This window comes from Phyllobates terribilis, unplaced genomic scaffold, assembly GCF_046119375.1.
Source record: "Phyllobates terribilis strain yellow unplaced genomic scaffold, ASM4611937v1 Scaffold_155__1_contigs__length_4435156, whole genome shotgun sequence".
Taxonomy (NCBI): domain Eukaryota; kingdom Metazoa; phylum Chordata; class Amphibia; order Anura; family Dendrobatidae; genus Phyllobates; species Phyllobates terribilis.
In genome coordinates this window covers 2,666,830-2,811,008 of record NW_027362915.1, presented here as the reverse complement: position 1 = coordinate 2,811,008, position 144,179 = coordinate 2,666,830, and positions in this window count along the sequence as shown.

Genomic DNA, 144,179 nt, shown 5'->3' with positions numbered 1-144,179 from the left:
CTGCTAAGCAGTGTATCTAATCCTATCCTGTGTGATACTGTCTGCTGAGCCGTGTATATAATCCCGCCCTGTGCGATACTGTCTGCTGAGCCGTGGATCTAATCTACTCCTGTGTGATACTGTCTGCTGAGCTGTGTATCTAATCCCGCCCTGTGCGATACTGTCTGCTGAGCCGTGTATCGAATCCACTCCTGTGTGATACTGTCTGATGAACTGTGTATCTAATCCTATCCTGTGTGATACTGTCTGCTGAGCCGTGTATCTAATCCCGCCCTGTGCGATACTGTCTGCTGAGCCGTGTATCTAATCCACTCCTGTGTGATACTATCTGCTGAGCTTTGTATCTAATCCTGTGCTGTGTGATACTGTCTGCGGAGCTGTGTATCTAATCCTCTCCTCTGTGATAATGTCTGCTGAGCCGTGTATCTAATCCTATCCTGTGTGATACCATCTGCTGAGCTGTGTATGTAATCCTTTCCTGTGTGATACTGTCTGCTGAGCTGTGTATCTAATCCTCTCCTGTGTGATACCGTCTGCTGAGCCGTGTATCTAATCCTCTCCTGTGTGATACTGTCTGCTGAGCTATGTATCTAATCCTCTCCTGTGTGATACTGTTTGCTGAGCTGTGTATCTAATCCTTTCCTGTGTGATACTGCCTGCTGAGCTGTGTATCTAAGCCTATCCTGTGTGATACTGTCTGCTGAGCAGTGTATCTAATTCCATCCTGTTTGATACCATCTGCTGATCCGTGTATCTAATCCTCTCCTGTGTGATACTGTCTGCTGAGCTGTGTATCAAATCCTCTCCTGTGTGATACTGACTGCTGTGCTGTGTATCTAATCCTCTCCTGTGTGATACTGTCTGCTGAGCTGTGTATCTAATCTTATACTGTGTGATACTGTCTGCTGAGCTGTGTATCTAATCCTATGCTGTGTGATACTGTCTGCTGAGCTGTGTATCTAATCCTCTCCTGTGTGATACTGTCTGCTGAGCTGTGTATCTAATCCTATGCTGTGTGATACTGTCTGCTGAGCTGTATCTCTAATCCTACTCTGTGTGATACTGTCTGCTCAACCGTGTATCTAATCCTCTCCTGTGTGATACCGTCTGCTGAGCTGTGTATCTAATCCTCTCCTGTGCGATACTCTCTGCTGAGCTGTGTATCTAATCCTTTCCTGTGTGATACTGTGTGCTGAGCTGTGTATGTAATCCTCTCCTGTGTGATACTGTCTGATGAACTGTGTATCTAATCCTATCCTGTGTGATACTGTCTGCTGAGCCGTGTATCTAATCCCGCCCTGTGCGATACTGTCTGCTGAGCCAGCCGTGTATCTAATCCACCCGTGTGATACAGTCTGCTGAGCTGTGTATCTAATCCTATGCTGTGTGATACTGTCTGCTGAGCTGTATATCTAATCCTATGCTGTGTGATACTGTCTGCTGAGCTGTATATCAAATCCTCTCCTGTGTGATACTGTCTGATGAACTGTGTTTCTAATCCTCTCCTGTGTGATACTGTCTGCTGAGCTGTGTATCTAATCCTCTCCTGTGTGATACTGTCTGCTGAGCTGTGTATCTAATCCTCTCCTGTGTGATACTGTCAGCTGAGCTGTGTATCTAATCCTCTCCTGTGTGATACTGTCTGCTGAGCTGTGTATCTAATCCTCTCCTGTGTGATACTGTCTGCTGAGCTGTGTACCTAATCCTCTCCTGTGTGATACTGTCTGATGAGCTGTGTATCTAATCCTCTCCTGTGTGACTCTGTCTGCTGAACCGTGTATCTAATCCTCTCCTGTGTGATACTGTGTGCTGAGATGTGTATCTTATCCTATCCTGTGTGATACTGTCTGATGAACTGTGTATCTAATCCTATCTTGTGTGATACCATCTGCTGAGTCGTGTATCTAATCCCGCCCTGTGCGATACTGTCTGCTGAGCCGTGTATCTAATCCACTCCTGTGTGATACTGTCTGGTGAACTGTGTATCTAATCCTCTCCTGTGTGATACTGTCTGCTGAGCTGTGTATCTAATCCTCTCCTGTGTGATACTGTCTGCTGAGCTGTTTATCTAATCCTCTCCTTTGTGATACTGTCTGCTGAGCTGTATATCTAATTCTCTCCTGTGTGATACTGTCTGCTGAGCTGTGTATCTAATCCTATCCTGTGTGATACTGTCTGCTGAGCAGTGTATCTAATCCCCTCCTGTGTGATTCTGTCTGCTGAGAAGTGTATCTAATCCTATGCTGTGTGATACTGTCTGCTGAGCTGTGTATCTAATCCTATGCTGTGTATCTAATCATCTCCTGTGTGATAATGTCTGCTGAGCCGTGTATCTAATCCTATCCTGTGTGATACTGTCAGCTGAGCTGTGTATCTAATCCTATCCTGTGTAATACCATCTGCTGAGCAGTGTATCTAATCCTATCCTGTGTGATACTGTCTGCTGAGCTGTGTATCTAATCCTCTCCTGTGCGTTACTGTCTGCTGAGCTGTGTATCTAATCCTCTCCTGTGTGATACTGTCTGATGAACTGTGTATCTAATCCTGTCCTATGTGATACTGTCAGCTGAGCTGTGTATCTAATCCACTCCTGTGTGATACTGTCTGATGAACTGTGTATCTAATCCTATCTTGTGTGATACCATCTGCTGAGTCGTGTATCTAATCCCGCCCTGTGCGATACTGTCTGCTGAGCCGTGTATCTAATCCACTCCTGTGTGATACTGTCTGGTGAACTGTGTATCTAATCCTCTCCTGTGTGATACTGTCTGCTGAGCTGTGTATCTAATCCTCTCCTGTGTGATACTGTCTGCTGAGCTGTTTATCTAATCCTCTCCTTTGTGATACTGTCTGCTGAGCTGTATATCTAATTCTCTCCTGTGTGATACTGTCTGCTGAGCTGTGTATCTAATCTTATCCTGTGATACTGTCTGCTGAGCAGTGTATCTAATCCCCTCCTGTGTGATTCTGTCTGCTGAGAAGTGTATCTAATCCTATGCTGTGTGATACTGTCTGCTGAGCTGTGTATCTAATCCTATGCTGTGTATCTAATCATCTCCTGTGTGATAATGTCTGCTGAGCCGTGTATCTAATCCTATCCTGTGTGATACTGTCAGCTGAGCTGTGTATCTAATCCTATCCTGTGTAATACCATCTGCTGAGCAGTGTATCTAATCCTATCCTGTGTGATACTGTCTGCTGAGCTGTGTATCTAATCCTCTCCTGTGCGTTACTGTCTGCTGAGCTGTGTATCTAATCCTCTCCTGTGTGATACTGTCTGATGAACTGTGTATCTAATCCTGTCCTATGTGATACTGTCAGCTGAGCTGTGTATCTAATCCACTCCTGTGTGATACTGTCTGATGAACTGTGTATCTAATCCTGTCCTATGTGATACTGTCAGCTGAGCTGTGTATCTAATCCTCTCCTGTGTGATACTGTCTGCTGAGCTGTGCATCTAATCCTGTCCTGTGTGATACCGTCTGCTGAGCTATGTATCTAATCCTTTCCTGTGTGATACTGTCTGCTGAGCTGTGTATCTAATCCTCTCCTGTGCGGTACTGTCTGCTGAGCCGTGTATCTAATCCTCTCCTGTGCAATACCGTCTGCTGAGCAGTGTGTCTAATCCTTTCCTGTGCGATACTGTCTGCTGAGCTGTGTATCTAATCCTCTCCTGTGTGATACTGTCTGCTGAGCAGTGTATCTAATCTTATACTGTGTGATACTGTCTCCTGAGCTGTGTATCTAATCCCCTCCTGTGTGATACTGTCTGCTGAGCTGTGTATCTAATCCTCTCCTGTGTGATACTGTCTGCTGAGCCGTGTATCTAATCCTATGCTGTGTGATAGTCTGCTGAGCAGTGTATCTAATCTTATACTGTGTGATACTGTCTGCTGAGCTGTGTATCTAATCCCCTCCTGTGTGATACTGTCTGCTGAGCTGTGTATCTAATCCTCTCCTGTGTGATACTGTCTGCTGAGCAGTGTATCTAATCTTATACTGTGTGGTACTGTCTGCTGAGCTGTGTATCTAATCCCCTACTGTGTGATACTGTCTGCTGAGCTGTATATCTAAACCTGTCCTGTGTGATACCGTCTGCTGAGCTATGTATCTAATCCTCTCCTGTGTGATACTGTCTGCTGAGCTGTGTGTCTAATCCTATCCTGTGTGATACTGTCTGCTGAGCCGTGTATCTAATCCTCTCCTGTGTGATACTGTCTGCTAAGCCGTGTATCTAATCCTATCCTGTGTGATACTATCTGCAGAGCAGTGTATCTAATCCTATCCTGTGTGATACTGTCTGCTGAGCTGTGTATCTAATCCTCTCCTGTGTGATACTGTCTGCTGAGCCGTGTATCTAATCCTCTCCTGTGTGATACTGTGTGCTGAGCTGTGTATCTAATCCTCTCCTGTGCGTTACTGTCTGCTGAGCTGTGTATCTAATCCTCTCCTGTGTGATACTGTCTGCTGAGCCGTGTATCTAATCCCATCCTGTGTGATACTGTCTGCTGAGCTGTATATCTAATCGTCTCCTGTGTGATACTGTCTGATGAACTGTGTATCTAATCCTATCTTTCGTGATACTGTCTGCTGAGCCGTGTATCTAATCCACTCCTGTGTGATACTGTCTGATGAACTGTGTATCTAATCCTGTCCTATGTGATACTGTCAGCTGAGCTGTGTATCTAATCCTCTCCTGTGTGATACTGTCTGCTGAGCTGTGCATCTAATCCTGTCCTGTGTGATACCGTCTGCTGAGCTATGTATCTAATCCTTTCCTGTGTGATACCATCTGCTGAGCTGTGTATCTAATCCTCTCCTGTGTGATACTGTCTGTGGAGCCGTGTATCTAATCCTCTCCTGTGCGATACCGTCTGCTGAGCTGTGTATCTAATCCTCTCCTGTGCGATACTGTCTGCTGAGCTGTGTATCTAATCCTCTCCTGTGTGATACTGTCTGCTGAGCAGTGTATCTAATCTTATACTGTGTGATACTGTCTGCTGAGCTGTGTATCTAATCCTCTCCTGTGTGATACTGTCTGCTGAGCTGTGTATCTAATCCTCTCCTGTGTGATACTGTCTGCTGAGCCGTGTATCTAATCCTATGCTGTGATAATCTGCTGAGCAGTGTATCTAATCTTATACTGTGTGATACTGTCTTCTGAGCTGTGTATCTAATCCCCTCCTGTTTGATACTGTCTGCTGAGCTGTGTATCTAATCCTCTCCTGTGTGATACTGTCTGCTGAGCAGTGTATCTAATCTTATACTGTGTGGTACTGTCTGCTGAGCTGTGTATCTAATCCCCTCCTGTGTGATACTGTCTGCTGAGCCGTGTATCTAATCCTCTCCTGTGTGATACCGTCTGCTGAGCTATGTATCTAATCCTGTCCTGTGTGATACTGTCTGCTGAGCTGTGTATGTATCTAATCCCCTCCTGTGTGATAATGTCTGCTGAGCTGTGTATCTAATCCTCTCCTGTGTGATAATGTCTGCTGAGCTGAGTATCTAATCCTGTCCTGTGTGATACCGTCTGCTGAGCTGTGTATCTAATCCTATCCTGTGTGATACTATCTGCTGAGCCGTGTATCTAATCCTCTCCTGTGTGATACTGTCTGCTGAGCTGTGTATCTAATCCTACCCTGTATGATACTGTCTGCTGAGCCGTGTATCTAATCCTCTCCTGTGTCATACTGTCTGCTGAGCCGTGTATCTAATCCTCTCCTGTGTGATACTGTCTGCTGAGCTGTGTATCTAATCCTCTCCTGTGTGATACTGTCTGCTGAGCCGTGTATCTAATCCTCTCCTGTGTCATACTGTCTGCTGAGCCGTGTATCTAATCCTCTCCTGTGTGATACTGTCTGCTGAGCTGTATCTCTAATCCTCTCCTGTGTGATACCATCTGCTGAGCCGTGTATCTAATCCTCTCCTGTGTGATACTGTCTGATGAGCTGTGTATCTAATCCTCTCCTGTGTGACTCTGTCTGCTGAGCCGTGTATCTAATCCTCTCCTGTGTGATACTGTGTGCTGAGATGTGTATCTTATCCTATCCTGTGTGATACTGTCTGATGAACTGTGTATCTAATCCTATCTTGTGTGATACCATCTGCTGAGTCGTGTATCTAATCCCGCCCTGTGCGATACTGTCTGCTGAGCCGTGTATCTAATCCACTCCTGTGTGATACTGTCTGGTGAACTGTGTATCTAATCCTCTCCTGTGTGATACTGTCTGCTGAGCTGTGTATCTAATCCTCTCCTGTGTGATACTGTCTGCTGAGCTGTTTATCTAATCCTCTCCTTTGTGATACTGTCTGCTGAGCTGTATATCTAATTCTCTCCTGTGTGATACTGTCTGCTGAGCTGTGTATCTAATCTTATCCTGTGATACTGTCTGCTGAGCAGTGTATCTAATCCCCTCCTGTGTGATTCTGTCTGCTGAGAAGTGTATCTAATCCTATACTGTGTGATACTGTCTGCTGAGCTGTGTATCTAATCCTATGCTGTGTATCTAATCATCTCCTGTGTGATAATGTCTGCTGAGCCGTGTATCTAATCCTATCCTGTGTGATACTGTCAGCTGAGCTGTGTATCTAATCCTATCCTGTGTAATACCATCTGCTGAGCAGTGTATCTAATCCTATCCTGTGTGATACTGTCTGCTGAGCTGTGTATCTAATCCTCTCCTGTGCGTTACTGTCTGCTGAGCTGTGTATCTAATCCTCTCCTGTGTGATACTGTCTGATGAACTGTGTATCTAATCCTGTCCTATGTGATACTGTCAGCTGAGCTGTGTATCTAATCCACTCCTGTGTGATACTGTCTGATGAACTGTGTATCTAATCCTGTCCTATGTGATACTGTCAGCTGAGCTGTGTATCTAATCCTCTCCTGTGTGATACTGTCTGCTGAGCTGTGCATCTAATCCTGTCCTGTGTGATACCGTCTGCTGAGCTATGTATCTAATCCTTTCCTGTGTGATACTGTCTGCTGAGCTGTGTATCTAATCCTCTCCTGTGCGGTACTGTCTGCTGAGCCGTGTATCTAATCCTCTCCTGTGCGATACCGTCTGCTGAGCAGTGTGTCTAATCCTTTCCTGTGCGATATTGTCTGCTGAGCTGTGTATCTAATCCTCTCCTGTGTGATACTGTCTGCTGAGCAGTGTATCTAATCTTATACTGTGTGATACTGTCTCCTGAGCTGTGTATCTAATCCCCTCCTGTGTGATACTGTCTGCTGAGCTGTGTATCTAATCCTCTCCTGTGTGATATTGTCTGCTGAGCCGTGTATCTAATCCTATGCTGTGTGATAGTCTGCTGAGCAGTGTATCTAATCTTATACTGTGTGATACTGTCTGCTGAGCTGTGTATCTAATCCTCTCCTGTGTGATACTGTCTGCTGAGCAGTGTATCTAATCTTATACTGTGTGGTACTGTCTGCTGAGCTGTGTATCTAATCCCCTACTGTGTGATACTGTCTGCTGAGCTGTATATCTAAACCTGTCCTGTGTGATACCGTCTGCTGAGCTATGTATCTAATCCTCTCCTGTGTGATACTGTCTGCTGAGCTGTGTGTCTAATCCTATCCTGTGTGATACTGTCTGCTGAGCCGTGTATCTAATCCTCTCCTGTGTGATACTGTCTGCTAAGCCGTGTATCTAATCCTATCCTGTGTGATACTATCTGCAGAGCAGTGTATCTAATCCTATCCTGTGTGATACTGTCTGCTGAGCTGTGTATCTAATCCTCTCCTGTGTGATACTGTCTGCTGAGCCGTGTATCTAATCCTATCCTGTGTGATACTGTGTGCTGAGCTGTGTATCTAATCCTCTCCTGTGCGTTACTGTCTGCTGAGCTGTGTATCTAATCCTCTCCTGTGTGATACTGTCTGCTGAGCCGTGTATCTAATCCCATCCTGTGTGATACTGTCTGCTGAGCTGTATATCTAATCGTCTCCTGTGTGATACTGTCTGATGAACTGTGTATCTAATCCTATCTTTCGTGATACTGTCTGCTGAGCCGTGTATCTAATCCACTCCTGTGTGATATTGTCTGATGAACTGTGTATCTAATCCTGTCCTATGTGATACTGTCAGCTGAGCTGTGTATCTAATCCTCTCCTGTGTGATACTGTCTGCTGAGCTGTGCATCTAATCCTGTCCTGTGTGATACCGTCTGCTGAGCTATGTATCTAATCCTTTCCTGTGTGATACCATCTGCTGAGCTGTGTATCTAATCCTCTCCTGTGTGATACTGTCTGTGGAGCCGTGTATCTAATCCTCTCCTGTGCGATACCGTCTGCTGAGCTGTGTATCTAATCCTCTCCTGTGCGATACTGTCTGCTGAGCTGTGTATCTAATCCTCTCCTGTGTGATACTGTCTGCTGAGCAGTGTATCTAATCTTATACTGTGTGATACTGTCTGCTGAGCTGTGTATCTAATCCTCTCCTGTGTGATACTGTCTGCTGAGCTGTGTATCTAATCCTCTCCTGTGTGATACTGTCTGCTGAGCCGTGTATCTAATCATATGCTGTGATAATCTGCTGAGCAGTGTATCTAATCTTATACTGTGTGATACTGTCTTCTGAGCTGTGTATCTAATCCCCTCCTGTTTGATACTGTCTGCTGAGCTGTGTATCTAATCCTCTCCTGTGTGATACTGTCTGCTGAGCAGTGTATCTAATCTTATACTGTGTGGTACTGTCTGCTGAGCTGTGTATCTAATCCCCTCCTGTGTGATACTGTCTGCTGAGCCGTGTATCTAATCCTCTCCTGTGTGATACCGTCTGCTGAGCTATGTATCTAATCCTGTCCTGTGTGATACTGTCTGCTGAGCTATGTATGTATCTAATCCCCTCCTGTGTGATAATGTCTGCTGAGCTGTGTATCTAATCCTCTCCTGTGTGATAATGTCTGCTGAGCTGTGTATCTAATCCTGTCCTGTGTGATACCGTCTGCTGAGCTGTGCATCTAATCCTATCCTGTGTGATACTATCTGCTGAGCCGTGTATCTAATCCTCTCCTGTGTGATACTGTCTGCTGAGCTGTGTATCTAATCCTACCCTGTATGATACTGTCTGCTGAGCCGTGTATCTAATCCTCTCCTGTGTCATACTGTCTGCTGAGCCGTGTATCTAATCCTCTCCTGTGTGATACTGTGTGCTGAGCTGTGTATCTAATCCTCTCCTGTGCGTTACTGTCTGCTGAGCTGTGTATCTAATCCTCTCCTGTGTGATACTGTCTGCTGAGCCGTGTATCTAATCCCATCCTGTGTGATACTGTCTGCTGAGCTGTATATCTAATCGTCTCCTGTGTGATACTGTCTGATGAACTGTGTATCTAATCCTATCTTTCGTGATACTGTCTGCTGAGCCGTGTATCTAATCCACTCCTGTGTGATACTGTCTGATGAACTGTGTATCTAATCTTGTCCTATGTGATACTGTCAGCTGAGCTGTGTATCTAATCCTCTCCTGTGTGATACTGTCTGCTGAGCAGTGTTTCTAATCCTCTCCTGTGTGATACTGTCTGCTGAGCTGTGTATCTAATCTTCTCCTGTGTGATACTGTCTACTGAGCTGTGTATCTAATCCTATTCGGTGTGATACTGTCTGCTGAGCTGTGTATCTAATCCTATTCGGTGTGATACTGTCTGCTGAGCTGTGTATCTAATCCTATCCGGTGTGATACTGTCTGCTGAGCTGTGTATCTAATCCTATCCGGTGTGATACTGTCTGCTGAGCTGTGTATCTAATCCTACCCTGTATGATACTGTCTGCTGAGCCGTGTATCTAATCCTCTCCTGTGTGATACTGTCTGCTGAGCTGTGTATCTAATCCTCTCCTGTGTGATACTGTCTGCTGAGCTGTGTATCTAATCCTCTCCTGTGTGATACTGTCTGTTGAGCTGTGTATCTAATCCTATCCTGTGTGATACTGTCTGCTGAGCCGTGTATCTAATCCTCTCCTGTGTGATACTGTCTGCTGAGCTGTGTATCTAATCCTCTCCTGTGTGATACTGTCTGCTGAGCCGTGTATCTAATCCTCTCCTGTGTCATACTGTCTGCTGAGCCGTGTATCTAATCCTCTCCTGTGTGATACTGTCTGCTGAGCTGTATCTCTAATCCTCTCCTGTGTGATACCATCTGCTGAGCTGTGTATCTAATCCTCTCCTGTGTGATACTGTCTGCTGAGCCGTGTATCTAATCCTCTCCTGTGTGATACCGTCTACTGAGCTGTGTATCTAATCCTCTCCTGTGTGATACTGTCTGCTGAGCTGTGTATCTAATCCTATTCGGTGTGATACTGTCTGCTGAGCTGTGTATCTAATCCTCTCCTGTGTGATACTGTCTGCTGAGCTGTGTATCTAATCCTATTCGGTGTGATACTGTCTGCTGAGCTGTGTATCTAATCCTATCCGGTGTGATACTGTCTGCTGAGCTGTGTATCTAATCCTATTCGGTGTGATACTGTCTGCTGAGCTGTGTATCTAATCCTCTCCTGTGTGATACTGTTTGCTGAGCTGTGTATCTAATCTTCTCCTGTGTGATACCGTCTGCTGAGCTGTGTATCTAATCCTCTCCTGTGTTATAATGTTTGCTGAGCCGTGTATCTAATCCTCTCCTGTGTGATACTGTCTGCTGAGCTGTGTATCTAATCTTCTCCTGTGTGATACTGTCTGCTGAGCTGTGTATCTAATCTTCTCCTGTGTGATACCGTCTGCTGAGCTGTGTATCTAATCCTCTCCTGTGTTATAATGTTTGCTGAGCCGTGTATCTAATCCTCTCCTGTGTGATACTGTCTGCTGAGCTGTGTATCTAATCCTATCCGGTGTGATACTGTCTGCTGAGCTGTGTATCTAATCCTATCCGGTGTGATACTGTCTGCTGAGCTGTGTATCTAATCCTCTCCTGTGTGACACTGTCTGCTGAGCTGTGTATCTAATCTTCTCCTGTGTGATACTGTCTGCTGAGCTGTGTATCTAATCCTCTCCTGTGTTAAAATGTTTGCTGAGCTGTGTATCTAATCCTATCCGGTGTGATACTGTCTGCTGAGCTGTGTATCTAATCCTCTCCTGTGTGATACTGTCTGCTGAGCAGTGTATCTAATCCTATCCGGTGTGATACTGTCTGCTGAGCTGTGTATCTAATCCTCTCCTGTGTGATACTGTCTACTGAGCTGTGTATCTAATCCTATCCGGTGTGATACTGTCTGCTGAGCTGTGTATCTAATCCTATCCTGTGTGATACTGTCTGCTGAGCTGTGTATCTAATCCTATCCGGTGTGATACTGTCTGCTGAGCTGTGTATCTAATCCTATCCGGTGTGATACTGTCTGCTGAGCCGTGTATCTAATCCTATCCGGTGTGATACTGTCTGCTGAGCTGTGTATCTAATCCTATCCGGTGTGATACTGTCTGCTGAGCTGTGTATCTAATCCTATCCGGTGTGATACTGTCTGCTGAGCTGTGTATCTAATCCTCTCCTGTGTGACACTGTCTGCTGAGCTGTGTATCTAATCTTCTCCTGTGTGATACTGTCTGCTGAGCTGTGTATCTAATCCTCTCCTGTGTTATAATGTTTGCTGAGCTGTGTATCTAATCCTATCCGGTGTGATACTGTCTGCTGAGCTGTGTATCTAATCCTCTCCTGTGTGATACTGTCTGCTGAGCAGTGTATCTAATCCTATCCGGTGTGGTACTGTCTGCTGAGCTGTGTATCTAATCCTCTCCTGTGTGATACTGTCTACTGAGCTGTGTATCTAATCCTATCCGGTGTGATACTGTCTGCTGAGCTGTGTATCTAATCCTATCCTGTGTGATACTGTCTGCTGAGCTGTGTATCTAATCCTATCCGGTGTGATACTGTCTGCTGAGCTGTGTATCTAATCCTATCCGGTGTGATACTGTCTGCTGAGCCGTGTATCTAATCCTATCTGGTGTGATACTGTCTGCTGAGCTGTGTATCTAATCCTATCCTGTGTGATACTGTCTGCTGAGCTGTGTATCTAATCCTATCCGGTGTGATACTGTCTGCTGAGCTGTGTATCTAATCCTATCCGGTGTGATACTGTCTGCTGAGCAGTGTATCTAATCCTATCCGGTGTGATACTGTCTGCTGAGCTGTGTATCTAATCCTATCCGGTGTGATACTGTCTGCTGAACCGTGTATCTAATCCTATCCGGTGTGATACTGTCTGCTGAGCAGTGTATCTAATCCTATCCGGTGTGATACTGTCTGCTGAGCCGTGTATCTAATCCTATCCGGTGTGATACTGTCTGCTGAGCTGTGTATCTAATCCTATCCGGTGTGATACTGTCTGCTGAGCTGTGTATCTAATCCTATCCGGTGTGATACTGTCTGCTGAGCTGTGTATCTAATCCTATCCGGTGTGATACTGTCTGCTGAGCTGTGTATCTAATCCTATCCGGTGTGATACTGTCTGCTGAACCGTGTATCTAATCCTATCCGGTGTGATACTGTCTGCTGAGCAGTGTATCTAATCCTATCCGGTGTGATACTGTCTGCTGAGCAGTGTATCTAATCCTATCCGGTGTGATACTGTCTGCTGAGCTGTGTATCTAATCCTATCCGGTGTGATACTGTCTGCTGAACCGTGTATCTAATCCTATCCGGTGTGATACTGTCTGCTGAGCAGTGTATCTAATCCTATCCGGTGTGATACTGTCTGCTGAGCAGTGTATCTAATCCTATCCGGTGTGATACTGTCTGCTGAGCTGTGTATCTAATCCTATCCGGTGTGATACTGTCTGCTGAGCTGTGTATCTAATCCTATCCGGTGTGATACTGTCTGCTGAGCTGTGTATCTAATCCTATCCGGTGTGATACTGTCTGCTGAGTTGTGTATCTAATCTTCTCCTGTGTGATACTGTCTGCTGAGCAGTGTATCTAATCCTCTCTCATGTTATGTCTTCATCTTTTAATATTTCTAACGGCACCAGGCAGGGATGCCCGCTTTCCCCTCTCCTTTTTATTCTTACACTAGAACCTTTACTACAAAAGCTCAGAGAGGAGGGGAGGATCGTTGGCATCAAATCAGCTGGTTCTGAACATAAAATCGCAGCATACGCAGACGATCTACTGATCATGACCTCTAACCCGAGAATATCTGTCCCAGTTATCCTGACATTACTCAAGGAATACGGTGCACTATCAAATTTTAAGGTGAATCTTAGCAAATCTCAAGTCTTAAATATAAATATCCCAGAACCACAAAAAACACAAATGGCAATCGGGTCCCCCTTTACCTGGTCCCCCCCCATCAATACGTTTCTTGGGAGTTGAGATTTCTCCAAACCTACAAGAACTTTATAAGTTAAACTTCCCACCGCTATTGCAGAAAATCCAGAAACTTACCCCCAACTGGAATATCTCATACATCTCCTGGTTGGGTAGGAAAAATCTCCTTAAATGTATGATATGGCCAAAAATAACTTATCTAGTGCAAGCCCTTCCAATCCACCTACCTAATTCTTTTTTCATTGACATACGAAAACTCCTCAGCCGTTTTCTGTGGCACAACCAAAAACCCAGACTTCCCTTACAAATATTATCCCTCCCACACTCTGAAGGAGGTATAGATCTGCCAGATCTAAAGATACTTCAACAAGCCACTCATCTCCAAAGAGTCGTGGATGGATCAGGCTCCCACCACAGAAGCAATGGATTAAAGTAGAAGAAACAATCCTTAAATTCCCCCTTAGACAGCTCATCCTCACGCCCTCAAGTAGTACTAGGTATACATCAATTAAAAACCCTTTCACCGCCACTACTTTTAAAATCTGGTCCAATCCCCATATAAGACAAATATGCTCCCCGTTTCCCTCCCCTCTCCTACAAGTTACAGACCTAGTTCTCTCCTTTCTCCAGCCCATAATGCCACAATACACAACTCAATTCGCAACTTGATAACACCACTCCAAAAAATTACAGATAATGGGGTCATGCCCTGCTTGGCAGAACTCAATCAAATGCTAGATACTATCTCTTTTCACCCCTTTATGTACCAGAAATTTATGTCTAACTTAAAACTAGTCTTTAAAACTCCAAATTATATTAGGGAAATGACTGATTTTGAAAAACTTATAGCTGCAAAAAAAAACCAAAAAAGAACGTTATCAGCTCTACAAAAACAATTATGCCTAGCCAGAACCCCTAGGAAACTGCCATATGTAAGCTCATCAAGAGAATGCCAAGAGTGTGCAAAGCAGTCATCAAAGCAAAAGGTGGCTACTTTGAAGAACCTAGAATATAAGACATATTTTCAGTTGTTTCACACTTTTTTGTTAAGTATATAATTCCACATGTGTTAGTTCATAGTTTTGATGCCTTCAGTGTGAATGTACAATATTCAGAGTCATGAAAATACAGAAAAATCTTTAAATAAACTTTTGGTCTGTACTGTATATATAATATAACACTACAAGCCTCCCTCTGTCTGAAGCCTTTAAAGACTTGGCAAGCGCTACGTGCCTGCGCAGTCTGGCTCTAGACAGAAGAACCCATTACGTTACAGGTAAGAGGAGTGTATGGCGCCGGAGATTGCGGTATGCGTAGACACTGAACACATACCGCGATCTCCGGCGCCATACTTACCTGACCGGGAGGAGCGTTGCAGCGGTGCTTCTCTTCTCGCCGGAGACCAGGGCAGGAGTGAAGGCGTTGGAATCGGCACATATGCATAGCTCTATCCGGCGCCATTTTACTGAAGACATATTTGCAGTGTGTCTTCAGCAAAATGGCGTTGAACAGCACGGTATGGGCACACGCGTACTCTGGCGCCGCACTGCTACCCAGCAGAACAGGATTCAGAAGCGCTGGAGCACAGGGAAGAAAGGTGAGTATGTGTTTATTTTTTTGTATCTGTGCACCGTGAAAGGGATGAGGGGTGCCATACATACCAGCAATGGGGTGTGAAGGGTACCATACATACCAGGAAAGGGGTGTGAGGGGTACAATGCATACCAGGATTTGGGGGCTGACTGAACCATGAAAACCAGGATTGGGGGGTGAGGGGTGCCATACATACCAGGATTGGGGGGTAAGGGGTGCCATATATACCAGGATTGGGGGGTGAGGGGTGCCATACATACCAGGATTTGGGGGGTGACTGAACCATGAAAACCAGGATTGGGGGTGAGGGGTGCCATACATACCAGGATTGGGGGGTGAGTGGTGCCATACATACCAGGAATGGGGGGTGAGGGGTACCATACATACCAGGAAAGGGGTGTGAGGGGACCATGCATACCAGGATTGGGGGATGAGGGGTACAATGCATACCAGGATTTGGGGGGTGACTGAACCATGAAAACCAGGATTGGGGGTGAGGGGTGCCATACATACCAGGATTGGGGGGTGAGGGGTGCCATACATACCAGGATTTGGGGGGTGACTGAACCATGAAAACCAGGATTGGGGGTGAGGGGTGCCATACATACCAGGATTGGGGGGTGAGTGGTGCCATACATACCAGGATTGGGGGGTGAGGGGTACCATGCATACAAGGATAGGAAAGTGGGGTTCTATGCATACCAGAATAGGGATGAGGGGTACCATGCATACCTGGATTGGGGGATGAGGGGACCATGCATACCTGGATTGGGGGATGAGGGGACCATGCATACCAGGATTGGGGGATGAGGGAACCATGCATACCAGGATTGGGGGATGAGGGAACCATGCATACCAGGATTGGGGGATGAGGAGGCCATATGTACCAGGATTGGGGATGAGAGAGTCATGCATACCAGGATTGGGGATGAGAGAGCCATGCATACCAGGATGGGGGATGAGGAGGCCATACATACCAGGGTAACGCTGAGGGGGCCATGTGCAGCATGATGGGGATTAGAGGTGCCATACATACCAGGACAGGGATGAGGGGTGCCATGCATACCACTATACCAGGACAGGGATGAGGGGTGCCATGCATACCACTATACCAGGATAAGGATGAGGGGTGTCATGCATACCGGGACAGGGATGAGGGGTGCCATGCATACCGGGACAGGGATGAGGGGTGCCATGCATACCGGGACAGGGATGAGGGGTGCCATGCATACCGGGACAGGGATGAGGGGTGCCATGCATACCGGGACAGGGATGAGGGGTGCCATGCATACCGGGATAGGGATGAGGGGTGCCATGCATACCAGGATGGGGATGGGGACCACGTATAAAAGGAAGGGGGGGGGGCATATATACCAGGATGGGGGATATTGTCAGAATTGGGGGACATTACCCCTATACCAGTGTCAGCAGAAGACCCCCTCCCCCTTAAAAGTGCATCAGGAACACATTTTTGGCTTAAATTTTTTTATTTTTATTTTCCTCCTCTAAAACCTAGGTGCGTCTTATGGTCCGGTGCATCTTATAGTCCGAAAAATACGGTACTTCTTACATTACATGAGTGATATCTATTGTAAATTCTATAATAGCTCAGAAACCGGCGAATCCTCACAGTGCATGGGGCGTGTCATGGGGGATTCAAAAGTTTTCATTTTAGACTGTACATTATAGTCCTCCATACAGTAGTATGAGCACCACATAGTCCTCCATACAGTATTGTGGACACCACGTAGTCCTCCATACAGTATTATGGGCACTACATAGCACTCCATACAGTATTATGGGCACCACATAGTCCTCTATACAGAATGGGCTCCATACTGAATAATGGACCCCATATAATGTTCCATACAGAATAATAGGCCCCATATAATGCTCTATACAGAATAATGAACCCCATATAATGCTCATTACACCATAATTGACCCCATATATTACTCCATGAAGAATAATGGGCGTCATGTAATATGCCATACAGAATAATGGGCCCCATATAATGCTCCATAGAGAATGGGCCCCATATAATGCTCCATAGAGAATGGGCCCCATATAATGCACCATAGAGAATGGGCCCCATATAATGCACCATAGAGAATGGGCCCCATATAATGCTCCATAGAGAATGGGCCCCATATAATGCTCCATAGAGAATGGGCCCCATATAATGCTCCATAGAGAATGGGCTCCATACATAAAAAATAAATAATAAAATACTCACCTCTCCTCATACCCTGCTGGCTACAAGTCCTGTCTCTTCAACACTGAGACGTGACAGAGTCAGAAGACGCAGAGGAGACTGGACCTGCGGCCAGCAGGGTATGACGAGAGGTGAGTATTTCAAACACCGTAAAGCACGGGGGGGGGGTTACACCGGGCCCCCCCAACTCACAGGCCCAATAGCGTTCCAGTGTCCCCAACTGTGAGTGGGCCCCCCCCCCTCTTGCCCAGGGCCCTGGCACTTGCCCTGGTGCAATGGGTGGTTATGCCGGCTCTGGCCCTGTAGCTGGTGCAGGATCAGTCTGGGGCAGGGGTCTGTATAGTAAGGTCTGAAGTGTCTCGATCTCAGGTCCGATGTGATTTGAACATTCATACAGATCGAGAGCCGATGATCTCACACTGACAGCACGACCCCAACCTGCTTGAAGGGTCCATCTGCTACAATAAATCTTTCTGATCCTCAGCAGAGCGACCATAGATAACATTCAGGATCTGGCCCTGGACTTGTCAGGAGGTGAGCAGCGTCCTGCCACTTCCACACTCTACAAAAAGTATAAATCTCCTGTCCTGACCACTATCCGGAGCTCAGGCTAAGGCCACGGCCCCACTATCAGTATTTGGTCAGTATATTTTCTCAGGGGTGGGAGCCAAAACCAGGTCAGTAACAATCAGAGAAAAGGTATAATAGAAACAAGTCACCAATTCTGTATTTATCACCAACTCCTGGTTTTGTCTCCCACTCCTGTGAAAAAATACTGATCGAATACTGACCAAATACTGATAGTGGGGTCGTGGCCTTACAAGAATCAAAGATGTCTGCCCTCTCGTACTGCTCAGCGGCTGAAGCTTCTCTCCGGCAGGCATAAGAACGTGGCCTGTGCCGGCTGTTCTGGGCTGCAGATGCCCAGCTGGCACATGTACACAATGAAAGATACAGGGCCGCCCTGCATTCTGTAAAGAAGCAGCTGCTTGGTGACCGGCTTGGAGGGCATGTGCCCCTCTGGCCCACCTCGCCCCTGGTCAATATGATACCATCTTTTTCATTAGTTGGTGAGGTTAGAAGAAATTTCACTCCAAGACAGTGGATTTTGTACTTTATTCCAGTATATTTATACATAGAAAACATGGCAATGAAAAACAAGTAGATGCACGTGCATAAAAATGTCCCAACATTAATTAAAAAACCCCTTTAAGATACAGATAATACTTGTATACAAAAATATTAACACATTCTCAAATTGTATATAAAGTGCACAAAAGTCAATAGCCCTGACATATAGTGTACACAGGGTCCGGTCCCCCCACATGGTATACACAAAATACAATGTCATCCAGGAAATAACAAAGAATAACAAATACATTTAATCTATTCTGAAATCCCATGTCTATACAAGATAATAATATGTAAAATTCTACAGTGTCAAAGAAATGAGCTAGAGACTACTACATGGCGATGATGCCTACACACAAGATAATGCCCAGCGAATGCTGTAAATTATACAGATATTACCAGTCACCCAATTAGAAACATGAGGTCCGGGCAAGTGATTTTCTACAGTTCATTGACCTCTATGATGACATCTAATATTTTCAATCATTTATACAGCGGGGCACATTGGGCCTCATTAATAAATCTGCTCACTAGAAAACTAGTTACCCATCCTAACCAATTAGAGCTCAGCTAAGGTTGTTTTAACTGACCTGGAAAAGTAAAAGCTGTTCTGTGATTGGCTGGGATAAGTAAAAAGGCTGTTTTAATAAATGATTCCCAATGTACCAAGCCCCGCCATAAATGTTATTGATTACAGTAGGGGCCACAATATCCCATGTGTATAGTCATCACATTCATCTTATTGTCTGCGGTTACCTTGGGACATGCTATATTGAAATGTAAGATGATATCAGTGGGGTCCATGAGGCAGAGCAGTGTGTGGTACGTGTGACATTTCCTAATATCAAGCAATCAATACTGTACCTTGGTCTGGAATGCAAAGTCTGCGTGGACAAGGAAGGGGCTCCCAGATGCCAGCTGTAAAACCCGCTGCTCCACCATCACACGCTCATCACCGTCAGCAAGCAGGGCTCTTTTGCCGATGATCTTAACAGCAAAATGTTTGCGGGTAGATGAATCTTCCGCCAGCAGGACCGTTCCATAGCATCCCCGGCCAAGCACTTGATGGAATAATAATCTCCTCTTGATGGTATCAGAGACTGTGCTTTTGGAGCCGGTTGGCCGAACACCGCTGCTTCCTTCAGCTTCTTCAGCCTTCTGCTTTAGATCCATGGGTTTCTGTCCTGATGTAATCCTTCTTCTTTTCTTCTCCTTTTTGTCCCCTGATGAGATGAAGATGGCTCCTCTCTTCTTGGCTCCCATCTTCTGACTTTCTACCTTCTCCTTTTCTTCCACTTCTTCTTTCTTCTGGACTGGTTGTTTTGTCCTGTTGACTGAAGACTTCCTCTCATCATCAGATGTGTCATGGGAAGGTCTTAGTCTCTTCGCTCCTTCTCTCCTCACCACGTTCTCCTCTACTTCTTCTTTCTTCTGGACTGGTGGTTTTGTCCTGTTGACTGAAGACTTCCTCTCATCATCAGATGTGTCATGGGAAGGTCTTAGTCTCTTCGCTGCTTCTCTCCTCACCACGTTCTCCTCTACTTCTTCTTTCTTCTGGACTGGTGGTTTTGTCCTGTTGACTGAAGACTTCCTCTCATCATCAGATGTGTCATGGGAAGGTCTTCGTGTCTTCACTCTTTCTCTGCTCACCACAATCTCCTCCTCTTTTATATTCATATTATTGCTTTGCTTAGAGTTAGCCGACATCTCTTCCACTGTTGTTGGTCAATTCCAACTGTCACTTCCAACTGTCACTCAGTGCACTTCATATGGAATCATCATGCATGCACCACCACTGGTCATGTGATCAGCATCTGTCCAATGATATTTAAGAGATAAATGAACATTAGCTGAGATTAAATATTCAGGTAATATTCAGCTATTCTGTGGAACACAAGGTGCCACATTTAGTAATAGTAATAGAACTGCACTAAGTCGCCAATTTAATTTACATTGTTACTACAGAGCATCAGATGAATGTAATATAATAAATATTAGCAAGATGTATGATTTCCATCCACTCTACGTATCATAGAAATACAGATGTACTATCTTTTTATATAGAGATGTAGCAGAAGCCATCCTGATTGTTTGCAGCATGCTATGGTGATAGAGAAGCATGCATGACTGTGCCATGCAAATGGTGAGGAGCACCAAAATGGGACATATGATTCACGTAGCCAGGGGCGTAATGTCCGCGGTCGCAGTGGCAGTCACTGCGACCGGGCCCAGGGGGGGTTGGGGCTTGTAAACGCCAGCAGAAATTTCAACAGGATGTGTGTATCGCAGTGCACAGTCGCTTCGGGTCCGTGCGTGACAAATCAGGGGCTGGGATGTCTGGGGCCCACCAGGGACATTGACTCCAGGGGCCCACCCGGGCCCACCCACCCTTCAGCTATTTGCAAATACCTGTTAGCCGTTATACCCATTATATTGGCGGCTCCTGCCCATCACTGTGCGCTCACCAGAACTGCGATGTACAATTACTGTAGTTTGCATTAAAGGGTTTTTATTGGTGAAAACAAGTTATCAGCGATGCACAGGTTGGGAAGGTGATCACTTATTTATTGGTGGAATCCGCACTGTCAGAAGATTGTGGCACTTTGAGTATTTGGTGAGATTTTTACCTCTGTATTTATAAGACAAAACCAGGAGTGGAGCAATCCGAGGTCATGTTTTATGCATTTCTCACCCACTCCTGGTTTTGTCTAATAAATACAGAGGTGAAAATCTCACCAAATGCCAACTTGCTTTCTCTGGTGAACTTCTGCTGCTGTGTAATAGTCACAGGGCAGGGAGGGGTTAAACATCCAAGTATTTAATATCTATTGGAAATAAAGAGGTTTCCCCTTATTGATATCAGATAAAACAAATGACCAACCACAATCCACTCTACCAAGACCAATATTACCAGATAGAAGGCAGAAATACCACCACACCGTGACCAGATCACATATTACCACCACATAGTGCCCAAATAATGCCACATACAAGGCACAAATACCGCCACACCATGACCAAAGCACATAATACGACCACATAGTGATCAAATGCTACCAGATACAAGGTATAAATACTGACACACCATGAGACCACATATTACCACCACATAGTGACTGAATAATACCACATAGAAGGGACAAATATCGTCATGTCATGACCAAAGCACATAATGCCACCACATAGTGACAAATAATGCTAAAATAATAAAAATGTAAAAAAGCTCAGTATATTGGGTCAGTGTACAGGTTATACAGTGATCACCAGTGACATTATGCACAGGAGCTCTGTATATAGTGTACAGGTTATACAGTCATCACCAGTGACATTATACACAGAAGCTCTGTATATAGTGTCAGTGTACAGGTAATGCAATGATCACCATTGATATTATACACAGGAGCTCTGTATATAGTGTACAGGTAATACAGTGATCACCAGTGACATTATACACAGGAGCTCTGTATATAGTGTCAGTGTACAGGTAATACAGTGATCACCAGTGACATTATACACAGGAGCTCTGTATATAGAGTCAGTGTAGAGGTAATACAGTGATCACCAGTGACATTATACATAGGAGCTCTGTATATAGTGTCAGTGTAGAGGTAATACAGTGATCATCAGTGACATTATACACAGGAGCTCTGTATATAGTGTCAGTGTAGAGGTAATACAGTGATCACCAGTGACATTATACACAGGAGCTCTGTATATAGTGTCAGTGTAGAAGTAATACAGTGATCATCAGTGACATTATACACAGGAGCTCTGTATATAGTGTCAGTGTACAGGTAATATAGTGTTCACCAGTGACATTATACACAGGAGCTCTGTATATAGTGTCAGTGTACAGGTAATACAGTGATCACCAGTGACATTATACATAGGAGCTCTGTATATAGTGTCAGTGTACAGGAAATACAGGGATCACCAGTGACATTATACACAGGAGCTCTGTGTTTGGTGTCAGTGTACAGGTAATACAGTGTTCACCAGTGACATTATACACAGGAGCTCTGTATATAGTGTCAGTGTACAGGTAATATAGTGATCACCAATGACATTATGCATAGGAGCTCTGTATATAGTGTCTGTGTACAGGTAATATAGTGATCACCAGTGACATTATGCACAGGAGCTCTGTATATAGTGTCAGTGTACAGGTAATATAGTGATCACCAGTGACATTATACACAGGAGCTCTGTATATAGTGTCAGTGTACAGGTAATATAGTGATCACCAGTGACATTATGCACAGGAGCTCTGTATATAATGTCAGTGTACAGGTAATATAGTGATCACCAGTGACATTATACACAGGAGCTCTGTATATAGTGTCAGTGTACAGGTAATATAGTGATCACCAGTGACATTATACACAGGAGCTCTGTATATAGTGTCAGTGTGTGTGTGTATAGGTAATACACATACTCACCAGTGATGTCTCTAGGTGAAGTTCTTTATTTGCAGACCGATATATCACATCTTCTATGCAGGACTTATCTCTGCAGAAAATAACATAGTTAGCTATAACTGATCACTTCCAGAGCACAAGCCACACTTTTCCCAAGATTTCTACACTGCATGAAATGACAAAATGCAACATAGTGCCGCACTACACAGTAAAAATAAAACACAAAATACATTTAGGGACTCCATCTTTAATAAAAAAAAAACATCATGAGAGATCAGAGATTATGGGGCCCAGTCAGGGATCGTACATAGAAATCATGTGGCCCAGTCAGGGGCGTATACAGAAATCATGGGGCCAATCAGGTTATGGGTGTACATAGAGATCATGGGGCCCAGTCAGCGGTGTGCATAGAGATCATGGGGCCCAGTCAGCGGCGTACATAGAGATCATGGGGCCAATCAGGTTAGGGGTGTACATAGAGATCATGGGGCCCCCTCAGCGGCGTACATAGAGATCATGGGGCCCAGTCAGCGGAGTACATAGAGATCATGGGGCCCAGTCAGCGGAGTACATAGAGATCATGGGGCCCAGTCAGCGGCGTACAAAGAGATCATGGGGCCCAGTCAGCGGCGTACATAGAGATCATGGGGCCGAGTCAGCGGCGTACATAGAGATCATGGGGCCCAGTCAGGGATCGTACATAGAGATCATGGGGCCCAGTCAGGGATCGTACATAGAGATCATGGGGCCCTATGAGGTGAGGCTCTCACCTCCTCAGGGAGCTCTCACAGGGCATCACAGGCCTTAGTATGAAGCAATACTAGAAGACTTGTGGAATTGCTTCATACTAAGGCCTGTGATGCCCTGTGGGAGCTCCTGAGGGCACCATACTGGGGAGGTGAGATCCTCACTTGGCAGTAGTAGGAGCAGCATCTCCATAGTGTGGCATTCACATCACACTACATGCTGCACTGTACAGGACTCCCAGCCGGCAGCAGGACAGATGAGGAGGTAACTGTCTGGGACCAGCGCTGGACTGGAGTACCTGGGGCCCACCAGGAAAAAATCAATCTTGGGGCCCACCAGCACCATGCAGTTACCGTATATAGGAATAACATAAGTCCACAAACTCTTTCAAAATGAATCAACTTTATTAACCAATAAATCTCTGCTGCTGTGTAGAAGTCACAACACAGGGAGAGGTTAAACATTCAAGTATTTAATATGTATTGCAAATAAAGAATGTTTCCATTCTTAATATCCGAAAAAACAAATGACTGACAACCATCCACTATACCTAGACTAATAATACCATATAGAAGAGAGAAATACCGCCACACCATGACCAGAACACATACCACCACATAGAGATCAAATACTACCAAGTACAAGGTATATATACTGCCACACCATGAGAAGACCACATATTACCACCACATAGTGACTGTCTGAATAATACCACATACAAGGGACAAATACCGCCACGCCATGACCATGGCACATAATGGCACCAGATAGTGACTGATAATGAAAATGTAAAAAAGCTCTGTATATAGAATCAGTGTACAGATAATGTAGAGATTATCAGTGACATTATACACAGGAGCTCTGTATATAGTGTAAGTGTACAGGAAATACAGGGATCACCAGTGACATTATACACAGGAGCTCTGTGTTTGGTGTCAGTGTACAGGTAATACAGTGTTCACCAGTGACATTATACACAGGAGCTCTGTATATAGTGTCAGTGTACAGGTAATACAGTGATCACCAGTGACATTATACATAGGAGCTCTGTATATAGTGTCAGTGTACAGGAAATACAGGGATCACCAGTGACATTATACACAGGAGCTCTGTGTTTGGTGTCAGTGTACAGGTAATACAGTGTTCACCAGTGACATTATACACAGGAGCTCTGTATTTAGTGTCAGTGCACAGGTAATATAGTGATCACCAGTGACATTATGCATAGGAGCTCTGTATATAGTGTCAGTGTACAGGTAATATAGTGATCACCAGTGACATTATGCACAGGAGCTCTGTATATAGTGTCAGTGTACAGGTAATATAGTGATCACCAGTGACATTATACACAGGAGCTCTGTATATAGTGTCAGTGTACAGGTAATATAGTGATCACCAGTGACATTATACACAGGAGCTCTGTGTATGGTGTCAGTGTACAGGTAATACAGGGATCACCAGTGACATTATGCACAGCTCTGAATATAGTGTCAGTGTGTGTGTGTATAGGAAATACAGGGATCACCAGTGACATTATACACAGGAGCTCTGTATATAGTGTCAGTGTACAGGTAATACAGTGATCACCAGTGACATTATGCACAGGAGCTGTGTATATTGTGTCAGTGTACAGGTAATACAGTGATCACCAGTGACATTATGCACAGGAGCTCTGTATATAGTGTCAGTGTGTGTGTGTGTATAGGTAATACACATACTCACCAGTGATGTCTCTAGGTGAAGTTCTTTAACTGCAGACCGATATATCACATCTTTTATACAGGACTTATCTCTGCAGAAAATAACATAGTTAGCTATAACTGATCACTTCCAGAGCACAATCCACACTTTTCCCAAGATTTCTACACTGCATGAAATGACAAAAAAAGAAACATAGCACTGCACTACACAGTAACAGTGCTCCAGTGTCATTCTGTGCCTGCTCATCTGTCAGCAGACATATTTGTCTGATGGGAAAGATCTAAGAGAGATGAAGACAGAAGACCTATGGATTCCGTTGGGAGTGAGGATTTTTCTTTATTAAAGATGGAGTCCCTAAATGTGTTTTATTTTTAATAATAAAAAAAAAAATTCTGTCTTTTTTTTTTCTGTTTACTAGAAATTGATGGTGGCTATGTCTAATTTGGCGTGAAACCATGAATTTCGGGCTTAGTACCAGCTGATAAGGCAAAGATGGCCTGGTACTAACCCTATTATTACCCAGTGTGCCACTCACCACCAGGGCCGCTGGAAGAGCCGGGTAAAGCACCTAGAAATGGTGCCATGATGAATGCGCCATTTTCAGGGGTGGCTGCGGGCTGCGATTTTCAGCGTGGAGGGCCAAGAACGCTTGGGCCTTACCATGCTGCGAATCCCAGCCCCCAGCAGCCTGGTTTTATCTGGCTGGCGATCAACATATGGCGGGAAAAAAAAAAGTTAAGTTTAAAACAAATATTCGGCTTCTCTGTCTTTTGATCGCCAGACAAGGTAAAGCCAGGCAGCTGGGGGTGGCAGTACGTAGCTGTCTGCTTTATCTGCGGTGAGAATCAAAAATTCGTTTTTAAAATTTTCTTTTCACACTTCTATATGTGACAGACCCAACAGTCAATCGCAGATGCTGTCAAAGAGGATGGGCTTCTGTGATTGGCTGTTTGAGTAATGTACAATCAGCCCATACATTCTAGTATGGTACTATGTATGGGCAGCTTTCAGGTTACTCAAGCAGCCAATCACAGACGCCCATTTTCTGTGTCAGCGTCTGTGATTGGCTGTTGGGACTGTCACACATATAGAAGTGTGAAAATAAATAAATAATAAAACAAAAATGACATAGCGCTCTGCAGAAATTTTGATTCTCAGCGCAGATAGAGGTGGCAGCCCGTAGCTGTCTGCTTTATCTGCCTGGTTTTACCTTGACTGGCGATCAAAAGTCAGGAAAGCCCAATGTTTTTTTTTAATTATTTAAAAAAAATAATTAAAAAAAAAAATGCGTGGGCTCCCGCCATATTTTGATCGGGGGGGGCTGGGGGCTGGGATTCTCAGCATGGTAGGGCCCAAGCATTCTGGGCCCCCCACGCTGAAAACGGCAGCCCGCAGCCACCCCTGGAATTGGCGCATTCATCGTAGCGCCATTTCCAGGCACTTTATCCGGCTCTTCCAACGGCCCTGGTGGGGGGTGGCACGCTGGGTAATAATGGAGTTAATACCAGCTTTGTATTATCAGCTGGCACTAAGCCTGAAATTCATGGAGTCACGCCAAACTACACATGGCCACCATGAATTTCCAGTAAACAGAAAAAAACACAACACAATTTTTTAATAAAAATAAAACACAAAACACATGTAGGGACTCCATCTTTAATTAAAAACAAAATCCTCGCTCTGACGTAATCCACGGATCTTCTGTCTCCAGCTCTGCTACATCTTTGCCATTAGACAAATATGCCGGCTGACAGATGAGCAGGCACAGAATGACACTAGAACCCAGTTGTCAGAGAAGTGCTCAGCTGGCCTCCAGCCGCCGACCATGTTTTGCTGTGCGTTGCAAATAATGCATACTTTCAAACGCATGCCTATTTTTGCTATGCAAGTCTACGGTACATTGCGTCTGCACTGATTTACAACGGATGCGTTGTAACGCACAGCATAAACGCAATGTTAACCCAGCCTAACAGCAGCGAGAAGGGGAGACGGAGCCCTGGAGACCGCCTAGTCAGTCTACTGCTGGTACTATCATGCCCATTGCCCAGTATGTACTGCCAGCCTCTGTGGTATTAGCATTCAAGCTCACATGGCATGTCCTGCCAGCCAGCCACTGGTGTTAGTACTAGCATGATAGTACCACACCACCAGTGGCTGGGCAATGGGCATGCACGATGGTACCAACAGTGGCTGGCAGGACATGCTGGGCATGATTCATGCCTAGTATGTCCTGCCAGCCTCCTTGGTACTATCATGCCCACCCACTATGTCCTGCCAGCCCCTGGTGATAGTACATGCTGCTGGGCATAGTACCAGTAACCAGAGGCTGGCAGCAGGACATGCTGGGCAATGGGCATGATGAGAACCATGCCCATTGTCCAGTAGTATTTACTGCCAGCCTCGGCCAGGGGTCCTCCCAGTCACCCCTCCCCCCTATCCCTTCCTCCCTCCCCTCCCCGTTTCATACTCACGGGTCGAGATGAGCTGCAGCCGCTGCCTGGAGCGACGCAGGGTCCGCACTCCACCGCGCGCACAGGAAGCAGTCCCAGGGCAATGACGTCATCACCCTGAGACTGACCTCCTGCGCACGCGCCGGCAGTGTCGCTGCGCAGAGGAGGCAGAGGGCCCATCACTAATCATATCGGCAGTGCTGCGAACCGGGGGGGGCCCTCTGTTCTCTGTACAGGGCCCAGGGGGGTAGAGGGGCGGGGCCATCGGTACCCGGGGGTTTTCCCGATCCTCCGGTGGGCCAGTCCCCCCTGCAGAGGGCCATATGTATACATGCAGGTCGGCCACATCCCAGTGGTGCAGACACATCCACACTGCACCCTGTATACTTGTGCACTGCCGTCTGCTGCAGTGGTAGGAGCCGCCTGAATGCATCTTCTTCCTGCCGGAGAGGAGCTTGTGGGCCTGTGCGGTGAGGAGGTGGACGCTGCGCACCTCCTGAGAAGTATATGGCACTCCATGTATCTGTGCACATAGTATACCACTCTAGTATATAGCAGAAAGGAGACATCGACCAGAAGAGTCCAGGCATGTGGGTGATGCACATAATTATTATATTGATAACCAGGTGGAAGAGGAGGAAATGCAGAAAAAGGGGGAATTAAAAACTATACGCAAAGGGGACGTCGAGACAGGAATTACAATTAACACCAGTGGGAATGGATCATGATTAGAACAGCAAAGGGATAATACAGAGAATCAAGCCACAAATTAATCCAGTATATAAAAATATATATACATATCATTAGTTAGATATATCTGTACATATGATTGTTTAATTATCATAAACTTTACATAAAGTGCAAGTGCCTCCAAAGAATAAATCTACATAAATTATATATCTCATATGTGAACAAATACAGGTGTTTCTCACTAAATTAGAATATAATCAAACAGTTATTGCTTATTTCTGTTAATGCTGATGATTATGGCTATACGAGTTTCACTTTTTTTGTATTGAAGAACTGAAATAAATTAACTTTTTGATGATATTCTATTTTAGTGAGATGCACCTGTATATGTATATATACAAGGGCTGGTCCCTTATTATTTGGATGTCGGTGTGAATCCTGTAGAGAGTAGTGCACTGACTTGGGCATATGTGCTGTTGACAGATATGTATTTGTATCCACTTTAAGCATTTTTAAAAAAGGTGACCACATGTGCATTGTACTCACGCTATAGCAGAAGCAGATCCCACTCCTGAATGGCGTCCACCCGACGTATGTTTCGGCTTCTTGTCTTCGTCAGGGGGTGGCATCATTCGGAAAGAGCTAAGAGTTAAACGGCCAACTATAGCCAATCAGGATGGAGGTATGTCTCCACCAACCAATGGGTGCTGAGGAGGCGTGGCGCGATACACAACGCGCACCAACGCTACGAGGAAACTATGTGACCTGTGATGCTGCGAGCACGTGATGGAGACACATGATCGGGGGTCACGGGGCACATATAGATACAGTCGGGGAGGATGATGTGGAGACGTTCATGTGTATTGCCTCTTCAGCAGACATCTAATCTACTGATTGAGTGTGGATATATCGGATAAAGTGGAAAATCTTCTTAATTTATAATGATGGATAACGAGTATAGGTTACATATTACAGCAATACACAGGAATAGGGGGTAGTGAGTGTTACATGTATATAAGCATAGGCGGATTATAATGAGGACGATCTGGGCTACCGCCCGGGGCCCCGAACCTCCAGGGGGCTCCGGGGTGTCTATGGCCAGATTATCCTCATTATATGTGCGGCGCCACGGCACATACCGGCAGACAGTGGGGGGGGGGGGCCAGGATCGCTCCCCCAGCAGCGGCACACAGCCGCTGCTTCTTCTTCGGCCGGGCCAGCACTGCAGCAGTTAACTTCCCTGTGCTGGCCCGGCCGCGTCACTGCTAGGAGACACGGCCCTGTGCGCGTCCGTGTCTCCTAGCTGTGACGTCACGCAGTGCGCACCCGGCCTGCAGTGCTGCACCGGAAAAGAGCTGGAGCCGAGTCGGGGGATGGTGAGTGTGTGTGTGTGTATGTATATGTGTGTGTGTGTGTGCAGGCAGATGTCATTGTGTGATGTCTGTTTATATGTATTTTTATGTTTCAAATGTGTTTATGCGTGTATGTATATGTCTGTATATGTTTGTGTGTGCTGAGTATAGATGGCGCCGTGCGGCCTCCTGCTGTCTATGGGGGAGCGCCGTGCGGCCTCCTGCTGTGTATAGATGGCGCTGTGCGGCCTCCTGCTGTCTCTGGGGGGGGGGCGCCGTGCGGCCTCCCGCTGTGTATAGATGGTGCCGTGCGGCCTACTGCTGTCTCTTGGGGGGGGGCGCCGTGTAGCCTCCCGCTGTGTATATATGGCGCCGTGCAGCCTCCCGCTGTGTATAGATTGCGCCGTGCGGCCTCCCGCTGTGTATAGATGGCATTGTGCGGCCCCCTGTGTATAGATGGCATCGTGCGGCCTTCCGCTGTTTATAGGTGGCGCCGTGGGGCCTCCCGCTGTGTATAGGTGGCGCCGTGCGGCCTCCCGCTGTGTATAGGTGGCGCCGCCCGCTGTGCATAGGTGGCGCCGTGCGGCCTCCCGCTGTGTATAGGTGGCGCCTCCCGCTGTGTATAGGTGGCGCCGTGCGGCCTCCCGCTGTGTATAGGTGGCGCCGTGCTGCCTCCCGCTGTGTATAGGTGGCGCCGTGCGGCCTCCGCTGTGTATAGGTGGCGCCGTGTGGCCTCCCGCTGTGTATAGGTGGCGCCGTGCGGCCTCCCGCTGTGTATAGGTGACGCCGTGCGGCCTCCTGCTGAGTATAGATGGCGCCGTGCGGCCTCCTGCTGTCTTTGGGGTCGGGTGCGCCGTGCGGCCTCCTGCTGAGTATAGATGGCGCTGTGCGGCCTCCTGCTGTCTCTGTGAGGGGGGCGCTGTGCGGCCTCCCGCTGTGTATAGATTGCGCCGTGCGGCCTCCCGCTGTGTATAGATTGCGCCGTGCGGCCTCCTGCTCTCTCTGGGGGGGGCGCTGTGGGCCTCCCGCTGTGTATAGGTGGCGCTGTGTGGCCTCCCGCTGTGTATAGATGGCGCCGTGCGGCCTCCCGCTGTGTATAGATGGCTACGTGCGGCCTCCCGCTGTGTATAGATGGCTACGTGCGGCCTCCCGCTGTGTATAGATGGCTACGTGCGGCCTCTCGCTGTGTATAGATGGCTTAGTGCGGCCTCCCGCTGTGTATAGATGGCTACGTGCGGCCTCCCGCTGTGTATAGATGGCTACGTGCGGCCTCCTGCTGTGTATAGATGGCTACGTGCGGCCTCCAGCTGTGTATAGATGGTTACGTGTGCTCAATATTGAGTCATACAATTAATGTAAGGCTATGTGCCCACGATGCAGAAATGCTCCGGATTTTTTTGGAGCGTTTCCGCATCTCCCTGGCAGAAAAAACGCATGCGGATTGTACATGTGGATTGTACATGCTTTTTTCCTGCCTGGGACTTGCTGATGTGAAGCGTTCTTCACTTGCATTTCCGCATGCGGGTTGACAAGCGCTTTCCAAGCGATTTTAGCATCACTTGGAAAGTGCTTGACAACTTGGTCACACTATATAAATACATGCAACCGGCATGGATTTATATAGTGTGACCATAAAAGAATGGTAAAAAATAAATATATAATTACATTCTGATGGCCTGCCGACGTCAGCGGTCGCGTGACCCGTCACATGACTAAATGACGTCACGGCAGGTCCTTTTCAGACCATCGCGAGCTGCTGGCAAGCCAGGACGCATCGGATAAAGACACCGGGGGCCATCAGAAGGTAAGTATAATATTTATTTTTTATTTTATTCTTTTTTTACAGGTTCTATGGTACCCGGGTCCGGAGGACAGTCTCCTCTTCTCCAAACCCGGGTACCATCCGCACATTGAAACTCATGGATTCTGCATGTACAGATGCAGTGATGCGGATTCCATGTGTTCTAATGCAAGTCAATGGCGGCGAAAGCGCCGTGCTTCCGCAAAATAATTGGTAGTGCAGCGGATTTTTCCGCAATGATAATTCGCAGCGGAAATTTACACAGCATGTGCACAGCACATGCGGATTATCATTGGGGAACATGGCCGACCTTCTATCAAGCGTTTTTAAGCGTTTCTGCAGCGGAATTGCCACCGCGGAAACGCTTAAAAAACGCATAGTGGGCACACAGCCTAAAAAAAATTATTATAATTAATATTGTGTTCTCCCCGCCTCAGTCCTCACAGCACAACGCAGAACACGAGCTCCTCATCACCATCCTCCTGTCCCGGCACAATGTGCGCACTGCTGCAGCTGCAGGTGGAATAGTGTCCACTGGACTGAGAAGGCCCCGCCCCTTCCGGTGACGTCATGATTCCATGAAATCACTCCTCCCCCTCAAGAAATCAACTCCAATCTAGACGCTCCGCTGCTGCTGAGGCGTGGTGACGCTGTAGCTGGGTGATTGCAGTCAGAGTAGTGGTGTTTGGCGTCTGTACTACAGGTAAGAAGATGGGAATGTGCCAAGGTGATTACTACATTCAGGACAATAAGTAGCTAGCTGTAGGTGTGCAGAATCCCACTCCCAATATTGTCAGGGTCTCGCACCCCCTCGTGTCGTGGGCTGCCAGGCTCCCGCACCCCCTCGTGTCGTGGGCTGCCAGGCTCCCGCACCCCCTCGCGTCGAGGGCTGTCAGGCTCCCGCACCCCCTCGCGTCGAAGGCTGTCAGGCTCCCGCACCCCCTCGTGTCGTGGGCTGTCAGGCTCCCGCCCCCCGTCGTGTCATGGGCTGTCAGGCTCCCACACCCCCTCGTGTCGTGGGCTGTCAGGCTCCCGCACCCCCTCGTGTCGTGGGCTGTCAGGCTCCCGCACCCCCTTGTGTCGTGGGCTACCAGGCTCCCGCACCCCCTCTTGTCGTGGGCTGCCAGGCTCCCGCACCCCCTCGTGTCGAGGGCTGTCAGGCTCCCGCACCCCCTCATGTCGTCGGCTGTCAGGCTCCCGCACTCTCCCCTTGTCGTTGTCTGTGGAGAAGATTAATACATATTTTCATTTTTCAGGTTTTCTCTTATAAAACAAGATTTCTGAGCTTCTGTCTTTGACCGAAAAAATGGCGTCTGACAAGTCGCTGCTGTCTGCAGAAATGAACACAAACATGGAGGAAGCGCTGTATGAACAGATGCTGATGAAGGTACGAAAGATGAATTGGAGAGGCCAGCAATCACCGGGTGAATGTCTCCTCCGTCAGCCGCCGGGGGCGCGGCAGTCTCCAACATTTACCTAATGTGTATTGTTGGCTTTAGACTCCTCACAGTTGTACTATTTTGGTGCAGGAAAAATCAGTTTGCAGAACCATCCTGTTCATGTTACTCACTGATTCACACTTGTTGCCTCATTTCAGGCCAAACAGGAGATGGAGAGCAGAATACCGAACTTATCAGAAAGCAGAGAGATCAGACCCCAGCCGGGTGAGATGGGCGTCCTCTGATTATTATCCAGATTACTTTGTGCATATTATGTGACAGATACCACAGTGGGGCAGTGGGGTCTTATTGACTGCAGCGGTCACATGATGCAACCAACGTGGGGGGTCACATAATTTCTTATGCAGTTGATTACATGTAAATGCTGCTTGGCTTTTGCCGATTTTATTGTGTTTTTGTTCACTTTTTGTTTTTATTTCTGTGTTAGGTTTCTGCATTAAAACTCGCACATCCAAAAATACCAAAATCTTTATTAACATCTGCAAGTCGAACCAGATCCCAGCGGCCCCGGACCTGACGGAGCAGGAGTTAGTCAGCATCCTGGAATCTGATGATCCCTCCGGCTATCGAGTCCCCATGAGCCTTGGAGAGCCCCACGTTGAAGTTGATAATAGTACGTTTTTTTTTAATACAGCGCTTCTCTTTTTAAAGGGATAGTCCAGAGATATCCTTAAAGGGGTTAAAATAGCAAGTATTACAACTTACTAATCCTCAATGGTCAAAGGTGCCATCTCCACAGGTTCTGGTAGGTCCACTTCCAGTCTGCGGAATAAAGTTTGACATCTTGTTGTTGACTTTTGAACTTTTTTGGTTTAGATTTGGGACTTAGAGGGATTGTCCACTACTTGGATTCCCCTTTAAGAACTTATACCACTTATTCATAGCAGCCCTACTAAGGTCAATGGATTGAGTCGGCACCGCAAAGTATCTAAGTCCTGGTGCACTTTGTTCTACAGGTAGAGGCGGCTGCTCGGCGTACGACATAGTGATTAATGGCACCTTCTTTGAGAAAATTACGGTAACTGCAATTGCTTATTCCGACATACGAGCTGTCTGCTCTCCTTTGTGTCAGCTCCTTACTTTGTATTTTTTTTATTAGAATAATGAGCTTTTCAGGGAATTTTTTATCACCGTGGCCATGGAGGGACTAGAGAACAAGTACGAAATGGAGCTGTCAAGAGGTAACGACCGCATCACTGATCTTTTCCTTGATTTTTCCATCGACCACACAAGGACTTGTTCTTTCGTGGAGCAAGTTTACCATATAATATATTGAACATTTTTATGTACCAACCTGTTGTATGGCACCGTATCAAATGCCTTTGAAAAGTCCAGATAGACAACATCCACTAAGTTTCCCTGGTCCAACCTGAACTTACCTCCCCATAGAATCTTTTCAGATTAGTTTGCAGGACAGATCCCTCATAATCATATGTTTAGGTTATTCTTATTGAGGTGCTCCAGGTTAGTATCTCTTAGAAAACCCTCAAAGTTGTTGCCCACAGTACAAGTTAAACTTACCGACCTATAAATTCCAGGCTCAGATGTTATCCCCTTCTTGAATATTGGTACCACATTTGCTATGTGGATGTAACCCTGGTGGATATGGACCCACTGCCCCACGGGAGGGTTGTGACTAGGTGTCTACTGGGTCTCCACTAGAACCTCTGGTGGTGAGGATAGACTGGGCCTCCGGTAGACACCAGGTACCACTTCAGTGCAGTTCCCGGGACTGCAGCAGCATTCCGGAGGTACCAGGGTACCAGACTCAGGAGAGCGAAGACAAGGACTAGGTCAGACAGTCCGAGATCAGGGCAGGAAGCACAGGTTCAGGATAGAGAAAAATGGCAAGGGGGACAGGGGTTTTTGATACCAGAAAACTCCTTTAACGCTTGCAACCTCTGTTGCTTGACTGCTACTCAAACAGTCAAATCAGTCAGTAAGAATTTAGGGAACTTCCATGGCGATATTTTGCATCAGTATTTGTTAGCAGACACCAGGAGTGGATCCAAAACAGAAGAGGTGAAAGTGTTTCAGTTACTATTTTTCACTGTGTTTGTTCCCCTCTGGTTTTCAGCTTACAAATACTGATGTAAATTAGTGCCCAAAATACTCACTGTGTGAATGAGACGAGGAAGCTGCTTGTAGTACTGTAATAGAAGTCCTTATTCTGAGGATGAGTTCTGTAATTCTTGTCTTCTCTGCTCCATCAAACTCCCCAGAGCAGGGGCAACCCCTGGAGCAAAACTTCTGGCGGCAGATGTCCAGACGTATGACTCAGTGATGTGTGATGGACCCCGACTCCCAAACAAAATGAATCAGACACATACAAAATAAATACACAAATCATTGCAATTAGGTGTCAAACGTTCTCAACTTTATTTAAATTTACATGACACCGAAAATGGCACAACCCTCGACTCACGAAGAGTCACCCTCCAGCTCTCAGGAGAGGAAAACCCCCTGTGGAGGAAACCTCTAGGGAACCATGGCTGGAGGGCTGCCCTTCCCTTGGGCTTAGAGAGTTAGTGCCGATATATGACGGAGTTTTAGAATTTCTACATATTTACAGAGAACGACATAACAAATATAGACTATTAATGTGATAAACTGGATGTGGGAGAGATCTGGCTGCGATATCTGTCACCACATTTATTGCTGGAACGAATTTAGTTGATCTGATTTCCCAGGTGGATCTACCACTTCTCTCTTACAGATCCAGCTCCGTCTCTCAAGATGTTGGGTACTTGGTTACAGGGGTTGCTCATTATGGATAACCCCTAATAGGATGAGTATCCCCTCCCCCTCCCAATTTATCACCCATTAAAGTCAAGGATCCATCTATGAACTCCCAAAGAAGAGCAGCTCTTTGTACATAGTAACAGAAGGGGATCCTGTTTTGGGGACCCCCCCTCTGTTACCTTCCCTTCCCCCCGGGGTGTCTAAGAAGACAACCCCTTTCCCTGCTAGAACCTCCAAATTACACCAACATTGGCACATTACGTGGGGTGGTCAAGCTCAAGGTCCTCAGGCGCATCATCAGTAATGGCGCTGATCATGGCAGCGCGGCATTCTTTTATGGAATCTTCTTTATGACACTTGTTTATGCCCTCACAATAGTTGTCATGGTTACTACAAGGGCTATTACTGATGCAGGGTCCAAGTATTAACCCTTTCATCATTGGTAATTCACTTTCATTATGGAGGCAAATAACTGCACTTGTTACCAAGCAGGAGTCTTATCATTACGGCTTCCCTTAGGCACCATAAGAAATAAAGATTATAGAACATACGTACAAGTGTTTCAGGAGTGTTTTGCACTTTTTAGATCCATAGATTGGGCTTATAACTAGCACTTTACAAAGCGGAAAATTAAGAGGAAATTACTTGTAAAATAATATTATAGGGAATTGCATTTCAAGCATTTTCCTAATGTGCATTCTGCATACTTGCATAGTTACATAGGTTGAAAAAGTTTTAACTTTAATGTCCTTGGTCTATCTCCAAAGTTATACATTTTCTATTACTAGATTATTTATAACCCACAATGTCATGTTTTGTTAAAAAAGTATCCAGCCCTTCTATAAATGCTGTTATACTATCTGCCATTACTATATCTTGTGGTTGGCATTCCACAGTCTGACTGCTCTAACTGTAAAGAATCCTTTCCTATTAAGTTGCCAGAATCGCTTCTCCTCCGCTTGTTATGAATGTTCCTGGTGCTTTGTAAGGTCCTGGAAAGTGATAAGTCATGTGCCAGTACTATGCATTGACCACATATGTATTTATACATATAAATGTATATTTATGAAGGAGATGATAATTACCCTTCATAGAGGTGTTACGATCATTCATAAATTGCTTTCATAGGTTTGATCTCCAGGATTAGGAGAGATTTGGGGTGTAAACGTAATAAACAATGAGTAAAACATCAAAGCAAACGAAAAAGGGTTTGTGACCCAAACTGGTAGGTGAGACCGGCTAGCCCCATATTATACAAGGTCACAACCAGGTTTCGCCTGAGGAGGGCAGCACTAATGAGTCCTCAGGAGTGCATAACCCTGAAATATGCAGCGATTCTACACTACCCATTATAAAAGGGTTTCATATGCTACTTACTACCATGTTTTAGCTAAGATACAAGACATACTTGTAAGGAGAGATGAAAAAGGTGATGGGGGACAACATATAAATATACTGAGGAACTCTATACACTAGTGGCCAAAATTGAGGCAACACCCCCAAGATTTATGAATTTTTAGCATTTTGCCAATACAAATACAAATTTCATGAATGTTTTTGATTTCACAGTAAAGTTTTTAAGTAGAAATAAAATCTCATATAGAAACACAATATTAGCAGGAAATTTGTTCATTTGTCAACAAATTGGACACTATTGTCACTCAGATGACTGTGGGAGAAAAGCCATTGATTTGTCCTATTTTCATATCTAACACTAAATGTTAATACTCAGTTGGATAGCCCTCGGCCTTGATGACTGCCTGGCATCTACTTGGCATGCTATCTACCAGTTTGTGTAAATCAGATGGTGTGATGATATGAAGCCATGATTTGATGATGGCTGCAATGAGTTCCTGCTTGTGTGAAGCCCGCTGTTTTGACACCGCTCTTTTGAGCCGAGCCCAGAGATTCTCAGTAGGATTGAGATCTGGGCTGTTTCCTGGCCAATTCAATAGCTGGACATTTTTGTCCTTGAACCAAGAGAGACATTTTTTAGCTGTATGGCATGGGGCTCCATCTTGCTGAAAAATAAACGGTGTCCCTTCACCAAATACATCACGTGCCGAAGGAATGAGTTTAGGCTGAAGGACTTCCTTGATGTACTTTTCAGCATTAACTGTTCCTTCAATTACCTGCAGCCGACCACCTGCATCTCTGGACACGCAGCCCCCTACCATAACACTCAGGGGAGGCTTCATGGTGGGTACTGTACCCTCTGGCAACCAGTCCTCTCCAGGTCGTCGTCGAACGTAGCGGACACCGTCACTGCCAAAGATGGATATGCGTGTCTCATCGCTCCATATAACATTTCTCCATTGTTCAATGGTCCATTTACAATGTTCTTTGGCCCCTGCAGATGTTTCTGACGCTGTGAGGCATTCAGAAATGGCTTTTTACCTGGTATTCTGGCTCTTAACCCTGCATTTACCAATCGTCGTCGAACCGTCCGGTCAGACACTGTCACTCCGGTGTTGACAAGCTCCTTGTTGATGTTAACAGCCGTTTATTTCCTGTTATTTAGGGCGATTCTAACAATTCTTCTATCAGTCTGAGGAGTTGTAGCCTTCTTCCTTTCTCTACCTGGTTTATTCTTTATCGAACCAGTCTCTTGAAACCGCTTACACACTTTGAGAACGAAAACATGTAATTGCTTACCTTCTGATGACAAACTGGCTTTAAAATATAAAAACCGAATTTTAATCGCACAATATCTGTCTTACAACCCACACCCAGGTCACTATAAACCAACATAGAATACATATGGCAGAAGAGGGCGTGTGTACAAGTAAGTAGGTCAGTGAAAACTTCCATTAAATATTGGTGATGGTGAAAAACTGAAGGTGTTGCCTCAATTTTGGCCACTAGTGTATAACACAAAATATAAACAAAAAAGAAAGGAAAGAACATTTCTGCACAAAAAACGTGTCGCTCGGCAGGAAAATCCCGTTGATGTTGCGTTTTTTGAGATTTTTTTTTCCCTTTCTTTAGAAACGCTGCAAAAATACTGAAAGAATAGACATGAAACTGCTTCAAATCTGCAAGGATTCACTTTTCCTGCTTTTCCTGGTACTATCAAGCATAGCGTTTTTGGGAACTTGGAGCTCTATATTACAAATATGTCCGTCCCTCCAGTTGAAAGAAATTAACATTTTCCTGGAGGGAAGTTTATATTTTACATTATGTCAGTTTTTGTCTATCGATGATAAAGTGCAGTTTGCAGCAATTTTTATTGTGACATATACCCAAATCATTCATGAAAATATTTCACATTCAACGCGCGTCGGGCGGGCCTGCGTCCTCTCACATGCCAGGGCTGAGTTTCAGTTCCAGTCCGACCCTGTTAATCATCTATGGTTTCCCTTCAGAGTGGAAAATGCTGAAAAATCGGAAGTTCCTGGGATCCATTTTTGAACAGAATATCAGAACCAAATCAAAACCGATGATTCATAATAGGGGTAATTCCCAACTCTAAGGTACAAGTCTATGGCATACAGTCTGTAAAAGACGACAGAGTAGGGTGCTGTTGAGCATCGACGGCTTCTTCTCTGATGTTCCTCGCTCATCCATGCAGTACATAGTCGGCCATTCAATTGATTGGATATCTTATAATACCACATTTCCCCTAGGGACACAAAGTATGACGAGCGCCACTCCTCCTGGTGATAGGTTATACCCAACAGATGGGGCAGCGCCACTCCTCGTGGTGATGGGTTACACCCAACAGATGGGGGAGCGCCACTCCTCGTGGTGATGGGTTACACCCAACAGATGGGGGAGCTCCACTCCTCTTGGTGATGGGTTATACCCAACAGATGGGGGAGCGCCACTCCTTGAGGTGATAGGTTATACCCAACAGATGGGGTAGCGCCACTCCTCGTGGTGATGGGTTATACCCAACAGATGGGGGAGCGCCACTTCTCGTGGTGATGGGCTGCACCCAACAGATGGGGGAGCTCCACTCCTTGTGGTGATGGGTTACACCCAACAGATGGGGGAGCTTCACTCCTTGAGGTGATGGGTTATACCCAACAGATGGGGGAGCGCCACTCCTCGTGGTGATGGGTTATACCCAACAGATGGGGGAGTGCCACTCCTCGTGTGATGGGTTATACCCAACAGATGGGGGAGCCCCACTCCTCGTGGTGATGGGTTAAACCCAACAGATGGGGGAAGTTGCAGAATGGCTTGTTATGGTGCAAGAACAATGTGGACATTGTTTTTTTTTGTTTTTGTTTTAACTATTATGCCTTTATGTTCTTTATTTTTTTCCTACAGACCCTCCCAGCTAACTCCAAGCAAGTCCCTAATCTCAGAAGTTGAAAGGTTTGGGTTTCTTTGAGGTTTAATGCATGCATTTACTTTTTTTAGAATCCCATCTTACAAAAGATATAGGATATCCAACTTCTTGGACTCCAAGAATAAGGGGGCTGCAGCCTGGAAGTAACCCCGCTGCCCTTTTTAAAGAATATGCTGGTGTGGGGCAGCTACCCGGATATTCACTATGCAGGAGAACTGCAGCTAAGCCCATTCACTTTGCTGGATCTATGCTGTCGTTCCGCTGCACAGTGGAGGCCATGATGCCGATGTGCAGGGAATGACTGTGAAAGGGGCTGTTCCTCATTACCAGCATCAGTGCCCCTTTATTATATTAGAGATCGACCCCAACAGATCATAAATTGATGGTATACCCTTGCAATATACTGCTGCCTTCCTTTTTTTTTATCAGTTCACCCGTGAAACCAGATTACATGATTGTGGCGGAACCTCCTGTAGGACACCCAAGTTTTCTGGTGGCTGAAATCTCTTTACCTAAAATGGTGAGACCCTTAGATGTGGTTTAGGATTGTGACCTTTTTGTATTTCATGTGATTTCCAATAGTCTTCCCTTATTAAAAGTCTGTGCCAACCTCGTGCTACCGGTCCTCCTCTGCCAACTTTTATCATCACAGCTTTGATGTGTCCACAGTAGCCAATTGCTGGCAGCTGTGACACATTTGCTGGATGATGATGATCTAATTTTTTTTTCATACCATGGTGGGTTGTTTGCAAGCTGTTGGAATGGGAAAGAAGATCTCTGTAAACGACTCTGTCAGCAGAGAACGACTGTTCAAACCAAGCACAGACGCCCAGTGCTTCACGGCGGGACCAGTCATTTATATAAGCCTCCCCCCCTGCTTGTTTCCCCTCCATCTCCACCATCACCTCTTCTTTGACAGTTCTGGCTTCATAGATCCAGAGAGGAGATAGAGGGAAAACAAGCTGGTGGGAAGATGTATATATTATTATTGTTATTTAATTATATAGTGCCATTGATTCCATGGTGCTGGTGCATATAAATGATGTTATAATGATGATAGAAATGATGAAAGAGGCTTGTTGCAATAGTGTAGAACACACCGCTCTTTATTTTTTCTATATTAATGCGACATTTGGAGGAATCGCACAGAAAATGCTTTAAATGTATTTATTTTTTAATTTGATTTTTCTCATGTCCATGATTCACATTGCGTTAAATGAGGCATAATGAAGATTAAGAATGTTTCAGCTAATGTAGCCTTCATCAGACAGGATAATGTAGCTTGAGGGGACCCACTTGGTTAAATATAGGGGTCAGTTCTGGTCTTCCCAAAAAGCAGATTAAGTAGTCACCACACGGGAATCTGGTGATTACTGGGTTTGCTTTTGGGGACCCCAGATTTCTTCATATAACCGAGTGGGCCTTCTGCCTAATGAAGGCTACATTATGTGAAATTCTGGTACCATTCATTATGCCTCACTTAAAGGGGTTGCCTGGCACTTTAATATTGATGACCTATCCTAAGGATATTCCATTAGTATTAAAGTGGTGGACAACCCCTTTTAAAGCAGTGTGAATCCTAAAAAATATTTTTCAGCATTTTCTGTGAGCAGTTCCTCCACGTGTCAGATTTAATGTAGGAGATGTGTGGAGCTACACAGTAACTTCTAGTTGGCCACGTATCAAGATAAAAGTTTAGATTTTTGTGCACTTGTTGGTTACAACTTTCTTTCCCGTACAGAAGCATTCAGCGACATAAGCGTCGTTACCACGCTGGTCTTCTCTTTACAGTCTTCTGCTAGATCTCTTGTGTTGGACTTGGGTGAAGACAGAATAGTCGGACGTCCCGATTTGTATCATCTAGACGTCTTCATTCCTTACAATATCATCCAAGAACAAAGTGGAGCTCAGTTCAACAAGGACAGTAAGGTGAGACAATTAAGCAAAGCTGGACATGTCTTATAGCCCATTCTGAAATCTCCTTCTTAAAGAGGTTCTCTGAGAAAATGTATAAAATAAAATTTTAAAAAATGTATACATTTATTTAGCAAAAATAAATTGTTTTAATTAGTGAATAATTCTATGTGAATACTTTTATGCCCAAAAATGGCAAAAGTATTCTCGGAGTGATACCTTTATTGGCTAACCAGAAAAAAAAAATATATATGCAAGCTTTCAGAGCACAGAGGCTCCTTCTTCAGGCAATATTACAAATGAATTCTTAACATTTGTAATCCTGCCTGAAGAAGGAGCCTGTGTGCTCTGTAAGTTTGCATATATATATTTTTTTTTCTGGTTAGCCAATAAAGGGATCACTCCGAGAATACTTTTGCCATTTTTGGGCATAAAATTATTTCCATCAAATTTTCTGGCTAACACGGTACCACAATATAAATTTGTATTGTACATCACAATTAGGGGATAATAATTGTGTATGGACATAATGGCCAACGATGTCAGCAGCCATCCATCCTAGATGGGTGAAAGTAAACTGTTTGAGACGGACATCTCTGACCTACCTGTCGGAATCAAGAACGTGCATCTATGTCATCGATTGACTGACTGATCACGTCCATGAGTCAACATGTTGTAAACCTGTCATGATGAGTGAGCAGATAGGATGCTGCCCCTCACCCTGACAGGAACTTATCTATCACAACATATAGTTGCCCAGAGACATCTGAATGCATCGGCTTTCCTTTATGCCATTCATCAAACATGTCGTATATTTTGTGTATAGCGAGTCACAAGCCTCGCACTGCTCTGCGTCTTATCATTTGGTTCTATGAGCTGCAGTAAAACGTGACGTATATTCCAGGTGCTGACGATCACAATGCCGGTCCAGCCAGCATAGCGGTGGGCTCAGAAGATCAGCTTTGGAAAACGTTCCTCTTATATAGATCCAGTGGATCCTACTTACATTCGCTGCTGTTTACATTGTATGGTTACAATTCTATTTACACTTCATTATGACTCCAGAATAAATTTTTGTCTTTCTTATACTTGCCGTATATTTTTCCCAAGGAAGGGGTTTAGGTATTGTGCTTTTTTTTTTTTTATTTCTACTGTAATATTTCATAATATCTGTGAATAAGTCTTGAAAATAATTTGCATTGAAAAGGTTGAGATCCTCTGAATCTACAGGGATTTTTAGGAATTAAAAATCTACAGCAGTAAATCTGCAGCAGAATTTACATTTTGCACCATGTCTGGATTTAGTAGCAGCTGCCCCTTTAAATGGAATATGTCAGCAGGTTTTTGCTATCCCATTTGAGAGCAGCATAATCCGAGGCCCTGATTCCAACGATGTATCACTTACTGGGCTGCTTGGTGTTATTTTGATAAAATTGCAGTTTTTTTTTTCTCATGCAGATCTCTGAATGCTGAGCTCTGTATAATAACCCCACCCACACCACTGATTGGCAGCTTTCTGTGTACACTGTATATAAACTGCCAATCAGTGGTGGGGGGCGTGGTTGGACTACCTGGCTGCAGGTTTACTAGTCCTCTAGTAATAATCTTCTGCTAATAAAAGTGTGATTTTTATCAAAACTACAACAAGCAGCCCTGTAAGTGAGACGTCCCTAGAATCAGGGTCTTTGTCTCTACATCATGCTGCTCTCAACAACAACCAATATATAGTACATCCGACAAGGGGTCAATGTGTTAAAAAAGACCTTTATTATAACAATTTGGGTACATGGCGGCAAAGAAAAGAGCAGACACACATATATATAGTAATACCATATAATAGTGAGGAGGTGTAATGTAAATATTTGAATTGCAGAGACACCAGGGCTAAATAGTAGTAGCTCCAATTGTGCTAATGCATACTGATAGTATATCCTAGGTCACATAGTAAAAGGATATAATCCCAAATAATAAAAGCCAATATAGGCATTCCCAAGATAATGACCTTTTGGTATATACATATCAAGGGATGTATTATATCCAAGTAGGTTAATTCCCAAGTAACAATAATGTTGTATTGGATTCATTCATACCTGGTATATATTGTCTGCACGTCTTGCAATAGCTCTGGGCTCGGTGGTCCTACTCCTAGTGTGGCGCTCACCCCATCATGCTGCTCTCAGAATAGCCAAGAAAAACCTGCTGACAGATTCCCTTTACAAATAGCTGAAATGGCTCCTAGATACCAGAGAAGGAAAACGTTATTAAAACGGTTTTGTTTCCTAAATAGAAAAGCAAATTAAACACCACTGGATAATGTGGTGTGTGAAACCGTCCATTGGATTGCTGTTTTGGGTGGGCTCAGGAGCAGAGCCCCCATCCTACACAGCTGACATCTTGCTGTAACAGCAGCGGCCAGAGCGGAGCGTCAATCACTGCTGTTTAACCATTTATATGCCGTCAATCACTGATGGCAAGTTAAATAGCGCAATCGCCGGTACGCTATGCAATGTTACTAGAATTTTTTTTGTTACTTTTCCATTTCCTTGAATTACTTGTTGTGATTTGCGGATCCATTGACTGGCCACGTGGAAGGGCTGCAGCCGATCATTCATGTCCGTAGCAGATACACATTTACATGTGTAAATAGGCCCTTATAGAAATCAATCAATAGAACGTATACCTGGATATCCAGGTTTATCCTTTGCATACATTTAAAGAGGTATAAGTCATGGCATATTACTAGGATGTCATTCTTGGGGGTCTGACAGCCTAATTTAGAAAGAAGTGGATGCATTATTTTTTTCACGCTCCCAATTTAACAATTTGAGTACAGTTGGATCTATTGTTTTTTTTTATTTTTTGCACTGTGGGTGGGTGGTTGGGAGCACAGCTGTGCAGGAAAAAAAAAGCTTACAGGTTCTCAATTCCTTCATTCTTGGGATCGGTGGCGGAACCACAGGTCGGACCATCGCCAATCAAGATATTATATCCTTTCACACTCATCATTGCTCACAATTAACAATTTGAGTACGTGCATTTTTTTAGGGTATTTTTTTTAGGGTATTTTTGCTCAATGGGTGGGAGCACAACTGTGCAGGAAAAAAAGCTGATAGGTTCCCCATTTCTTCATTCTCAGAATCAGTGGATGGAACATCGGCAATCACAATATTATATCCTTCACACTAATCGTTGCTCCCAATTATCAATTTGAGTACGGTTATACCTATTGTTTTTTTAGGGTTTTTTTTTTGCACTGTGGGTGGTTGGGAGCACAGCTGTGCAGGAAAAAAAAAGCTGATAGGTTCCCCATTCCTTCATTCTCAGGATCAGTGGTGGAACCAGAGGGTGGATCATCTCCAATCAAAATATTATATTATTCACAATAATCATTGCTCCTAGTTAACAATTTGAGTACGGTTGAACCCATTGTGTTTTTTTAGGGTTTTTTTTTTTTTTGCACTATGGGTGCAAGTTATAGTAATATGTGTCACCTTAAAAAAAAAAATAATAGTGTCTCCTGATTGTTCAGACACAAATATATCTGTTGAAAATAGTCTGGTATTCACCAGTAAATTATAACTGTGGTTTTGCTGTTCCACGGTAAAAAATCTCTATTATCCTGCTTTTGGCATTTTTTGCCGCAAAGAAAAACAGTAGTAGTGTCTCCTGATTGTTCAGACACAAATATATCTGTTGAAAATAGTCTGGTATACACCACTAAATTATAACTGTGGTTTTGCTGTTCCACGGTAAAAATCTCTATTATCCTGATCTTGGCATTTTTTGCCATAAAAAAAAACTAATAGTGTCTCCCTGATTGTTCAGACACAAATATATCTGTTGAAAATAGTCTGGTGTGGGCCCGAGAAATACAAGTGTGGTTTTGCAGTTCCACGGGTCAAATCTTTGTATTATCCACTTTTGGGCCATTTTTACCTAAAAATAAACAGTTTGAGTGTGTCGCTCATTGTTCAGCTGCAAATATATCTATTCAAAATTTTCTGGTATACCCCAGTAAACAATAACTGTGGTTTTGCCATTCCACGGTAAAAATCTCTATTATTCACCTTTTGGTATTTTTTCCGTAAAGAAAAACAGTAATAGTTTCTCCCTGATTGTTCAGATTGTTTAAAAGAGTCGGGTGTAGGCCAGAGAAATAGAACTGTGATTTTCCTCTTCCACGGTTCTAATCTACTTTATTACCCTTTTTCCATTGATAGTGCGAGTGTAAGCTATTTTACTTACTTTACAATGGGCAAGGCGCGTGGCAAGGGACATGGAAGTGGACGTTCTGGTGATGGTACATGCAGAGGACGGGGCCGTGGCCAAGGTGAAAATGTGCCACAACCAACAGCCATATCTTCTCGCTCCCACTTCTTGACCGAATTACTAGGGAAGCACCGAACAACACCAGTATTGCGAACTGATCAGTGTGAACAGGTTATTAATTGGATAGCAGACCACCACTTCCGGTCTGTCTTCCACACGGTCAACTCTTAGTAGCCGTGAGTCTCGACCGCATACTCCTCCTCACCCTGATGCTCCTTCCTCCCACCATGCCGAGTATCGTCAGACAGCAACTGATCCCACACTTGGACACTCTGAAGAGCTGTTCACTGGTCCATTTCCAGATTTGTGCCCCTCGCCTGCTCCGCTTGAAGTGGTGGAAGAGGAGATCCCATGTAGAGATGCCCAAATATTTGAACAGCCACGGCCAGAGGAAGTCAACGCTGGCAATTTGTCACAAGAGGTTGACGATGACGAAACACAATTGCCAAGAAGTGAGGAGGAGGATCGTGGTGCGCAAGTGGAAGAGGAGGAGGTGGTGGATGATCTAGTAACTGACCCAACGTGGCAGGAGGACATGCAGAGCAAGGCCAGCAGCAGACCGGGTGAGGGAGACAGAGTACCCCAACAGGCAGGAAGAATCAGTGTGGTGGCCGCACACAGAAGGCCGGCAACAGTTCCCCGTAACACCAACACGAGGGACGTTGCCAGTACAACCTGTGGGTCTTCCAGAGTCTGGAATTTTTTTAAAGACTCTGCTGATAACCACAAAAAGGCCATTTGTACCACCTGCCATGCCAGCATCAGCAGGGGTGACAAAACTACCAGCCTGACCACCACCAGCATGATCAGGCACATGGCAGTAAAGCACCCGACTTTGTGGGGCGAACCCCAGGGTCCACGACCAGTGTCAGCAGGTGTCACCTGTTGTGTGTGCATGGCAATCCCCTGTCCATACTGCATGCAAAGATGCCCCCTCCTCTCAGTCTTTATGGCAGTCTCTCAAGTGTGTGCAAAGCAGTCATCAAAGCAAAAGGTGGCTACTTTGAAGAATCTAGAATATAAGACATATTTTCAGTTGTTTCACACTTTTTTGTTAAGTATATAATTCCACATGTGTTAATTCATAGTTTTGATGCCTTCAGTGTGAATGTACAATTTTCATAGTCATGAAAATACAGAAAAATCTTTAAATGAGAAGGTGTGTCCAAACTTTTGGTCTGTACTGTATGTACCATCTTGACCAACTTTGAGGAGTCCACCAAGATGGTGAGTGGCGATGACTCCATCATTAGCGTCAGCATTCCACTTGTCTGTCTTTTGCAATGCTCTCTGCAGAGAATTAAAGAGGAGGCATTGCAGCCAGAGTATGATGAGATGGATCAAGAAGCCGTAGCGGTCTATTACACACAGCCCAGCCTCATCTCATCCCAACGTGCATTGGGGGACAATGAGGGAGAGGAGGAGGAGGAAGAACAGGAGCTTGTATCATGCGCTGTAGGCGGTAGTACCTGTACAACTGTCATACCGTCAGTTCAGCGTGGGTGGCCTGAGGACAGGGGGGAGGAGGAGGAGGAGAGCATGGTCATTCGTCATCTTGGTGTGGACACGGAAGTCTTGCCCGTTACCAGTCTGGCGCGCATGGCTGACTTTGTTACTCTGCCTTAACCGTGACCCTCGCGTTGTCAAAATGTTGGGTGACAGTCATTACTGGTTGGTGACACTTTTAGACCCCCGCTAAAAGGAGAACGTTCACTCTCTTATTCCTGAGGTGGAGAGGTCTACAAAAATGGGGCAGTACCAGAAGGCCCTTGCTGCAGAACTGTTAAAAAAAAATTCCATCTGAAGACACTAGCGGCAGAGGTCACAGTTCGTTGACCAACCAAGGCGTACAAGCGAGAGAGAGGCAACTCCAATCCAGCAGAGGCAGGGGAACACTGTCAACATTCTGGGACAGTTTTCTGAGACCTGCCCAGCTTACAGACCCTGAGGCGCGGGGTACTCTCACAAGGAGTGGAAAGTTTCAAAAGATGGTGAGGGAGTACCTTGCCGACCGTACCAGCGTCCTCCGTGATTCCTCTGTGCCTTTTAATTATTGGGTATCCAAGCTGGACACTTGGAATGAAATCGCTCTGTACACCTTGGAGGTCCTGGCCTGCCCTGCCGCTAGCGTGTTATCGGAGCGTGTTTTTAGTGCTGCTGGGGTAATTATAACTGATAAGCGCACTTGCCTGTCAACTGACAATGCTGACAAGCTGACCCTTATCAAAATGAACAAGAGCTGGATTGGGCCAGACTTCTCATCACCACCAAATGACAGCAGAGTAACATAAAGTCAAATCCACTGTGTTATTTCGGGAGGTGTATTCAAATGCACCACTTCACACCCACACATGGGTATACGCTTCCTCATTTCGGCTGTTTTATGTTCTTCTCCTTATCCTCAGCCTCCACCACCACTATACCACCAGGGTGACCGTGGTCCGTGTTGCCATTATTGAAAGTTCCTCAGTCCTTATTTTTGTCAGCTTTTGCTTGGAAGGCATAAGCAAAGACTGTGGGAGACCCACTCCCCAATAATGGGAATAATATATTTAAAATGCTGTACTGTATGGCTCTTGTAAGGGGCATTAAAAGCGTCTTGTTAAGCTACTGCGACCTCCACCACTATTCCGAGGAGCATGAAAAGCGTCTTGTTAAGCTACTGTGACCTCCACCACTTTTCCGAGGGCCATTAAAAGCGTCTTGTTAAGCTACTGGGACGTCTACCACTTTTCCGAGGAACATTAAAACCGTCTTGTTAATCTACTGGGACTTCCACGTCTCTTCCAAGGGGCATTCAAACCGTCTTGTTAAGCTACTGCGATCTCCACCACTTTTCCGAGGGGCATTAAAAACGTCTTGTTAAGCTAGTTGGACCTCCACGTCTCTTCCAAGGGGAATTCAAACTGTCTTGTTAAGCTACTGGGACATCCACGTCTCTTCCAAGGGGCATTCAAACCGTCTTGGTAAGCTACTGCGACCTACACCTCTTTTTCGAGGGGCATTAAAAGCGTCTTATTAAGCTACTGGGACCTCCACCACTTTTCCGAGAAGCATTAAAACCGTCTTGCTAAGCTACTGGGACCTCCACGTCTCTTCCAAGGGGCATTAAAAGCGTCTTGTTAAGCTACTAGGACCTCCACCACTTTTCCGAGGGGCATTAAAACCGTCTTTTTAAGGTACTGGTACCTCCACGTCTCTTCCAAGGGGCATTCAAACCATCTTGTTAAGCTACTGGGACCTTCACCACTTTTCCAAGGGGCATTCAAACAGTCTTGTTAAGCTACTGCGAACTCCACCACTTTTCCAAGGGGCATTAAAACCGTCTTGTTAAGCTACTGGGACCTCCACCACTTTTCCGAGGGGCATTAAAAGCATCTTGTTAAGCTATTGGGACCTCCACCACTTTTCTGAGGAGCATTAAAACCGTCTTGTTAAGCTACTGGGACCTCCACGTCTCTTCCAAGGGGCATTCAAACAGTCTTGTTAAGCTACTTAGACCTCCACGTCTCTTCTGAGGACATTAATAGCGTCTTGTTAAGCTACTGTGACCTCCACCACTTTTCCGAGGGGCATTCAAACTGTCTTGTTAAGCTACTGGGACCTCCACGTCTCTTCCAAGGGGCATTCAAAGCGTCATGTTAAGCTACTGGGACCTCCACCACTTTTCCGAGGGGCATTAAAAGCATCTTGTTAAGCTACTGGGACCTCCACCACTTTTCCGAGGAGCATTAAAACCATCTTGTTAAGCTACTGGGACCTCCACCACTTTTCCGAGGAGCATTAAAACCATCTTGTTAAGCTACTGTGACCTCCACGTCTCTTCCAAGGAGCATTCTGACCGTCTTGCTAAGCTACTGCGACCTCCACCACTTTGGCGAGGGGCATTAAAACCGACTTGTTAAGCTACTGTGAACTCCACGTCTCTTCAAAGGGGCATTCAAACCGTCTTGTTAAGCTACTGGGACCTAAACGTCTCTTCCAAGGGGCATTCAAACCGTCTTGTTAAGCTACTGCGACCTCCACCACTATTCAAAGGGGCATTAAAACCGTCTTGTTAAGCTACTGGGACCTCCACCACTTTTCCGAGGGACATTAAAACAGTCTTGTTAAGCTACAGGGACCTCCACGTCTCTTCCAAGGGGCATTCAAACCGTCTTGTTAAGCTACTGGGACCTCCACTTCTCTTCTGAGGGGCATTAAAAGCGACGTGTTAAGCAACTGTGACCTCCACCACTTTTCCGAGAGGCATTAAAACAGTCTTGTTAAGAGACTGGGACCTCAACGTCTCTTCCAAGGGGCATTCAAACCGTCTTGTTAAGCTACTGGGACCTCCATGTCTCTACCAAGGGGCATTCAAACCGTCTTGTTAAGCTACTGCGACCTCCACCACTTTTTCGAGGGGCAGTAAAAGCGTCTTATTAAGCTACTGGGTCCTCCACCACTTTTCCGAGAAGCATTAAAACCGTCTTGTTAAGCTACTGGGACCTCCACGTCTCTTCTGAGAGGCATTAAAAGCGTCTTGTTAAGCTACTGTGACCTCCACCACTTTTCCGAGGGGCATTAAAACCGTCTTGTTAAGCTACTGGGACCTCCATGTCTCTTCCAAGGGGCATTCAAACCGTCTTGTTAAGCTACTGGGACCTCCAACACTTTTCCGAGGGGCATTGAAAGCATCTTGTTAAGCTACTGGGACCTCCACCACTTTTCTGAGGAGCATTTAAACCATCTTGTTAAGCTACTGGGACCTCCACGTCTCTTCCAAGGGGCATTCAAACCGTCTTGTTAAGCTACTGGGACCTCCACGTCTCTTCTGAGGGGCATTAAAAGCGTCTTGTTAAGCTACTGTGACCTCCACCACTTTTCCGAGGGGCATTAAAACCGTCTTGTTAAGATACTGGGACCTCCTCGTCTCTTCCGAGGGGCATTCAAACCGTCTTGTTAAGCTACTTGGACCTCCACGTCTCTTCCGAGGGGCATTAAAAGCGTCTTGTTAAGCTACTGTGACCTCCACCACTTTTCCGAGGGGCATTAAAACCGTCTTGTTAAGCTACTGGGACCTCCACCACTTTTCTGAGGAGCATTAAAACCGTCTTGTTAAGCTACTGGGACCTCCACGTCTCTTCCAAGGGGCATTCAAACCGTCTTGTTAAGCTACTGGGACCTCCACGTCTCTTCTGAGGGGCATTAATAGCGTCTTGTTGAGCTACTGTGACCGCCACCACTTTTCCAAGGGGCATTAAAACCGTCTTGTTAAGCTACTGGGATCTCCACTTTTCTTCTGAGGGGCATTAAAAGCTTTTTCTTAAGCTACTGTGACCTCCACCACTTTTCCGAGGGGCATTAAAACCGTCTTGTTAAGCTACTGGGACCTCCACCACTTTACCAAGGGGTATTAACACCGTCTTGTTAAGCTACTGGGACCTCCACATCTCTTTTGAGGGGCATTAAAAGTGTCTTGTTAAACCACTCTGAACTCCACAGCTCTTCCAAGGGGCATTAATATGTTGTTTTTAATTAACTCTAACCTCCACGACTCTTCGAACGGGCATTGCTTTTCCTCTTAATATAATGTTTGTAATATGCTGTACTGCATGGCTCTTGTAAGGGGCACTGCAAGTTCCTCCGTCCTAATTTTTGGCATCTTTTGCTTGGAAGGCATAAGCAAAGACTATGGGAGACCCACTCCCCAATAATGGGAATAATGTTTGTAATATGCTGTACTGCATGGCTCTTGTAAGGGGCATTGCAAGTTCCTCCGTCCTAATTTTTGGCAGCTTTTGCTTGGAAGGCATAAGGAAAGACTATGGGAGACACATTCCCAATAATGGGAATAATGTTTGTAATATGCTGTACTGCATGGCTCGTGTAATGGGCATTGCTAGTTCCTCCGTCCTAATTTTTGGCAGCTTTTGCTTGGAAGGCATAAGCAAATACTATGGGAGACCCACTCCCCAATAATGGGAATAATGTTTGTACTATGCTGTACTGTATGGCTCTTGGAAGGGGCATTCAAATCGTCTGGTTAAGCTACTGGGACCTCCACGTCTTTTCCGAGGGGCATTAAAACCATCTTGTTAAGCTACTGTGACCTCCACGTCTGTTCAAAGGGACATCAAAAGTCTTCTTAAGCCACTCTGAACTACACAGCTCTTCCTAGGGGCATTGAAATGTTGTTTTTAATTACCTCTTACCTCCACGACTCTTCCAACGGACATTGCATTTCCTCCTAATTTTAGTCAGCTTTTGCTTTTCAATGCAAAGGCGAAAACTAAGGGAGACCCACTCCCCAATAGTGGGTAGAAGGTTTTTAGTACGCTGTAATCCATGTCTGTTTCAAGGGGCATTGCAGTTCCTCATAATTTTTGGAAAGCCTTCCATTCACTGCTTAGGCCAACAGTGTACAGGAGACCCAGTTGCTATAAATGGAAAAAAACGGTTTAGTTAAGGCCCTCTGACCTCCATGTCATTTCCAAGGTACATTGGAGTGCCTCGAAATTTTTGGTAGGCATTGCACTCACTGTATGCCCTATAACTGTGTAGCCAAACTGCTCCTTTTGTTACAGAAACATATCCTACAAGACATATGTGGTTGACTGGCCTGATATTGATGTGAATGGTCCCTGTTCCTCCTGCTCTATCTCCTTTGCCACCACCTCATCCATCATTCATCACCTGAAGCTTTGTTTTAACGGGAGTCATAGAACTGGGATAGTAGCAGGAAAACATCCAGCAATCCTCGGAGGAGGTAGGATATGCGCGAAAACGCTGACCACCTCAGGCCTAGCCGCTACTACATACATGCGCTTGCATTCCAACAAAACAAAGCAGATGCTAACTTGTATCATTATCATCATGGTCCTCACCTTGTCACTCTCAACTCCCCTGATGGAGAAGCCAGGGCCCACCGGAGGAGTCTGGTTCTCTGGTGGGCTCGTCCAATGCTGCCCTAAAGTAGGCCAGGCTAAGAAAAGTGTGTGGGGGGATGTTCCAAGGAGAAATAGGGGCGACTGGGGACCGTTTATGGACACCCGGCTGCCCCCAGGCGGCTGGGGACCGTGTGTGAACACCCGGCCGCGGGGCGGCTGGGGACCGAGTATGGACTCCCGGCCGCCCCCTGGCGGCTGGGGACCGAGTGTGGACACCTGGCAGCCGGGCGGCTGGGGACTGAGTATGGATTACAGGCCGCCAATGCTGCCTTGACGCGGTGGTCAGATTCCGCCTCCACGTGCCTAAAAAGGTCCAATTTCAAGTGCAAGCAAGCAAGCAGTATGGTATTGCAGCCTGGCGGTGGGTGGGTGGATGGCAGGCTGCACACTTTGCATGCATTCCAAGAAAACAAAGCAGATGCTAACTTGTATCATCATCATCATGGTCCTCACCTTGTCACTCTCAACTCCCCTGATGGAGAAGCCAGGGCCCACCGGAGGAGTCTGGTTCTCTGGTGGGCTCGTCCAATGCTGTCCTAAAGCAGGCCGGGCTAAGAAAAGTGTGTGGGGGGATGTTTCAAGGAGAAATAGGGGCGGCTGGGGGCCGTTTATGGACACCCGGCTGCCCCCAGGCGGCTGGGGACCGAGTATGGACACCCGGCCGCCGGGCGGCTGGGGACTGAGTATGGATACCAGGCCGCCAACGCTGCCATGACATGGTGGCCAGATTCCGCCTCCACATGCCTAAAAGGCCCAATTTCAAGTGCAAGCAAGCAGTATGGTATTGCAGCCTGGGGGTGGGTGGGTGGTTGGCTGCATATTTGCGCTTGCATTGCAAGGAATGTGAGAGGTACAATTGAACCCTGCCCTGGGACAAGAACTTGCACCGGGATAATTGCAAGTCTGCATCTTCTGATGCTTCAAGGATGACTTCTGATGGGCACACTTTTAGGCAGTGACCGGGGAGTCAGAGATGCTTCCAGGGGTCTTCCCCATGCTGTCCCCATGTCTTTTCAGCACTGTATGCATGTGTCACACAGCACATGGCCAGATAAGGTTGTAAAATGTTAAAATGACATTTCCCGGTGAATGCATTTGTCACGGTTGAAGCAATACAAAAGTGCAAAAACGCATAAAAAATGCCACTTGTGAACATAGCCCAAGGTGTGGAGGAGTATTTTTTTTTTTTGTTATTTATTTTACCTTATACACGAGTCTTTACCCTGGAAAGGAACTTCCTTAACTGAAAGCAGTTTCAGTTTCGTTTTTGAACGTTTTATTGTGAGCCCTTAAAAGTGGCTTAATACCTCTGACCACGTTGTTGACAGCAGTGACCTGGGGGTCAGAAATGCTTCCTGGGGCGATCCCCATGCTGTCCCCATGTCATTTTAGCACTGTCACTATCGTTTTGGGCACTTGTTAGGCTTTTAACAGACAGCCGGGGATGCCGCCGCGAAAATTCTCGGGTCTCCCATTGACTAACATTGGGCTCGTGGCTCAGGTCGAGCAACCGAGTATCATGGCGAGCTCGGCCCGAGCTTCGAGCCCCCGAGCATTTTAGTGCTCGCTCTTCACTACTAAATACCCTTCATTATTTATTATTTTTGCACTTTGCGATTTACCCATTCACTTCCGGTTACTTGGGTATTTTGCTTGTCTTTGGTTTTTCTTTGTCTAGTGGCCTTGTGTGAACATACATTTACATTTTGCATGCACATCAATTTATGTTTCAGTTCAGACTTCTAGGTTTTTTCTTTGCAGTTCAGTGTGCTTTAGTACATATAAGGGTGTGGCCACCATTTGTCTGAGCTGAAATGTTTATTCTGCCTCAGGTCTATGCTTCTACTAGGGGGTCAGTCTCTCTGCCCTTATCCATATGTACGTCACTTGACAAATGGTAAGGTTTTAATATTAGAGTTAGGACTGTCCCATAAGGGTTGCCGTGATGTGGCGGTATAGCTTTTGCATTATTTTTATCAAAATTATGTTAACTAAATACCCTTCATTATTTATTATTTTTGCACTTTGCGATTTACCCATTCACTTCCGGTTACTTGGGTATTTTGCTTGTCTTTGGTTTTTCTTTGTCTAGTGGCCTTGTGTGAACATGCATTTACATTTTGCATGCACATCAATTTATGTTTCAGTTCAGACTTCTAGGTTTTTTCTTTATATGCTATATATGCTGTATGTGCGGGAAGGGAGCTTGTATGTACACTGCTTGCTATGTATGGGGGAGGGAAGCTGTCGGACAAAGAGGGGTCCTGCAAACATCCAACTAATGGCCCCCCATATATATTACAGGAAGGTAGGTCAAACCCAAGGATTTTTGCTGGAGCAGCCGACCATGTGCTGTGTATGGGGCCATCTCCCCCACACATATAACCACATTCATGTATATGGGGGAGTCGGGATGTGTTGTGTGGACAAGCGTCCGGTCTAAAGCTAACTAGTGTATGGGCACCTGAGACTAAGGCAAGTTATCATCCAGAAAGTCTTTCTCCAGCCTGCTGAAAAAATGCCGGATAGAGAAAGGCTTTTATCACCTAAGCCAGATCTCACAGGAGGGGAAGCAAGAAGAAAAAAGGAGAAATGTAAAATAAGACACAAGTCCAGACAGTTGTCATCCAAAACTTTATCTGGTATCGACCAAGAAAATTACAATCAGTAAAAGTATAATCCACATTTAGGAAAAACACAGATGAGCTGCAGGACCATCGCTTCTTCTTCTGGGACTTTTTGGCGGACAGGTTGCTCTGCTGTCGGAGGCCTTTCTTGTTCTTGGACTTCTCCTTCATGTGGATTCTGAAGACTAGGAGGCTCCTGAGGGTCCATCTCTCCTGCCGGCAGCTCAGAGTGACTTGGAGATATGTTTCCTTCAGTCCAGGAAAGCAAGAGAGGAAAAAGATGAATGTGATGTAATAACAAGACAAACCTAAAAAAAAACATGTATAAAAAATCATGTAACTGCAAACTGCACAAAAATGACCCCAATAACGTAAGTGCTGTAGCATTAAAGAACCTGCAAAACGAGTGGTGTGAAAAGACCTGGGACTTGTCAGGAATATGTAATGTTTTGTCTAAAATGACAAAAAAAAAGAAAAGATTCAAGGGATGAGCAGCATTTTATAACAGGTAAAAAATGTACAAATTTGTGACAAGTGATCGGTATTAAGTATTGTGGATGATAACCAGACGTTTATTTCAAATGAAGAGTTTAATGAACGTCTTGTATTCGGCCAATTGGAACCTTCCCGGAAATGTCTGCGCCGGTGATAAAATCTACTTACTAATAGAGCTCCCGACTGGACACAAAGAACTGCAGCTCATGGAGGAATGAAGCTTCTTTCCTTCTCAGCCAAGAACTTCTTATACCAGTCCCGTACGGCCTCTATCATGTGCTGATATCTAGCAGAAAGAGAAAAAATCAATTATAAACTAAATAAAATTTATTAAAGAAAAAAAAACCTCCTGCGAACATGAAGCATTTGTAGCAAAGCACAGCCATTATTTACAGGGCATAATTGTTTTACTTTATTCTATATTAGTGGCCGCTCTGTGCAAAAACTTGTGGGAAATTACTGCAGCACTAATATTGTCCACCCAGAGAGCACCCAAGTATTCCCCAATTTCTGACTCCACCGCCCGATTGCCCCCACAAGCACAATGCTGCACCGCTGTCACCTGCCTGGTACAGGCTCCTTTATAGGGTCCTTTCAGCTGTTGTTCACCAAGATGTGAAGTAATCAGAGTACAGGGTTTCCCATGTCTGAGTGCAGGGGTGGAGAGCAGAGAGGATCAGACAGAGACAGGCCCATACACAGACTGCTGGTATATAGAGGACAAATCTCACTGAACAGCAGCCACAAGAAGCTTCTAGATGGGGGCAGTGGGGGTGAGAGCACTTCAGCAACGTGTTTGGGAGAGAAGGAAGAAAATAAGCAAATGAAGAAAATTTATAAAGTTCAGAAGTCTGCAATGTGAGGAGGATAATTACATGAAGAAAACCCTCTAGGTGCAGCGTCGGCAACCAGAAAACCGCCCCAAGGTCCACCTGTGTCATCAGCGCACCCTGCTGGACCCCTAATCAGTTGTACTGCAGACTCTGATGATTGATAGTGACACTAGGTCAGCTCTTTCCCTATGGCGGCACTAGCTAACCATCCTGTGGATAGGACAGGTGCCGGATCATTCAGTCCTTTCCCTCTTCCCCAACGTGAAGCAAACATCCCTCTGACCAGACAAACATCCCCCTGACCAGACAAACATCCCCCTGACCAGACAAACATCCCCCTGACCAGACAAACATCCCCCTGACCAGGCAAACATCCCCCTGACCAGGCAAACATCCCCCTGACCAGGCAAACATCCCCCTGACCAGACAAACATCCCCCTGACCAGACAAACATCCCCCTGACCAGGCAAACATCCCCCTGACCAGGCAAACATCCCCCTGACCAGGCAAACATCCCCCTGACCAGGCAAACATCCACCTGACCAGACAAACATCCTCCTGACCAGGCAACCATCCCCCTGACCAGGCAAACATCCCCCTGACCAGGCAAACATCCCTCTGACCAGGCAAACATCCCCCTGACCAGACAAACATCCCCATGACCAGGCAAACATCCTCCTGACCAGGCAACCATCCCCCTGACCAGGCAAACATCCCCCTGACCAGGCAAACATCCCCCTGACCAGGCAAACATCCCTCTGACCAGGCAAACATACAACCCCTTTTTTTCTTTCCCATTTTACTTGCTTTATTAATTTCACCTTCAACATTACTGACAACTCCAAGTTCAATAGTTTGATAGTCTCATCTCCTGCCTTTGTATGTGGAGGAGGCAATAAACCGCCGTATACATCCTAAACCTGTCACAAGGACTTTCTCTGCAACTCCCTACTCTCAGCTGTCCCCCTGTAACAATCCACTTTTTTCTCTTTCTCGCTCATACATTTCAGACACTTTATTAACATGTTAATCATATTTCCAAACTTACTGCATTCCACTTCATCTGATCATACATCACCGTTTAAAAGAATCACAATCACTTACTTGTCTGCTGCAGTAATTCTTGGATTGTTTTCTTGCTGTTGCTTGGTCTTATTTTGCTGTTTGCTGTCCTTAAACCACCATCTGTCGCACAGTGTCCACATCTTGTTCCACCGGGTCGCTCTTTTGATCCCTGCAACAACAGACACTATGCGAGTATGACTTCACATGTGACATTTCCAAGTCCCTTGACCATTGTGGTGCCAATGGAGTACCCCATTTCTCGTTATCTTGCCACCGAAGCACACCATTTCCCGCTAGCATGCCACCGTAGCACACCTTTTCCCATTAGTATGCCACCGGGCACACCTATTCCCGTTAGCATGCCATCGGAGCACACCTATTCCCGTTAGCATGCCACCGGAGCACACCTTTACCATTAGCATGTGACCGCAGCACACCTTTACCGTTAGAATGCCACTGGAGCACACCTTTACCATTAGCATGCCACCGGAGCACACCTTTTCCCGTTGGCTTGCCACCGGAGCACGCCACTTTCCCGTTGGCTTGCCACCAGAGCACGCCACTTTCCCGTTGGCTTGCCACCGGAGCACGCCACTTTCCCGTTGGCTTGCCACCGGAGCACGCCACTTTCCCGGTGGCTTGCCACCGAAGCACGACACAGTCCCGTTGGCTTGCCACCGGAGCACGCCACAGTCCCGTTGGCTTGCCACCGGAGCACGCCGCTTTCCCGTTGGCTTGCCACCGGAGCACGCCGCTTTCCCGTTGGCTTGCCACCGGAGCACGCCGCTTTCCCGTTGGCTTGCCACCGGAGCACGCCACTTTCCCGTTGGCTTGCCACCGGAGCACGCCACTTTCCCGTTGGCTTGCCACCGGAGCACGCTACTTTTCCGTTGGCTTGCCACCGGAGCACGCCACTTTCCCGTTGGCTTGCCACCGGAGCACGCCACTTTCCCGTTGGCTTGCCACCGGAGCACGCCACAGTCCCGTTGGCTTGCCACCGGAGCACGCCACAGTCCCGTTGGCTTGCCACCGGAGCACGCCACTTTCCCGTTGGCTTGCCACCGGAGCACGCCACTTTCCCGTTGGCTTGCCACCGGAGCACGCCACTTTCCCGTTGGCTTGCCACCGGAGCACGCCACTTTCCCGTTGGCTTGCCACCGTAGCACGCCACTTTCCCGCTGGCTTGCCACCGGAGCACGCCACAGTCCCGCTGGCTTGCCACCGGAGCACGCCACAGTCCCGTTGGCTTGCCACCGGAGCACGCCACTTTCCCGTTGGCTTGCCACCGGAGCACGCCACTTTCCCGTTGGCTTGCCACCGAAGCACGCCACTTTCCCGTTGGCTTGCCACCGGAGCACGCCACTTTCCCGTTGGCTTGCCACCGGAGCACGCCACTTTCCCGTTGGCTTGCCACCAGAGCACGCCACTTTCCCGTTGGCTTGCCACCAGAGCACGCCACTTTTCCGTTGGCTTGCCACCGGAGCACGCCACTTTCCCGTTAGCTTGCCACCGGAGCACGCCACTTTCCCGTTGGCTTGCCACCGGAGCACGCCACTTTCCCGTTGGCTTGCCACCGGAGCACGCCACAGTCCCGTTGGCTTGCCACCGGAGCACGCCACAGTCCCGTTGGCTTGCCACCGGAGCACGCCACTTTCCCGTTGGCTTGCCACCGGAGCACGCCGCAATCCCGTTGGCTTGCCACCGGAGCACGCCACTTTCCCGTTGGCTTGCCACCGGAGCACGCCACTTTTCCGTTGGCTTGCCACCGGAGCACGCCACTTTCCCGTTGGCTTGCCACCGGAGCACGCCACTGTCCCGTTGGCTTGCCACCGGAGCACGCCACTGTCCCGTTGGCTTGCCACCGGAGCACGCCACTGTCCCGTTGGCTTGCCACCGGAGCACGCCACTTTCTCGTTGGCTTGCCACCGGAGCACGCCACTTTCCCGTTGGCTTGCCACCGGAGCACGCCACTTTCCCGTTGGCTTGCCACCGGAGCACGCCACTTTCCCGTTGGCTTGCCACCGGAGCACGCCACTTTCCCGTTGGCTTGCCACCGGAGCACGCCACTTTCCCGTTGGCTTGCCACCGGAGCACGCCACAGTCCCGTTGGCTTGCCACCGGAGCACGCCACTTTCCCGTTGGCTTGCCACCGGAGCACGCCACTTTCCCGTTGGCTTGCCACAGGAGCACGCCACTTTCCCGTTGGCTTGCCACCGGAGCACGCCACTTTCCCGTTGGCTTGCCACCGGAGCACGCCACTTTCCCGTTGGCTTGCCACCGGAGCACGCCACTTTCCCGTTGGCTTGCCACCGGAGCACGCCACTTTTCCGTTGGCTTGCCACCGGAGCACGCCACTTTCCCGTTGGCTTGCCACCGGAGCACGCCACTTTCCCGTTGGCTTGCCATCGGAGCACGCCACTGTCCCGTTGGCTTGCCACCGGAGCACGCCACTTTCCCGTTGGCTTGCCACCGGAGCACGCCACTTTTCCGTTGGCTTGCCACCGGAGCACGCCACTTTCCCGTTGGCTTGCCACCGGAGCACGCCACTGTCCCGTTGGCTTGCCACCGGAGCACGCCACTGTCCCGTTGGCTTGCCACCGGAGCACGCCACTGTCCCGTTGGCTTGCCACCGGAGCACGCCACTTTCTCGTTGGCTTGCCACCGGAGCACGCCACTTTCCCGTTGGCTTGCCACCGGAGCACGCCACTTTCCCGTTGGCTTGCCACCGGAGCACGCCACTTTCCCGTTGGCTTGCCACCGGAGCACGCCACTTTCCCGTTGGCTTGCCACCGGAGCACGCCACTTTCCCGTTGGCTTGCCACCGGAGCACGCCACTTTCCCGTTAGCTTGCCACCGGAGCACGCCACTTTCCCGTTGGCTTGCCACCGGAGCACGCCACTCTCCCGTTGGCTTGCCACCGGAGCACGCCACAGTCCCGTTGGCTTGCCACCGGAGCACGCCACAGTCCCGTTGGCTTGCCACCGGAGCACGCCACTTTCCCGTTGGCTTGCCACCGGAGCACGCCGCAATCCCGTTGGCTTGCCACCGGAGCACGCCACTTTCCTGTTGGCTTGCCACCGGAGCACGCCACTTTTCCGTTGGCTTGCCACCGGAGCACGCCACTTTCCCGTTGGCTTGCCACCGGAGCACGCCACTGTCCCGTTGGCTTGCCACCGGAGCACGCCACTGTCCCGTTGGCTTGCCACCGGAGCACGCCACTGTCCCGTTGGCTTGCCACCGGAGCACGCCACTTTTTTGTTGGCTTGCCACCGGAGCACGCCACTTTCCCGTTGGCTTGCCACCGGAGCACGCCACTTTCCCGTTGGCTTGCCACCGGAGCACGCCACTTTCCCGTTGGCTTGCCACCGGAGCACGCCACTTTCCCGTTGGCTTGCCACCGGAGCACGCCACTTTCCCGTTGGCTTGCCACCGGAGCACGCCACAGTCCCGTTGGCTTGCCACCGGAGCACGCCACTTTCCCGTTGGCTTGCCACCGGAGCACGCCACTTTCCCGTTGGCTTGCCACAGGAGCACGCCACTTTCCCGTTGGCTTGCCACCGGAGCACGCCACTTTCCCGTTGGCTTGCCACCGGAGCACGCCACTTTCCCGTTGGCTTGCCACCGGAGCACGCCACTTTCCCGTTGGCTTGCCACCGGAGCATGCCACTTTTCCGTTGGCTTGCCACCGGAGCACGCCACTTTCCCGTTGGCTTGCCACCGGAGCACGCCACTTTCCCGTTGGCTTGCCATCGGAGCACGCGACTGTCCCGTTGGCTTGCCACCGGAGCACGCCACTTTCCCGTTGGCTTGCCACCGGAGCACGCCACTTTTCCGTTGGCTTGCCACCGGAGCACGCCACTTTTCCGTTGGCTTGCCACCGGAGCACGCCACTGTCCCGTTGGCTTGCCACCGGAGCACGCCACTGTCCCGTTGGCTTGCCACCGGAGCACGCCACTGTCCCGTTGGCTTGCCACCGGAGCACGCCACTTTCTCGTTGGCTTGCCACCGGAGCACGCGACTTTCCCGTTGGCTTGCCACCGGAGCACGCCACTTTCCCGTTGGCTTGCCACCGGAGCACGCCACTTTCCCGTTGGCTTGCCACCGGAGCACGCCACTTTCCCGTTGGCTTGCCACCGGAGCACGCCACTTTCCCGTTGGCTTGCCACCGGAGCACGCCACAGTCCCGTTGGCTTGCCACCGGAGCACGCCACTTTCCCGTTGGCTTGCCACAGGAGCACGCCACTTTTCCGTTGGCTTGCCACCGGAGCACGCCACTTTCCCGTTGGCTTGCCACCGGAGCACGCCACTTTCCCGTTGGCTTGCCACCGGAGCACGCCACTTTCCCGTTGGCTTGCCACCGGAGCACGCCACTTTTCCGTTGGCTTGCCACCGGAGCACGCCACTTTCCCGTTGGCTTGCCACCGGAGCACGCCACTTTCCCGTTGGCTTGCCATCGGAGCACGCCACTGTCCCGTTGGCTTGCCACCGGAGTACGCCACTGTCCCATTGGCTTGCCACCGGAGCACGCCACTGTCCCGTTGGCTTGCCACCGGAGCACGCCACTTTCCCGTTGGCTTGCCACCGGAGCACGCCACTTTCCCGTTGGCTTGCCACCGGAGCACGCCACTTTCCCGTTGGCTTGCCACCGGAGCACGCCACTTTCCCGTTGGCTTGCCACCGGAGTACGCCACTTTCCCGTTGGCTTGCCACCGGAGCACGCCACTTTCCCGCTGGCTTGCCACCGTAGCACGCCACTTTCCCGTTGGCTTGCCACCGTAGCACGCCACTTTCCCGTTGGCTTGCCACCGTAGCACGCCACTTTCCCGCTGGCTTGCCACCGGAGCACGCCACAGTCCCGCTGGCTTGCCACCGGAGCACGCCACAGTCCCGTTGGCTTGCCACCGGAGCACGCCACTTTCCCGTTGGCTTGCCACCGGAGCACGCCACTTTCCCGTTGGCTTGCCACCGAAGCACGCCACTTTCCCGTTGGCTTGCCACCGGAGCACGCCACTTTCCCGTTGGCTTGCCACCGGAGCACGCCACTTTCCCGTTGGCTTGCCACCGGAGCACGCCACTTTCCCGTTGGCTTGCCACCGGAGCACGCCACTTTTCCGTTGGCTTGCCACCGGAGCACGCCACTTTCCCGTTGGCTTGCCACCGGAGCACGCCACTTTCCCGTTGGCTTGCCACCGGAGCACGCCACTTTCCCGTTGGCTTGCCACCGGAGCACGCCACAGTCCCGTTGGCTTGCCACCGGAGCACGCCACAGTCCCGTTGGCTTGCCACCGGAGCACGCCACAGTCCCGTTGGCTTGCCACCGGAGCACGCCGCTTTCCCGTTGGCTTGCCACCGGAGCACGCCGCTTTCCCGTTGGCTTGCCACCGGAGCACGCCGCTTTCCCGTTGGCTTGCCACCGGAGCACGCCGCTTTCCCGTTGGCTTGCCACCGGAGCACGCCGCTTTCCCGTTGGCTTGCCACCGGAGCACGAAGCTTTCCCGTTGGCTTGCCACCGGAGCACGCCGCTTTCCCGTTGGCTTGCCACCGGAGCACGCCGCTTTCCCGTTGGCTTGCCACCGGAGCACGCCGCTTTCCCGGTGGCTTGCCACCGAAGCACGACACAGTCCCGTTGGCTTGCCACCGGAGCACGCCACAGTCCCGTTGGCTTGCCACCGGAGCACGCCACTTTCCCGTTGGCTTGCCATCGGAGCACGCCACTTTCCCGTTGGCTTGCCACCGGAGCACGCCACTTTCCCGTTGGCTTGCCACCGGAGCACGCCACTTTCCCGATGGCTTGCCACCGGAGCACGCCACAGTCCCGTTGGCTTGCCACCGGAGCACGCCACTTTCCCGTTGGCTTGCCACCGGAGCACGCCACTTTCCCGTTGGCTTGCCACAGGAGCACGCCACTTTCCCGTTGGCTTGCCACCGGAGCACGCCACTTTCCCGTTGGCTTGCCACCGGAGCACGCCACTTTCCCGTTGGCTTGCCACCGGAGCACGCCACTTTCCCGTTGGCTTGCCACCGGAGCACGCCACTTTTCCGTTGGCTTGCCACCGGAGCACGCCACTTTCCCGTTGGCTTGCCACCGGAGCACGCCACTTTCCCGTTGGCTTGCCATCGGAGCACGCCACTGTCCCGTTGGCTTGCCACCGGAGCACGCCACTTTCCCGTTGGCTTGCCACCGGAGCACGCCACTTTTCCGTTGGCTTGCCACCGGAGCACGCCACTTTCCCGTTGGCTTGCCACCGGAGCACGCCACTGTCCCGTTGGCTTGCCACCGGAGCATGCCACTGTCCCGTTGGCTTGCCACCGGAGCATGCCACTGTCCCGTTGGCTTGCCACCGGAGCACGCCACTTTCTCGTTGGCTTGCCACCGGAGCACGCCACTTTCCCGTTGGCTTGCCACCGGAGCACGCCACTTTCCCGTTGGCTTGCCACCGGAGCACGCCACTTTCCCGTTGGCTTGCCACCGGAGCACGCCACTTTCCCGTTGGCTTGCCACCGGAGCACGCCACTTTCCCGTTGGCTTGCCACCGGAGCACGCCACTTTCCCGTTAGCTTGCCACCGGAGCACGCCACTTTCCCGTTGGCTTGCCACCGGAGCACGCCACTCTCCCGTTGGCTTGCCACCGGAGCACGCCACAGTCCCGTTGGCTTGCCACCGGAGCACGCCACAGTCCCGTTGGCTTGCCACCGGAGCACGCCACTTTCCCGTTGGCTTGCCACCGGAGCACGCCGCAATCCCGTTGGCTTGCCACCGGAGCACGCCACTTTCCCGTTGGCTTGCCACCGGAGCACGCCACTTTTCCGTTGGCTTGCCACCGGAGCACGCCACTTTCCCGTTGGCTTGCCACCGGAGCACGCCACTGTCCCGTTGGCTTGCCACCGGAGCACGCCACTGTCCCGTTGGCTTGCCACCGGAGCACGCCACTGTCCCGTTGGCTTGCCACCGGAGCACGCCACTTTTTTGTTGGCTTGCCACCGGAGCACGCCACTTTCCCGTTGGCTTGCCACCGGAGCACGCCACTTTCCCGTTGGCTTGCCACCGGAGCACGCCACTTTCCCGTTGGCTTGCCACCGGAGCACGCCACTTTCCCGTTGGCTTGCCACCGGAGCACGCCACTTTCCCGTTGGCTTGCCACCGGAGCACGCCACAGTCCCGTTGGCTTGCCACCGGAGCACGCCACTTTCCCGTTGGCTTGCCACCGGAGCACGCCACTTTCCCGTTGGCTTGCCACAGGAGCACGCCACTTTCCCGTTGGCTTGCCACCGGAGCACGCCACTTTCCCGTTGGCTTGCCACCGGAGCACGCCACTTTCCCGTTGGCTTGCCACCGGAGCACGCCACTTTCCCGTTGGCTTGCCACCGGAGCACGCCACTTTTCCGTTGGCTTGCCACCGGAGCACGCCACTTTCCCGTTGGCTTGCCACCGGAGCACGCCACTTTCCCGTTGGCTTGCCATCGGAGCACGCGACTGTCCCGTTGGCTTGCCACCGGAGCACGCCACTTTCCCGTTGGCTTGCCACCGGAGCACGCCACTTTTCCGTTGGCTTGCCACCGGAGCACGCCACTTTTCCGTTGGCTTGCCACCGGAGCACGCCACTGTCCCGTTGGCTTGCCACCGGAGCACGCCACTGTCCCGTTGGCTTGCCACCGGAGCACGCCACTGTCCCGTTGGCTTGCCACCGGAGCACGCCACTTTCTCGTTGGCTTGCCACCGGAGCACGCGACTTTCCCGTTGGCTTGCCACCGGAGCACGCCACTTTCCCGTTGGCTTGCCACCGGAGCACGCCACTTTCCCGTTGGCTTGCCACCGGAGCACGCCACTTTCCCGTTGGCTTGCCACCGGAGCACGCCACTTTCCCGTTGGCTTGCCACCGGAGCACGCCACAGTCCCGTTGGCTTGCCACCGGAGCACGCCACTTTCCCGTTGGCTTGCCACAGGAGCACGCCACTTTTCCGTTGGCTTGCCACCGGAGCACGCCACTTTCCCGTTGGCTTGCCACCGGAGCACGCCACTTTCCCGTTGGCTTGCCACCGGAGCACGCCACTTTCCCGTTGGCTTGCCACCGGAGCACGCCACTTTTCCGTTGGCTTGCCACCGGAGCACGCCACTTTCCCGTTGGCTTGCCACCGGAGCACGCCACTTTCCCGTTGGCTTGCCATCGGAGCACGCCACTGTCCCGTTGGCTTGCCACCGGAGTACGCCACTGTCCCGTTGGCTTGCCACCGGAGCACGCCACTGTCCCGTTGGCTTGCCACCGGAGCACGCCACTTTCCCGTTGGCTTGCCACCGGAGCACGCCACTTTCCCGTTGGCTTGCCACCGGAGCACGCCACTTTCCCGTTGGCTTGCCACCGGAGCACGCCACTTTCCCGTTGGCTTGCCACCGGAGTACGCCACTTTCCCGTTGGCTTGCCACCGGAGCACGCCACTTTCCCGCTGGCTTGCCACCGTAGCACGCCACTTTCCCGTTGGCTTGCCACCGTAGCACGCCACTTTCCCGTTGGCTTGCCACCGTAGCACGCCACTTTCCCGCTGGCTTGCCACCGGAGCACGCCACTGTCCCGTTGGCTTGCCACCGGAGCACGCCACTGTCCCGTTGGCTTGCCACCGGAGCACGCCACTTTCCCGTTGGCTTGCCACCGGAGCACGCCACTTTCCCGTTGGCTTCCCACCGGAGCACGCCACTTTCCCGTTGGCTTGCCACCGGAGCACGCCACTTTCCCGTTGGCTTGCCACCGGAGCACGCCACTTTCCCGCTGGCTTGCCACCGGAGCACGCCACTGTCCCGCTGGCTTGCCACCGGAGCACGCCACTGTCCCGCTGGCTTGCCACCGGAGCACGCCACTGTCCCGCTGGCTTGCCACCGGAGCACGCCACTTTCCCGCTGGCTTGCCACCGGAGCACGCCACTTTCACGCTGGCTTGCCACCGGAGCACGCCACTTTCCCGCTGGCTTGCCACCGGAGCACGCCACTTTCCCGCTGGCTTGCCACCGCAGCACGCCACTTTCCCGCTGGCTTGCCACCGGAGCACGCCACTTTCCCGCTGGCTTGCCACCGGAGCACGCCACTTTCCCGCTGGCTTGCCACCGGAGCACGCCACTGTCCCGCTGGCTTGCCACCGGAAGCACGCCACTTTCCCGCTGGCTTGCCAAGGGAGCACGCCATCATCCATTTAATAAAATGGGCCACACTTAGCTTTTTCTTTTATATAATGGGCACATATAGTTTTTCATTGAATATATTGGGCCCTACATAACCTTACATTTAATATATATAATCGTCTTATCATGTCTGTCTGTCTGTCCTTCTGTCCAGGAAGTCCTGCGTCGCTGATTGGTCCGACCGTGGTCAATCAGCGACGTGGGATTTCAGAAAAAGATGGCGGCCATTAGCAGCTCATCTGCCGCACGGAGGTCAGCGGCGATGTAGCCGGGAGATGACCGGTGCTAGCCGGTCAACTCCCGGTTGCTCGCAGCAGAAGTACCCCGACCAGCGGCGCCGCTGACCTCCATGCGGCTACCGTCGGGAGATCAGCGGTTAGGGCCGCTGATCTTCCGACGGAAAGTGTGAAGGGAGGACCGGGGAGCGGCGCCACCGGTCCGGATACTTCTGCTGCGAGCAGCCGGTCATTTCCCGGCTGCTCGCAGTGGAAGTACCCGCACAGGCAGCGCCGCTCCCCTGTCCTCACTAATACGATTCGGCGGCCACGACCAATCAGCGATATTGGCTCCAAATTTAAACACCGCTCTGCACAGAGGTCAGTGGAGATGCAGCCGGTCATCTCCCGGCTGCTTGCAGCAGAAGTACCCTGACCTGCGGCGCCGCTGACCTCCATGCGGCTACCGTCGCTAGATCAGCGGCTAGGGCCGCTGATCTCCCGACGGCAAGTGTGAAGGGAGGACCGGGGAGCGGCGCCGCCGGTTGGGATACTTCTGCTGCGAGCAGCCGGTCATCTCCCGGCTGCTCACTGGGAAGTACCCAGCCGTGACCAATCACCGGTTTTGGCGCCAAATTTAAACATGCTCTCCGGTCCTCACTAACACGGTTCGCTGATTGGTCGCGGCCGGCCGCATACATATTCTAGAATACCCGATGAGTTAGAATCGGGCCACCATCTAGTTTAATATAATGGGCCACAAATTGCCTTCTAGTTATTACAAGAGGTCCTGCATAGTCTTCCATTTATTTTAATAGGCCCCATATAACCTTTCAGCATCTGAAACAACGGATACTGAAAGCCTGTGCTAGCATTTCTTCTGCGGTGTTGGTATCAGTGTGTCAAGAGTGGGAGAAGAGGGTTGCATTGACAATCCAACACAATGGGCAGCACTTTAAACACATTTTATAAGTGGTCATAAACTTGTAAAAAATTCATGAAAGAATAAAGTTATGTTAAAACCAAGCACACCATTGTATTTTCTTATGAAATTCTCAATGAGTTTGATGTGTCACATCACCCTCTTCCCATTGAAAAAAATAAAGTTAGATCCAAAATGGCCGACTTCAAAATGGCCGCCATAGTCACCACCCATCTGGAAAAGTTTCCCCCTCCCATATACTAATGTGCCATAAACAGGAAGTTGACATCACCAACCATTCCCATTTAATTTAGGTGTATCCATATAAATAGCCCACCCTGTATTATTACCATTTTTATTATTGCTGTACATACTGTAGCTTTTCATTTAATTTATTGGGCCCCATATAGGCTTCCATTTAATATAATGGGCCCCACATAGCCTTCCATTTAATTTAATGGGGTCCACATAGCCTTCCATTTAATTTAATGGGGTCCACATAGCCTTCCATTTTATTTAATGGGACCCACATATGTTTTTATTTAATATAAAGAGCCCCACATAAGCCCCTAATTAATATAATGGGCCCCACCTTGCTTTCCATATAAAATAATGGGTCCCACATAGCCCTCCCTTTTGTTATGATGAGCCTTACATATCACACCATTTCCCGATGATCTGCCACCGAAGTACACCATTGGCTGCTGGGGTGCCACTGGAACACACTCTTTACAGTTGGGGTGCTAACAGAGCACACCTTTCACCATTAGCATGCCACCGGAGTACACTTTTTGCCACTGGCATGCCACTGAAGCACACCCTTTACCATTGGAGTACCATCGGGCACACCCTTTACCGTTGGTGTGCCATCGGAGAACTCTATTTCCCGTAGGCCTACCAGAGGGGCCCAATATGTGACCTTTTTTGCTTACCACCGGGGCACCCATCTTGGGCTTTTTAGCTTCCACCGGGGTGCACTCTTTGGTCTTTTAGCTTACCACCGGGGCACCCAACTTGGGCTTTTTAACTGCGACCGGGGTACACTCTGACCATTTTGCTTACCACCGGGGCACTCATTTTAGGCTTTTTTAGCCTGCCACCGGGGTGCACTTTTTGGCCTTATTGCTTACCACTGGGGCGCACTCTAGGGCTTTTTAGCCTACCACCAGGGTACATTCTTTGGCCTTATTGCTTATCACTGGGGCGCACTCTAGGGCTGCTCAGTCTGCCACCAGAGTCTACTCTTTGGCCTTTTTGCCATTGGTGTGCCACCAGAGCACACCCTATGACGTTGGAGTGCCACCGGAGCACACCCTTTACCTTTGGAGTGCCACCGGAACACACAATTTGCCATTGGCAAAAGTATAATGGACCCCCACATAGAATTCTATAAAGTATAATGGCCCCCACATAGCCCTCTATATAGTATAATGAGCCGCACATTGCCTTCCATGTACTATAATTTAATTTATTGGGCTCCACATAGCTTTTCATTTAATTTATTGAACCCCACATAACCGTCAATTTAATATAATAGGCCGCACTGGACTCCATTTAATATATTGGACCTGACATAGCCTTCCATTTAATAAAATGGGGCCAAAATATCCCTCTATTTAATATAATGGGCACCAAAAAGCCTTCCATGTTTTATATTGGGCACCACATAGCCCTCTATTTAATACAATTGGCCCCACTTAACCTTCCATTTAAAATATTGGGCCCCACATAGCTTTACATTTAATTTACTGGGCTCCATATAGGCTTCCATTTAATATAATGGGCCCCACATAACCCTCCATTTAATATAATGGTCCCCACATTGCCTTCCATTTATTATAATGGAGCCAAGATACATCTCTATTTAATATAATGGACAAAACACAGGCTTCCATTTAATATAATTGGCGCTACATAGCCCTTTATTTGATAAATGCGCCTCACATAGCCCTCCATATAATATTATGGGCCCCGCAACGCTTTCCATTTAATTTAATAGGCCTCACATAGCCCTCAATTTAATACAGAGGGCCCCACAAAACCTTCCAGATAACATAGTGGGCCCCAATATAACTTTCTTTTTAATGTATTGGTCCCCACATAGCTCTCTATTTAATATAATGGGCCTCACATAGCCTTCCATTAAATATCATGGGCCCCATATAGAATTTATCATATACGTAGATGTCCCTTTAAGATAACGGGCCCCACATAGCTTTCCCTTTAATATAATGGGCCCCACATAGATTTTATTATTATATAATGGGCCCCACATAGCTTTCCCTTTAATATAATGGGCCCCACATAGCTTTCTCTTTAATATAATGGGCCCCACATAGCTTTCTCTTTAATATAATGGGCCCCACATAGCTTTCTCTTTAATATAATGGGCCCCACATAGCCATCCATTTAATATAATGGGCCCCACATAGCTTTCCCTTTAATATAATGGGCCCCACATAGCTTTCTCTTTAATATAATGGGCCCCACATAGCTTTCTCTTTAATATAATGGGCCCCACATAGCTTTCTCTTTAATATAATGGGCCCCACATAGCCATCCATTTAATATAATGGGCCCTACGTAGATGTCTCTTTAAGATAACGGGCCCCACATAGCTTTCCCTTTAATATAATGGGCCCCACATAGCTTTCCCTTTAATATAATGGGCCCCACATAGCTTTCTCTTTAATATAATGGGCCCCACATAGCTTTCCCTTTAATATAATGGGCCCCACATAGCTTTCCCTTTAATATAATGGGCCCCACATAGCTTTCCCTTTAATATAATGGGCCCCACATAGCTTTTTCTTTAATATAATGGGCCCCACATAGCTTTTTCTTTAATATAATGGGCCCCACATAGCTTTTTCTTTAATATAATGGGCCCCACATAGCTTTCCCTTTAATATAATGGGCCCCACATAGCTTTCTCTTTAATATAATGGGCCCCACATAGCTTTCTCTTTAATAAAATGGGCCCCACATAGCTTTCTCTTTAATATAATGGGCCGCACATAGCTTTCCCTTTAATATAATGGGCCCCACATAGCTTTCCCTTTAATATAATGGGCCCCACATAGCTTTCCCTTTAATATAATGGGCCCCATATAGCTTTTTCTTTAATATAATGGGCCCCACATAGCTTTTTCTTTAATATAATGGGCCCCACATAGCTTTCTCTTTAATATAATGGGCTCCACATAGCTTTCTCTTTAATATAATGGGCCGCACATAGCTTTCTCTTTAATATAATGGGCCCCACATAGCTTTCTCTTTAATATAATGGGCCCCACATAGCTTTCTCTTTAACATAATGGGCCCCACATAGCTTTCCCTTTAATATAATGGGCCCCACATAGCTTTCTCTTTAATATAATGGGCCCCACATAGCTTTCTCTTTAATATATTGGGCCCCACATAGCTTTCTCTTTAATATAATGGGCCCCACATAGCTTTCTCTTTAATATAATGGGCCCCACATAGCTTTCTCTTTAATATAATGGGCCCCACATAGCTTTCTCTTTAATATAATGGGCCCCACATAGCTTTCCCCTTAATATAATTGGCCCCACATAGCTTTCCCTTTAATATAATTGGCCCCACATAGCTTTCCCTTTAATATAATGGGCACCACATAGATTTATTATAATATAATGGGCCCCACATATCCGTCCCTTTAATATTATGGACCCCACATAGATTTATTATAATATTATGGACCCCACATAGATTTATTATAATATAATGGGCCCCACATAGATTTATTATAATATAATGGGCCCCATCTAACCCTCCAGTTTATACACTGCAGTCGCTCTCTTTCTTCTCTTCTTTACCTAGTCCAGTCTTTCGTGACGACTTCCCGCCATGATTCGTCTTTGCAGTTTGCTGTCCAGGTTTCGGCTGCTCCGCACTTTTCAGCAGATCACCGCACTCCTGAAAAACAAAAATGTTACAAATATAAGCGACTTAAATAAATAATGCCGCCCACTGTGCCACCAAATGCAAATATGTGCCACACTGTGCCCATGAGTATATCATTCACCGCAATGAAGTCTGCTCCACTGAGAATATAAATCAGTCACTAGCTTGTGCCCCCGTTATAAATAGTGTTGAGCGAGCACTAAAATGCTCGGGTGCTCGAAGCTCGGCCCGAGCTCGCCGTGATACTCGAGTGCTCGACCCGAGCAACGAGCCCATGTTAGTCTATGGGAGACCCGAGCATTTTTGCGGAGGCACCCCCGGCAGTCTGTAGAAAGCCTAAAAAGTGCCCAAAATGATAGTGACAGTGCTCAGATGACATGGGGACAGCATGGGGATCGCCCCAGGAAGCATTTCTGACCCCCAGGTCACTGTTGTCAACAACGTGGTCAGAGGTATTAAGCCACTTTTACAGGCTCATAAGAAAATGTTCAAAAACGAAAGTGAAACTTTTTTCCTGTGAAATATGTTAAGGAATTTCTTTTCCAGGGTAAAGACTTGTGTATAAGGTAAAATAAATAACCAAAAACAAAAATACTCCTCCACACCTTGGGCTATGTTCACAAGTAGCATTTTTTATGCATTTTTGCACGTTTGTATTGCTTTCAACTGTGACAAATGCATTCACCGGGAAATGTCATTTTAACATTTTACAACCTTATCTGGCCATGTGCTGTGTGACACATGCATACAGTGCTGAAAAGACATGGGAACAGCATGGGGAAGACCCCTGGAAGGATCTCTGACTCCCAGGTCACTGCCTAAAAGTGTGCCCATCAGAAGTGATCCTTGCCGCATCAGAAGATGCAGACTTGCAACTATCCCCGTGCAAGTCCTTGTCCCAGGGCAGTGTTCAATTGTACCTCCCCCATTCCTTGCAATGCAAGCGCAAATATGCAGCCAACCACCCACCCACCCCCAGGCTGCAATACCATACTGCTAGCTTGCACTTGAAATTGGGCCTTTTAGTTTTGAGGAGGCCGAAGCTGGCCACTACCTCATGGCTGCTTCGGCAGCGAGGTATCCATACTCAGTCCCCAGCCGCCCGGCGGCCGGGTGTCCACACCTGGTCCCCAGCCGCCTGGGGGCGGCGGGGTGTCCATAGACGGTCCCCAGCCACCCCGATTTCTCCGCGGAACATCCCCACACACTTTTCTTAGACTGGCCTGCTTTAGGGCAGCATTGGACGAGCCCACTAGAGAACCCGACTCCATCAGGGGAGGTGAGAATGCCAAGGTGAGGAGCATGATGATGATAGAAGTTAGCATCTGCTTTGTTTTGTTGGAATGCAAGCATAAGTGTGCAACCTGCCACCAACCCACCCCGAGGCTGCAATACCATACTGCTAGCATGCGTGCACTTGAAATTGGGCGTTTTAGGCATGTGGAGGCCAGAGCTGGCCACTACCTCATGGCTGCTTCGGCAGCGAGGTATCGATACTCAGTCCCCAGCCGCCCGGCGGCCGGGTGTCCATGCTCGGTCCCCAGCCGCCCCGCGGCCAGGTGTCCATAAACGGTTCCAAGCCGCCCCGATTTCTCCGCGGAACATCCCCACACACTTTTCTTAGACTGGCCTGCTTTAGGGCAGCATTGGACGAGCCCACCAAAGAACCCGACTTCTCCGGTGGGCCCTGGCTTCTCTATCAGGGGAGTTGAGAGTGCCAAGGTGAGGAGCATGATGAGGATGATAGAAGTTAGCATCTGCTTTGTTTTCAAGGAATGCAAGCGCATGTATGTAGTAGCGGCTAGGCCTGAGGTGGTCAGCGTTTTGTTGCATATCCTACCTCCTCCGAGGATTGCTGGATGTTTTCCTGCTACTATCCAAGTTCTATGACTCTCGTTAAAACAAAGCTTCAAGTGATAAATGATGGATGAGGTAGTGGCAAAGGAGAAAGAGCAGGAGGAACAGGGACCATTCACATCAATATCAGGCCAGTCAACCACATATGTCTTGTAGGATATGTTTCTGTAACAAAAGGAGCGGTTTGGCTACACAGTTATAGGGCATACAGTGAGTGCAATGCCTACCAAAACTTTTGAGGCACTCCAATGCCCCTTGGAAATGACATGGAGGTCAGAGGGCCTTAACTAAACCTTTTTTTCCATTTATGGCAACTGGGTCTCCTGTGCACTGTTGGCCTAAGCAGTGAATGGAAGGCTTTCCAAAAATTATAAGGAACTGCAATGCCCCTGGAAACAGACGTGGATTACAGCGTACTAAAAACCTTCTACCCATTATTGGGGAGTGGGTCTCCCTTAGTTTTCACCTTTGCATTGAAAAGCAAAAGCTGACTAAAATTAGGAGGAAATGCAATGCCCGTTGGAAGAGTCGTGGAGATTAGAGGTAAGGTAATTAAAAACAACATTTCAATGCCCCTTGGAAGAGCTGTGGAGTTCAGAGTGGCTTAAGAAGACGCTTTTCATGCCCCTTTGAAGAGACGTGGAGGTCACAGTAGCTTAACAAGACGGTTTTAATGCCCCTTACAAGAGCCATACAGTACAGCATCTTAAAAACATTATTCCCATTATTGGGGAGTGGGTCTCCCATAGTATTTGCTTATGCCTTCCAAGCAAAAGCTTCCAAAAATTATGAGGAAATGCAATGCCCGTTCGAAGAGTCGTGGAGATCCCAGTAGCTTAACAAGACGCTTTTAATGCCCCTCACAAGAGACGTGGAGGTCAGAGTGGCATAACAAGACAGTTTTAATGCCCCTTACAAGACACGTGGAGGTCAGAGTGGTATAACAAGACGCTTTTAATGCCCCTCAGAAGAGACGTGGAGGTCAGAGTGGTATAACAAGACGGTTTTAATGCCCCTTACAAGAGACATGGAGGTCAGAGTGGTATAACAAGATGGTTTTAATGCCCCTCAGAAGAGACGTGGAGGTCAGAGTGGTATAACAAGACGGTTTTAATGCCCCTCTGAAGAGACGTGGAGGTCAGAGTGGTATAACAAGACGGTTTTAATGCCCTTTACAAGACACGTGGAGGTCAGAGTGGTATAACAAGACGGTTTTAATGCCCCTTACAAGACACGTGGAGGTCAGAGTGGTATAACAAAACTCTTTTAATGCCCCTTACAAGAGACGCTCATTATTCTGGCATTTGGCAAATATTAAAAATGATGGTAATCCTAATTGACCTAAAATGGGAAAGGTTTATTCTGATTTCATGTCAGATATTGAGAAAAACCTGCAGATGTGTCTATTTATACAGTGTATGGAAACTTTTGATTTCAACTGTGTATGTATATATATATATATATATATATATATATATATGTATAATATATACACGGCGAAGCTCACACAACACAACACCCACAGCAGAGGAACTGGCTGCACACACACCTGCTCCTGTCAGTGCTGTGAGCGCTCCTCATATCGCTGCTGGCTCCGCCCCTCATATCGCTGCTGGCTCCGCCCTTCATATCGCTGCTGGCTCCGCCCCTCACATCGCTGCTGGCTCCGCCCATCAGCCGCTCACAGTCCTCAGCAATATGGAGACATCTGCACTGATCAGAATCCTCGGGGGCGTGGCCTGTCACTGTAGTCACACAAGGGTTGTCATGGAGATCTCAAGGGAAGGCAGGTGGGCGGGGCTTAGAGCAGGAAGTAGAAGCCGTGCAGTGTGATTGGCTCCTTACCTTCTGCCAGTAATGGAGCAGATATATGGCTCCTATATAATGGAGGGGGCTCAGGAGGGGTTCCCCACCCTAAAGGTCAGGGGATAAATAATACTGGACATGAACGAGGGCAGGAGGACATTATTCTATATTGTAAGAAATCTGATTTCTTCTTTCCTCACAGTTTTTCCTGTGCAAGGCCACATGTATTGTGCGATAATCTGTGAATATGGGGGGATCTGCTCCTCACATCCACATCAATCCCCCCACGTCTGAGCTCTCCCTTACAGGGGTCTTCTGCTCTGCACATTGATGCCGTATCCATGGAGATGACATCATGGCCGGTACATGCGGATCTCCCCGATGGGACCCTCATGTATCTGGAGGACGAGGCACTGCTGCTCCTCGGGGAGAGGGGGCACAATTCCTGTACACATGATACAGGGGCTTCTGCCATCTCTGGGCTGAGAATAATGCTGGCAGCGCGCAGTCTACATGATGTGAGGATTACAAGTCTGCAGTCACAGAGAGTCACACAGATGACTGCAGCCTTCAGCTTCACACCGGACAATCCCTTTAAATACATGTATATTGCTCTAAAAATACTTTTTACTATTTTGCTTCTTGTAACATTTGCTCTGTTCGGCCTTTACCAGCTTATTGTTTCCCAGCAGCACATTAATGGCTTCAGAATGAGTTAACTTGAGATTCAGTCAGTGAGCTCCTTATGATGTGGAGTTTCCAGCGCTTTTATTTCTGCGATGATTTATGACTGCATCAGAGATCAGCCCAACTTTCATGCTGGTCTGTGAACATAATCAGCACAGAGAAGGTCAGAATGAGCTCACTGATAAATTCTCAGTGAGCTCATTCTGCAACTAGCAATGCAAAGGAAATAAAAAAGCCAAATTGTTTATGAAACGTTATTGAAAAAATATTTGTATGTATATATTTAGCCCAAAATGTCTGAGTGTCCATATCCTTAGTACCAGCACAGCTGAGGATTTGGTACAATCAGGGGCGTACATAGGAATCATGGGGCACCATAGCAGAAGTTCTAATTGGGCCCCCCCCCCCAACAAAAATATGTAAAAATGTAAATAATTGTCGGGGTCACAGAAGAGCAGATCTCACAACCTTCCAGCCTTTACATAGTAATTTTCCTCCTGCTGAAGTCCTACATCCCTTTTTCATTGCCCATAAAGTGTGGTGCCAACAAAAGTGCCCCCCAAACACGGTATGATACCCCCATGGTGAATTCTTCCATATGCGCAGTATAATGACCCTACTGTACCCCACCTCAACTCACAGGGTAAAGTATGACACCAACACAGTATGATCCCCCAACTGCCCCACACCTCTCCACACTCCATAGAGTATAATGCACTCGCCATGGTCCTCCACACAGTATAAGACTTTCGCCATGGTCCTCCACACAGTATAAGGCACTCGCCATGGTCCTCCACGCAGTATAATACACTCCCCATGGTCCTCCACGCAGTATAATGCACTCCCTCGTGGTCCTCCACGCAGTATAATGCACTCCCTCGTGGTCCTCCACGCAGTATAATGCACTCCCACGTGGTCCTCCACACAGTACAATGCACTCTCCGTGGTCCTCCACACAGCACAATGCACTCCTCCATGGTCCTCCACACAGTACAATGCACTCCCCCATGGTCCTCCACACAGTACAATGCACTCCCCCATGGTCCTCCACACAGTACAATGTACTCCCCCATGGTCCTCCACACAGTATAAGACACTCGCCATGGTTCTCCACTCAGTATAATGCATTCCCCCATGGTCCTGTACGCAGTATAATGCAGCCCCCCATAGGGTAAAATGCAGCCCCCCCCACCCGTAGGGTAAAATGCAGCCCCAGTCCTCCAGTATTATCAGTACACACTGATTTAAAAAATAAATTCATACTTACCGCTCCTCGTTCCCCGCTGCTTCAGTCTCTGCAGCTGATCACCTCAGCAGCTGCCAGCTCCACTGTCTGGCACAGCGTGGCGCGTCATCATGCCGCTGCGTCAGACGCAGAGGAGGAATGATGGGAGAGGGAGTGTCACATGATGCTCCCTCCTCCAGGTTTTCGTGGGCCCCGGGCGAAAGAGTCTCAGTGGCCCCTTTAACACATCCAACCATTCATGATGCATAGATACAGCAGAGAAATTATAGATATAGACATAGTACAATGCCAAACATTTCACTGACTCCTTACATTTCATGAGTGATATCTACTGTAAATTCTACAATAGCTCAGAAACCGGTGAATCCTCACAGCGCACAGTGCAGACCGGACAGTATAGTCCTCCATACAGTGTTATGGCACCACTAAGTCCTCCATACAATATTATGAGCCCCATATAATGCTCCATACAAAATACTGGATCTCATATAATTCACCATAGAGAATACTGCCTGGTCCCCATGTAATGCCATATGCAGGCTGGACCCCATACAGAGGCCCCACAAGCCCCCCACAAGCCTGCAGCATCCCCCCCAGAGCCCCCACAAGCCCGCAGCATCCCCCCCCAGAGCACCCACAAGCCGGCAGCATCCCCCCCAGAGCACCCACAAGCCCGATGCATCCCCCCCAGGGCCCCCACAAGCCTGCTGCATCCCCCCGGGGCCCCCACAAGCCTGCAGCACACCCCCCCAGAGCTCCCACAAGCCCGCAGTATCCCCCAAGGGCCCCCACAAGCCCACAGCATCCCCCCCAGGGCCCCCACAAGCCCACAGCATCCCCCCACCAGAGCCCCCACAAGCTCACAGCATCCCCCCCCCAGAGCCCCCACAAGCTCGCAGCATCCCCGCCAGAGCCTCCACAAGCCCGCAGCATCCCCCCAGAGCACCCACAAGCCCGCAGCATCCCCCCCCAGAGCACCCACAAGCCCACAGCATCCCCCCCAGGGCCCCCACAAGCCCACAGCATCCCCCCACCAGAGCCCCCACAAGCTCACAGCATCCCCCCCCCAGAGCCCCCACAAGCTCGCAGCATCCCCGCCAGAGCCTCCACAAGCCCTCAGCATCCCCCCAGAGCACCCACAAGCCCGCAGCATCCCCCCCCAGAGCACCCACAAGCCCACAGCATCCCCCCCAGAGCACCCACAAGCCCACAGCATCCCCCCAGGGCCCCACAAGCCCACAGCATCCCCCCAGGGCCCCACAAGCCCGCAGCAACCCCCCCAGGGCCCCACAAGCCCACAGCATTCCCGCCCCAGAGCCCCCACAAGCCCACAGCATCCCCCCCAGGGCCCCACAAGCCCGCAGCATCCCCCCCAGAGCACCCACAAGCCCACAGCATCCCCCCAGGGCCCCACAAGCCCGCAGCATCCCCCCCAGGGCCCCACAAGCCCACAGCATTCACCCCCCCAGAGCCCCCACAAGCTCGCAGCATCCCCCCCAGAGCCCCCACAAGACCGCAGAATCCCCCTTAGGGCCCCCCTAAGCCCGCAGCATCCCCCCCAGAGCCCTTACAACCCCGTAGCATCCCCTTAGGGCCCCACAAGCTCGCAGCATCCCCCCCAGAGCCCCCACAAGACCGCAGAATCCCCCTTAGGGCCCCCCTAAGCCCGCAGCATCCCCCCCAGAGCCCTCACAACCCCGTAGCATCCCCTTAGGGCCCCCACAAGCACGCATTATCCCTGCATTATTCCCCAGAGCCCCCTAAGATCTCCACAAGCATTAATTAACCCCACCAGACTGCCCTGCAGCATTAACCCCCCCAAATCCCTCACTCGCAAGTATCAAGCCCCCTCACCCCAAAAACAACAAGAAGAAAAGACATCAGACCAGCAATTAATAGAACAATCTCCTGTTTCTCAGCTTAGGATACTGACCTCCTCCTGCAGCTTCACCGGCAGCTCTGTCTCTGCATGAGACTCTGGCGTCTGGTGCTGAACTAGAACACGCCCCCGGAAATGACATCACACCTGGAAGGATCCCATACATTCTAGTGTCTAGGGCACAGGAAGAGGTAATTATTGTGACGGCCGGGGCCCTGAGCAGGCGGGGGGGCCCATAGTGCGCCGGGATGCCCGACGGCGAGTAAGCCACCCGCCTGCTCAGGGCCCCGCCGCTTGCCTGGGTGCAGGAGGGGGACCCGATGCGGGGGTACACAGTGCAGGCGACTGCTATGTGGCCCCCCCCCAGCTCACGGGCCCCATAGCAGTCGCGTGGCCTGCCGCCATTGGCGGGACACCACTGGGTACAATGGTGTCTGGCCTGGACAATCCTCTGTAAGGGAAACCAAGTCCGAACTGATAGATTTTCCCTGCACTGATACATTGTAGCAAACGGTCAGGACAGGAGGGGGATTGTCTACACTGAATACCATTGTAATAAATGCTCCGCTGCTGTCAGGATTAGATTTTTTTCAGGTTCTGGATATTAACAAGAATGATTTTATTCTCAGACAACAAGCAGAGATCTTACAAATGGCAGAAAAGTGGAATAATCCTTCATTGCAGAGAGGAGAACTTTCCTCCTGTATCCGGCGGATCGTCCTGTGGCTGAGAACAGTCTTTGCGGAGCGATTCCTCCCTATGAGGGGAACGTCGGCGCGGTGGAGCTGCTGTATCAGCCACGGAGGGGAATGAAGAGCAAGAAAGATTTATCCCTCATCCTGGAGGATCCGGAACTGAAGACTGCGGAGATCAAAGCTGAAGGTGAAGCCACATGTGATCTGTATACATCGGCAGAGGGGTCGTCACATGAGGAAATCCCCCCATATATATGGAGATGGCGATCTGTGGGGGCCGGACACAGAATGGGTGTGTGGTGTAACCAAACAGAACACTAAGTCAGCACAGGAGCTGTGTACACAAAACGGAAGCATTCTGCAAAGTTACTTTATTCTCTTTATCCCCTTCCCGACATCCACAGAATTTAAGTGTCGCAATTCCAATGAGTTGTGGATTTTTGATTCAAGTTGCCCAACGGGACCAAAAAATAATGTGATAGAAAAGGATTAAAATTGAAATTTATATATATAAAAAAAATCCTTTTAAATTTCCTACCTCCATTTGTCAATACAAAGCAAGACTAAAAGATTATATATATTTATTTATTTATTTAGTATTGACACACTGACAAAAAGTCCGATCTATCAAATCATAAATATATTAACCCCTACAGCAAATGCCCAACAGCAAAGATAATCTAAACACCCAATTTTTTTTTCTTTTTGGGTAATTTTACCTCCCAAAAAATGCATCAAAAAGAGATGAAAATTTTGTAGACAGCAGAGAATGGCATCAATAACCCCCGCAGGCCGGCGAGCAGAAAGCGAACCTCGCCCAGATTCATCAGCAGAAACATGGAACAAATGCAGGGTCTCACAAAATGGTGACACAATACCGGGTTATTTATTACTGTTTGGTGACACCATAATACGGCAATTCTGGTTTCTTCATTTATTTTTCCGCTATTTAACGTGCGGTTTAAATAATTTGGGCTTTGATAGGTCGGACTTTTACAGACACGACAATATAAAATGTTTGTTTTTTAATTTCTTTTTTTTTACCTCGGAAAATAGGGGTGATTTAACATTTTTGTTTATTTTTTTTCCTTTATAAAACTTTTTCTTTTTTTTCCATTTTTACTTTCTTTTTTTATGTCCCCTTAGGGCACTTGAACCTGCAATCTCTTGACTGCTTATTCTATATACAGTAATCCTCTAGTAATGCAGTGTACAGTTTATAAGATTAAGTCCAGACTGTGGATGAACTTCACAGGAGTACCAAGATGGCAGCCATGCAGGCCTTCACCATTCCCCTGACTGCCATTGTCATCCATTTCCTGGCGATAGCTCAATATAAATGCTGCTGTTGGCTCAGGTGGCCACAGTCTACTCAAGTCGCTGCTGTCGGCTCAGGTCACCGCTGTTCTGAGCTGGCTGGCAAATTGCACACAGTAGCAACCCATCCTTATTGAGTTTTATCTATGGCTGATTCATAAAGTGAGTAAAGGTTACAAAGCTTTAAAAAGATAAAGCCGGTGTTATGATGTAATAGTTGAGGTCAAATGCCGACTAGATTCTCATCCACTTCTATCAGTGGGCTACTCAGAGAGGTGTCTGAGACTCTAGTCAGCATGTGACCAGGCTCGGACTGGCCTGCTGGGGAATTCCCCGGTGGGCTCCACTGCAGGGCCAGAACTGACAAGAGAAGGAAGGCTCCTCCCACTCCTACCCTAGCACAGCTATGCACTTGTCTATACATCGTATGCTGTGTGTGGGGGGGTGTGTGGTTTGACTTGTCTATATACCGTATGCTGTGTGTGGGGGGGACTTGTCTATATACTGTATGCTGTGTGTGTGGGGGGGGACTTGTCTATATACTGTATGCTGTGTGTGTGTGGGGGGGGACTTGTCTATATACCGTATGCTGTGTGTGGGGGACTTGTCTATATACCGTATGCTGTGTGTGGGGGACTTATCTATATACTGTATGCTGTGTGTGGGGGACTTGTCTATATACCGTATGCTGTGTGTGGGGGACTTGTCTATATACCGTATGCTGTGTGTGGGGGACTTATCTATATACCGTATGGTGTGTGTGGGGGACTTGTCTATATAGCGTATGCTGTGTGTGGGGGACTTGTCTATATACTGTATGCTGTGTGGGGGCTTGTCTATATACTGTATGCTGTGTGTGGGGGACTTGTCTATATACCGTATGCTGTGTGTGGGGGACTTGTCTATATACTGTATGCTGTGTGTGGGGGACTTGTCTATATACTGTATGCTGTGTGTGGGGGACTTGTCTATATACCGTATGCTGTGTGGGGGACTTGTCTATATACTGTATGCTGTGTGTGGGGGACTTGTCTATATACAGTATGCTGCGTGTGGGGGACTTGTCTATATACTGTATGCTGTGTGTGGGGTACTTGTCTATATACTGTATGCTGTGTGTGAGGGACTCGTCTATATACTGTATGCTGCGTGTGGGGGACTTGTCTATATACTGTATGCTGTGTGTGGGGGACTTGTCTATATACCGTATGCTGTGTGGGGGGACTTGTCTATATACTGTATGCTGTGTGGGGGGACTTGTCTATATCCTGTATGCTGTGTGTGGGGAACTTGTCTATATACCGTATGCTGTGTGTGGGGGACTTGTCTATATACCGTATGCTGTGTGTGGGGGGGACTTGTCTATATACCGTATGCTGTGTGGGGGACTTGTCTATATACTGTATACTGTGTGTGGGGGACTTGTCTATATACTGTATGCTGTGTGTGGGGGACTTGTCTATATACTGTATGCTGTGTGGGGGGACTTGTCTATATACTGTATGCTGTGTGGGGGGACTTGTCTATATACTGTATGCTGTGTGTGGGGACTTGTCTATATACTGTATGCTGTGTGTGGGGGACTTGTCTATATACCGTATGCTGTGTGTGGGGGACATGTCTATATACTGTATGCTGTGTGTGGGGACTTGTCTATATACCGTATGCTGTGTGTGGGGGACTTGTCTATATACCGTATGCTGTGTGTGGGGGACTTGTCTATATACCGTATGCTGTGTGTGGGGGTCTTGTCTATATACCGTATGCTGTGTGGGGGGGACTTGTCTATATACCGTATGCTGTGTGGGGGGGGAGGGGGTGCTGGACTTGGTTCTCTTTGCTATATGTGGGGGAGGGAGACCTGGATAAATATGCTATACATGGAGAAGGGGATCTTGGCTATATACTTTGTGTGGGGGAGCGGGGACCTGGATAAATATGCTATACATGGAGGAGGGGACCTTGGCTATATACTGTGTGTGGGGGAGCGGGGACCTGGATAAATATGCTATACATGGAGGAGGGGACCTTGGCTATATACTTTGTGTGGGGGAGCGGGGGCCTGGCTATATACTTTGTGTGGGGGAGCGGGGACCTGGCTATATACTTTGTGTGGGGGAGCGGGGACCTTGGCTATATACTTTGTGTGGGGGAGCGGGGACCTGGCTATATACTGTGTGTGGGGGAGCGGGGACCTGGCTATATACTTTGTGTGGGGGAGCGGGGACCTGGCTGTATACTTTGTGTAGGGGAGCGGGGACCTGGCTATATACTGTGTGTGGGGGAGCGGGGACCTGGCTATATACTTTGTGTGGGGGCGCGGGGACCTGGCTATATGTGGTAGGTGTGGGGCAGTTGATGTTACGGGGGCAGCTTTATTGTGAATGTATATGTAGTGGGTACAATGTGGAGGACTCTTTATAGATCACAGACATCATATGTGCTGATCAGGAGCCTTTCTGTGAATGCTATGTGTCAGGTCAGAGCTGCACTATTGCTAGATGATCTTGTGGGTGAACGTCTCATTCAGACGTCTGTTTTTTTACATCCATGTTATTGACAGACATAATACGCACCTTTATCATCTATGGGGCAGCTCACATATCCATATATATATTTTTTTTTATTTGCATATAGTAACAAACATTGATACAATTCGGATCGATCCCTTTGATGAAAATCAGTTTTGTTTTTTTTCCTTTTTTTTAATGTACCAGAAAACTACAGATGTCTGAATGAGGCCTGAAGATCTGTTCAAATGTGGCAGATTGTTCCTGGAGGATTTCCATAGAAAATCAGAGCAAATTAGCAAAAATCCGCAAGAAAATCCACAACACCAAATTTGCACTTCATGATTTTGGTGCAGATCTTTCTGGTAATTCACTGTGGAAAACAGCAGCGTGTAAAATAAAAAGAAATAAACTTGCTGGGAGTTGTAGTCCCTCACCACATACTGCAGTGCTATTATGACGCAGTGATGGTTTAGTTACATGATCGGTGCCTGCGCTGTCACTTGCTGGGAGTTGTAGTCCCTCACCACATACTGCAGTGCTATTATAACGCAGTGATGGTTTAGTTACATGACCAGTGCCTGCGCTGTCACTTGCTGGGAGTTGTAGTCCCTCACCACATACTGCAGTGCTATTATGACGCAGTGATGGTTTAGTTACATGATCGGTGCCTGCACTGTCACTTGCTGGGAGTTGTAGTCCCTTACCACATACTGCAGTGCTATTATGACGCAGTGATGGTGAACTGTGTATCTAATCCTATCCTGTGTGATACTGTTTGCTGAGCCATGTATCTAATCCCGCCCTGTGCGATACTGTCTGCTGAGCCGTGTATCTAATCCACTCCTGTGTGATACTGTCTGCTGAGCTGTGTATCTAATCCTATGCTGTGTGATACTGTCTGCTGAGCTGTGTATCTAATCCTCTCCTGTGCGATACTGTCTGCTGAGCCGTGTATCTAATCCTCTCCTGGTGAAACTGTGTGCTGAGCTGTGTATCCAATGCCATCCTGTGTGATACTGTCTGCTGAGCTGTGTATCTAATCCTCTCCTGTGTGATACTGTCTGCTGAGCTGTGTATCTAATCCTCTAATGTGTGATACTGTCTGCTGAGCTGTGTATCTAATCGTCTCCTGTGTGATACTGTCTGATGAACTGTGTATCTAATCCTATCCTGTGTGATACTGTCTGCTGAGCCGTGTATCTAATCCCGCCCTGTGCGATACTGTCTGCTGAGCCGTGTATCTAATCCACTCCTGTGTGATACTGTCTGCTGAGCTGTGTATCTAATTCTATGCTGTGTCATACTGTCAGCTGAGCTGTGTATCTAATCCTCTCCTGTGTGATACTGTCTGCTGAGCCGTGTATCTAATCCTCTGTGTAATACTGTGTGTTGAGCCGTGTATCTAATCCTCTCCTGTGTGATACTGTCTGCTGAGCAGTGTATCTAATCTTATCCTGTGTGATACTGTCTGCTGAGCTGTGTATCTAATCCCCTCCTGTGTGATACTGTCTGCTGAGCTGTGTATCTAATCCTATGATGTGTATCTAATCCTCTCCTGTGTGATACTGTCTCCTGAGCCGTGTATCTAATCCCCTCCTGTGATACTGTCTGCTGAGCCGTGTATCTAATCCTATCCTGTGTGATACTGTCTGCTGAGCTGTGTATCTAATCCTATCCTGTGTGATACCATCTGCTGAGCAGTGTATCTAATCCTATCCTGTGTGATACTGTTTGCTGACCTGTGTATCTAATCCTATGCTGTGTGATACTGTCTGGTGAGCTGTGTATCTAATCCTGTACAGTGATACTGTCTGCTGAGCAGTGTATCTAATCCTATCCTGTGTGATACTGTCTGCTGAGCTGTGTATCTAATCCTGTCCTGTGTGATACTGTCTGCTGAGCTGTGTATCTACTCCTCTCCTGTGTGATACTGTCTGCTGAGCCGTGTATCTAATCCTATCCTGTGTGATACTGTCTGCTGAGCCGTGTATCTCTAATCCTACCCTGTGTGACACTGTCTGCTGAGCCGTGTATCTAATCCTCTCCTGTGTGATACCGTCTGCTGAGCTGTGTATCTAATTCTCTCCTGTGTGATACCGTCTGCTGAGCTGTGTATCTAATACTCTCCTGTGTGATACTGTCTGCTGAGCAGTGTATCTAATACTATCCTGTGTGATACTGTCTGCTCAGCCGTGTATCTAATCCACTCCTGTGTGATACTGTCTGCTGAGCTGTGTATCTAATCCTATGCTGTGTGATACTGTCTGATCTGTGTATCTAATCCTCTCCTGTGTGATACTGTCTGCTGAGCTGTGTATCTAATCCTACGCTGTGTGATACTGTCTGCTGAGCTGTGTATCTAATCCTCTCCTGTGTGATACTGTCTGCTGAGCTGTGTATCTAATCCTGTCCTGTGTGATACTGTCTGCTGAGCCGTGTATCTAATCCTATGCTGTGTGATACTGTCTGCTGAGCTGTGTATCTAATCCTCTCCTGTGTGATACTGTCTGCTGAGCTGTGTATCTAATCCTGTCCTGTGTGATACTGTCTGCTGAGCCGTGTATCTAATCCTATGCTGTGCGATACTGTTTGCTGAGCTGTGTATCTAATCCTATGCTGTGTGATACTGTCTGCTGAGCTGTGTATCTAATCCTATGCTGTGTGATACTGCCTGCTGAGCTGTGTATCTAATCCTATGCTGTGTGATACTGTCTCCTCAGCTGTGTATCTAATCCCCTCCTGTGTGATACTGTCTGCTGAGCCGTGTATCTAATCCTATGCTGTGTGATACTGTCTGCTGAGCCATGTATCTAATCCTCTCCTGTGAGATACTGTCTGCTGAGCTGCGTATCTAATCCTCTCCTGTGTGATACTGTCTGCTGAGCTGTGCATCTAATCCTCTCCTGTGGAATACTGTCTGCTGAACTGTGTATCTAATCTTATCCTGTGTGATACTGTCTGCTGAGCTGTGTATCTAATGTTATCCTGTGTGATACTGTCTGCTGAGCTGTGTATCTAATCCCCTCCTGTGTGATACTGTCTGCTGAGCTGTGTATCTAATCCCGTCCTGTGTGATACTGTCTGTTGAGCCGTGTATCTAATCCTATGCTGTGTGATACTGCCTGCTGAGCTGTGTATCTAAACCTATGCTGTGTATCTCATCCTCTCCTGTGTGATACTGTCTGCTGAGCTGTGTATCTAATCCTCTCCTGTGTGATACTGTCTGCTGAGCTATGTATCTAATCCTGTGTGATACTGTCTGCTGAGCTGTGTATCTAATTCTCTCCTGTGTGATACCGTCTGCTGAGCTGTGTATCTAATACTCCCCTGTGTGATACTGTCTGCTGAGCAGTGTATCTAATACTCTCCTGTGTGATACTGTCTGATGAACCGTGTATCTAATCCTGCCCTGTGCGATACTGTCTGCTGAGCCGTGTATCTAATCCACTCCTGTGTGATACTGTCTGTTGAGCTGTGTATCTAATCCTATGCTGTGTGATACTGTCTGCTGATCTGTGTATCTAATCCTCTCCTGTGTGATACTGTCTGCTGAGCTGTGTATCTAATCCTACGCTGTGTGATACTGTCTGCTGAGCTGTGTATCTAATCCTCTCCTGTGTGATACTGTCTGCTGAGCTGTGTATCTAATCCTGTCCTGTGTGATACTGTCTGCTGAGCCGTGTATCTAATCCTATGCTGTGTGATACTGTCTGCTGAGCTGTGTATCTAATCTTATACTGTGTGATACTGCCTGCTGAGCTGTGTATCTAATCCTATGCTGTGTGATACTGTATGCTGAGCAGTGTATCTAATCCTCTCCTGTGTGATACTGTCTCCTCAGCTGTGTATCTAATCCCCTCCTGTGTGATACTGTCTGCTGAGCCGTGTATCTAATCCTATGCTGTGTGATACTGTCTGCTGAGCCATGTATCTAATCCTCTCCTGTGAGATACTGTCTGCTGAGCTGCGTATCTAATCCTCTCCTGTGTGATACTGTCTGCTGAGCTGTGCATCTAATCCTCTCCTGTGTAATACTGTGTGCTGAGCTGTGTATCTAATCTTATCCTGTGTGATACTGTCTGCTGAGCTGTGTATCTAATCTTATCCTGTGTGATACTGTCTGCTGAGCTGTGTATCTAATCCCCTCCTGTGTGATACTGTCTGTTGAGCCGTGTATCTAATCCTATGCTGTGTGATACTGTCTGCTGAGCTGTGTATCTAAACCTATGCTGTGTATCTCATCCTCTCCTGTGTGATACTGTCTGCTGAGCTGTGTATCTAATCCTCTCCTGTGTGATACTGTCTGCTGAGCTATGTATCTAATCCTGTGTGATACTGTCTGCTGAGCTGTGCATCTAATCCTATCCTGTGTGATACTATCCGCAGAGCAGTGTATCTAATCTTATCCTGTGTGATACTGTCTGCTGAGCTGTGTATCTAATCCCCTCCTGTGTGATACTGTCTGCTGAGCTGTGTATCTAATCCCCTCCTGTGTGATACTGTCTGCTGAACCGTGTATCTAATCCTATGCTGTGTGATGCTGTCTGCTGAGCCATGTATCTAATCCTCTCCTGTGTGATACTGTCTGCTGAGCTGTGTGTCTAATCCTATCCTGTGTGATACTGTCTGCTGAGCTGTGTATCTAATCCTCTCCTGTGTGATAATGTCTGCTGAGCCGTGTATCTAATCCACTCCTGTGTGATACTGTCAGCTGAGCTGTGTATCTAATCCGCTCCTGTGTGATACTATCTGCTGAGCTGTGTATCTAATCCTCTCCTGTGTCATACTGTCTGATGAGCTGTGTATCTAATCCTATCCTGTGTGATACTGTCTGCTGAGTCGTGTATCTAATCCCGCCCTGTGCGATACTGTCTGCTGAGCCGTGTATCTAATCCACTCCTGTGTGATACTGTCAGCTGAACTGTGTATCTGATCCTCTCCTGTGTGATACTGTCTGCTGAGCCGTGTATCTAATCCTCTCCTGTGTGATACTGCCTGAGCTGTGCATCTAATCCTATCCTGTGTGATACCATCAGCTGAGCAGTGTATCTAATCCTATCCTGTGTGATACCATCTGCTGAGCTGTGTATCTAATCCTATCCTGTGTGATACTGTCTGCTGAGCTGTGTATCTAATCCATTCCTGTGTGATACTGTCTGCTGAGCTGTATATCTAATCCTATCCTGTGTGATACTATGTGTGATACTATCTGCTGAGCTGTGTATCTAATACTCTCCTGTGTGATACTGTCTGCTGAGCTGTGTATCTAATCCTCTCCTGTGTGATACTGTCAGCTGAGCTGTGTATCTAATCCTCTCCTGTGTGATACTGTCTGCTGAGCCGTGTATCTAATCCTGTCCTGTGTGATACTGTCTGATGAGCTATGTATCTAATCCTCTCCTGTGTGATACTGTCTGCTGAGCTGTGTATCTAATCCTGTCCTGTGTGATACTGTCTGATGAGCTATGTATCTAATCCTCTCCTGTGCGATACTGTCTGATGAGCCGTGTATCTAATCCTCTCCTGTGTGATACTGTCTGCTGAGCTGTGCATCTAATCCTCTCCTGTGTGATACTGTCTGCTGAGCCGTGTATCTAATCCTCTCCTGTGTGATACTGTCTGCTGAGCAGTGTATCTAATTCTATCCTGTGTGATACCATCTGCTGAGCTGTGTGTCAAATCCTCTCCTGTGTGATACTGTCTGCTGAGCAGTGTATCTAATCCTACCCTGTGTGATACTGTCTGCTGAACCGTGTATCTAATCCTGCCCTGTGTGATACTGTCTGCTGAGCAGTGTATCTAATCTTATCCCGTGTGATACCATCTGCTGAGCTGTGTATCTAATCCTCTCCTGTGTGATACTGTCTGCTGAGCTATGTATCTAATCCTGTGTGATACTGTCTGCTGAGCTGTGCATCTAATCCTATCCTGTGTGATACTATCCGCAGAGCAGTGTATCTAATCTTATCCTGTGTGATACTGTCTGCTGAGCTGTGTATCTAATCCCCTCCTGTGTGATACTGTCTGCTGAGCTGTGTATCTAATCCCCTCCTGTGTGATACTGTCTGCTGAACCGTGTATCTAATCCTATGCTGTGTGATGCTGTCTGCTGAGCCGTGTGTCTAATCCTATCCTGTGTGATACTGTCTGCTGAGCTGTGTATCTAATCCTCTCCTGTGTGATACTGTCTGCTGAGCTGTGTGTCTAATCCTATCCTGTGTGATACTGTCTGCTGAGCTGTGTATCTAATCCTCTCCTGTGTGATAATGTCTGCTGAGCCGTGTATCTAATCGACTCCTGTGTGATACTGTTAGCTGAGCTGTGTATCTAATCCTCTCCTGTGTGATACTGTCTGCTGAGCCGTGTATCTAATCCACTCCTGTGTGATACTGTCAGCTGAGCTGTGTATCTGATCCTCTCCTGTGTGATACTGTCTGCTGAGCCGTGTATCTAATCCTCTCCTGTGTGATACTGCCTACTGAGCCGTGTATCTAATCCTATCCTGTGTGATACCATCAGCTGAGCAGTGTATCTAATCCTATCCTGTGTGATACCATCTGCTGAGCTGTGTATCTAATCCTATCCTGTGTGATACTGTCTGCTGAGCTGTGTATCTAATCCATTCCTGTGTGATACTGTCTGCTGAGCTGTATATCTAATCCTATCCTGTGTGATACTATCTGTTGAGCTGTGTATCTAATCCTCTCCTGTGTGATACTGTCTGCTGAGCTGTGTATCTAATCCTCTCCTGTGTGATACTGTCAGCTGAGCTGTGTATCTAATCCTCTCCTGTGTGATACTGTCTGCTGAGCCGTGTATCTAATCCTGTCCTGTGTGATACTGTCTGATGAGCTATGTATCTAATCCTCTCCTGTGTGATACTGTCTGCTGAGCTGTGTATCTAATCCTGTCCTGTGTGATACTGTCTGATGAGCTATGTATCTAATCCTCTCCTGTGCGATACTGTCTGATGAGCCGTGTATCTAATCCTCTCCTGTGTGATACTGTCTGCTGAGCTGTGCATCTAATCCTATCCTGTGTGATACTATCTGCTGAGCAGTGTATCTAATCCTCTCCTGTGTGATACTGTCTGCTGAGCCGTGTATCTAATCCTCTCCTGTGTGATACTGTCTGCTGAGCCGTGTATCTAATCCTACCCTGTGTGATACTGTCTGCTGAACCGTGTATCTAATCCTGCCCTGTGTGATACTGTCTGCTGAGCCGTGTATCTAATCCACTCCTGTGTGATACTGTCAGCTGAGCTGTGTATCTGATCCTCTCCTGTGTGATACTGTCTGCTGAGCCGTGTATCTAATCCTCTCCTGTGTGATACTGCCTACTGAGCTGTGCATCTAATCCTATCCTGTGTGATACCATCAGCTGAGCAGTGTATCTAATCCTATCCTGTGTGATACCATCTGCTGAGCTGTGTATCTAATCCTAACCTGTGTGATACTGTCTGCTGAGCTGTGTATCTAATCCATTCCTGTGTGATACTGTCTGCTGAGCTGTATATCTAATCCTATCCTGTGTGATACTATCTGTTGAGCTGTGTATCTAATCCTCTCCTGTGTGATACTGTCAGCTGAGCTGTGTATCTAATCCTCTCCTGTGTGATACTGTCTGCTGAGCTGTGTATCTAATCCTGTCCTGTGTGATACTGTCTGATGAGCTATGTATCTAATCCTCTCCTGTGTGATACTGTCTGCTGAGCTGTGTATCTAATCCTGTCCTGTGTGATACTGTCTGATGAGCTATGTATCTAATCCTCTCCTGTGCGATACTGTCTGATGAGCCGTGTATCTAATCCTCTCCTGTGTGATACTGTCTGCTGAGCTGTGCATCTAATCCTATCCTGTGTGATACTATCTGCTGAGCAGTGTATCTAATCCTCTCCTGTGTGATACTGTCTGCTGAGCCGTGTATCTAATCCTCTCCTGTGTGATACTGTCTGCTGAGCCGTGTATCTAATCCTCTCCTGTGTGATACTGCCTACTGAGCTGTGCATCTAATCCTATCCTGTGTGATACCATCAGCTGAGCAGTGTATCTAATCCTATCCTGTGTGATACCATCTGCTGAGCTGTGTATCTAATCCTAACCTGTGTGATACTGTCTGCTGAGCTGTGTATCTAATCCATTCCTGTGTGATACTGTCTGCTGAGCTGTATATCTAATCCTATCCTGTGTGATACTATCTGTTGAGCTGTGTATCTAATCCTCTCCTGTGTGATACTGTCAGCTGAGCTGTGTATCTAATCCTCTCCTGTGTGATACTGTCTGCTGAGCTGTGTATCTAATCCTGTCCTGTGTGATACTGTCTGATGAGCTATGTATCTAATCCTCTCCTGTGTGATACTGTCTGCTGAGCTGTGTATCTAATCCTGTCCTGTGTGATACTGTCTGATGAGCTATGTATCTAATCCTCTCCTGTGCGATACTGTCTGATGAGCCGTGTATCTAATCCTCTCCTGTGTGATACTGTCTGCTGAGCTGTGCATCTAATCCTATCCTGTGTGATACTATCTGCTGAGCAGTGTATCTAATCCTCTCCTGTGTGATACTGTCTGCTGAGCCGTGTATCTAATCCTCTCCTGTGTGATACTGTCTGCTGAGCCGTGTATCTAATCCTACCCTGTGTGATACTGTCTGCTGAACCGTGTATCTAATCCTGCCCTGTGTGATACTGTCTGCTGAGCAGTGTATCTAATTCTATCCTGTGTGATACCATCTGCTGAGCTGTGTATCAAATCCTCTCCTGTGTGATACTGTCTGCTGAGCCGTGTATCTAATCCTACCCTGTGTGATACTGTCTGCTGAACCGTGTATCTAATCCTGCCCTGTGTGATACTGTCTGCTGAGCAGTGTATCTAATTCTATCCTGTGTGATACCATCTGCTGAGCAGTGTATCTAATCCTACCCTGTGTGATACTGTCTGCTGAACCGTGTATCTAATCCCGCCCTGTGCGATACTGTCTGCTGAGCCGTGTATCTAATCCTCTCCTGTGTGATACTGTCTGCTGAGCTGTGCATCTAATCCTATCCTGTGTGATACTATCTGCTGAGCAGTGTATCTAATCCTATCCTGTGTGATACTGTCTGCTGAGCCGTGTATCTAATCCCGCCCTGTGCGATACTGTCTGCTGAGCCGTGGATCTAATCCACTCCTGTGTGATACTGTCTGCTGAGCTGTGTATCTAATCCCGCCCTGTGCGATACTGTCTGTTGAGCCGTGTATCTAATCCACTCCTGTGTGATACTGTCTGATGAACTGTGTATCTAATCCTATCCTGTGTGATACTGTCTGCTGAGCCGTGTATCTAATCCCGCCCTGTGCGATACTGTCTGCTGAGCCGTGTATCTAATCCACTCCTGTGTGATACTATCTGCTGAGCTTTGTATCTAATCCTGTGCTGTGTGATACTGTCAGCTGAGTTGTGTATCTAATCCTATCCTGTGTGATACCATCTGCTGAGCTGTGTATCTAATCCTTTCCTGTGTGATACTGTCTGCTGAGCTGTGTATCTAATCCTCTCCTGTGTGATACTGTCTGCTGAGCTATGTATCTAATCCTCTCCTGTGTGATACTGTTTGCTGAGCTGTGTATCTAATCCTTTCCTGTGTGATACTGCCTGCTGAGCTGTGTATCTAAGCCTATCCTGTGTGATACTGTCTGCTGAGCCATGTATATAATCCTCTACTGTGTGATACTGTCAGGTGAGCTGTGTATCTAAGCCTATCCTGTGTGATACTGTCTGCTGAGCCGTGTATCTAATCCTCTCCTGTGTGATACTGTCTGCTGAGCTGTGTATCAAATCCTCTCCTGTGTGATACTGACTGCTGTGCTGTGTATCTAATCCTATGCTGTGTGATACTGTCTGCTGAGCTGTGTATCTAATCCTATGCTGTGTGATACTGTCTGCTGAGCTGTATCTCTAATCCTACCTTGTGTGATACTGTCTGCTCAACCGTGTATCTAATCCTCTCCTGTGTGATACCGTCTGCTGAGCAGTGTATCTAATCCTCTCCTGTGTGATACCGGCTGCTGAGATGTGTATCTAATCCTCTCCTGTGCGATACTGTCTGCTGAGCAGTGTATCTAATCCTCTCCTGTGTGATACTGTCTGCTGAGCCGTGTATCTAATCCTCTCCTGTGTGATACTGTCTGCTGAGCCGTGTATCTAATCCTACCCTGTGTGATACTGTCTGCTGAACCGTGTATCTAATCCTGCCCTGTGTGATACTGTCTGCTGAGCCGTGTATCTAATCCACTCCTGTGTGATACTGTCAGCTGAGCTGTGTATCTGATCCTCTCCTGTGTGATACTGTCTGCTGAGCCGTGTATCTAATCCTCTCCTGTGTGATACTGCCTACTGAGCTGTGCATCTAATCCTATCCTGTGTGATACCATCAGCTGAGCAGTGTATCTAATCCTATCCTGTGTGATACCATCTGCTGAGCTGTGTATCTAATCCTAACCTGTGTGATACTGTCTGCTGAGCTGTGTATCTAATCCATTCCTGTGTGATACTGTCTGCTGAGCTGTATATCTAATCCTATCCTGTGTGATACTATCTGTTGAGCTGTGTATCTAATCCTCTCCTGTGTGATACTGTCAGCTGAGCTGTGTATCTAATCCTCTCCTGTGTGATACTGTCTGCTGAGCTGTGTATCTAATCCTGTCCTGTGTGATACTGTCTGATGAGCTATGTATCTAATCCTCTCCTGTGTGATACTGTCTGCTGAGCTGTGTATCTAATCCTGTCCTGTGTGATACTGTCTGATGAGCTATGTATCTAATCCTCTCCTGTGCGATACTGTCTGATGAGCCGTGTATCTAATCCTCTCCTGTGTGATACTGTCTGCTGAGCTGTGCATCTAATCCTATCCTGTGTGATACTATATGCTGAGCAGTGTATCTAATCCTCTCCTGTGTGATACTGTCTGCTGAGCCGTGTATCTAATCCTCTCCTGTGTGATACTGTCTGCTGAGCCGTGTATCTAATCCTCTCCTGTGTGATACTGCCTACTGAGCTGTGCATCTAATCCTATCCTGTGTGATACCATCAGCTGAGCAGTGTATCTAATCCTATCCTGTGTGATACCATCTGCTGAGCTGTGTATCTAATCCTAACCTGTGTGATACTGTCTGCTGAGCTGTGTATCTAATCCATTCCTGTGTGATACTGTCTGCTGAGCTGTATATCTAATCCTATCCTGTGTGATACTATCTGTTGAGCTGTGTATCTAATCCTCTCCTGTGTGATACTGTCAGCTGAGCTGTGTATCTAATCCTCTCCTGTGTGATACTGTCTGCTGAGCTGTGTATCTAATCCTGTCCTGTGTGATACTGTCTGATGAGCTATGTATCTAATCCTCTCCTGTGTGATACTGTCTGCTGAGCTGTGTATCTAATCCTGTCCTGTGTGATACTGTCTGATGAGCTATGTATCTAATCCTCTCCTGTGCGATACTGTCTGATGAGCCGTGTATCTAATCCTCTCCTGTGTGATACTGTCTGCTGAGCTGTGCATCTAATCCTATCCTGTGTGATACTATCTGCTGAGCAGTGTATCTAATCCTCTCCTGTGTGATACTGTCTGCTGAGCCGTGTATCTAATCCTCTCCTGTGTGATACTGTCTGCTGAGCCGTGTATCTAATCCTACCCTGTGTGATACTGTCTGCTGAACCGTGTATCTAATCCTGCCCTGTGTGATACTGTCTGCTGAGCAGTGTATCTAATTCTATCCTGTGTGATACCATCTGCTGAGCTGTGTATCAAATCCTCTCCTGTGTGATACTGTCTGCTGAGCCGTGTATCTAATCCTACCCTGTGTGATACTGTCTGCTGAACCGTGTATCTAATCCTGCCCTGTGTGATACTGTCTGCTGAGCAGTGTATCTAATTCTATCCTGTGTGATACCATCTGCTGAGCAGTGTATCTAATCCTACCCTGTGTGATACTGTCTGCTGAACCGTGTATCTAATCCCGCCCTGTGCGATACTGTCTGCTGAGCCGTGTATCTAATCCTCTCCTGTGTGATACTGTCTGCTGAGCTGTGCATCTAATCCTATCCTGTGTGATACTATCTGCTGAGCAGTGTATCTAATCCTATCCTGTGTGATACTGTCTGCTGAGCCGTGTATCTAATCCCGCCCTGTGCGATACTGTCTGCTGAGCCGTGGATCTAATCCACTCCTGTGTGATACTGTCTGCTGAGCTGTGTATCTAATCCCGCCCTGTGCGATACTGTCTGTTGAGCCGTGTATCTAATCCACTCCTGTGTGATACTGTCTGATGAACTGTGTATCTAATCCTATCCTGTGTGATACTGTCTGCTGAGCCGTGTATCTAATCCCGCCCTGTGCGATACTGTCTGCTGAGCCGTGTATCTAATCCACTCCTGTGTGATACTATCTGCTGAGCTTTGTATCTAATCCTGTGCTGTGTGATACTGTCAGCTGAGTTGTGTATCTAATCCTATCCTGTGTGATACCATCTGCTGAGCTGTGTATCTAATCCTTTCCTGTGTGATACTGTCTGCTGAGCTGTGTATCTAATCCTCTCCTGTGTGATACTGTCTGCTGAGCTATGTATCTAATCCTCTCCTGTGTGATACTGTTTGCTGAGCTGTGTATCTAATCCTTTCCTGTGTGATACTGCCTGCTGAGCTGTGTATCTAAGCCTATCCTGTGTGATACTGTCTGCTGAGCCATGTATATAATCCTCTACTGTGTGATACTGTCAGGTGAGCTGTGTATCTAAGCCTATCCTGTGTGATACTGTCTGCTGAGCCGTGTATCTAATCCTCTCCTGTGTGATACTGTCTGCTGAGCTGTGTATCAAATCCTCTCCTGTGTGATACTGACTGCTGTGCTGTGTATCTAATCCTATGCTGTGTGATACTGTCTGCTGAGCTGTGTATCTAATCCTATGCTGTGTGATACTGTCTGCTGAGCTGTATCTCTAATCCTACCTTGTGTGATACTGTCTGCTCAACCGTGTATCTAATCCTCTCCTGTGTGATACCGTCTGCTGAGCAGTGTATCTAATCCTCTCCTGTGTGATACCGGCTGCTGAGATGTGTATCTAATCCTCTCCTGTGCGATACTGTCTGCTGAGCAGTGTATCTAATCCTCTCCTGTGTGATACTGTCTGCTGAGCCGTGTATCTAATCCTCTCCTGTGTGATACTGTCTGCTGAGCCGTGTATCTAATCCTACCCTGTGTGATACTGTCTGCTGAACCGTGTATCTAATCCTGCCCTGTGTGATACTGTCTGCTGAGCCGTGTATCTAATCCACTCCTGTGTGATACTGTCAGCTGAGCTGTGTATCTGATCCTCTCCTGTGTGATACTGTCTGCTGAGCCGTGTATCTAATCCTCTCCTGTGTGATACTGCCTACTGAGCTGTGCATCTAATCCTATCCTGTGTGATACCATCAGCTGAGCAGTGTATCTAATCCTATCCTGTGTGATACCATCTGCTGAGCTGTGTATCTAATCCTAACCTGTGTGATACTGTCTGCTGAGCTGTGTATCTAATCCATTCCTGTGTGATACTGTCTGCTGAGCTGTATATCTAATCCTATCCTGTGTGATACTATCTGTTGAGCTGTGTATCTAATCCTCTCCTGTGTGATACTGTCAGCTGAGCTGTGTATCTAATCCTCTCCTGTGTGATACTGTCTGCTGAGCTGTGTATCTAATCCTGTCCTGTGTGATACTGTCTGATGAGCTATGTATCTAATCCTCTCCTGTGTGATACTGTCTGCTGAGCTGTGTATCTAATCCTGTCCTGTGTGATACTGTCTGATGAGCTATGTATCTAATCCTCTCCTGTGCGATACTGTCTGATGAGCCGTGTATCTAATCCTCTCCTGTGTGATACTGTCTGCTGAGCTGTGCATCTAATCCTATCCTGTGTGATACTATCTGCTGAGCAGTGTATCTAATCCTCTCCTGTGTGATACTGTCTGCTGAGCCGTGTATCTAATCCTCTCCTGTGTGATACTGTCTGCTGAGCCGTGTATCTAATCCTCTCCTGTGTGATACTGCCTACTGAGCTGTGCATCTAATCCTATCCTGTGTGATACCATCAGCTGAGCAGTGTATCTAATCCTATCCTGTGTGATACCATCTGCTGAGCTGTGTATCTAATCCTAACCTGTGTGATACTGTCTGCTGAGCTGTGTATCTAATCCATTCCTGTGTGATACTGTCTGCTGAGCTGTATATCTAATCCTATCCTGTGTGATACTATCTGTTGAGCTGTGTATCTAATCCTCTCCTGTGTGATACTGTCAGCTGAGCTGTGTATCTAATCCTCTCCTGTGTGATACTGTCTGCTGAGCTGTGTATCTAATCCTGTCCTGTGTGATACTGTCTGATGAGCTATGTATCTAATCCTCTCCTGTGTGATACTGTCTGCTGAGCTGTGTATCTAATCCTGTCCTGTGTGATACTGTCTGATGAGCTATGTATCTAATCCTCTCCTGTGCGATACTGTCTGATGAGCCGTGTATCTAATCCTCTCCTGTGTGATACTGTCTGCTGAGCTGTGCATCTAATCCTATCCTGTGTGATACTATCTGCTGAGCAGTGTATCTAATCCTCTCCTGTGTGATACTGTCTGCTGAGCCGTGTATCTAATCCTCTCCTGTGTGATACTGTCTGCTGAGCCGTGTATCTAATCCTACCCTGTGTGATACTGTCTGCTGAACCGTGTATCTAATCCTGCCCTGTGTGATACTGTCTGCTGAGCAGTGTATCTAATTCTATCCTGTGTGATACCATCTGCTGAGCTGTGTATCAAATCCTCTCCTGTGTGATACTGTCTGCTGAGCCGTGTATCTAATCCTACCCTGTGTGATACTGTCTGCTGAACCGTGTATCTAATCCTGCCCTGTGTGATACTGTCTGCTGAGCAGTGTATCTAATTCTATCCTGTGTGATACCATCTGCTGAGCAGTGTATCTAATCCTACCCTGTGTGATACTGTCTGCTGAACCGTGTATCTAATCCCGCCCTGTGCGATACTGTCTGCTGAGCCGTGTATCTAATCCTCTCCTGTGTGATACTGTCTGCTGAGCTGTGCATCTAATCCTATCCTGTGTGATACTATCTGCTGAGCAGTGTATCTAATCCTATCCTGTGTGATACTGTCTGCTGAGCCGTGTATCTAATCCCGCCCTGTGCGATACTGTCTGCTGAGCCGTGGATCTAATCCACTCCTGTGTGATACTGTCTGCTGAGCTGTGTATCTAATCCCGCCCTGTGCGATACTGTCTGTTGAGCCGTGTATCTAATCCACTCCTGTGTGATACTGTCTGATGAACTGTGTATCTAATCCTATCCTGTGTGATACTGTCTGCTGAGCCGTGTATCTAATCCCGCCCTGTGCGATACTGTCTGCTGAGCCGTGTATCTAATCCACTCCTGTGTGATACTATCTGCTGAGCTTTGTATCTAATCCTGTGCTGTGTGATACTGTCAGCTGAGTTGTGTATCTAATCCTATCCTGTGTGATACCATCTGCTGAGCTGTGTATCTAATCCTTTCCTGTGTGATACTGTCTGCTGAGCTGTGTATCTAATCCTCTCCTGTGTGATACTGTCTGCTGAGCTATGTATCTAATCCTCTCCTGTGTGATACTGTTTGCTGAGCTGTGTATCTAATCCTTTCCTGTGTGATACTGCCTGCTGAGCTGTGTATCTAAGCCTATCCTGTGTGATACTGTCTGCTGAGCCATGTATATAATCCTCTACTGTGTGATACTGTCAGGTGAGCTGTGTATCTAAGCCTATCCTGTGTGATACTGTCTGCTGAGCCGTGTATCTAATCCTCTCCTGTGTGATACTGTCTGCTGAGCTGTGTATCAAATCCTCTCCTGTGTGATACTGACTGCTGTGCTGTGTATCTAATCCTATGCTGTGTGATACTGTCTGCTGAGCTGTGTATCTAATCCTATGCTGTGTGATACTGTCTGCTGAGCTGTATCTCTAATCCTACCTTGTGTGATACTGTCTGCTCAACCGTGTATCTAATCCTCTCCTGTGTGATACCGTCTGCTGAGCAGTGTATCTAATCCTCTCCTGTGTGATACCGGCTGCTGAGATGTGTATCTAATCCTCTCCTGTGCGATACTGTCTGCTGAGCTGTGTATCTAATCCTCTCCTGTGTGATACTGTCAGCTGAGCTGTGTATCTAATCCTCTCCTGTGTGATACTGTCTGCTGAGCTGTGTATCTAATCCTGTCCTGTGTGATACTGTCTGATGAGCTATGTATCTAATCCTCTCCTGTGCGATACTGTCTGCTGAGCTGTGTATCTAATCCTCTCCTGTGTGATACTGTCAGCTGAGCTGTGTATCTAATCCTCTCCTGTGTGATACTGTCTGCTGAGCCGTGTATCTAATCCTGTCCTGTGTGATACTGTCTGATGAGCTATGTATCTAATCCTCTCCTGTGTGATACTGTCTGCTGAGCTGTGTATCTAATCCTGTCCTGTGTGATACTGTCTGATGAGCTATGTATCTAATCCTCTCCTGTGCGATACTGTCTGATGAGCCGTGTATCTAATCCTCTCCTGTGTGATACTGTCTGCTGAGCTGTGCATCTAATCCTCTCCTGTGTGATACTATCTGCTGAGCAGTGTATCTAATCCTCTCCTGTGTGATACTGTCTGCTGAGCCGTGTATCTAATCCTCTCCTGTGTGATACTGTCTGCTGAGCTGTGTATCTAATCCTCTCCTCTGTGATACTGTCTGCTGAGCCGTGTATCTAATCCTACCCTGTGTGATACTGTCTGCTGATCTGTATATCTAATCCTCTCCTGTGTGATACTGTCTGCTGAGCTGTGTATCAAATCCTCTCCTGTGTCATACTGTCTGCTGAGCCGTGTATCTAATCCTATGCTGTGTGATACTGTCTGCTGAGCTGTGTATCTAATCCTATGCTGTGTGATACTGTCTGCTGAGCTGTATCTCTAATCCTACCCTGTGTGATACTGTCTGCTCAACCGTGTATCTAATCCTCTCCTGTGTGATACCGTCTGCTGAGCAGTGTATCTAATCCTCTCCTGTGTGATACCGGCTGCTGAGATGTGTATCTAATCCTCTCCTGTGTGATACTGTCTGCTGAGCTGTGTATCTAATCCTCTCCTGTGTGATACTGTCAGCTGAGCTGTGTATCTAATCCTCTCCTGTGTGATACTGTCTGCTGAGCTGTGTATCTAATCCTGTCCTGTGTGATACTGTCTGATGAGCTATGTATCTAATCCTCTCCTGTGTGATACTGTCTGCTGAGCTGTGTATCTAATCCTGTCCTGTGTGATACTGTCTGATGAGCTATGTATCTAATCCTCTCCTGTGCGATACTGTCTGATGAGCCGTGTATCTAATCCTCTCCTGTGTGATACTGTCTGCTGAGCTGTGCATCTAATCCTATCCTGTGTGATACTATCTGCTGAGCAGTGTATCTAATCCTCTCCTGTGTGATACTGTCTGCTGAGCCGTGTATCTAATCCTCTCCTGTGTGATACTGTCTGCTGAGCCGTGTATCTAATCCTACCCTGTGTGATACTGTCTGCTGAACCGTGTATCTAATCCTGCCCTGTGTGATACTGTCTGCTGAGCAGTGTATCTAATTCTATCCTGTGTGATACCATCTGCTGAGCTGTGTATCAAATCCTCTCCTGTGTGATACTGTCTGCTGAGCCGTGTATCTAATCCTACCCTGTGTGATACTGTCTGCTGAACCGTGTATCTAATCCTGCCCTGTGTGATACTGTCTGCTGAGCAGTGTATCTAATTCTATCCTGTGTGATACCATCTGCTGAGCCGTGTATCTAATCCTACCCTGTGTGATACTGTCTGCTGAACCGTGTATCTAATCCCGCCCTGTGCGATACTGTCTGCTGAGCCGTGTATCTAATCCTCTCCTGTGTGATACTGTCTGCTGAGCTGTGCATCTAATCCTATCCTGTGTGATACTATCTGCTGAGCAGTGTATCTAATCCTATCCTGTGTGATACTGTCTGCTGAGCCGTGTATCTAATCCCGCCCTGTGCGATACTGTCTGCTGAGCCGTGGATCTAATCCACTCCTGTGTGATACTGTCTGCTGAGCTGTGTATCTAATCCCGCCCTGTGCGATACTGTCTGTTGAGCCGTGTATCTAATCCACTCCTGTGTGATACTGTCTGATGAACTGTGTATCTAATCCTATCCTGTGTGATACTGTCTGCTGAGCCGTGTATCTAATCCCGCCCTGTGCGATACTGTCTGCTGAGCCGTGTATCTAATCCACTCCTGTGTGATACTATCTGCTGAGCTTTGTATCTAATCCTGTGCTGTGTGATACTGTCAGCTGAGTTGTGTATCTAATCCTATCCTGTGTGATACCATCTGCTGAGCTGTGTATCTAATCCTTTCCTGTGTGATACTGTCTGCTGAGCTGTGTATCTAATCCTCTCCTGTGTGATACTGTCTGCTGAGCTATGTATCTAATCCTCTCCTGTGTGATACTGTTTGCTGAGCTGTGTATCTAATCCTTTCCTGTGTGATACTGCCTGCTGAGCTGTGTATCTAAGCCTATCCTGTGTGATACTGTCTGCTGAGCCATGTATATAATCCTCTACTGTGTGATACTGTCAGGTGAGCTGTGTATCTAAGCCTATCCTGTGTGATACTGTCTGCTGAGCCGTGTATCTAATCCTCTCCTGTGTGATACTGTCTGCTGAGCTGTGTATCAAATCCTCTCCTGTGTGATACTGTCTGCTGAGCTGTGTATCTAATCCTATGCTGTGTGATACTGTCTGCTGAGCTGTATCTCTAATCCTACCCTGTGTGATACTGTCTGCTCAACCGTGTATCTAATCCTCTCCTGTGTGATACCGTCTGCTGAGCAGTGTATCTAATCCTCTCCTGTGTGATACCGGCTGCTGAGATGTGTATCTAATCCTCTCCTGTGCGATACTGTCTGCTGAGCTGTGTATCTAATCCTCTCCTGTGTGATACTGTCAGCTGAGCTGTGTATCTAATCCTCTCCTGTGTGATACTGTCTGCTGAGCTGTGTATCTAATCCTGTCCTGTGTGATACTGTCTGATGAGCTATGTATCTAATCCTCTCCTGTGCGATACTGTCTGCTGAGCTGTGTATCTAATCCTCTCCTGTGTGATACTGTCAGCTGAGCTGTGTATCTAATCCTCTCCTGTGTGATACTGTCTGCTGAGCCGTGTATCTAATCCTGTCCTGTGTGATACTGTCTGATGAGCTATGTATCTAATCCTCTCCTGTGTGATACTGTCTGCTGAGCTGTGTATCTAATCCTGTCCTGTGTGATACTGTCTGATGAGCTATGTATCTAATCCTCTCCTGTGCGATACTGTCTGATGAGCCGTGTATCTAATCCTCTCCTGTGTGATACTGTCTGCTGAGCTGTGCATCTAATCCTCTCCTGTGTGATACTATCTGCTGAGCAGTGTATCTAATCCTCTCCTGTGTGATACTGTCTGCTGAGCCGTGTATCTAATCCTCTCCTGTGTGATACTGTCTGCTGAGCTGTGTATCTAATCCTGTCCTGTGTGATACTGTCTGATGAGCTATGTATCTAATCCTCTCCTGTGCGATACTGTCTGATGAGCCGTGTATCTAATTCTATCCTGTGTGATACCATCTGCTGAGCCGTGTATCTAATCCTACCCTGTGTGATACTGTCTGCTGAACCGTGTATCTAATCCCGCCCTGTGCGATACTGTCTGCTGAGCCGTGTATCTAATCCTCTCCTGTGTGATACTGTCAGCTGAGCTGTGTATCTAATCCTCTCCTGTGTGATACTGTCTGCTGAGCTGTGCATCTAATCCTCTCCTGTGTGATACTATCTGCTGAGCCGTGTATCTAATCCTCTCCTGTGTGATACTGTCTGCTGAGCTGTGTATCTAATCCTCTCCTTTGTGATACTGTCTGCTGAGCCGTGTATCTAATCCTACCCTGTGTGATACTGTCTGCTGAACCGTGCATCTAATCCTGCCCTGTGTGATACTGTCTGCTGAGCAGTGTATCTAATTCTATCCTGTGTGATACCATCTGCTGAGCTGTGTATCTAATCCTCTCCTGTGTGATACTGTCTGCTGAGCTGTGTATCAAATCCTCTCCTGTGTGATACTGTCTGCTGAGCCGTGTATCTAATCCTACCCTGTGTGATACTGTCTGCTGAGCAGTGTATCTAATCCTATCCTGTGATACCATCTGCTGAGCTGTGTATCTAATCCTCTCCTGTGTGATACTGTCTGCTGAGCTGTGTATCAAATCCTCTCCTGTGTGATACTGTCTGCTGAGCCGTGTATCTAATCCTACCCTGTGTGATACTGTCTGCTGAACCGTGCATCTAATCCTGCCCTGTGTGATACTGTCTGCTGAGCTGTGTATCTAATCCTATCCTGTGTGATACCATCTGCTGAGTCGTGTAACTAATCCTCTCCTGTGTGATACTGTCTGCTGAGCCCTGTATCTAATCATATCCTGTGTGATACCATCTGCTGAGCAGTGTATCTAAACCTATCCTGTGTGATACTGTCTGCTGAGCCGTGTATCTAATCCTACCCTGTGTGATACTGTCTGCTGAGCAGTGTATCTAATCATATCCTGTGTGATACCATCTGCTGAGCTGTGTATCTAATCCTACGCTGTGTGATACTGTCTGCTGAGCTGTGTATCTAATCCTCTCCTGTGTGATACTGTCTGCTGAGCTGTGTATCTAATCCTGTCCTGTTTGATACTGTCTGCTGAGCCGTGTATCTAATCCTATGCTGTGTGATACTGTCTGCTGAGCTGTGTATATAATCCTCTCCTGTGTGATACTGTCTGCTGAGCTGTGTATCTAATCCTGTCCTGTGTGATACTGTCTGCTGAGCCGTGTATCTAATCCTATGCTGTGCGATACTGTCTGCTGAGCTGTGTATCTAATCCTATGCTGTGTGATACTGTCTGCTGAGCTGTGTATCTAATCCTATGCTGTGTGATACTGCCTGCTGAGCTGTGTATCTAATCCTATGCTGTGTGATACTGTCTCCTCAGCTGTGTATCTAATCCCCTCCTGTGTGATACTGTCTGCTGAGCTGTGTATCTAATCCTCTCCTGTGTGATACTGTCTGCTGAGCCGTGTATCTAATCCTATGCTGTGTGATACTGTCTGCTGAGCCATGTATCTAATCCTCTCCTGTGAGATACTGTCTGCTGAGCTGTGTATCTAATCCTCTCCTGTGTGATACTGTCTGCTGAGCTGTGCATCTAATCCTCTCCTGTGGAATACTGTCTGCTGAACTGTGTATCTAATTCTATCCTGTGTGATACCATCTGCTGAGCTGTGTATCTAATCCTCTCCTGTGTGATACTGTCTGCTGAGCTGTGTATCAAATCCTCTCCTGTGTGATACTGTCTGCTGAGCCGTGTATCTAATCCTACCCTGTGTGATACTGTCTGCTTAGCTGTGTATCTAATCCTCTCCTGTGTGATACTGTCTGCTGAGCTGTGTATCAAATCCTCTCCTGTGTGATACTGTCTGCTGAGCCGTGTATCTAATCCTACCCTGTGTGATACTGTCTGCTGAACCGTGTATCTAATCCTGCCCTGTGTGATACTGTCTGCTGAGCTGTGTATCTAATCCTATCCTGTGTGATACCATCTGCTGAGTCGTGTAACTAATCCTCTCCTGTGTGATACTGTCTGCTGAGCCCTGTATCTAATCATATCCTGTGTGATACCATCTGCTGAGCAGTGTATCTAATCATATCCTGTGTGATACCATCTGCTGAGCAGTGTATCTAATCATATCCTGTGTGATACCATCTGCTGAGCTGTGTATCTAATCCTCTCCTGTGTGATACTGTCTGCTGAGCTGTGTATCTAATCCTATCCTTTGTGATACTGTCTGCTGAGCAGTGTATCTAATCCTCTCCTGTGTTATACTGTCTGCTGAGCCGTGTATCTAATCCTCTACTGTGTGATACTATCTGCTGAGCAGTGTATCTAATCCTATCTTGTGTGATACCATCTGCTGAGCTGTGTATCTAATCCTCTCCTGTGTGATACTGTCTGCTGAGCTGTGTATCTAATCCTCTCCTGTGTGATACTGTCTGCTGAGCTGTGTATCTAATCCTGTCCTGTGTGATACAGTCCGCTGAGCTATGTATCTAATCCTCTCCTGTGCGATATTGTCTGCTGAGCCGTGTATCTAATCCTCTCCTGTGTGATACTGTCTGCTGAGCAGTGTATCTAATCCTATCCTGTGTGATACTGTCTGCTGAGCCGTGTATCTAATCCCGCCCTGTGCGATACTGTCTGCTGAGCCGTGGATCTAATCCACTCCTGTGTGATACTGTCTGCTGAGCTGTGTATCTAATCCCACCCTGTGCGATACTGTCTGCTGAGCCGTGTATCTAATCCACTCCTGTGTGATACTGTCTGATGAACTGTGTATCTAATCCTATCCTGTGTGATACTGTCTGCTGAGCCGTGTATCTAATCCCGCCCTCTGCGATACTGTCTGCTGAGCCGTGTATCTAATCCACTCCTGTGTGATACTATCTGCTGAGCTTTGTATCTAATCCTGTGCTGTGTGATACTGTCAGCTGAGTTGTGTATCTAATCCTATCCTGTGTGATACCATCTGCTGAGCTGTGTATCTAATCCTTTCCTGTGTGATACTGTCTGCTGAGCCGTGTATCTAATCCTCTCCTGTGTGATACTGTCTGCTGAGCTATGTATCTAATCCTCTCCTGTGTGATACTGTTTGCTGAGCTGTGTATCTAATCCTTTCCTGTGTGATACTGCCTGCTGAGCTGTGTATCTAAGCCTATCCTGTGTGATACTGTCTGCTGAGCCATGTATATAATCCTCTACTGTGTGATACTGTCAGGTGAGCTGTGTATCTAATCCTCTCCTGTTTGATATTGTCAGCTGAGCTGTGTATCTAATCCTGTCCTGTGTGATACTGTCTGCTGAGCAGTGTATCTAATTCCATCCTGTTTGATACCATCTGCTGATCCGTGTATCTAATCCTCTCCTGTGTGATACTGTCTGCTCAGCTGTGTATCAAATCCTCTCCTGTGTGATACTGACTGCTGTGCTGTGTATCTAATCCTATGCTGTGTGATACTGTCTACTGAGCTGTGTATCTAATCCTATGCTGTGTGATACTGTCTGCTGAGCTGTACCTCTAATCCTACCCTGTGTGATACTGTCTGCTCAACCGTGTATCTAATCCTCTCCTGTGTGATACCGTCTGCTGAGCAGTGTATCTAATCCTCTCCTGTGTGATACCGGCTGCTGAGCTGTGTATCTAATCCTCTCCTGTGCGATACTCTCTGCTGAGCTGTGTATCTAATCCTTTCCTGTGTGATGCTGTGTGCTGAGCTGTGTATGTAATCCTCTGTGTGATACTATCTGATGAGCTGTGTATCTAATCCTCTCCTGTGTGATACTGTCTGCTGAGCTGTGTATCTAATCCTCTCCTGTGTGATACTGTCTGATGAACTGTGTATCTAATCCACTCCTGTGTGATACTGTCTGCTGAGCTGTGTATCTAATCTCGCCCTGTGCGATACTGTCTGCTGAGCCGTGTATCTAATCCACTCCTGTGTGATACTGTCTGATGAACTGTGTATCTAATCCTATCCTGTGTGATACTGTCTGCTGAGCTGTGTATCTAATCCCGTCCTCTGCGATACTGTCTGCTGAGCCGTGTATCTAATCCACTCCTGTGTGATACTATCTGCTGAGCTTTGTATCTAATCCTGTGCTGTGTGATACTGTCAGCTGAGTTGTGTATCTAATCCTATCCTGTGTGATACCATCTGCTGAGCTGTGTATCTAATCCTTTCCTGTGTGATACTGTCTGCTGAGCTGTGTATCTATTCCTCTCCTGTGTGATACCGTCTGCTGAGCCGTGTATCTAATCCTCTCCTGTGTGATATTGTCTGCTGAGCTATGTATCTAATCCTCTCCTGTGTGATACTGTTTGCTGAGCTGTGTATCTAATCCTTTCCTGTGTGATACTGCCTGCTGAGCTGTGTATCTAAGCCTATCCTGTGTGATACTGTCTGCTGAGCCATGTATATAATCCTCTACTGTGTGATACTGTCAGGTGAGCTGTGTATCTAATCCTCTCCTGTGTGATATTGTCAGCTGAGCTGTGTATCTAATCCTGTCCTGTGTGATACTGTCTGCTGAGCAGTGTATCTAATTCCATCCTGTTTGATACCATCTGCTGATCCGTGTATCTAATCCTCTCCTGTGTGATACTGTCTGCTCAGCAGTGTATCAAATCCTCTCCTGTGTGATACTGACTGCTGTGCTGTGTATCTAATCCTATGCTGTGTGATACTGTCTACTGAGCTGTGTATCTAATCCTATGCTGTGTGATACTGTCTGCTGAGCTGTATCTCTAATCCTACCCTGTGTGATACTGTCTGCTCAACCGTGTATCTAATCCTCTCCTGTGTGATACCGTCTGCTGAGCAGTGTATCTAATCCTCTCCTGTGTGATACCGGCTGCTGAGCTGTGTATCTAATCCTCTCCTGTGCGATACTTTCTGCTGAGCTGTGTATCTAATCCTTTCCTGTGTGATACTGTGTGCTGAGCTGTGTATGTAATCCTCTGTGTGATACTCTCTGATGAGCTGTGTATCTAATCCTCTCCTGTGAGATACTGTCTGCTGAGCTGTGTATCTAATCCTCTCCTGTGTGATACTGTCTGATGAACTGTGTATCTAATCCTATCCTGTGTGATACTGTCTGCTGAGCCGTGTATCTAATCCCGCCCTGTGCGATACTGTCTGCTGAGCCGTGTATCTAATCCACCCGTGTGATAGTCTGCTGAGCTGTGTATCTAATCCTATGCTGTGTGATACTGTCTGCTGAGCTGTGTATCTAATCCTCTCCTGTGTGATACTGTCTGATGAACTGTGTTTCTAATCCTCTCCTGTGTGATACTGTCAGCTGAGCTGTGTATCTAATCCTCTCCTGTGTGATACTGTCTGCTGAGCTGTGTATCTAATCCTCTCCTGTGTGATACTGTCAGCTGAGCTGTGTATCTAATCCTCTCCTGTGTGATACTGTCTGCTGAGCTGTGTATCTAATCCTCTCCTGTGTGATACTGTCTGCTGAGCTGTGCATCTAATCCTCTCCTGTGTGATACTGTCTGATGAGCTGTGTATCTAATCCTCTCCTGTGTGACTCTGTCTGCTGAGCCGTGTATCTAATCCTCTCCTGTGTGATACTGTGTGCTGAGATGTGTATCTTATCCTATCCTGTGTGATACTGTCTGATGAACTGTGTATCTAATCCTATCTTGTGTGATACCATCTGCTGAGTCGTGTATCTAATCCCGCCCTGTGCGATACTGTCTGCTGAGCCGTGTATCTAATCCACTCCTGTGTGATACTGTCTGATGAACTGTGTATCTAATCCTCTCCTGTGTGATACTGTCTGCTGAGCTGTGTATCTAATCCTCTCCTATGTGTTACTGTCTGCTGAGCTGTTTATCTAATCCTCTCCTTTGTGATACTGTCTGCTGAGCTGTGTATCTAATCTTGTCCTGTGTGATACCGTCTGCTGAGCTATGCATCTAATCCTGTCCTGTGTGATACCGTCTGCTGAGCAGTGTATCTAATCTTATCCTGTGATACTGTCTGCTGAGCTGTGTATCTAATCCCCTCCTGTGTGATTCTGTCTGCTGAGAAGTGTATCTAATCCTATGCTGTGTGATACTGTCTGCTGAGCTGTGTATCTAATCCTGTGCTGTGCATCTAATCATCTCCTGTGTGATAATGTCTGCTGATCCGTGTATCTAATCCTATCCTGTGTGATACTGTCAGCTGAGCTGTGTATCTAATCCTATCCTGTGTAATACCATCTGCTGAGCAGTGTATCTAATCCTATCCTGTGTGATACTGTCTGCTGAGCTGTGTATCTAATCCTCTCCTGTGCGTTACTGTCTGCTGAGCTGTGTATCTAATCCTCTCCTGTGTGATACTGTCTGATGAACTGTGTATCTAATCCTGTCCTATGTGATACTGTCAGCTGAGCTGTGTATCTAATCCTCTCCTGTGTGATGCTGTCTGCTGAGCCGTGTATCTAATCCTCTCCTGTGCGATACTGTCTGCTGAGCCGTGTATCTAATCCTCTCCTGTGCGATACCGTCTGCTGAGCTGTGTATGTAATCCTCTCCTGTGTGATACTGTCTGCTGAGCTGTGTATCTAATCTTATACTGTGTGATACTCTCTGCTGAGCTGTGTATCTAATCCTTTCCTGTGCGATACTGTCTGCTGAGCTGTGTATCTAATCCTTTCCTGTGTGATACTGTCTGCTGAGCTGTGTGTCTAATCCTCTCCTGTGCGATACTGTCTGCTGAGCCGTGTATCTAATCCTCTCCTGTGCGATACCGTCTGCTGAGCTGTGTATGTAATCCTCTCCTGTGTGATACTGTCTGCTGAGCAGTGTATCTAATCTTATACTGTGTGATACTCTCTGCTGAGCTGTGTATCTAATCCTTTCCTGTGCGATACTGTCTGCTGAGCTGTGTATCTAATCCTCTCCTGTGTGATACTGTCTGCTGAGCAGTGTATCTAATCTTATACTGTGTGATACTGTCTCCTGAGCTGTGTATCTAATCCCCTCCTGTGTGATACTGTCTGCTGAGCTGTGTATCTAATCCTCTCCTGTGTGATACTGTCTGCTGAGCCGTGTATCTAATCCTCTTCTGTGTGATACTGTCTGCTGAGCTGTGTGTCTAATCCTATCCTGTGTGATACTGTCTGCTGAGCCGTGTATCTAATCCTCTCCTGTGTGATACTGTCTTTTAAGCCGTGTATCTAATCCTATCCTGTGTGATACTATCTGCAGAGCAGTGTATCTAATCATATCCTGTGTGATAACGTCTGCTGAGCTGTGTATCTAATCCTCTCCTGTGTGATACTGTCTGCTGAGCCGTGTATCTAATCCTCTCCTGTGTGATACTGTGTGCTGAGCTGTGTATCTAATCCTCTCCTGTGCGTTACTGTCTGCTGAGCTGTGTATCTAATCCTCTCCTGTGTGATACTGTCTGCTGAGCCGTGTATCTAATCCCATCCTGTGTGATACTGTCTGCTGAGCTGTGTATCTAATCATGTAATGTGTGATACTGTCTGCTGAGCTGTGTATCTAATCGTCTCCTGTGTGATACTGTCTGATGAACTGTGTATCTAATCCTATCTTTCGTGATACTGTCTGCTGAGCCGTGTATCTAATCCACTCCTGTGTGATACTGTCTGATGAACTGTGTATCTAATCCTGTCCTATGTGATACTGTCAGCTGAGCTGTGTATCTAATCCTCTCCTGTGTGATACTGTCTGCTGAGCTGTGCATCTAATCCTGTCCTGTGTGATACCGTCTGCTGAGCTATGTATCTAATCCTTTCCTGTGTGATACCATCTGCTGAGCTGTGTATCTAATCCTCTCCTGTGTGATACTGTCTGTGGAGCCGTGTATCTAATGCTCTCCTGTGCGATACCGTCTGCTGAGCTGTGTATCTAATCCTCTCCTGTGCGATACTGTCTGCTGAGCTGTGTATCTAATCCTCTCCTGTGTGATACTGTCTGCTGAGCAGTGTATCTAATCTTATACTGTGTGATACTGTCTGCTGAGCTGTGTATCTAATCTTCTCCTGTGTGATACTGTCTGCTGAGCTGTGTATCTAATCCTCTCCTGTGTGATACTGTCTGCTGAGCCGTGTATCTAATCCTATGCTGTGATAATCTGCTGAGCAGTGTATCTAATCTTATACTGTGTGATACTGTCTTCTGAGCTGTGTATCTAATCCCCTCCTGTTTGATACTGTCTGCTGAGCTGTGTATCTAATCCTCTCCTGTGTGATACTGTCTGCTGAGCAGTGTATCTAATCTTATACTGTGTGGTACTGTCTGCTGAGCTGTGTATCTAATCCCCTCCTGTGTGATACTGTCTGCTGAGCCGTATATCTAATCCTCTCCTGTGTGATACCGTCTGCTGAGCTATGTATCTAATCCTGTCCTGTGTGATACTGTCTGCTGAGCTGTGTATGTATCTAATCCCCTCCTTTGTGATAATGTCTGCTGAGCTGTGTATCTAATCCTCTCCTGTGTGATAATGTCTGCTGAGCTGTGTATCTAATCCTGTCCTGTGTGATACCGTCTGCTGAGCTGTGTATCTAATCCTATCCTGTGTGATACTATATGCTGAGCCGTGTATCTAATCCTCTCCTGTGTGATACTGTCTGCTGAGCTGTGTATCTAATTCTACCCTGTATGATACTGTCTGCTGAGCCGTGTATCTAATCCTCTCCTGTGTCATACTGTCTGCTGAGCTGTGTATCTAATCCTGTCCTGTGTGATACCGTCTGCTGAGCTGTGTATCTAATCCTATCCTGTGTGATACTATCTGCTGAGCCGTGTATCTAATCCTCTCCTGTGTGATACTGTCTGCTGAGCTGTGTATCTAATTCTACCCTGTATGATACTGTCTGCTGAGCCGTGTATCTAATCCCCTCCTGTGTGATACTGTCTGCTGAGGCGTGTATCTAATCCTCTCCTGTGTGATACTGTCTGCTGAGCTATGTATCTAATCCTCTCCTGTGTGATACTGTCTGCTGAGCCGTGTATCTAATCCTCTCCTGTGTCATACTGTCTGCTGAGCCGTGTATCTAATCCTCTCCTGTGTGATACTGTCTGCTGAGCTGTATCTCTAATCCTCTCCTGTGTGATACCATCTGCTGAGCCGTGTATCTAATCCTCTCCTGTGTGATACTGTCTGCTGAGCCGTGTATCTAATCCTCTCCTGTGTGATACTGTCTACTGTGCATTGTATCTAATCCTCTCCTGTGTGATACTGTCTGCTGAGCAGTGTTTCTAATCCTCTCCTGTGTGATACTGTGTGCTGAGCCGTGTATCTAATCCTCTCCTGTGTGATACTGTCTGCTGAGCTGTGTATCTAATCTTCTCCTGTGTGATACTGTCTGCTGAGCTGTGTATCTAATCTTCTCCTGTGTGATACTGTCTGCTGAGCTGTGTATCTAATCTTCTCCTGTGTGATACTGTCTGCTGAGCTGTGTATCTAATCCTCTCCTGTGTGATACTGTCTGCTGAGCTGTGTATCTAATCCTCTCCTGTGTGATACTGTCTGCTGAGCAGTGTATCTAATCCTATCCAGTGTGATACTGTCTTCTGAGCTGTGTATGTAATCCTATTCGGTGTGATACTGTCTGCTGAGCTGTGTATCTAATCCTATCCAGTGTGATACTGTCTACTGTGCATTGTATCTAATCCTCTCCTGTGTGATACTGTCTGCTGAGCAGTGTTTCTAATCCTCTCCTGTGTGATATTGTGTGCTGAGCCGTGTATCTAATTCTCTCCTGTGTGATACTGTCTGCTGAGCTGTGTATCTAATCTTCTCCTGTGTGATACTGTCTGCTGAGCTGTGTATCTAATCCTATTCGGTGTGATACTGTCTGCTGAGCTGTGTATCTAATCCTATCCGGTGTGATACTGTCTGCTGAGCTGTGTATCTAATCCTATCCGGTGTGATACTGTCTGCTGAGCTGTGTATCTAATCCTACCCTGTGTGATACTGTCTGCTGAGCCGTGTATCTAATCCTACCCTGTATGATACTGTCTGCTGAGCCGTGTATCTAATCCTCTCCTGTGTCATACTGTCTGCTGAGCCGTGTATCTAATCCTCTCCTGTGTGATACTGTCTACTGTGCATTGTATCTAATCCTCTCCTGTGTGATACTGTCTGCTGAGCAGTGTTTCTAATCCTCTCCTGTGTGATATTGTGCGCTGAGCCGTGTATCTAATCCTCTCCTGTGTGATACTGTCTGCTGAGCTGTGTATCTAATCTTCTCCTGTGTGATACTGTCTGCTGAGCTGTGTATCTAATCTTCTCCTGTGTGATACTGTCTGCTGAGCTGTGTATCTAATCTTCTCCTGTGTGATACTGTCTGCTGAGCTGTGTATCTAATCCTATTCGGTGTGATACTGTCTGCTGAGCTGTGTATCTAATCCTATTCGGTGTGATACTGTCTGCTGAGCTGTGTATCTAATCCTATCCGGTGTGATACTGTCTGCTGAGCTGTGTATCTAATCCTATCCGGTGTGATACTGTCTGCTGAGCTGTGTATCTAATCCTACCCTGTGTGATACTGTCTGCTGAGCCGTGTATCTAATCCTCTCCTGTGTCATACTGTCTGCTGAGCCGTGTATCTAATCCTCTCCTGTGTGATACTGTCTGCTGAGCTGTGTATCTAATCCTCTCCTGTGTGATACTGTCTGCTGAGCCGTGTATCTAATCTTCTCCTGTGTGATACTGTCTGCTGAGCTGTGTATCTAATCCTCTCCTGTGTCATACTGTCTGCTGAGCCGTGTATCTAATCCTCTCCTGTGTGATACTGTCTACTGTGCATTGTATCTAATCCTCTCCTGTGTGATACTGTCTGCTGAGCAGTGTTTCTAATCCTCTCCTGTGTGATACTGTCTGCTGAGCTGTGTATCTAATCCTCTCCTGTGTGATACTGTCTACTGTGCATTGTATCTAATCCTCTCCTGTGTGATACTGTCTGCTGAGCAGTGTTTCTAATCCTCTCCTGTGTGATACTGTCTGCTGAGCTGTGTATCTAATCCTCTCCTGTGTGATACTGTCTACTGTGCATTGTATCTAATCCTCTCCTGTGTCATACTGTCTGCTGAGCCGTGTATCTAATCCTCTCCTGTGTGATACTGTCTACTGTGCATTGTATCTAATCCTCTCCTGTGTGATACTGTCTGCTGAGCAGTGTTTCTAATCCTCTCCTGTGTCATACTGTCTGCTGAGCCGTGTATCTAATCCTCTCCTGTGTGATACTGTCTACTGTGCATTGTATCTAATCCTCTCCTGTGTGATACCATCTGCTGAGCTGTGTATCTAATCCTCTCCTGTGAGATACTGTCTGCTGAGCCGTGTATCTAATCCTCTCCTGTGTGATACTGTCTGCTGAGCTGTGTATCTAATCTTCTCCTGTGTGATACTGTCTGCTGAGCTGTGTATCTAATCTTCTCCTGTGTGATACTGTCTGCTGAGCTGTGTATCTAATCTTCTCCTGTGTGATACTGTCTGCTGAGCTGTGTATCTAATCCTATTCGGTGTGATACTGTCTGCTGAGCTGTGTATCTAATCCTATTCGGTGTGATACTGTCTGCTGAGCTGTGTATCTAATCCTATCCGGTGTGATACTGTCTGCTGAGCTGTGTATCTAATCCTATCCGGTGTGATACTGTCTGCTGAGCTGTGTATCTAATCCTACCCTGTGTGATACTGTCTGCTGAGCTGTGTATCTAATCTTCTCCTGTGTGATACTGTCTGCTGAGCTGTGTATCTAATCCTCTCCTGTGTGATACTGTCTGCTGAGCTGTGTATCTAATCCTCTCCTGTGTGATACTGTCTGATGAGCAGTGTATCTAATCCTATCCAGTGTGATACTGTCTTCTGAGCTGTGTATCTAATCCTATTCGGTGTGATACTGTCTGCTGAGCTGTGTATCTAATCCTATCCAGTGTGATACTGTCTACTGTGCATTGTATCTAATCCTCTCCTGTGTGATACTGTCTGCTGAGCTGTGTATCTAATCCTATCCGGTGTGATACTGTCTGCTGAGCTGTGTATCTAATCCTACCCTGTATGATACTGTCTGCTGAGCCGTGTATCTAATCCTCTCCTGTGTCATACTGTCTGCTGAGCTGTGTATCTAATCCTATTCGGTGTGATACTGTCTGCTGAGCTGTGTATCTAATCCTATCCGGTGTGATACTGTCTGCTGAGCTGTGTATCTAATCCTATCCGGTGTGATACTGTCTGCTGAGCTGTGTATCTAATCCTACCCTGTGTGATACTGTCTGCTGAGCCGTGTATCTAATCCTACCCTGTATGATACTGTCTGCTGAGCCGTGTATCTAATCCTCTCCTGTGTCATACTGTCTGCTGAGCCGTGTATCTAATCCTCTCCTGTGTGATACTGTCTACTGTGCATTGTATCTAATCCTCTCCTGTGTGATACTGTCTGCTGAGCAGTGTTTCTAATCCTCTCCTGTGTGATATTGTGCGCTGAGCTGTGTATCTAATCCTCTCCTGTGCGATACTGTCTGCTGAGCTGTGTATCTAATCCTCTCCTGTGTGATACTGTCTGCTGAGCAGTGTATCTAATCTTATACTGTGTGATACTGTCTGCTGAGCTGTGTATCTAATCTTCTCCTGTGTGATACTGTCTGCTGAGCTGTGTATCTAATCCTCTCCTGTGTGATACTGTCTGCTGAGCCGTGTATCTAATCCTATGCTGTGATAATCTGCTGAGCAGTGTATCTAATCTTATACTGTGTGATACTGTCTTCTGAGCTGTGTATCTAATCCCCTCCTGTTTGATACTGTCTGCTGAGCTGTGTATCTAATCCTCTCCTGTGTGATACTGTCTGCTGAGCAGTGTATCTAATCTTATACTGTGTGGTACTGTCTGCTGAGCTGTGTATCTAATCCCCTCCTGTGTGATACTGTCTGCTGAGCCGTATATCTAATCCTCTCCTGTGTGATACCGTCTGCTGAGCTATGTATCTAATCCTGTCCTGTGTGATACTGTCTGCTGAGCTGTGTATGTATCTAATCCCCTCCTTTGTGATAATGTCTGCTGAGCTGTGTATCTAATCCTCTCCTGTGTGATAATGTCTGCTGAGCTGTGTATCTAATCCTGTCCTGTGTGATACCGTCTGCTGAGCTGTGTATCTAATCCTATCCTGTGTGATACTATATGCTGAGCCGTGTATCTAATCCTCTCCTGTGTGATACTGTCTGCTGAGCTGTGTATCTAATTCTACCCTGTATGATACTGTCTGCTGAGCCGTGTATCTAATCCTCTCCTGTGTCATACTGTCTGCTGAGCTGTGTATCTAATCCTGTCCTGTGTGATACCGTCTGCTGAGCTGTGTATCTAATCCTATCCTGTGTGATACTATCTGCTGAGCCGTGTATCTAATCCTCTCCTGTGTGATACTGTCTGCTGAGCTGTGTATCTAATTCTACCCTGTATGATACTGTCTGCTGAGCCGTGTATCTAATCCCCTCCTGTGTGATACTGTCTGCTGAGGCGTGTATCTAATCCTCTCCTGTGTGATACTGTCTGCTGAGCTATGTATCTAATCCTCTCCTGTGTGATACTGTCTGCTGAGCCGTGTATCTAATCCTCTCCTGTGTCATACTGTCTGCTGAGCCGTGTATCTAATCCTCTCCTGTGTGATACTGTCTGCTGAGCTGTATCTCTAATCCTCTCCTGTGTGATACCATCTGCTGAGCCGTGTATCTAATCCTCTCCTGTGTGATACTGTCTGCTGAGCCGTGTATCTAATCCTCTCCTGTGTGATACTGTCTACTGTGCATTGTATCTAATCCTCTCCTGTGTGATACTGTCTGCTGAGCAGTGTTTCTAATCCTCTCCTGTGTGATACTGTGTGCTGAGCCGTGTATCTAATCCTCTCCTGTGTGATACTGTCTGCTGAGCTGTGTATCTAATCTTCTCCTGTGTGATACTGTCTGCTGAGCTGTGTATCTAATCTTCTCCTGTGTGATACTGTCTGCTGAGCTGTGTATCTAATCTTCTCCTGTGTGATACTGTCTGCTGAGCTGTGTATCTAATCCTCTCCTGTGTGATACTGTCTGCTGAGCTGTGTATCTAATCCTCTCCTGTGTGATACTGTCTGCTGAGCAGTGTATCTAATCCTATCCAGTGTGATACTGTCTTCTGAGCTGTGTATGTAATCCTATTCGGTGTGATACTGTCTGCTGAGCTGTGTATCTAATCCTATCCAGTGTGATACTGTCTACTGTGCATTGTATCTAATCCTCTCCTGTGTGATACTGTCTGCTGAGCAGTGTTTCTAATCCTCTCCTGTGTGATATTGTGTGCTGAGCCGTGTATCTAATTCTCTCCTGTGTGATACTGTCTGCTGAGCTGTGTATCTAATCTTCTCCTGTGTGATACTGTCTGCTGAGCTGTGTATCTAATCCTATTCGGTGTGATACTGTCTGCTGAGCTGTGTATCTAATCCTATCCGGTGTGATACTGTCTGCTGAGCTGTGTATCTAATCCTATCCGGTGTGATACTGTCTGCTGAGCTGTGTATCTAATCCTACCCTGTGTGATACTGTCTGCTGAGCCGTGTATCTAATCCTACCCTGTATGATACTGTCTGCTGAGCCGTGTATCTAATCCTCTCCTGTGTCATACTGTCTGCTGAGCCGTGTATCTAATCCTCTCCTGTGTGATACTGTCTACTGTGCATTGTATCTAATCCTCTCCTGTGTGATACTGTCTGCTGAGCAGTGTTTCTAATCCTCTCCTGTGTGATATTGTGCGCTGAGCCGTGTATCTAATCCTCTCCTGTGTCATACTGTCTGCTGAGCTGTGTATCTAATCTTCTCCTGTGTGATACTGTCTGCTGAGCTGTGTATCTAATCTTCTCCTGTGTGATACTGTCTGCTGAGCTGTGTATCTAATCTTCTCCTGTGTGATACTGTCTGCTGAGCTGTGTATCTAATCCTATTCGGTGTGATACTGTCTGCTGAGCTGTGTATCTAATCCTATTCGGTGTGATACTGTCTGCTGAGCTGTGTATCTAATCCTATCCGGTGTGATACTGTCTGCTGAGCTGTGTATCTAATCCTATCCGGTGTGATACTGTCTGCTGAGCTGTGTATCTAATCCTACCCTGTGTGATACTGTCTGCTGAGCCGTGTATCTAATCCTCTCCTGTGTCATACTGTCTGCTGAGCCGTGTATCTAATCCTCTCCTGTGTGATACTGTCTGCTGAGCTGTGTATCTAATCCTCTCCTGTGTGATACTGTCTGCTGAGCCGTGTATCTAATCTTCTCCTGTGTGATACTGTCTGCTGAGCTGTGTATCTAATCCTCTCCTGTGTCATACTGTCTGCTGAGCCGTGTATCTAATCCTCTCCTGTGTGATACTGTCTACTGTGCATTGTATCTAATCCTCTCCTGTGTGATACTGTCTGCTGAGCAGTGTTTCTAATCCTCTCCTGTGTGATATTGTGTGCTGAGCCGTGTATCTAATCCTCTCCTGTGTGATACTGTCTGCTGAGCTGTGTATCTAATCTTCTCCTGTGTGATACTGTCTGCTGAGCTGTGTATCTAATCTTCTCCTGTGTGATACTGTCTGCTGAGCTGTGTATCTAATCTTCTCCTGTGTGATACTGTCTGCTGAGCTGTGTATCTAATCCTATTCGGTGTGATACTGTCTGCTGAGCTGTGTATCTAATCCTATTCGGTGTGATACTGTCTGCTGAGCTGTGTATCTAATCCTATCCGGTGTGATACTGTCTGCTGAGCTGTGTATCTAATCCTATCCGGTGTGATACTGTCTGCTGAGCTGTGTATCTAATCCTACCCTGTGTGATACTGTCTGCTGAGCTGTGTATCTAATCTTCTCCTGTGTGATACTGTCTGCTGAGCTGTGTATCTAATCCTCTCCTGTGTGATACTGTCTGCTGAGCTGTGTATCTAATCCTCTCCTGTGTGATACTGTCTGCTGAGCAGTGTATCTAATCCTATCCAGTGTGATACTGTCTTCTGAGCTGTGTATCTAATCCTATTCGGTGTGATACTGTCTGCTGAGCTGTGTATCTAATCCTATCCAGTGTGATACTGTCTACTGTGCATTGTATCTAATCCTCTCCTGTGTGATACTGTCTGCTGAGCTGTGTATCTAATCCTATCCGGTGTGATACTGTCTGCTGAGCTGTGTATCTAATCCTACCCTGTATGATACTGTCTGCTGAGCCGTGTATCTAATCCTCTCCTGTGTCATACTGTCTGCTGAGCTGTGTATCTAATCCTATTCGGTGTGATACTGTCTGCTGAGCTGTGTATCTAATCCTATCCGGTGTGATACTGTCTGCTGAGCTGTGTATCTAATCCTATCCGGTGTGATACTGTCTGCTGAGCTGTGTATCTAATCCTACCCTGTGTGATACTGTCTGCTGAGCCGTGTATCTAATCCTACCCTGTATGATACTGTCTGCTGAGCCGTGTATCTAATCCTCTCCTGTGTCATACTGTCTGCTGAGCCGTGTATCTAATCCTCTCCTGTGTGATACTGTCTACTGTGCATTGTATCTAATCCTCTCCTGTGTGATACTGTCTGCTGAGCAGTGTTTCTAATCCTCTCCTGTGTGATATTGTGTGCTGAGCCGTGTATCTAATCCTCTCCTGTGTGATACTGTCTGCTGAGCTGTGTATCTAATCTTCTCCTGTGTGATACTGTCTGCTGAGCTGTGTATCTAATCTTCTCCTGTGTGATACTGTCTGCTGAGCTGTGTATCTAATTTTCTCCTGTGTGATACTGTCTGCTGAGCTGTGTATCTAATCCTATTCGGTGTGATACTGTCTGCTGAGCTGTGTATCTAATCCTATTCGGTGTGATACTGTCTGCTGAGCTGTGTATCTAATCCTATCCGGTGTGATACTGTCTGCTGAGCTGTGTATCTAATCCTATCCGGTGTGATACTGTCTGCTGAGCTGTGTATCTAATCCTACCCTGTGTGATACTGTCTGCTGAGCCGTGTATCTAATCCTCTCCTGTGTCATACTGTCTGCTGAGCCGTGTATCTAATCCTCTCCTGTGTGATACTGTCTGCTGAGCTGTGTATCTAATCCTCTCCTGTGTGATACTGTCTGCTGAGCCGTGTATCTAATCTTCTCCTGTGTGATACTGTCTGCTGAGCTGTGTATCTAATCCTATTCGGTGTGATACTGTCTGCTGAGCTGTGTATCTAATCCTATTCGGTGTGATACTGTCTGCTGAGCTGTGTATCTAATCCTATCCGGTGTGATACTGTCTGCTGAGCTGTGTATCTAATCCTATCCGGTGTGATACTGTCTGCTGAGCTGTGTATCTAATCCTACCCTGTATGATACTGTCTGCTGAGCCGTGTATCTAATCCTCTCCTGTGTCATACTGTCTGCTGAGCCGTGTATCTAATCCTCTCCTGTGTCATACTGTCTGCTGAGCTGTATCTCTAATCCTCTCCTGTGTGATACCATCTGCTGAGCCGTGTATCTAATCCTCTCCTGTGTGATACTGTCTGCTGAGCCGTGTATCTAATCCTCTCCTGTGTGATACTGTCTGCTGAGCATTGTATCTAATCCTCTCCTGTGTGATACTGTCTGCTGAGCAGTGTTTCTAATCCTCTCCTGTGTGATACTGTCTGCTGAGCTGTGTATCTAATCTTCTCCTGTGTGATACTGTCTGCTGAGCTGTGTATCTAATCCTATTCGGTGTGATACTGTCTGCTGAGCTGTGTATCTAATCCTATTCGGTGTGATACTGTCTGCTGAGCTGTGTATCTAATCCTATCCGGTGTGATACTGTCTGCTGAGCTGTGTATCTAATCCTATCCGGTGTGATACTGTCTGCTGAGCTGTGTATCTAATCCTATCCGGTGTGATACTGTCTGATGAGCTGTGTATCTAATCCTATCCGGTGTGATACTGTCTGCTGAGCTGTGTATCTAATCCTATCCGGTGTGATACTGTCTGATGAGCTGTGTATCTAATCCTGTCCTGTGTGATACTGTCTGCTGAGCTGTGTATCTAATCTTCTCATGTGTGATACTGTCTGCTGAGCTGTGTATCTAATCCTATCCGGTGTGATACTGTCTGCTGAGCTGTGTATCTAATCCTATCCGGTGTGATACTGTCTGCTGAGCTGTGTATCTAATCCTATCCGGTGTGATACTGTCTGATGAGCTGTGTATCTAATCCTGTCCTGTGTGATACTGTCTGCTGAGCTGTGTATCTAATCTTCTCCTGTGTGATACTGTCTGCTGAGCTGTGTATCTAATCCTATTCGGTGTGATACTGTCTGCTGAGCTGTGTATCTAATCCTACCCTGTGTGATACTGTCTGCTGAGCCGTGTATCTAATCCTACCCTGTATGATACTGTCTGCTGAGCCGTGTATCTAATCCTCTCCTGTGTCATACTGTCTGCTGAGCCGTGTATCTAATCCTCTCCTGTGTGATACTGTCTACTGTGCATTGTATCTAATCCTCTCCTGTGTGATACTGTCTGCTGAGCAGTGTTTCTAATCCTCTCCTGTGTGATATTGTGCGCTGAGCCGTGTATCTAATCCTCTCCTGTGTGATACTGTCTGCTGAGCTGTGTATCTAATCTTCTCCTGTGTGATACTGTCTGCTGAGCTGTGTATCTAATCTTCTCCTGTGTGATACTGTCTGCTGAGCTGTGTATCTAATCTTCTCCTGTGTGATACTGTCTGCTGAGCTGTGTATCTAATCCTATTCGGTGTGATACTGTCTGCTGAGCTGTGTATCTAATCCTATTCGGTGTGATACTGTCTGCTGAGCTGTGTATCTAATCCTATCCGGTGTGATACTGTCTGCTGAGCTGTGTATCTAATCCTATCCGGTGTGATACTGTCTGCTGAGCTGTGTATCTAATCCTACCCTATGTGATACTGTCTGCTGAGCCGTGTATCTAATCCTCTCCTGTGTCATACTGTCTGCTGAGCCGTGTATCTAATCCTCTCCTGTGTGATACTGTCTGCTGAGCTGTGTATCTAATCCTCTCCTGTGTGATACTGTCTGCTGAGCCGTGTATCTAATCTTCTCCTGTGTGATACTGTCTGCTGAGCTGTGTATCTAATCCTCTCCTGTGTCATACTGTCTGCTGAGCCGTGTATCTAATCCTCTCCTGTGTGATACTGTCTACTGTGCATTGTATCTAATCCTCTCCTGTGTGATACTGTCTGCTGAGCAGTGTTTCTAATCCTCTCCTGTGTGATATTGTGTGCTGAGCCGTGTATCTAATCCTCTCCTGTGTGATACTGTCTGCTGAGCTGTGTATCTAATCTTCTCCTGTGTGATACTGTCTGCTGAGCTGTGTATCTAATCTTCTCCTGTGTGATACTGTCTGCTGAGCTGTGTATCTAATCTTCTCCTGTGTGATACTGTCTGCTGAGCTGTGTATCTAATCCTATTCGGTGTGATACTGTCTGCTGAGCTGTGTATCTAATCCTATTCGGTGTGATACTGTCTGCTGAGCTGTGTATCTAATCCTATCCGGTGTGATACTGTCTGCTGAGCTGTGTATCTAATCCTATCCGGTGTGATACTGTCTGCTGAGCTGTGTATCTAATCCTACCCTGTGTGATACTGTCTGCTGAGCTGTGTATCTAATCTTCTCCTGTGTGATACTGTCTGCTGAGCTGTGTATCTAATCCTCTCCTGTGTGATACTGTCTGCTGAGCTGTGTATCTAATCCTCTCCTGTGTGATACTGTCTGCTGAGCAGTGTATCTAATCCTATCCAGTGTGATACTGTCTTCTGAGCTGTGTATCTAATCCTATTCGGTGTGATACTGTCTGCTGAGCTGTGTATCTAATCCTATCCAGTGTGATACTGTCTACTGTGCATTGTATCTAATCCTCTCCTGTGTGATACTGTCTGCTGAGCTGTGTATCTAATCCTATCCGGTGTGATACTGTCTGCTGAGCTGTGTATCTAATCCTACCCTGTATGATACTGTCTGCTGAGCCGTGTATCTAATCCTCTCCTGTGTCATACTGTCTGCTGAGCTGTGTATCTAATCCTATTCGGTGTGATACTGTCTGCTGAGCTGTGTATCTAATCCTATCCGGTGTGATACTGTCTGCTGAGCTGTGTATCTAATCCTATCCGGTGTGATACTGTCTGCTGAGCTGTGTATCTAATCCTACCCTGTGTGATACTGTCTGCTGAGCCGTGTATCTAATCCTACCCTGTATGATACTGTCTGCTGAGCCGTGTATCTAATCCTCTCCTGTGTCATACTGTCTGCTGAGCCGTGTATCTAATCCTCTCCTGTGTGATACTGTCTACTGTGCATTGTATCTAATCCTCTCCTGTGTGATACTGTCTGCTGAGCAGTGTTTCTAATCCTCTCCTGTGTGATATTGTGCGCTGAGCCGTGTATCTAATCCTCTCCTGTGTGATACTGTCTGCTGAGCTGTGTATCTAATCTTCTCCTGTGTGATACTGTCTGCTGAGCTGTGTATCTAATCTTCTCCTGTGTGATACTGTCTGCTGAGCTGTGTATCTAATCTTCTCCTGTGTGATACTGTCTGCTGAGCTGTGTATCTAATCCTATTCGGTGTGATACTGTCTGCTGAGCTGTGTATCTAATCCTATTCGGTGTGATACTGTCTGCTGAGCTGTGTATCTAATCCTATCCGGTGTGATACTGTCTGCTGAGCTGTGTATCTAATCCTATCCGGTGTGATACTGTCTGCTGAGCTGTGTATCTAATCCTACCCTGTGTGATACTGTCTGCTGAGCCGTGTATCTAATCCTCTCCTGTGTCATACTGTCTGCTGAGCCGTGTATCTAATCCTCTCCTGTGTGATACTGTCTGCTGAGCTGTGTATCTAATCCTCTCCTGTGTGATACTGTCTGCTGAGCCGTGTATCTAATCTTCTCCTGTGTGATACTGTCTGCTGAGCTGTGTATCTAATCCTCTCCTGTGTCATACTGTCTGCTGAGCCGTGTATCTAATCCTCTCCTGTGTGATACTGTCTACTGTGCATTGTATCTAATCCTCTCCTGTGTGATACTGTCTGCTGAGCAGTGTTTCTAATCCTCTCCTGTGTGATATTGTGTGCTGAGCCGTGTATCTAATCCTCTCCTGTGTGATACTGTCTGCTGAGCTGTGTATCTAATCTTCTCCTGTGTGATACTGTCTGCTGAGCTGTGTATCTAATCTTCTCCTGTGTGATACTGTCTGCTGAGCTGTGTATCTAATCTTCTCCTGTGTGATACTGTCTGCTGAGCTGTGTATCTAATCCTATTCGGTGTGATACTGTCTGCTGAGCTGTGTATCTAATCCTATTCGGTGTGATACTGTCTGCTGAGCTGTGTATCTAATCCTATCCGGTGTGATACTGTCTGCTGAGCTGTGTATCTAATCCTATCCGGTGTGATACTGTCTGCTGAGCTGTGTATCTAATCCTACCCTGTGTGATACTGTCTGCTGAGCCGTGTATCTAATCCTCTCCTGTGTCATACTGTCTGCTGAGCCGTGTATCTAATCCTCTCCTGTGTGATACTGTCTGCTGAGCTGTGTATCTAATCCTCTCCTGTGTGATACTGTCTGCTGAGCCGTGTATCTAATCTTCTCCTGTGTGATACTGTCTGCTGAGCTGTGTATCTAATCCTATTCGGTGTGATACTGTCTGCTGAGCTGTGTATCTAATCCTATTCGGTGTGATACTGTCTGCTGAGCTGTGTATCTAATCCTATCCGGTGTGATACTGTCTGCTGAGCTGTGTATCTAATCCTATCCGGTGTGATACTGTCTGCTGAGCTGTGTATCTAATCCTACCCTGTATGATACTGTCTGCTGAGCCGTGTATCTAATCCTCTCCTGTGTCATACTGTCTGCTGAGCCGTGTATCTAATCCTCTCCTGTGTCATACTGTCTGCTGAGCTGTATCTCTAATCCTCTCCTGTGTGATACCATCTGCTGAGCCGTGTATCTAATCCTCTCCTGTGTGATACTGTCTGCTGAGCCGTGTATCTAATCCTCTCCTGTGTGATACTGTCTGCTGAGCATTGTATCTAATCCTCTCCTGTGTGATACTGTCTGCTGAGCAGTGTTTCTAATCCTCTCCTGTGTGATACTGTCTGTTGAGCTGTGTATCTAATCTTCTCCTGTGTGATACTGTCTGCTGAGCTGTGTATCTAATCCTATTCGGTGTGATACTGTCTGCTGAGCTGTGTATCTAATCCTATTCGGTGTGATACTGTCTGCTGAGCTGTGTATCTAATCCTATCCGGTGTGATACTGTCTGCTGAGCTGTGTATCTAATCCTATCCGGTGTGATACTGTCTGCTGAGCTGTGTATCTAATCCTATCCGGTGTGATACTGTCTGCTGAGCTGTGTATCTAATCCTATCCGGTGTGATACTGTCTGCTGAGCTGTGTATCTAATCCTATCCGGTGTGATACTGTCTGATGAGCTGTGTATCTAATCCTGTCCTGTGTGATACTGTCTGCTGAGCTGTGTATCTAATCTTCTCATGTGTGATACTGTCTGCTGAGCTGTGTATCTAATCCTATCCGGTGTGATACTGTCTGCTGAGCTGTGTATCTAATCCTATCCGGTGTGATACTGTCTGCTGAGCTGTGTATCTAATCCTATCCGGTGTGATACTGTCTGCTGAGCTGTGTATCTAATCCTATCCGGTGTGATACTGTCTGATGAGCTGTGTATCTAATCCTATCCGGTGTGATACTGTCTGCTGAGCTGTGTATCTAATCTTCTCCTGTGTGATACTGTCTGCTGAGCTGTGTATCTAATCCTATTCGGTGTGATACTGTCTGCTGAGCAGTGTATCTAATCCTCTCTCATGTTATGTCTTCATCTTTTAATATTTCTAACGGCACCAGGCAGGGATGCCCGCTTTCCCCTCTCCTTTTTATTCTTACACTAGAACCTTTACTACAAAAGCTCAGAGAGGAGGGGAGGATCGTTGGCATCAAATCAGCTGGTACTGAACATAAAATCGCAGCATACGCAGACGATCTACTGATCATGACCTCTAACCCGAGAATATCTGTCCCAGTTATCCTGACATTACTCAAGGAATACGGTGCACTATCAAATTTTAAGGTGAATCTTAGCAAATCTCAAGTCTTAAATATAAATATCCCAGAACCACAAAAAACACAAATGGCAATCGGGTCCCCCTTTACCTGGTCCCCCCCATCAATACGTTTCTCCAAACCTACAAGAACTTTATAAGTTAAACTTCCCACCGCTATTGCAGAAAATCCAGAAACTTACCCCCAACTGGAATATCTCATACATCTCCTGGTTGGGTAGGAAAAATCTCCTTAAATGTATGATATGGCCAAAAATAACTTATCTAGTGCAAGCCCTTCCAATCCACCTACCTAATTCTTTTTTCATTGACATACGAAAACTCCTCAGCCGTTTTCTGTGGCACAACCAAAAACCCAGACTTCCCTTACAAATATTATCCCTCCCACACTCTGAAGGAGGTATAGATCTGCCAGATCTAAAGATACTTCAACAAGCCACTCATCTCCAAAGAGTCGTGGATTGGATCAGGCTCCCACCACAGAAGCAATGGATTAAAGTAGAAGAAACAATCCTTAAATTCCCCCTTAGACAGCTCATCCTCACGCCCTCAAGTAGTACTAGGTATACATCAATTAAAAACCCTTTCACCGCCACTACTTTTAAAATCTGGTCCAATCCCCATATAAGACAAATATGCTCCCCGTTTCCCTCCCCTCTCCTACAAGTTAGAGACCTAGTTCTCTCCTCTCTCCAGCCCATAATGCCACAATACACAACTCAATTCGCAACTTGATAACACCACTCCAAAAAATTACAGATAATGGGGTCATGCCCTGCTTGGCAGAACTCAATCAAATGCTAGATACTATCTCTTTTCACCCCTTTATGTACCAGAAATTTATGTCTAACTTAAAACTAGTCTTTAAAACTCCAAATTATATTAGGGAAATGACTGATTTTGAAAAACTTATAGCTGCAAAAAACCCCCAAAAAAGAACGTTATCAGCTCTACAAAAACAATTATGCCTAGCCAGAACCCCTAAGAAACTGCCATATGTAATGAAGTGGGAACAGGATCTGAATAGGCCTTTCACCCCATCTGAAATTAAAAGATGACTACTAGCACCTAAAGTCTCCTCTAGATGTGTTAGAGTACAAGAGAATGGCTATAAAGTTCTCTCCAGGTGGTATATGACTCCATCAAAACTTCAGAAATGTTACAAAGGACTTGATCCTAACTGCTGGAGATGCTCTTCTGATGTGGGCACTATGCTCCACATGTGGTGGAACTGTACATTGATTAAGCCCTTCTGGACAAAAATAATTCAAACTATTAATACAATTTTAAACTTGCAACTCTTGACCTCGCCGGAGATCTGCCTTCTGTTTCTGTTCCTAGATAACTTCCCTAAAATAAAATTAACCCTTCTTAGACAGCTCCTGGCCTCGGCTAAGTTACTTGTGACATCCTTATGGAAATCTGCGAAGACCCCAAATATCTCACTCTGGGAAATGAAGGTTGAACAAGTATACAGGCTAGAAGAATTGACTAGTTGGGATGAAAAAAGGCATAAACAATTCTCGTTGATATGGCGTCCCTGGCACAAATATATTACAGACCGCACAATACTAACCTAAAATACTCAGATCGCTAGCCCATTCTAATCCCAACTCCCCCCCCCTCCCATCATCTATATCTTTGTAGTCCCCCCCCCCCTCCATCTCATCTCCCCGTTCATCCCACTTCCCTTTCAACCTTCCCCCCTTCTCCAGGTTTTTTTTTTTTCTTTTTCTCTTCTGAAGTTTTTATTTCCAGGATATCACAATAAACCTTCTTGAATATGATAACATGTTATGTGACCACAATTTTGTACTACGACATGTTCAAAAGAATTGAACCTCTCTCTTATATTTTTTCTCTCTTCCGAAACGTGTCAATGTTTGGCTGAAATTTATGCAGTCTGGTCAATTTCTGCTCTTATAATCTATGTGATATCGTTATCTTTGATTTGTTTCATTAACAATGTGACTTTTCTTTGTTCAATTGTTAACCTTCTTTAAAAAAAACCTTAATAAAAAGATGTTTAAAAGAAAAGAATAAGCAGGACAAATAAAGGGTTTATCCAACATGTAAAACTAATTTGGAAGCTACAGTTAGGCTTTTAATAGGACTCTTTCAGCATGACTGTGCAAACCAAGCACAGGAGCTCACTGCCAATCATTTAACTACTGTTTTTCCACTATATGATTAGATATTAAGTGCAAATTGCTTGTTTCTTGGTAATGGCCGCATGCTTTTGCAAAAACTGTGCAGCCATTAACAATAAGTGAACCATTTGTAATTAATTTCTACCAGTACAGCTGAAAAAAGCTGTGATCTTTATGAAATGGGTTGTTAGCAGATGTACCTTGGTCGCACACATGCTATACTCATCAGGTGCTACATGAAACTCAAGCCTAAAGATGGCCGCGACACTCATGGGCCGCTGCATTGTGCTTGCCCCCCAGGCTAAAATTTGCCAGCCAATAATATGTGACTGGTATATCAAATACTGTGATACAGACATCAGATGTTTTACAGTAGATACACTGTCATATATATGACTACCAACATAAGGAGCATGAGTAATCCAAGACTTTATCACTACAGGCAACACCAAAACTATAGATACCACCAAAATGAAACAATAGGCGCTTATTGCCGCTAAAATAAATCTTTATTAAATATTGCAAAAATTAAAAGACAATCGTACAGAGTATAGCAATGGAGGATCACAAACACATGAGTATCACATTTATAGAGACATAGTAGTCACATATATATATACAGTACAGACCAAAAGTTTGGACACACCTTCTCATTTAAAGATTTTTCTGTATTTTCATGACTCTGAATATTGTACATTCACACTGAAGGCATCAAAACTATGAATTAACCCATGTGGAATTATATACTTAACAAAAAAGTGTGAAACAACTGAAAATATGTCTTATATTCTAGGTTCTTCAAAGTAGCCACCTTTTGCTTTGATGACTGCTTTGCACACTCTTGGCATTCTCTTGATGAGCTTCAAGAGGTAGTCACCGGAAATGGTTTTCACTTCACAAGTGTGCCCTGTCAGGTTTAATAAGTGGGATTTCTTGCCTTATAAATGGGGTTGGGACCATCAGTTGTGTTGTGCAGAAATCAGCTGGATACACAGCTGATAGTCCTAATGAATAGACTGTTAGCTGCTTTTTTCTTACCATAATACAAATTCTAAGTAAAGAAAAACGAGTGGCCATCATTACTTTAAGAAATGAAGGTCTGTCAGTCCGAAAAATTGGGAAAACTTTGAATGTATCCCCAAGTGCAGTTGCAAAACCCATCAAGAAAACAAAGAAACTGGCTCACATGAGGACCGCCCCAGGAAAGGAAGACCAAGAGTCACCTCTGCTTCTGAGGATAAGTTTATCCGAGTCACCAGCCTCAGAAATCGCAGGTTAACAGCAGCTCAGATTAGAGACCAGGTCAATGCCACACAGAGTTCTAGCAGCAGACACATCTCTACAACAACTGTTAAGAGGAGACTTTGTGCAGCAGGCCTTCATGGTAAAATAGCTGCTAGGAAACCACTGCTAAGGACAGGCAACAAGCAGAAGAGACTTGTTTGGGATAAGGAACACAAGGAATGGACATTAGACCAGTGGAAATCTGTGCTTTGGTCTGATAAGTCCAAATTTGAGATCTTTGGTTCCAACCACTGTGTTTTTGTGCGACGCAGAAAAGGTGAACGGATGGACTCTACATGCCTGGTTCCCACCGTGAAGCATGGAGGAGGAGGTGTGATGGTGTGGGGGTGCTTTGCTGGTGACACTGTTGGGGATTTATTCTAAATTTAAGGCATACTGAACCAGCATGGCTACCACAGCATCTTGCAGCGGCATGCTATTCCATCCGGTTTGCGTTTAGCTGGACCATCATTTATTTTTCAACAGGACAATGACCCCAAACACACCTCCAGGCTGTGTAAGGGCTATTTGACCAAGAAGGAGAGTGATGGGGTGCTACGCCAGATGACCTGGCCTCCACAGTCACCAGACCTGAACCCAATCGAGATGGTTTGGGGTGAGCTGGACCGCAGAGTGAAGGCAAAAAGGCCAACAAGTGCTAAGCATCTCTGGGAACTCCGTCAAGATTGTTGGAAGACCATTTCCGGTGACTCCCTCTTGAAGCTCATCAAGAGAATGCCAAGAGTGTGCAAAACAGTCATCAAAGCAAAAGGTGGCTACTTTGAAGAACCTAGAATATAAGACATATTTTCAGTTGTTTCACACTTTTTTGTTAAGTATATAATTCCACATGTGTTAATTCATACTTTTGATGCCTTCAGTGTGAATGTACAATATTCAGAGTCATGAAAATACAGAAAAATCTTTAAATAAACTTTTGGTCTGTACTGTATATATAATATAACACTACAAGCTTCCCTCTGTCTGAAGCCTTTAAAGACTTGGCAAGCGCTACATGCCTGCGCAGTCTGGCTCTAGACAGAAGAACCCATTACGTTACAGGTAAGAGGAGTGTGTATGGCGCCGGAGATTGCGGTATGCGTAGACACTGAACACATACCGCGATCTCCGGCGCCATACTTGCCTGACCGGGAGGAGCGTTGCAGCGGTGCTTCTCTTCTCGCCGGAGACCAGGGCAGGAGTGAAGGCGTTGGAATCGGCACATGTGCATACCACTATCCGGCGCCATTTTACTGAAGACATATTTGCAGTGTGTCTTCAGCAAAATGGCGTTGAACAGCACGGTATAGGCACACGCGTACTCTGGCGCCGCACTGCTCCCCGGCAGAACAGGGTACAGAAGCGCTGGAGCACAGGGAAGAAAGGTGAGTATGTGTTTATTTTTTTGTATCTGTGCACCGTGAAAGGGATGAGGGGTGCCATACATACCAGCAATGGGGTGTGAAGGGTACCATACATACCAGGAAAGGGGTGTGAGGGGTACAATGCATACCAGGATTTGGGGGCTGACTGAACCATGAAAACCAGGATTGGGGGGTGAGGGGTGCCATACATACCAGGATTGGGGGGTGAGGGGTGCCATATATACCAGGATTGGGGGGTGAGGGGTGCCATACATACCAGGATTTGGGGGGTGACTGAACCATGAAAACCAGGATTGGGGGTGAGGGGTGCCATACATACCAGGATTGGGGGGTGAGTGGTGCCATACATACCAGGAATGGGGGGTGAGGGGTACCATACATACCAGGAAAGGGGTGTGAGGGGACCATGCATACCAGGATTGGGGGATGAGGGGTACAATGCATACCAGGATTTGGGGGGTGACTGAACCATGAAAACCAGGATTGGGGGGTGAGGGATGCCATACATACCAGGATTGGGGGGTGAGGGGTGCCATACATACCAGGATTTGGGGGGTGACTGAACCATGAAAACCAGGATTGGGGGTGAGGGGTGCCATACATACCAGGATTGGGGGGTGAGTTGTGCCATACATACCAGGATTGGGGGGTGAGGGGTACCATGCATACAAGGATAGGAAAGTGGGGTTCTATGCATACCAGAATAGGGATGAGGGGTACCATGCATACCTGGATTGGGGGATGAGGGGACCATGCATACCTGGATTGGGGGATGAGGGGACCATGCATACCAGGATTGGGGGATGAGGGAACCATGCATACCAGGATTGGGGATGAGAGAGTCATGCATACCAGGATTGGGGATGAGAGAGCCATGCATACCAGGATGGGGGATGAGGAGGCCATACATACCAGGGTAACGCTGAGGGGGCCATGTGCAGCATGATGGGGATTAGAGGTGCCATACATACCAGGACAGGGATGAGGGGTGCCATGCATACCACTATACCAGGACAGGGATGAGGGGTGCCATGCATACCACTATACCAGGATAAGGATGAGGGGTGTCATGCATACCGGGACAGGGACGAGGGGTGCCATGCATACCGGGACAGGGATGAGGGGTGCCATGCATACCGGGACAGGGATGAGGGGTGCCATGCATACCGGGACAGGGATGAGGGGTGCCATGCATACCGGGACAGGGATGAGGGGTGCCATGCATACCAGGATGGGGATGGGGACCACGTATAAAAGGAAGGGGGGGGGGCATATATACCAGGATGGGGGATATTGTCAGAATTGGGGGACATTACCCCTATACCAGTGTCAGCAGAAGACCCCCTCCCCCTTAAAAGTGCATCAGGAACACATTTTTGGCTTAAATTTTTTTATTTTTATTTTCCTCCTCTAAAACCTAGGTGAGTCTTATGGTCCGGTGCATCTTATAGTCCGAAAAATACGGTACTTCTTACATTACATGAGTGATATCTATTGTAAATTCTATAATAGCTCAGAAACCGGCGAATCCTCACAGTGCATGGGGCGTGTCATGGGGGGATTCAAAAGTTTTCATTTTAGACTGTACATTATAGTCCTCCATACAGTAGTATGAGCACCACATAGTCCTCCATACAGTATTGTGGACACCACATAGTCCTCCATACAGTATTATGGGCACTACATAGCACTCCATACAGTATTATGGGCACCACATAGTCCTCTATACAGAATGGGCTCCATACTGAATAATGGACCCCATATAATGTTCCATACAGAATAATAGGCCCCATATAATGCTCTATACAGAATAATGAACCCCATATAATGCTCATTACACCATAATTGACCCCATATATTACTCCATGAAGAATAATGGGCGTCATGTAATATGCCATACAGAATAATGGGCCCCATATAATGCTCCATAGAGAATGGGCCCCATATAATGCTCCATAGAGAATGGGCTCCATATAATGCACCATAGAGAATGGGCCCCATATAATGCACCATAGAGAATGGGCCCCATATAATGCTCCATAGAGAATGGGCCCCATACATAAAAAATAAATAATAAAATACTCACCTCTCCTCATACCCTGCTGGCTACAAGTCCTGTCTCTTCAACACTGAGACGTGACAGAGTCAGAAGACGCAGAGGAGACTGGACCTGCGGCCAGCAGGGTATGACGAGAGGTGAGTATTTCAAACACCGTAAAGCACGGGGGGGGGGGGGGGGTGTTGGGGTTACACCGGGCCCCCCCAACTCACAGGCCCAATAGCGTTCCAGTGTCCCCAACTGTGAGTGGGCCCCCCCCCCCTCTTGCCCAGGGCCCTGGCACTTGCCCTGGTGCAATGGGTGGTTATGCCGGCTCTGGCCCTGTAGCTGGTGCAGGATCAGTCTGGGGCAGGGGTCTGTATAGTAAGGTCTGAAGTGTCTCGATCTCAGGTCCGATGTGATTTGAACATTCATACAGATCGAGAGCCGATGATCTCACACTGACAGCACGACCCCAACCTGCTTGAAGGGTCCATCTGCTACAATAAATCTTTCTGATCCTCAGCAGAGCGACCATAGATAACATTCAGGATCCGGCCCTGGACTTGTCAGGAGGTGAGCAGCGTCCTGCCACTTCCACACTCTACAAAAAGTATAAATCTCCTGTCCTGACCACTATCCGGAGCTCAGGCTAAGGCCAAGGCCCCACTATCAGTATTTGGTCAGTATATTTTCTCAGGAGTGGGAGCCAAAACCAGGTCAGTAACAATCAGAGAAAAGGTATAATAGAAACAAGTCACCAATTCTGTATTTATCATCAACTCCTGGTTTTGTCTCCAACTCCTGAGAAAAAATACTGACCGAATACTGACCAAATACTGATAGTGGGGTCGTGGCCATACAAGAATCAAAGATGTCTGCCCTCTCGTACTGCTCAGCGGCTGAAGCTTCTCTCCGGCAGGCATAAGAACGTGGCCTGTGCCGGCTGTTCTGGGCTGCAGATGCCCAGCTGGCACATGTACACAATGAAAGATACAGGGCCGCCCTGCAGTCTGTAAAGAAGCAGCTGCTTGGCGACCGGCCTGGAGGGCATGTGCCCCTCTGGCCCACCTCGCCCCTGGTCAATATGATACCATCTTTTTCATTAGTTGGTGAGGTTAGAAGAAATTTCACTCCAAGACAGTGGATTTTGTACTTTATTCCAGTATATTTATACATAGAAAACATGGCAATGAAAAACAAGTAGATGCACGTGCATAAAAATGTCCCAACATTAATTAAAAAAAGCCTTTAAGATACAGATAATACTTGTATACAAAAATATTAACACATTCTCAAATTGTATATAAAGTGCACAAAAGTCAATAGCCCTGACATATAGTGTACACAGGGTCCCGTCCCCCCACATGGTATACACAAAATACAATGTCATCCAGGAAATAACAAAGAATAACAAATACATTTAATCTATTCTGAAATCCCATGTCTATACAAGATAGTAATATGTAACATTCTACAGTGTCAAAGAAATGAGCTAGAGACTACTACATGGCGATGATGCCTCCAAACAAGATAATGCCCAGCTAATGCTGTAAATGATACAAATATTACCAGTCACCCAATTAGAAACATGAGGTCCGGGCAAGTGATTTTCTACAGTTTATTGACCTCTATGATGACATCTAATATTTTCAATCATTTATAGAGCGGGGTACATTGGGCCTCATTAATAAATCTGCTCACTAGAAAACTAGTTGCCCATCCTAACCAATTAGAGCTCAGCTAAGGTTGTTTTAACTGACCTGGAAAAGTAAAAGCTGTTCTGTGATTGGCTGGGATAAGTAAAAAGGCTGTTTTAATAAATGATTCCCAATGTACCAAGCCCCGCCATAAATGTTATTGATTACAGTAGGGGCCACAATATCCCATGTGTATAGTCATCACATTCATCTTATTGTCTGCGGTTACCTTGGGACATGCTATATTGAAATGTAAGATGATATCAGTGGGGTCCATGAGGCAGAGCAGTGTGTGGTACGTGTGACATTTCCTAATATCCAGCAATCAATACTGTACCTTGGTCTGGAATGCAAAGTCTGCGTGGACAAGGAAGGGGCTCCCAGATGCCAGCTGTAAAACCCGTCGCTCCACCATCACACGCTCATCACCGTCAGCAAGCAGGGCTCTTTTGCCGATGATCTTAACAGCAAAATGTTTGCGGGTAGATGAATCTTCCGCCAGCAGGACCGTTCCATAGCATCCCCGGCCAAGCACTTGATGGAATAATAATCTCCTCTTGATGGTATCAGAGACTGTGCTTTTGGAGCCGGTTGGCCGAACACCGCTGCTTCCTTCAGCTTCTTCAGCCTTCTGCTTTAGATCCATGGGTTTCTGTCCTGATGTAATCCTTCTTCTTTTCTTCTCCTTTTTGTCCCCTGATGAGATGAAGATGGCTCCTCTCTTCTTGGCTCCCATCTTCTGACTTTCTACCTTCTCCTTTTCTTCCACTTCTTCTTTCTTCTGGACTGGTTGTTTTGTCCTGTTGACTGAAGACTTCCTCTCATCATCAGATGTGTCATGGGAAGGTCTTAGTCTCTTCGCTCCTTCTCTCCTCACCACGTTCTCCTCTACTTCTTCTTTCTTCTGGACTGGTGGTTTTGTCCTGTTGACTGAAGACTTCCTCTCATCATCAGATGTGTCATGGGAAGGTCTTAGTCTCTTCGCTGCTTCTCTCCTCACCACGTTCTCCTCTACTTCTTCTTTCTTCTGGACTGGTGGTTTTGTCCTGTTGACTGAAGACTTCCTCTCATCATCAGATGTGTCATGGGAAGGTCTTCGTGTCTTCACTCTTTCTCTGCTCACCACAATCTCCTCCTCTTTTATATTCATATTATTGCTTTGCTTAGAGTTAGCCGACATCTCTTCCACTGTTGTTGGTCAATTCCAACTGTCACTTCCAACTGTCACTCAGTGCACTTCATATGGAATCATCATGCATGCACCACCACTGGTCATGTGATCAGCATCTGACCAATGATATTTAAGAGATAAATGAACATTAGCTGAGATTAAATATTCAGGTAATATTGAGCTATTCTGTGGAACACAAGGTGCCACATTTAGTAATAGTAATAGAACTGCACTAAGTCGCCAATTTAATTTACATTGTTACTACAGAGCATCAGATGAATGTAATATAATAAATATTAGCAAGATGTATGATTTCCATCCACTCTACGTATCATAGAAATACAGATGTACTATCTTTTTATATAGAGATGTAGCAGAAGCCATCCTGATTGTTTGCAGCATGCTATGGTGATAGAGAAGCATGCATGACTGTGCCATGCAAATGGTGAGGAGCACCAAAATGGGACATATGATTCACGTAGCCAGGGGCGTAATGTCCGCGGTCGCAGTGGCAGTCACTGCGACCGGGCCCAGGGGGGGTTGGGGCTTGTAAACGGCAGCAGAAATTTCAACAGGATGTGTGTATCGCAGTGCACAGTCGCTTCGGGTCCGTGCGTGACAAATCAGGGGCGGGCTGGGGCAGAGCCGGACTGGGGTGTCTGGGGCCCACCAGGGACATTGACTCCAGGGGCCCACCCACCCTTCAGCTATTTGCAAATACCTGTTAGCCGTTATACCCATTATATTGGCGTCTCCTGCCCATCACTGTGCGCTCACCAGAACTGCGATGTACAATTACTGTAGTTTGCATTAAAGGGTTTTTATTGGTGAAAACAAGTTCTCAGCGATGCACAGGTTGGGAAGGGGATCACTTATTTATTGGTGGAATCCGCACTGTCAGAAGATTGTGGCACTTTGAGTATTTGGTGAGATTTTTACCTCTGTATTTATAAGACAAAACCAGGAGTGGAGCAATCCGAGGTCATGTTTTATGCATTTCTCACCCACTCCTGGTTTTGTCTTATAAATACAGAGGTGAAAATCTCACCAAATGCCAACTTGCTTTCTCTGGTGAACTTCTGCTGCTGTGTAATAGTCACAGGGCAGGAAGGGGTTAAACATCCAAGTATTTAATATCTATTGGAAATAAAGAGGTTTCCCCTTATTGATATCAGATAAAACAAATGACCAACCACAATCCACTCTACCAAGACCAATATTACCAGATAGAAGGCAGAAATACCACCACACCGTGACCAGATCACATATTACCACCACATAGTGCCCAAATAATGCCACATACAAGGCACAAATACCGCCACACCATGACCAAAGCACATAATACCACCACATAGTGATCAAATGCTACCAGATACAAGGTATAAATACTGACACACCATGAGACCACATATTACCACCACATAGTGACTGAATAATACCACATAGAAGGGACAAATATCGTCATGTCATGACCAAAGCACATAATGCCACCACATAGTGACAAATAATGCTAAAATAATAAAAATGTAAAAAAGCTCAGTATATTGGGTCAGTGTACAGGTTATACAGTGATCACCAGTGACATTATGCACAGGAGCTCTGTATATAGTGTACAGGTTATACAGTCATCACCAGTGACATTATACACAGAGGCTCTGTATATAGTGTCAGTGTACAGGTAATGCAATGATCACCATTGATATTATACACAGGAGCTCTGTATATAGTGTACAGGTAATACAGTGATCACCAGTGACATTATACACAGGAGCTCTGTATATAGTGTCAGTGTACAGGTAATACAGTGATCACCAGTGACATTATACACAGGAGCTCTGTATATAGAGTCAGTGTAGAGGTAATACAGTGATCACCAGTGACATTATACACAGGAGCTCTGTATATAGTGTCAGTGTAGAGGTAATACAGTGATCATCAGTGACATTATACATAGGAGCTCTGTATATAGTGTCAGTGTAGAGGTAATACAGTGATCATCAGTGACATTATACACAGGAGCTCTGTATATAGTGTCAGTGTACAGGTAATATAGTGTTCACCAGTGACATTATACACAGGAGCTCTGTATATAGTGTCAGTGTACAGGTAATACAGTGATCACCAGTGACATTATACATAGGAGCTCTGTATATAGTGTCAGTGTACAGGAAATACAGGGATCACCAGTGACATTATACACAGGAGCTCTGTGTTTGGTGTCAGTGTACAGGTAATACAGTGTTCACCAGTGACATTATACACAGGGGCTCTGTATATAGTGTCAGTGTACAGGTAATATAGTGATCACCAGTGACATTATGCATAGGAGCTCTGTATATAGTGTCTGTGTACAGGTAATATAGTGATCACCAGTGACATTATGCACAGGAGCTCTGTATATAGTGTCAGTGTACAGGTAATATAGTGATCACCAGTGACATTATACACAGGAGCTCTGTATATAGTGTCAGTGTACAGGTAATATAGTGATCACCAGTGACATTATACACAGGAGCTCTGTATATAGTGTCAGTGTGTGTGTGTATAGGTAATACACATACTCACCAGTGATGTCTCTAGGTGAAGTTCTTTATCTGCAGACCGATATATCACATCTTCTATGCAGGACTTATCTCTGCAGAAAATAACATAGTTAGCTATAACTGATCACTTCCAGAGCACAAGCCACACTTTTCCCAAGATTTCTACACTGCATGAAATGACAAAATGCAACATAGTGCCGCACTACACAGTAAAAATAAAACACAAAATACATTTAGGGACTCCATCTTTAATAAAAAAAAAACATCATGAGAGATCAGAGATTATGGGGCCCAGTCAGGGATCGTACATAGAAATCATGTGGCCCAGTCAGGGGCGTATACAGAAATCATGGGGCCAATCAGGTTAGGGGTGTACATAGAGATCATGGGGCCCAGTCAGCGGCGTGCATAGAGATCATGGGGCCCAGTCAGCGGCGTACATAGAGATCATGGGGCCAATCAGGTTAGGGGTGTACATAGAGATCATGGGGCCCCCTCAGCGGCGTACATAGAGATCATGGGGCCCAGTCAGCGGAGTACATAGAGATCATGGGGCCCAGTCAGCGGCGTACAAAGAGATCATGGGGCCCAGTCAGCGGCGTACATAGAGATCATGGGGCCGAGTCAGCGGCGTACATAGAGATCATGGGGCCCAGTCAGGGATCGTACATAGAGATCATGGGGCCCAGTCAGGGATCGTACATAGAGATCATGGGGCCGTATGAGGTGAGGCTCTCACCTCCTCAGGGAGCTCTCACAGGGCATCACAGGCCTTAGTATGAAGCAATACTAGAAGACTTGTGGAATTGCTTCATACTAAGGCCTGTGATGCCCTGTGGGAGCTCCTGAGGGCACCATACTGGGGAGGTGAGATCCTCACTTGGCAGTAGTAGGAGCAGCATCTCCATAGTGTGGCATTCACATCACACTACATGCTGCACTGTACAGGACTCCCAGCCGGCAGCAGGACAGATGAGGAGGTAACTGTCTGGGACCAGCGCTGGACTGGAGTACCTGGGGCCCACCAGGAAAAAATCAATCTTGGGACCCACCAGCACCATGCAGTTACCGTATATAGGAATAACATAAGTCCACAAACTCTTTCAAAATGAATCAACTTTATTAACCAATAAATCTCTGCTGCTGTGTAGTAGTCACAACACAGGGAGAGGTTAAACATCCAAGTATTTAATATGTATTGCAAATAAAGAATGTTCCCATTCTTAATATCCGAAAAAACAAATGACTGACAACAATCCACTATACCTAGACTAATAATACCATATAGAAGAGAGAAATACCGCCACACCATGACCAGAACACATACCACCACATAGTGATCAAATACTACCAAGTACAAGGTATATATACTGCCACACCATGAGAAGACCACATATTACCACAACATAGTGACTGTCTGAATAATACCACATACAAGGGACAAATACCGCCACGCCATGACCATGGCACATAATGGCACCAGATAGTGACTGATAATGAAAATGTAAAAAAGCTCTGTATATAGAGTCAGTGTACAGATAATGTAGAGATTATCAGTGACATTATACACAGGAGCTCTGTGTATAGTGTCAGTGTACAGGTAATACAGTGTTCACCAGTGACATTATACACAGGAGCTCTGTATATAGTGTCAGTGTACAGGTAATACAGTGATCACCAGTGACATTATACATAGGAGCTCTGTATATAGTGTCAGTGTACAGGAAATACAGGGATCACCAGTGACATTATACACAGGAGCTCTGTGTTTGGTGTCAGTGTACAGGTAATACAGTGTTCACCAGTGACATTATACACAGGAGCTCTGTATTTAGTGTCAGTGCACAGGTAATATAGTGATCACCAGTGACATTATGCATAGGAGCTCTGTATATAGTGTCAGTGTACAGGTAATATAGTGATCACCAGTGACATTATGCACAGGAGCTCTGTATATAGTGTCAGTGTACAGGTAATATAGTGATCACCAGTGACATTATACACAGGAGCTCTGTATATAGTGTCAGTGTACAGGTAATATAGTGATCACCAGTGACATTATACACAGGAGCTCTGTGTATGGTGTCAGTGTACAGGTAATACAGGGATCACCAGTGACATTATGCATAGCTCTGAATATAGTGTCAGTGTGTGTGTGTATAGGAAATACAGGGATCACCAGTGACATTATACACAGGAGCTCTGTATATAGTGTCAGTGTACAGGTAATACAGTGATCACCAGTGACATTATGCACAGGAGCTCTGTATATTGTGTCAGTTTACAGGTAATACAGTGATCACCAGTGACATTATGCACAGGAGCTCTGTATATAGTGTCAGTGTGTGTGTGTGTGTATAGGTAATACACATACTCACCAGTGATGTCTCTAGGTGAAGTTCTTTAACTGCAGACCGATATATCACATCTTTTATACAGGACTTATCTCTGCAGAAAATAACATAGTTAGCTATAACTGATCACTTCCAGAGCACAAGCCACACTTTTCCCAAGATTTCTATACTGCATGAAATGACAAAAAAAGAAACATAGCACTGCACTACACAGTAACAGTGCTCCAGTGTCATTCTGTGCCTGCTCATCTGTCAGCAGACATATTTGTCTGATGGCAAAGATCTAAGATAGATGAAGGAAGAAGACCTATGGATTACGTTGGGAGTGAGGATTTTTCTTTATTAAAGATGGAGTCCCTAAATGTGTTTTATTTTTAATAATAAAAAAAAAAATTCTGTCTTTTTTTTTTCTGTTTACTAGAAATTGATGGTGGCTATGTCTAATTTGGCGTGAAACCATGAATTTCGGGCTTAGTACCAGCTGATAAGGCAAAGATGGCCTGGTACTAACCCTATTATTACCCAGTGTGCCACTCACCACCAGGGCCGCTGGAAGAGCCGGGTAAAGCACCTAGAAATGGTGCCATGATGAATGCGCCATTTTCAGGGGTGGCTGCGGGCTGCGATTTTCAGCGTGGAGGGCCAAGAACGCTTGGGCCTTACCATGCTGCGAATCCCAGCCCCCAGCAGCCTGGTTTTATCTGGCTGGCGATCAACATATGGCGGGAAAAAAAAAAGTTAAGTTTAAAACAAATATTCGGCTTCTCTGTCTTTTGATCGCCAGACAAGGTAAAGCCAGGCAGATGGGGGTGGCAGTACGTAGCTGTCTGCTTTATCTGCGGTGAGAATCAAAAATTTGTTTTTAAAATTTTCTTTTCACACTTCTATATGTGACAGACCCAACAGTCAATCGCAGATGCTGTCAAAGAGGATGGGCTTCTGTGATTGGCTGTTTGAGTAATGTACAATCAGCCCATACATTCTAGTATGGTACTATGTATGGGCTGCTTTCAGGTTACTCAAGCAGCCAGTCACAGACACCCATTCTCTGTGTCAGCCTCTGTGATTGGCTGTTGGGACTGTCACACATATAGAAGTGTGAAAATAAATAAATAATAAAACAAAAATGACATAGCGCTCTGCAGAAGTTTTGATTCTCAGCGCAGATAGAGGTGGCAGCCCGTAGCTGTCTGCTTTATCTGCCTGGTTTTACCTTGACTGGCGATCAAAAGTCAGGAAAGCCCAATGTTTTTTTTTATTTAAAAAAATAATAAAAAAAAAAAAATGCGTGGGCTCCCGCCATATTTTGATCGGGGGGCTGGGGGCTGGGATTCTCAGCATGGTAGGGCCCAAGCATTCTGGGCCCCCCACGCTGAAAACGGCAGCTCGCAGCCACCCCTGGAATTGGCGCATTCATCGTAGCGCCATTTCCAGGCACTTTATCCGGCTCTTCCAACGGCCCTGGTGGGGGGTGGCACGCTGGGTAATAATGGAGTTAATACCAGCTTTGTATTATCAGCTGGCACTAAGCCTGAAATTCATGGAGTCACGCCAAACTACACATGGCCACCATGAATTTCCAGTAAACAGAAAAAAACACAACACAATTTTTTAATAAAAATAAAACACAAAACACATGTAGGGACTCCATCTTTAATTAAAAACAAAATCCTCGCTCTGACGTAATCCACGGATCTTCTGTCTCCAGCTCAGCTACATCTTTGCCATCAGACAAATATGCCTGCTGACAGAGATGAGCAGGCACAGAATGACACTAGAACCCAGTTGTCAGAGAAGTGCTCAGCTGGCCTCCAGCCGCCGACCATGTTTTCCTGTGCGTTGCAAATAATGCATACTTTCAAACACATGCCTATTTTTGCAATGCAAGTCTACGGTACATTGCGTCTGCGCTGATTTACAACGGATGCGTTGTAACGCACAGCATAAACGCAATGTTAACCCAGCCTAACAGCAGCGAGAAGGGGAGACGGAGCCCTGGAGACCACCTAGTCAGTCTACTGGTGGTACTATCATGCCCATTGCCCAGTATGTACTGCCAGCCTCTGTGGTATTAGCATTCAAGCTCACATGGCATGTCCTGCCAGCCAGCCACTGGTGTTAGTACTAGCATGATAGTACCACACCACCAGTGGCTGGGCAATGGGCATGCATGATGGTACCACCAGTGGCTGGGCAATGGGCATGCATGATGGTACCACCAGTGGCTGGCAGGACATGCTGGGCATGATTCATGCCTAGTATGTCCTGCCAGCCTCCTTGGTGCTATCATGCCCACCCACTATGTCCTGCCAGCCCCTGGTGATAGTACATGCTGCTGGGCATAGTACCAGTAACCAGAGGCTGGCAGCAGGACATGCTGGGCAATGGGCATGATGAGAACCATGCCCATTGTCCAGTAGTATTTACTGCCAGCCTCGGCCAGGGGTCCTCCCAGTCACCCCTCCCCCCTATCCCTTCTCCCCACCCCTCCCCGTTTCATACTGACTCGTCGAGATGAGC